Source organism: Magnolia sinica, chromosome 18 (assembly GCF_029962835.1).
Source record: "Magnolia sinica isolate HGM2019 chromosome 18, MsV1, whole genome shotgun sequence".
Taxonomy (NCBI): Eukaryota; Viridiplantae; Streptophyta; class Magnoliopsida; order Magnoliales; family Magnoliaceae; genus Magnolia; species Magnolia sinica.
In genome coordinates, this window is record NC_080590.1 from 2,127,634 (window position 1) to 2,271,812 (window position 144,179).

The 144,179-nt window shown below is 40.1% G+C and overlaps 6 protein-coding genes, 1 long non-coding RNA gene and 1 pseudogene across 9 annotated transcripts; 3 read left to right on the forward strand and 5 right to left on the reverse strand.

Moving 5' to 3' along the window:
- Nucleotides 1-5,718: 5,718 nt before the first annotated feature.
- Nucleotides 5,719-6,935, reverse strand: LOC131233142 (uncharacterized). Its single transcript, XR_009165100.1, has 2 exons — nucleotides 6,340-6,935; nucleotides 5,719-6,255 (listed from the first exon to the last, which is right to left on the reverse strand). It is a non-coding gene; the product is annotated as an uncharacterized LOC131233142 (long non-coding RNA).
- A 5,969-nt stretch (nucleotides 6,936-12,904) lies between these two features.
- LOC131233860 (mitogen-activated protein kinase kinase 1-like) lies at nucleotides 12,905-16,030 on the forward strand. The gene is made up of 4 exons (XM_058230684.1): nucleotides 12,905-12,988; nucleotides 13,111-13,248; nucleotides 15,322-15,366; nucleotides 15,517-16,030. Exons 1-4 carry the CDS (start codon nucleotides 12,908-12,910, stop codon nucleotides 15,664-15,666), a joined length of 414 nt encoding a protein of 137 aa, XP_058086667.1. The 5' UTR covers nucleotides 12,905-12,907; the 3' UTR covers nucleotides 15,667-16,030.
- Nucleotides 16,031-29,360: 13,330 nt separating this feature from the next.
- LOC131233689 (endoribonuclease YBEY, chloroplastic-like) lies at nucleotides 29,361-31,200 on the reverse strand. Its single transcript, XM_058230479.1, has 3 exons — nucleotides 30,901-31,200; nucleotides 29,776-30,027; nucleotides 29,361-29,644 (listed from the first exon to the last, which is right to left on the reverse strand). Exons 1-3 carry the CDS (start codon nucleotides 31,198-31,200, stop codon nucleotides 29,447-29,449), a joined length of 750 nt encoding a protein of 249 aa, XP_058086462.1. The 3' UTR covers nucleotides 29,361-29,446.
- Nucleotides 31,201-39,295: 8,095 nt separating this feature from the next.
- Nucleotides 39,296-67,986, reverse strand: LOC131233919 (arginine--tRNA ligase, cytoplasmic-like). 2 transcript variants are annotated; one of them, XM_058230779.1, is made up of 18 exons: nucleotides 67,766-67,986; nucleotides 62,783-62,898; nucleotides 62,287-62,423; nucleotides 61,999-62,074; nucleotides 61,735-61,836; nucleotides 61,394-61,609; nucleotides 60,641-60,721; nucleotides 57,523-57,606; nucleotides 57,235-57,339; nucleotides 45,402-45,580; nucleotides 43,454-43,538; nucleotides 42,869-43,067; nucleotides 42,584-42,653; nucleotides 42,306-42,375; nucleotides 41,534-41,623; nucleotides 41,338-41,406; nucleotides 39,973-40,071; nucleotides 39,296-39,547 (listed from the first exon to the last, which is right to left on the reverse strand). In XM_058230779.1, exons 2-18 carry the CDS (start codon nucleotides 62,834-62,836, stop codon nucleotides 39,437-39,439), a joined length of 1,827 nt encoding a protein of 608 aa, XP_058086762.1. In that variant the 5' UTR covers nucleotides 62,837-62,898; nucleotides 67,766-67,986; the 3' UTR covers nucleotides 39,296-39,436. The 2 variants fall into 2 exon arrangements, with proteins under 2 accessions (XP_058086762.1, XP_058086761.1); XM_058230778.1 differs by having other exon boundaries at nucleotides 62,783-62,902.
- Nucleotides 65,193-80,144, forward strand: LOC131233690 (ubiquinol oxidase 2, mitochondrial-like; annotated as a pseudogene).
- A 1,481-nt stretch (nucleotides 80,145-81,625) lies between these two features.
- Nucleotides 81,626-87,854, reverse strand: LOC131232586 (uncharacterized). 2 transcript variants are annotated; one of them, XM_058228924.1, is made up of 6 exons: nucleotides 87,679-87,854; nucleotides 87,332-87,544; nucleotides 85,222-85,388; nucleotides 83,602-83,683; nucleotides 83,443-83,517; nucleotides 81,626-82,006 (listed from the first exon to the last, which is right to left on the reverse strand). In XM_058228924.1, exons 1-6 carry the CDS (start codon nucleotides 87,796-87,798, stop codon nucleotides 81,842-81,844), a joined length of 822 nt encoding a protein of 273 aa, XP_058084907.1. In that variant the 5' UTR covers nucleotides 87,799-87,854; the 3' UTR covers nucleotides 81,626-81,841. The 2 variants fall into 2 exon arrangements, with proteins under 2 accessions (XP_058084907.1, XP_058084906.1); XM_058228923.1 differs by having other exon boundaries at nucleotides 81,626-82,012; nucleotides 83,449-83,517; nucleotides 87,679-87,851.
- A 3,112-nt stretch (nucleotides 87,855-90,966) lies between these two features.
- Nucleotides 90,967-96,271, reverse strand: LOC131233133 (myb family transcription factor PHL11-like). The gene is made up of 7 exons (XM_058229737.1): nucleotides 96,059-96,271; nucleotides 95,300-95,679; nucleotides 94,152-94,228; nucleotides 93,731-93,788; nucleotides 92,803-92,875; nucleotides 92,273-92,342; nucleotides 90,967-91,546 (listed from the first exon to the last, which is right to left on the reverse strand). The coding sequence occupies exons 2-7, from the start codon at nucleotides 95,451-95,453 to the stop codon at nucleotides 91,130-91,132; spliced, it is 849 nt and encodes a 282-aa protein (XP_058085720.1). The 5' UTR covers nucleotides 95,454-95,679; nucleotides 96,059-96,271; the 3' UTR covers nucleotides 90,967-91,129.
- Nucleotides 96,272-139,174: 42,903 nt separating this feature from the next.
- Nucleotides 139,175-141,541, forward strand: LOC131232616 (uncharacterized membrane protein At1g75140-like). Its single transcript, XM_058228973.1, has one exon. It carries the CDS (start codon nucleotides 139,384-139,386, stop codon nucleotides 141,358-141,360), a length of 1,977 nt encoding a protein of 658 aa, XP_058084956.1. The 5' UTR covers nucleotides 139,175-139,383; the 3' UTR covers nucleotides 141,361-141,541.
- The last annotated feature ends 2,638 nt before the right edge of the window (nucleotides 141,542-144,179 follow it).

Here is a 144,179-nt window from a genome sequence, read left to right on the forward strand (position 1 = left end):
AAATGCTTTCACAGTTTAGAACTAACCATGGCTCCAACAATGCTTGTGGCGGTTAAAACTATGGTTGAGACAAACTGGTAGTTTTGTTTCAAGGATTGTGTTTAGGGGTGGCAATGGGCCAGGCTATGGCCATGCTTGGGTTGACCCCAGCATCATAAGCTCTGGCCCTGGTAGGAAGAGAGTGAATGATCAAAGGTTTTAAATTAGTCCAAATTTAAGAATTTTTTTAGACATCCCCTCAGCTCATGACAATTCCCATCACATAAATGGTTTTGATCATGCACGTGGCATTCCAAAAGTGTACACATGTGCTCTGAGTGGGAACAACTGCCAAGTGTCTTTAACTCAGCCATTCTTTTTCTATAAGGGTGACCCACCTGATGATGGGACCAGACCATTGGGTTGGGCCCAGCTACTCATTATTGGCCCTAGTCCGACCAGAACACCAGGCAAAAATTTCAAGCTGGGCCCAAGACGTGGACCTGAAAGGCGGGCCCATCTGGCTCTAGATTTTATTCACTTCCAAACTCTAGTTTTATCTGCTAATTTTGTGCGTAGAAAACTGGATCCAGAAAAATACCGTGGTGTATGCTGAGTTAAACTAATCACCCCCACCAACCCCAGTATAGATGGGCCGGTGCACGTTGCTTGGTTAAAGGATGGTTAAAAGCACAGAGGCTTTTTGTTTTTGTTTTTTTTTCGTGTCCCAGTCACAAATGTTCACGACAAACGTTTAAAACACGTAGTTGTGTGTAGACACTGAAGAGACTATACTCAGCTCCTCAGTCTGGTCCTGCCGTACTGAACGTCATATCCATCTGAACTGCGGTAATAATTTTTTTTTTAAAAAAAAAGAAAAAAAAAAGAAGAGAGAGAATCAGAATAACTGCTTTCCAAGGGTTAGGATCAGCCAGTTAGTGTGACTTTGAACCATGGACCATTAGTAGCTGCTATCAGATAAATGCAAAGCATCAAACTTGCTGCCTAAAGTGGGATCAAGGTTTTAAATTAGTGTATCATTATTGTACTGTTCACTATCAATAACTATCAATACGGCTCTGTATTGCCTGCACCACCCCTGTATTGGGCTGTTTCAGGCCAATACAAGCGGATGCAGCTGCATCGTTTATGGGCGTTGCTTGTATGTACAGGGCAATATGCACTGGTCTGTGATGATGCTCTAAGCTTTGGTGGGGATCATGAAGCATGCCCGTACCATTACACCACCACATTGATGGGGATTGCACAGAAACAAACTTGAATTGAATCAAACAAGACAAAATCAAACTTAAAATAAACACAGAGATCACAAGATTTTATATGGTAAAATTCTTTTAGGAAAAAAATCATGGCACAAAGTGACAACAAATCTACTATGAAAGTAAAATTATAAGAGATGGATGGACTTACCGATCCGTACATTCCCAAAATATATTCACAAAACTCTAGCTTTGTTGTACATCTTGCTCTAAAAGCCTCTTGTATGTGATTTTCTCTAATTCCCTCATTCACAACCCCTTGTATAGAGTTACAACCAAATTAGGAAACAAATTACACACTTGCATAAAATCAGGCATGTTTGTCAATAGGATTGAAAGCCATGCCAGGTCACAATACCCATGATATGGGTGGAACTTGAGTTCGGACAAGTTATAAAACCCAGGATAAGGGGGGAACTTGAGTTGGGACAAATCACAATACCAAGTATGCCAAAATAGTGAAAAAACGACGGTTCAAAACCGTCTTAAGCAGAAATTACAGACTGTTCTGGACCGTCGCATGGTCCGTCTTTTTTCTGCCGGGTTGTAAAAGTTTAAGACGGTCGGAATTCGTCTTTAATAATCGACGGTCATGGATCCCTAACCGTCGTAACAATGTATATACCACAGTCGTTGAAAGTAATTTTCGGTCAATAAAATAATAGAGACGGTCTAGAGCCGTCAGTAAATTTATCGCATTAAAAAACAAGCAACATCTTGTTTGCGCTCCTCACTTAATACATTGGGCAACATTTAATAGGACGATGCATGCAGGACATCGGTTATAGTGTAATTTTCGGTTAATAAATTAGTAGAGACGGTCTAGGGCTGTCAGTAACTTTCTTGCGTCAGAAAAGTTGGCAATATCTTGTTTTGCGCTTCTTTCACCTAATACACTCGGCAACGTTTAACAGGATGATGCATGCAAGGACATCGGTTATAGTCCGTCGGTTAATAAAATAATAGAGACGGTCTAGAGCCGTCAGTAAATTTCTTACCACTAACATACAAGCAGTATCTTGTTTTGCACTTCTTGCACCTAATACATTTGGCAACATTTAATAGGATGATGCATGCAAGGACATCAGCTATGAACATAGGTTGTTCTCTTCTTAAATTAAAAAATAACATTCCAACTTAATAAATAATAATGGGCCATTCTAAATGCAATTGTCAACTCAAATAATTATAGTGAATTTTAATATACAGGGTGGAACCTGAATGATTTTTAGTATTGCAAGAGTTAGATGCTAAGATCGAGTTGCCCAAGTGCATCATGGAAAAGAAATAAGGCCATGATGTTGCTACCTAAGACCCTATGCAAATTCAGCAATCCTGAACATCCCTAGAACAAAACAAGGAAACAGAGATGGGAGAGTTTCTGTAAAAAATTCTAAATTTGACACAATGAAAACCTCGAACTGAACAAGGTTATAATGGATTATTTACCTCAAAGAGGAAAGGAAGGATAGTCTGAATCGTCAACAAAGCAAGGCCAATGAAACCTGTAATACCATGACTACAGGAAAACATGTCAATGCAAAGGCGAACCAACTTCAAAACAAGGATCTAAAATGGTAACCTATCACTGCTTATAAAAGCACTTGCTGGCTGATTGTAAGCTATGACTGTGAGCACCCATTCCAAATGTTTGATGAAATAAGTACAACAAAAGAAAATGTAGAACATTGGAAACAAGTACAAAAAGAAAAAAAAATAAAAAGAAGAGAATGAGAGCTTTTGTAAGCCCAAAATGTGTACAAGGGAAGGCAGCCCATGTGCATGCCAAACATGTGCCTACATGGCACACAGATAAACATATCCTTCTAAATTTGTCTCATCTTGAGATTCATTTACTTTTGCCGAATATTTACATTACTTTCAGTTGTACGTGTCTCATCTTGAGATTCATTTACTTTTGCTGCTTCATACAGGTGATGGTAAAAATAAGTAGCACATCTGGTTAAAAATCTGCTTGTTTCCTGAACACATGCATAATTTAAATACATAGGAACCTGTGTCATTTAATTCGATGGATATAAATGCATGTCAAGCTGGGTTCTCTTCATGTCATTTCAGAGAATACGATTGTGTCTAATGTTGGGGCCTTTCAAGTCTCATATCATCCTGTAGAGAATCCAAGTTGACACAGGAAAAGCCACGAGTACATGAAAGAACCTGTAAAATGAAAATCTTTGTATTCTAGATCTGAAATTGAGTTCCAAATGCATAATCCAGTCATTGGACTTAAGATTCAGTGAGACATAATATCATAACCCAGTTGATCAAACCACTACTGTTGATTCCAACTCAACAGCATAAACGAGACTCGGCTTACCTCACATTGCCATCACACCATCTTCATTGATTGCCATGGTATTTATGATATTTTTTTTTTTGCTGGGAGCTGCAAAAAGAAAATGATATTAGTCCTAGGCAGATGCACAACAGTTTGTTGAACAATCTCATGATTCTCATATATAGAGCTCATTTGGATATTAGAAGTTTCTTGTAGAAACAAAGATAAAAGCTTCTGTTATACTCTAATTACTAGGAAATCAACTTTACCCATATATGACTCGGAAGCAATTGCTAATTTAATAGTGAAATGAGCAAATTTGGGTACTAATGCTATTCATTGATGAAAGAAGATCAGGAATGACTTGCCTCAGGAGGTGGCCCATAAGGATTTTCATTTGCATCGAGTTTGATAATGCCCTCAGGCTTCCAATCTGGGTAGATGAAACCTATAAAAGATCAATGTCCAAAATTGAATCCAACTCACTTACAAGAAGAAACAGTAAGGCTCCACAAAATAACCAATGCAAATCTCAGTGATTATATAATGTCCCACTGAACCAAACATCTTTATTATTTTTCTCAGCCAAGCAACAGAGCAAAGAACCCACCTTTTAGTGATCAACTGTTCATCTGGTGGGACCCATTATGGACGAGAGGAGCTATATCAGCTCGATTAACATCCACTCTTTTTATGCTTCCGAGGCCCCAATCAAAAGGTGTAGGCATATCATACTTATGCTCATCAACAAAACGAAAATCCTTTGTAAACCTACCATTATCTTGCTAGATCGATCCACAGGGAACCATCAATGAGCAAACGGCTGGGCAATTGAATTGTTTGCTTTGGACCTTTTGGATTGGAGCTATTCTTTGCTGTTGAAAGAGTATGACTGTAAGATCTCTATTAGATGAGGAATATTCGAAAGCAATGATGGGGAAAGATAATCCATTTAAGGCAGGAGATAAGGCCTTGAAGTTTTGGCAGACGCAAGTATTGAAGAGTGGACAATGATAGGGAGATGGAAACCTGGCTTTATGCATGTTCAAGCTTAATGTTAATGGCAGACCGATGGGTAAACCGGCAGGAATTATGCAAAGCGCAGCTATCTTGAGGCAAAAATAACTGTGTTCATGGAGAACTGGGAAAGTACGTTTCACCTAATGAGAAAAATTCATTTGATGAATTAAGGATTTGCCAGAAGTTTTGCAATGGTGGGATGGTTTAGAGTGGGAAGAAGATTGAATCAAGTCTAATTTGTTTCCACTTTTCAAAGCATTAAGATGATGAATTCAAAAAATCTGCTTCCACCAAGTGCCTAGTGGATTGAATGGGCTTGTGTAGTTGTGTTCTGTTTTTCTTTTCCCCATAAAACCTGCTTCTCTGTTTGAATCTTGCATCTGAAAGGGAAACGGAAAGAAATGTGCCAGTTTGTCGGCATACTATGTATTCTCTTGGTAAATCTTAAGGTTTGTTAGGGTGTCACTTATAAACGAGTTCATCTCATTTTTATTAACCATAATTATGTATTAGAGATCATGTATGTTTCTATAATTTCAATAGCCAGCAATCATGATATCTATTAAATAAAATGAGATCTCTATATAATGAAATGAGATGAACTCATTTTTAAGTGGAATCAGCCTTTGGCAAAGATCACCAGAGGTTGGGCAATGCATCAGAGGAGAGACGGTTTGAAGGCAATTTATTAAAAAAACAATAATAAATAGAAAAGGCAACAACATCATGCACCTACCCTATATCTTTGCCTCTATTTCCAGGTCAATTCTCTGCTCCTGATTGATTTGTTTCAGTACTGGAAGGAGACAAATCAAAATGGTTCTTGGTTGATTCATTCTTTAAACAATTAACATACATATATCTATATAGGAAAAAGTAATTAAGCCCTCTACAAAACTATAAAATACTTTTCTTTACCATGCATGGATAAAAGGAATGGAGAAGCTAGCAATAGATTTTCATAGCATGAATTTAAAGCATTTAAAAGTAAAGAAAAAAAAAACTTAAAGAATATAACTAGAATTTAATATTCATAAGACTTTTTTGTTTTCTGAGTTAGAAAAATGATATGATTATAGTAACTTGAAGTATGGATTAAGAGGTAAATAAAAACGAAATGGGGAAAGAAGACGGAAAGTGTTACTTCTTAGAATCCATTGGTTTCATCCAACCATACAACAAGTTGTGTGTATCAAACTGGAGGACAGCTAGTGTGGTTCCATCCAAAAAGGGTCTTGGTTGAAGCATTTCGTCAAACAATTAATGTGCATATTTCTATATAAAAATAAAAAATAAAAAATTAAGCACATTACAAAATCAACAATTTCTGCAGCAGATCAAGACAGATCATGGTCCGACAATGGCTCAGATCTGAGATCAGATCCTATTCCAGCAATCCTTCGAATTTCCAGATCTAGAATTAGATCTACTTCTGCAATTATGGCCATTCAACCAGCTCACGATCCCCGTTCTTCAACCACTCCTACAATCTCAATCAGAAACCAATCTCTAAAGCTGATTTCCAGGGCTGTTTTCCATCCCACACTCAATACCTGCTCTAAACCGTCCATTGTTTTGTGGCCTGCTGGGTGTTGCACCAAGGGACAACCCACCCTCCAAACGACTCTGATCTTGGATGCGTGCCAAATAGCCGGCACCCTTTTAAGAGCACACTGACTGCCAGGATGTATGTGATCATCCCACGGCAATAAACATAAAAATGAGATCAAGAGAAAGATGAGACAGTGAGAAAGAAAGCACAAACAGAATATGTTCAGTGTTGAGAGACAGAAGCAGCCTTCTCTGAAATGGGAATGGATTGCCTGTGACCCCAAACTCTGAAATGGGGGATTCAAATTGAAGAGATTTCAGAAAGGATGAAGAAGAAGAGCAAGAAATCACTTGAAGCTGGTGGGTTTGCGGTTGTCGGGATTGATGATGCTAATGGATTGCCTGTGACCCCAAACTCTCCTCACTGTTTTGTGTGGCTGGTGTGTTGACATCACCAAGTTATGTGGGTCCCACCATAAGGTATGTGTTATATCCAAACCGCCTGTCCATTTGTTGAGATCGTTGTAAAGCTTGACCAGAAAAATAATACAGATGCAAAAATCAATTGGACCACACTCCAAAAGCAGTGGGGGATTGAACGTCTACCATTGAAAGCCTTTTGGGGGTCACACAAGTTTTGGATGAATATGATATTTGTTTTTCTTATGGTATGGTCCACCCGGTAATTAGATTGTTTCATTTTTTGGGATAGTGCCCCATAATGATTCGAAAATAATAATGGATGGCATGGATGCATAATACATACATCAAGGTGGCCCCCACAGTAACCCCATGTGAATACATGTGGTTTATCCACTCCGTCCATCCTTTACCAGATAATTTTAGAGCATGAACCAAAGTATGAGGCAGACCCAAAGTTCAAGTGGACCCCACCACAAAAAACAATGGGGATTGAATGCCTACGATTAAAAACTTCTTTGGGCTGTAGAAGTTTTTGATCGAAGTAATATTTATGTTTTCCCTTATTCCATATTTGTATTAACTTATAAACAGGTTGGATTTCAAATAAACATCGTGATGGGAGAAGGTTTCAACCGTGGGTGTCACTATCCCACTCTTTTTCTATGGTGGGGTCCACTTGAACTTTGGATTTGCCCCATCAGTTAGATGCACCATTCCATGGTGGCCATGGGCTTAAAAATAAAGTAAATCCATGACTTGGGTGGGCCACACCACGTACTATAGTTGAGAGGGGTTACCCGCTCATTAAAACATGCATAATCATTTATTGGGCCCACCTAGATGTGGTTCACAGATCTAGCCCATTCATTATGTGTGTCCCACTTGGATGACAGGTCAGACCAAGTTTAAGCCGCACCCAAAACTCATGTGGACCCCACCAATGATTTTATATCCTTTGGGGATGTCTTCACATAATTTTAGATGCTATGGCCCACCTCAGTTTTGTATACGGTCAATTTTTGGGATATCCCGTAACCTAAAGGGGACACATCAAATGCACGGGGTTGATGTTCTACACACATCATAGTGGGGCCCACACAGATTGACCTCATGGGAAGTTCCCATGAGGTAGACCTTATAGTACCATTTCACTATTTAGGTGACTCCTTCATGTGTGTTACCCTAACTGTGTAGGGCCCACCTTAATATGTTTTGCGTATATCGATACCGCCCATATATTTTTCCATCATATTTTAGGATGTGATTCCAAATCATAAGAACTTGGTAATCTAAGGTGGGCCATACCAATCAAAACAGTGATAAATAACCATTAAAAACCTTTTGAAGGCCACAAAAGTTTTGGATCAATTTAATCTTTGTAGTTTTCCTTCATCTAGATCTTCTTTACATTATCAACAAGTTGGATTGCAAATAAACACTGTTAAAACCTTATGACGGGCTCTTTATCATTTTTAATGGTGAGGCACTATATTACCACTCTTTTCGGTGGTGTGGTCCACCTAAGATTTAAATCTACATTTTTTTAAAAAAAAATACCTTACCTAAAAATGGGCTGGAGAAACATATGGACGGCATGGATATACAACACATCATCAAAATCTTACTTTTGAAGAAAGAATTATGGGTAAAGGAGAGGGATCATCCGTCTCACGACCACCCATCTTTAATGGAACAAATTATGCATACTGGAAGGCTAGAATGATATATTTTCTCCAGGACTTAGATGATGATGTTTGGGAGATTGTCGAAAATGGATATACTGCACCAACATAACAAATTGTTCTCGAGGATGGCATAACAATCGCCAAACCCAAACCAAAGGCTAAGTGGACCCAGTATGACAAAGAGATGATGATGTGTGAAGCCAAAACCATGAATGCAATCTACTGTGGAGTTTCACAAGAAGTATTTCATCATATAAGCACGTGTGTAAACTCCAAGGCAGCATGGGAGTTATTTGAAACTACCTATGAAGGAACCAATAGGGTGAAAATGTCAAGTCTTCAACTTCTTACATCTCAATTCGAACAAATAAAGATGGAAGAAGATGAGACATTGATGGAGTTTTTTACAAAATTGAATAGCATATGCAACTCCACGGGTGGACTTGGAGAAAGAATTCCAGTACCTAAAATATGTAGAAAAATTCTGAGATCCCTACCAGAATGTTTTAACTCCAAGATCACCACCATTGAAGAGTGTAGAAATATAGAAGAAATGAAAGCAGAAGAACTAGTAGGTTCCCTACAGACCTTTGAACTACACTTCAAACCACCTACAAAATCCAAAAATACTGTTCTCAAAACCTCTAATAACCTGAATACAATAGAGGAAGAAGATAGTGACAACGAAGATGGAGATGAGGAAGTTGGCCTCCTAGCTAAAAAATTCAAAAGATTTTTTAATAGGAACCGTGGAAGACCATACAACCACAAGGGAGCTCAACCGAACCACAAGCGCCAAACTGGGAAGTTCAACAAGTCCAAAGAGCTTCAATGCTACAGTTGTAAAAAGTTTGGTCACATCTCCACGGAATGTCCTACAAAGAAATCCAAAGGAAAAGCCATGGCAGCCACCTGGGATGACACTGATGACTCAAATTCAGATTCATATGAGTTAAGTAGTGATGGAGACACAAAATCATTAAAGATTCTCATGGCCTCCACCACTACAGTCAATCCTAAAAATTCGGATGAGGAAGAAGAGCTTGATCTTGATCTTGATGAAATTAAAAAGGGGAGAGGAATTAAAGTTAGAAGCATAACTTTTGACAATCTGAAGAAAATTGAACTTCTAGAATTAAAAGTTGAAAAATTAAAAAGAAAAAACAAGAAACTAAAAATGGAAGTAAAATATTCTGATCAGAAAGCTGAACTAATCCAAAAGTTTACTCAGAGCAATGAAAAATTTGAGAAACTTCTAGGCATGGGAAGAAAATCCAGGCCTAGGATATGAATCGGAATTCTCCTCTACCTCATCACTGATGACAAATTCAACTACTCCAATTCAGAAAGATCCAGTTGATTGCCATCACTGTGGAAAGATAGGACACTACAAATGGGAATGTCCTATGGTCAAGAAATATGATGCCACTTCCAAGATAAATCACATAGTCACATCTAAATCATTTGGAAGTCACTCAGAAAAATACTCCTCTAGCTCATAGAAAATAGTTACCAAATGGGTAACACAAAATAAACACAAGTGCCCTGAAAATGACTCGGGCCCTTGTAACATCTGGTCCATGTAAATCGACAAGTTTCCTTGACCCATCTTTTGATATATCCGTCAATGGGTCAAGAACTTTAAAAATGGGGAGATGATAATAAAAATATATATAAAAAAAGAAAAAAAAAATGATCAAGAAGTAAATCACAGTTCTTAAAGTTGATTCTAAACTCTTAAAAGGCATATTATTTTTGAATCAATTTACATATAAATTCTTGACCATCCATGGAGTTTGATAAAAAAAAAAAAGTACCTTCCTGATAAACAACTCCATATATAACAAGTATCATGCATATCTTTTGAAATGTCATGTATAATACGATACTTGCCTTGAACCAAAAAAGGTTGATACACACATTACAATACTCATAACCCATTGATCAACCATTTCCAACAAATGATTATTGGTTCATTTGGACTATATTGATATATCTGAGGATCATGCTCCCTATATATGCATTAGAGTCAAACAAAAGGATTAAGACTGATGCTTGATGTAATTGTTAAATCTGAGGATTCTTGGCCTCTAAAACATTTTGATAATTTCATGCTGAATTTTCACTCTCAATCATACCATGGAATCCCATTTTAGAATTGTGCATAGTAGGAAATTCAGTCCTAAAGATCTTTTTGAGTTCCAAGAAGACTTCAATAACACCGAACTTACCTTCGGTGTTACTGAAATCAAGCTGCGTCAAGTCATTTATATCTTTCATTGCCCAGTTCTGCTAGACCATGTCTTATTTCTCCAAAGTTCATGTGAAGGGCTGTACAACCAAAATCAGCAAAAACCAAGGTAAATCCTATTGCTTTCTCTATACATCTCTAAACTAGGATCATGTGCCAGGACATTTGCCATTTTACTTCACTTTGCATAAAGGAGTTATCCCCGTCTAGAGAAAGGCCGATCCAAAAAGAAACATGTCATTGAAGGATCAACCGGAACTAGGCATAAAGCCTACTCCTTCCAGGCCCATTACTGCAAAAATCTTTCTTATAAAAGATTGTGTGTGTACAAAAATGTCAATGAAAACTTGGCCCAATTAACCTTATCCCATTACACACCATCTGGGGGTGGTTGCAATGGTAAAATAGTCAAACCGCTTCATACCACATATCAACTCATAGAAGGATACCATTGTCTTCTAAAACAACCCACTGAACTACAAATACACAAAATCAAAAGAGGGTGTTTTGAAAAGAACTCACCATATGATCTATATATGCGTATTTACTTATAAGATAGAAACATCATTTTCAAATTAACTATTATTTTTACTTCTACTTATTGATTTATCATATGATTTCAACACAACATGATCAAGAACAAGGGAAAGGAAGATGCAAAAGGAGAAACCTCATCTAGAAAAATCAGACCCCATACTCCTTATCCACACTCTAATGCCAGGGCAAAAGAATTTACTTTTGATCGATTTATCAGACCTAGTCTCATAGAGTCATACGGGATAAATATCTATCTAAAATCCATGGGGTGGGATAACGTTCTTTATTTAGGAGGGGAAATACAATATGACCTTGTTTATCAATTTCTGAATTTTTGTCATAATACTTGAGATGATCCTCCATCGATCAGCATCAATTACATGAACCAAACCAAGGAGATCACTCCTTTGATGCTGGGAGAACTTCTGGATCTTCTAGTCACACACATCTCACCAACTGATTGTTGCTTAAATGATCCAAGTGTCTGAAAAGAAGTGACAAGAACACTATGTGATGAATCAATGATATCCAGAAACAGGAAAAACTACTTGTCTTCATTGCATCTGGACTCTACCACAAAAGTGCTTCACGAAATATTGAGTACCCATGCATATCCCCGTGAAGTTTCTGGAGATATACTCTAACCAGTTGCTTTGAATACCCTATGTGATATCTATCAGAGAACCGAAATATGTTTACCCACGCTAATCGTGAGACAGTTAATTCGAGTTGTCAAAGGTATTCACCACACAAGTCTTCCCTTTCCCAGTATCATCTGCAAACTCTCCAAGTTTCTTTCATCGCCCCCTACTCATGATACAATATATCCAGTGGAAAGGAAACATTTTTGCCCCGTTTGTTCTTCAACAAGATTTCTGTAGAAAATTCAGGTCCTGTTTCTGAATTCATTGGTTGGGAATGCATAATTTTCCTGCATGCACTAGATTAGTACATGGGATACATGTTGAACGGTTGAAGATGGACAGTGACACGTGGTAAATGTGGGTGCTTGAAGCTAGAAGGGGGTACACATGTCTCGCTTGAAGCTAGATGATGCCACATGTGTACATTGGCAGTTCGGCTCATGGGCATGTGGCATATTGCGACATGTAGTACATGTGAAGCAATCAAAGATGGACAATGGCACATGTGGCACATATGAAGCAATTGAAGACGGATGATGGCACATGTTGCATTGACACATGAAGATAGACGGTGGCACGTGGCATAGTGGCACATGTGGGATTTTTGGCACATGTGGAGTGCAAGTGAAGATGGGTGGTGGCTCATATGACACATTGGCAGATGTGGCACTTGTTGTGAGAAACCCATTTTCCATGCATTGGGAAAATGCCTGAAGGGGGAGGGAGGAAATAATTTGTTGATTTTCCTACGAAATCAGAAAGTTGTAAACAATGTTTCCTGCAAAAAAAGATTCACAAACAGCGGAGATGTTTCCTTTCTACGAATCCAAACTGGTTGCCTAAAATCGGCAGAATCATACAATTGACTTTGGAGTTACAGATAACAATAAATAACTTGAGATATGCAGAGAGGATATAAGACACTGGTTAACAGTTGAATCTATATTTTGATGCATGTGTTCCTATAGCATGCAAATAGACATGCTAATTTAAGTAACACTGACTATGAGTGGGCCATGGACTTTGGAGTAGACTGCTTTAATTGGTGTTTCTGCTCCAAGATTCAGATAGGTTCCTTCAGAAACGCAAAGGAAAAGTAAACAGAATGATATGTATTCTGCAGGTTATCCAGATGAACATTCAGGAGACTATTCGTAAACAGATAGTCCAAGAGCTGAAAATTAATCAGGGATCACAGTGTCCACGTGTGGTTGTTTGCTACCACTCTTCTGGAATACATGGATTGTCGGTCTCTAGCAGATATACTCAAACAAGTGAAAATAATACTCGAGCCCTATCTTGCGTTTGTTTGTAAGCAGGTTAGTTTGTCTCTCTATTCCCTGTTCCAGGTTTTGCTTGTTTGCCAAGGCACTGATTCTTGCTACAGTAAAATTAATCCATTTTGTGTTTTCTGTCTTCCTTATTGTCTTTTGCATACCAGGTTTTTCAGGGTCTGGTATATTTACACCATGAGAGACGCGTAATTCACAAGGATATCAGGCCCTCCAATTTGTTGGTAAATCATAAAGGAGAAGTAAAAATAACTGATTTTGGAGTGAGTGCTGTTCTTGCCAGCTCCATGGGTGTTGAGGGTCAAATATTGCATATTAAACCCCAGTTATTACCTGATTTTACGAACATGATACTGTTTAAACACCCTATTTTAATCATGTGTGTGCTACAAGGTGAATTTAGGAATCTGAATTGAAAAAGGGTACTAAAAGCATGAATTTAACGCCCAGGGGACCAAGATCGAAGAATTTACATGCAAGAGATCTGAGAAAATCAAGCAATTTATGCTAAAGAGCCCTGAAAATCGTCCAGAATGCAAGATCACAGGGTTCCCACCATCCGTTCGGCTCGAAACTTTATATCTGGCCTGAGGACCCTAAATTAACCGTACACGTCGAATTTTAGCCATTGGATCCTTGTGAAAGTGGCCCAACGGACAGATCAGCCGATAAATCATCGATCTAAGGCTCACCTGATATCTGGATATGCTTCAATTTTGGTCTCAACCCCTTACAAAGGATGACAAAACAAATGGACGGAGCGGATTTCGGATACACATCACAGTGGACCCCACATGTGCATTGTGCATACAGTGCACACGTGCATTGGACGTGCACTGGACCAAGGTCCGGTCAACAACAAGGCGGACCCGATCCTTCTTCCGCTGGAACCAGCGGACGCACCGCGTCCGGCTGGGTTTAGCTAGTGGGCCCCATTCATCGTCCGGATCGATGATCTGGACTGTTCATTCGATCCAGAAGGGGGGGCACGACCCTAGCCATGGAGTCTGTCTGGTCCCATGCACACGTACACACATGGATCGCTGGAAAACGTAGGATGAATGGCGGGGAGATTTGATACAGTGAGCTGCACCAAACTTGACCAAAACCACTCATTCCCAATTGGTTTTTCGTCAGGAATCTAATGAGCGGGTTGGATTTCCCCGAAAACATCACTGTGGGGCCCACCAAACATCATAGTGAAGCCCCATGCGCAAGAAACGCACGTCCGGTTTTTCTGGATGTTGTGAGGAGTTGTGGGCCATTGTTTGTGGTCGGATGGTTGATCCAAACCGTCCAAAATCTTCAGAGGGGGGTCTTTACCCCAACCATGGAGTCCAAATTAGTTTCTTGGACGTCTATTGGCTAAAAATTCATTCCTAAGGCAAGTGAGTTGCGTTTACGCGTTGCGAAACCCTTGCGCACGGTGCTGCGTAAGATAGCACCGACCTTCTCAGTTCTCCACCGACCAACACCTCTCCATTCTATAAAAGGGAGAGAGAAAGAGAGCTTAGGCATCATCCATCAGATCTTGGGCAGTCATGGAGGCATCTTTGGAGACGTGGGAGAGAGAGAGAGAGAGAGAGAGAGAGAGAGAGAGAGAGAGAGAGCTGCCAGCTAGGGAGTTTTTCTCCCTCGGTTTTTTTTTTTTTCCTTTTCCTTTTATGCTTTCTTTTAAGAGATTTAGCGTGATGGGGAGTTTTCTACTGTTTGATTTATGTTTATGAACCCTCTTTGATTATAGTTTGATTATATGGAATGTTTTTAGTCTTTAATGACTTAAATTACAATGGATCTGCGATGGCTCTAAGCATGTTCTGTTCATTATAGGGATTATGAATGTGGGAGCCCTGTTGTTCACCATCATCTCATGGGCATGCTTTTGTGATGGAATCAATTCTAATTCTCATACCTCTCATCTCTTGAAAGCTAGATCAAAGGAAGTTCAAAATTGGTTTGTCTCATGGGCATGCTTTTGTGATGGAATCAATTCTAATTCTCATACCTCTCATCTCTTGAAAGCTAGATCAAAGGAAGTTCAAAATTGGTTTTTAACGGAATATCTTCCAACTGGATGAAGATGGGACTCTAAATCCAGTTGTGTTTGTGAATCAAGCATAGATCTCCCTGATCTCTATAAGTGGATCCTTGGCACCCCAGTTTCCCACCTTTGAATTTTACAAGTTTTGGTTAACTAGTTCACAATTATTCTCTTAAGTTTTCCTGATTTAGATTACATCTTCCTCTAGTTCTAGTTCTAGTTACTTTTAGATTACGTACAAGGTTTAGTCCTTGTGGATTCGACCTCGGTCTTACCGAGATTATTACTACGTCACAACCTTATATTTGGGGTGTGAACAATGGGTCAGCGGGATACATTTGTTGGGACTTACAACTACATGTCGGTATGTTGAACTATTTTCCTTCAGTTTGCAAATTGATTTGATTGCCCACATCACTCTCGCTGCTGCTATGAACATGTTCTGTCCATAGAATTTTTATTAATTATTATTATTTTTTAATCCACTAACCACATCAAGTCTTTCCTGTCTCAGCCTAAGCAGATTAGAGGAAACACATATGACTATAGTAGTGATATTTGGAGCTTGGGCATGGTAGTACTTGAGTGTACGATCAGATATTTCATACTACTCAAAGTAGTGGTCCATGTCCACAAGCCAGTCGAGGAAACCCTTTGGGTCTAGACAACTATCAAAGCTAGGAGCCTCAACCTTAACACTTTTCAAGATGCGCTCATCTGGATCGTAATGATTGTTATACTCTCCAAGGGGTGGTTGGATATGCACCCCATTATGGCCAATACCTTGGCCACAACCTCTTCCACATCCTCCAACGTGACCTCCCACACGAGTTTCCTCTACACCTCCCGCTTGAGATTGGCCATCTTCCCCATTGTCGAGGTTTGCCTGAAGGGAAGTCTCCAACTGAGCTATACAATTGTTAGTCGCTATTAGTTGGTTGTTTGTGGTTCTGCTTTGAGCCTCAAGGGCCTCCAATCGCCTATCTATTGCATTAAAAGTTTCAAGAATTTGATATTGGCTCATGGTAGTAGGGTGAAGACCAAAACCTTGCCCAGAACGTGTGGCCATAAACGAGGTACAAACTAAGGGCCTAAGGCTTAAGATTCAAAGTTCTATGTTATGACAAAGGAAAAGTGACTAACCTAGACGCTGCAAAATGTAAACTTAGACTCTATATGGAATGAATGTGCTAACAAGACTCTAGATGTGATGAATGTGCTGACCCTATGTATACCTATCCTAAAATCCTTGCTCTGATACCAAAATTTGATGTAAGACATGTGATCTAACCACTTGGATGCGGGAGATTATTAACGGATTAATCAAAGGAAGTCAAATATAATAACATGTCATTCTACCATGATTAAAAGAGTAATGAAATAGATAATAAAATTCAGATTTACGTTAAATCACAATCCCAGACAAGTATAAACCATATAAGCATGAAAATCTAAGGCCCAATGAGAGATTGGAACTCTCACGTTAGCATAGGTATGCTTCTAATTCAATGGGCAGATTTATGCAATTCTAGGGTTGGGGTTTCAAGGGGTTTTGGTAATTTTAAGGGAAATGGGAGAGCTAAGGTTTGGGAATTAAGGATTTTAGAGTTTTGTAAGGAATTGGGGGATTAGGGTTTCATATGGAATTGGGGATTAGGGTTTTAGGCTAGGGATTATAAGATAGGACGATGGATTGAAGAAGGGAAAAATAGTATGGTCGTACGGCCCTATCCGTACGCGTGGGGCTAGTTGTGATCGGTTGGGTTTGGTGGAGTGATGGTTAGGAAAAGATAGATTTAGGTCACGGGTTTAGGTTTAGAAGAAAAAGGGTAAAGGGATTTAGGGCTTATAGAAGAAAAGGTGGTAGAGAAGAAGGATTTGAGAAGAGACGAGAATAAAAAGATAGAAATGTAAGGATAACTAGGCTTCACACCTTTGGATTCACACCAAATGGTCTCTTTTCACCAGAGAATCTCAAATCACATGAGAAAAAGAGCTTTTTCAGGTAAAATAGCTGTTTTTCATTCCATCATTATGGGCTAGGGCTGGACGTGCCCCCCATAGTATCAACACACATGTTTTGACAAAAAATACCCCTCGCTTAAAAAAATACATCACGTCCCAAGATGCAATAAACTGAAAATAACACATCATAAACTATAAATAACTATAAAAAACATAAAATCAGCTAATCTAAATGCTAATGACCAAAGTGATCAAGGATCACAATGATCCAACCGCTTGATCGAAGGATCCACACGATCCAACGATCTGATCATCATGTCCTAGCGATCCAACAGTTAAAACTCCTCAAAGAAGTAGCCCACGTGCATCTTCCTAATGTAAGACGCATGATCATGCATGTGGGGTCTTCAAGTCCTCAGTGCGGCCCACCCGGGCCCATATACAAGTCATCGAGCCAAAGTGAAGGCTGGGCCGATCTCCTCCTCTTGTATACTCTAGATGGTCGAATGTCCTCATCAACGTGCCTTTTGAATCTCGTAGCGCATGCATATGTGCATACATGCATGTGGTTGGCTACATCTGTTTTTAGGTGTGGACTATTTATTGGTTCGTTACACATGGTCACTTCATTCCTACATTTGTTGAAGCACCTCTCTATAGTTCTACATCATCATATTCCTTTGACCCTATTTTAACATCCACATGTATCAATGAATTCGAATTTCCAAACAAATCACTGGCGAACTGCAGAATTTATCAAACTGAATGGAAGCAAAATCATTATGAATTTTGACCCATAAAAATGTGGACAACCCTATGGAAACTCGATAGGCATGGAAGAAAGAGGCATCCCAACAGTACAAAAAGAGGGCTGCAAAATAAGCTAATATAGCAGACTACAAGTTGAATAAATGTGAAAAATGCTGCAAATAATAGTTATTATGACAACACATGATAACCATGTCAGAGTATGATAGCGTAAGCAAGCATGGATTAATATCATATAAGCTCATATATTTAGCCCACTCAGATGGGGGCCTTATTACACATTTTTTTAAACAAAAATTATCAATGTATCAAATCAAACATAAGAGCACTATTGCTATTAATTTAAATCGAAACAACCGGTCGCTTATTGTTGCTGCTCGTCTTCGTAATATCCGTTTTCAGGCTCCACCATCATACCGTCAGGGTCAGTACTATCGTTTTCTCCATCTATACCTACATACTCTGTACGGTTGGATATTCAATGAATGAGTGGCCAGCTCAATGTGAATTCCCCTCAAGATTACACACCGCCGCCTTAGTTAAGCATAGTTAAAAACAACAAATATTTAAAATAGTACACGATGCAGTCTTTTTATATGCATGGATGCGTGAATGCACATCGACCTGGGGATGTTTATCCAGTCAGACTTGGGCTCATCACTCATGTAATCATCGACCTGGGGATGTATCCAGTCGGATTTGGGCTCGTCACCCATGCAATCATCGACCTGAAAATGCTCTTCCAGTCATACAAATAGGTCGATAGTCGGTGATCTGGGAGCTAGCAAAGTAATCCCTTAATTCTCCTAAGGGAACATGTTACAACATCCAGAATTAGCCACCCGTCATCGCCAATATGCTATGGATGCATGATCAACCAACCCGTTATTATTCCAATTACAATCAACCATTTTAAGTAACTCAATGGTCACTACGGGGGGCTCGTCACCCAGCGTAGGCCGACAGCTTAGGCATAGTGTCCCATTACCACCATCCCCGGCTCATGAGATTTCTCCCACCTTATGATGCTTAATGAAACCCATCGATCAGTGGTCAATCAAATTAATTGAGTAGGGAATCTCATGTCCTACATAACCTCCAATCGAGGGTTCATTCGATTCCACACTCCATCATGTTACATCCTAAGTATGAGTTCACATACACTAGAGGGTTTACCCACTAATAAGTGTAGTGAATATAGGTTCATAATGACTTACAACAATTTATATGAAAATATACTGCTATAGCATGACAGGCATATGTTAAGCATATTAATCAAAACAGGTCATGATGTGAACTATAAATTAAAATGAGAGCTATCATGTAGCAACTATCGCATGCAATCATGTTTTACAATTATCAATCGTAAATCATATATAAATCATATAAGAGATCGCATGCTATGAATTAATAATTTTAATATTTGATAAAGACTATAACTTAAACTAATTTGGAAATGGAAAGCTTAAGGGGAAAAATCGTCACCTTATACTTTGAATCGCCTACCAGTGTTACTAGGGAGTGCGTGTTTCCTTAGAATCAAACCCTATCATGAGTTATAAATTTATATAATTAGGTTCAAGCTTACAAACTATTTAGGGTTAAGGTCTCAACCTAAGGTTTAGATTACCTAGCCGGGTCGAACATTGATACAGGAAAGATCCAGGTAACGTTAACCACACTCCACAGGGAATATATGTATATTAATCAAACCAGAGAACATGTGGGCCCCTCAGATTACTAGAGAAGCAGTTTAGATCTGGGGTTTTACCTGAACCTTTCAGCCTTCTCTTTCTCCCACGTTTCTTCTTTTCTTTCTGTCGTAGCTTATACTGGTGGGACGGGAGGTCTTTTGTAGACATGAGGACCCATGGGTATCCCTCATGCAACCGGATGATTGGCTGAACTTACGCAGCCCCGGTTTCATGCGTAGAGAAGGCAGTTGCGGTTTTGCCTTTGTAGAACGGATCGGCCAGCGATCCAGGGGCGAGGTATCTCCCAATTCGGCCTCCTTAGCGGGGTTAGGAATTCCCTGAGGATGAGTTTGGACGGTTTTGATTGCACTAAGGAATAGGCTGTTGATCGCAGAACAATTGCCACTACCGGTTTCAATGAAAAACAGTTGTCCTTGTGTGGGATGGTGCGCACGCCACGAGTTGTATAGAGTCTTTCAGTTTTTAGGGTTTTGGGTTTTGTCGCGTAACTAACTGAATGGACGGTTCAGATCATCCTTAGGGACGATCGTGGTGGGCCATGACTCGTCCCAGCGGACGGTCGTCCGTGAATGCGGAAGGAAGAAAGGATTTCCTTCGCTGAAATCTCAAGTGAAATCTGGGCTGGCCTTGGTTTTGGTGATCCTCGGGAGTGTACACATTATGTGTACACGCACCACCAATGTGTGGGGCCTTCAGTGAGGATTAGTGAGATCCATACCGTCTGTCATGTTTTATGGGTCCTATTTAGGCCATCTGACTATGGGTGGTGTAAGATAAAAACTCAAGTGGCCCATGCTAATGGGGTACACCCCAAATCTAAACTACAAATCGTTACACTGACGGTTTTCACGGGCATTGCTGTAGCGTGCAAGAGAGTTTCTTTTCCAAATCGGTTCTTGAGTTAGCGAGGTCCACTGAGGGTAGGGATCATCCCATATAGAGTGGTGAGATCTGTTGATGCTAATTTTTAGAGTAATTCGGGATAGAACATGACTATCGTTAGGATCGAGTGACTTTCTCACACATGTAGGTTTCTCATATTGTAATTCTAATGATAGGTTAAGTATATTCATATAGTGTGAACAAGATGAACGGATCAGAATCTTAATCTGATAAGTGTACGGACGGATGTAGAGATCAAGTAGCTAATTTTATGTTATCTAAGGGCTGAATTTTGATGTGTACGGTTAATTTATAATAATTAGACATGGTATAAAATTTCACATGAAACGGATCATGAGAACCATGTGAATTTGAATTCAAGGTATAGGTTGATGGCATTTTTGTAATTATTGTTGATCTAAGAGTTTTGTGAAATCTAACGGTTCTACTTAGTTCTATGTCTATTTCTAAACAATTCTTACAAAATAACTTGCATCTAAATTATTATGGTTAAAGAGTTATTCACCGATTTAGTCGAGGGAAGGTACATGTATCCGACCACATGATCAACGGTCGGATGACTTGATTTATGGATGAAGGTCATTCCCAGTGGTCAAATTCAAGTTTGAGGGTAGATGCAAGGTGAGAATAGTTAAATTGGTATCGTACTCGTATAAACTAAATTTATGGTAACACCCGAGGACTTATAATACTTGGGTGTTGAAAAGTTCTTGAAAAGTTCGGGGTGTTACAATCTACCCCCCTTAACAAAATTTCATCCCCGAAATTTATTTACCTCAACCATTTATACTGGCCTTGGAAAATGATCTTATACAAGCCTTAAATGTCCCAGTTAGTATATTTGAAATTAGAAATTGAACTTAGGTGAATGTCCCTTAAACTCAGAAGAATGATTGAGAACGTAGAGACCCAAACTTAGGTTCTCTTAGAAGTGATTTGGATAGCAATCCAAACTTATATGGAATTCCATCTAAACTAAGGACAATTTGAGAAAATAGAGACTTCAACTTTAGGCTCCCTTGGAAATCTTTAGGTTAGACCTTTGGATGTCAACTTACGTAGAAATCCCTCAGAATAGGAAAGGAAATGATGATATAGAAGTTTGGTCCTTCAAACTTAGAAATTGTTGGGAAAATTTCAGGACTTAGAAATGATCTTAGTTTCCCTTGAAAATTCTAGGCTTGGTCCTTCAAATTTAGAAGTGAAAACTTTGGTTCTCCTGTAAATCATCAAAACTGCCATTTGAACGTAGAAACAAAACTTAAACACATTAGTTGGTTTGGTAGATTAAAGGCTTAAGAGTTGAGGTAGGTCTGTATATAACTCATGGGGATTTCATACTTAGACAAATCGGGAATACGACGCACCACTAAGACAATTCTCCTGTATTAATAACCAGGATGAGCATTATCGGACCCCAATGGTCAAAACTTTCTTTAAGGTGGGTAGGTTATAATGGCTCTTGTTCTATTAGTAAACCATTAGCGATTGCATATATGAGTAAACTTAGGGTGAAGGACTAGCAGATGCATACGGACACCAAAAAATAGATCGTTACCCACATTCATAGTAGGTGCATTGAATTTCGAGGGCGAAATTCTCTTTAAGGGGGGTAGTTTGTAACACTCCGTACTTTTCAGTACTCGAGCATTACCATGAGATTTATCGTAACATGTTCATGGGTACGATACCAATTTAACTATTCTCACCTTGCATCTACCCTCGAACTTGAATCTGACCACTGGGAATGACCTTCATCCATAAATCAAGTCATCCGACCGTTGATCATGTGGTCGGATACATGTACCTTCCCTCGACTAAATCGGTGAATAACTCTTTAACTATAATGATTTAGATGCAAGTTATTTTGTAAGAATTGTTTAGAAATAGACATAGAACCAAGTAGAACCGTTAGATTTCACAAAACTCTTAGATTAACAATAATCACAAAAATGCCATCAACCTATACCTTGAATTCAAATTCACATGGTTCTCATTATCCGTTTCATGTGAAATTTTATACCAGGTCTAATTATTATAAATTAACCGTACACATCAAATTTCAGCCCTTAGATCACATTAAATTAGCTACTTGATCTCTACATCCGTCCGTACACTTATCAGATTAAGATTCTGATCCGTTCATCTTGTTCACACCATATGAATATACTTAACTTACCATTAGAATTACAATATGAGAAACCTACATGTGTGAGAAAGTCACTCGATCCTAACGATAGTCATGTCCTATCCCTAATTACTCTAAAAACACACTTTATGATCATTCGTATACGAATTTGACCTACATCCACCTACATACATGGTCAGGGTGCTAACCACCAAGTCTCCTATTTTTTAGCTAGTCATCTGACCATTCATCATGTTTGGATCCGCCAAACGGACCACATGAATATTGCAGTGAACCGACCATCATAAAGATCTCAGGACATAAGTTGAAACTACCCGGTAACTCGTCAATCAAAGGTGTACAAATACTGTTTCTAATTTCGGAGAGTGTTAGCCAATAAAAGAGCATCTCGGCCATCCTTGACAGATCGGGCCCCAAATTTAATCGGTTGAGAGATCTTAAGAAATGAGAATGATTGGTAAAGTTTCACTTCTTTTGGATAGCACAGTAAGGAGGAACGGATGACAGGAGATACAGCAAGGGGAAGGGCAAATTTGTAAATACCAAGTGCATGGCAACCACGTACTAAGGAGGATGGGATTAAACGGTGAATGACACCTCATGCATCAAAGGATCGTGTGGCCCACCTGGAAAGCGGATCTGACTCAAACTTGGGGCTGTGGGCCACAACGACATGTAAAGAGTGGTGAATGGCATGGATTCTCCGAAAGATCATCACAAGTGGACCCCACCTAATCAAACAAGATTGGCATTTTTCCGCACAAGCTAGCTGTAACAACAGCGACTAAACCGAACGGAATGATGGGTTTCACCCCACTTCCCTACCCCGCGTGTGGGTCACCTGATCAATGGATTCCCACCATATTTTGGCCCCTGGCCTAAAACAACCCTACAAAACTAATGAACGGATTAGATCTCTAGGAATGCCATCAAAGTGGACCCCACTCAATGCTACAGTAAGTCACAACTCTCCAAGCTAGAAATCCTTCCGAAATAAGTATGTATTCAAATTCAAAAAGAACTACCTCCGTTTCTTTCTCTTAAAACAATCACGTTCCAACTAGGATTAGCATCAACAGATCTCACCACTCCATATGGGATGATCCCTACCCTCAGTGGACCCCGCTAACTCAAGAACCGATTTGCCCGTGAAAACCGTCAGTGTAACGATTTGTAGTTTAGATTTGGGGTGTACCCCATTAGCATGAGCCACTTGAGTTTTGATCTTGCACCACCCATAGTCAGATGGCCTAGATAAGACCCATAAAACATGACAGATGGTATAGATCTCACTAATCCTCATTGAATGTCCCACACATTGGTGGTGCATGTACACATAATGCGTACACTCCCGAGGATCACCAAAACCAAGGCCAACCCAGATTTCACTCGAGATTTCAGCAAAGGAAATCCTTTCTTCCTTCCGCATTCACGGATGACCATCCACTGGGACGAGTCGTGGCCCACCACGATCGTCCCTAAGGATGATCTGAACCATCCATTCAGTTAATTACGTGACAAAACCCAAAATCCCAAAAATTGAAAGACTTTATACAACTCATGGCGTGCGCACCAGCCAACACAAGGACAACCGTTTCCCATTGAAACCGGTAGTGGTAATTGTTCTGCGATCAACAGCCAATTCCTTAGTGCAATCAGAACCGTCCAAACTCATCCTCAGGGAATTCCTAACCCCGCTAAGGAGGCCGAAATGGGAGATACCTCGCCCCTGGATCGCTGGCTGATCCGTTCTATAAAGGCAAAACAGCAACTGCCTTCTGTACGCACGAAACCACGGCTGCGTAAGTTCAGTCAATCATCCGGTTGCGTGAAGGATACGCATGGGTCCTCATGTCTACAAAAGACCTCCCGTCCCACCAGTATAAGCCACGACATAAAGAAAAGAAGAAACGTGGGAGAAAGAGAAAGCTGAAAGATTCAGGTAAAACCCCAGATCAGAACTCCAATTCCCACAATTATTAGAATCTAGCCGTTCTCCCGTTAGTTGGATTCAAATTCTCATGTTTTGATCGATATTTTAGTTCATCTCATGCAATTTTCTATTTTAAAATTTCGATTCTAGTTCCAGCGCGGATCTCTTGAAACCGGTTGCATTTCGGCCACATTAAAAGGTCTGGCTCTAACTTCATAATTTTGATATATAAATATCTATCTTTTCATCCATTGCTATAAAACCCCTCTCTTATTAGTATTATTGCCAAATAAATCCTAATCTTGCACGCCAGTTGGCCGAAGTTTTCCATCCCACCTGCCGACTTGCATGGAGTACTACTTCTCTAGTAATCTGAGGGGCCCACATGATCTCTAATTTGATCAATATACATATATTCCATGTGGAGTGTGGTCAACATTACCTGGATCTTACTTGTATCAATGTTCGACCCAGCTAGGTAATCTAAACCTTAGGTTGAGACCTTAACCCTAAATAGTTTGTAAGCTTGAACCTAATTATATAAATTTATAACTCATGATAGGGTTTGATTCTAAGGAAACACGCACTCCCTAGTAACACTGGTAGGCGATTCAAAGTATAAGGTGATGATTTTTCCCCTTAAGCTTTCCATTTCCAAATTAGTTTAAGTTATAGTCTTTATCAAATGTTAAAATTGTTAATTCATAGCATGCGATCTCTTATATGATTTATATATGATTTACGATTGATAATTGTGAAACATGATTGCATGCGATAGTTACTACATGATAGCTCTCATTTAAATTTATAGTTCACATCATGACCTGTCGTGATTATTATGCTTAACATATACCTGTCGTGCTATGGCGGTATATTTTCATATGAATTGTTGTAAGTCATCATGAACCTATATTCACTACACTTATTAGTGGGTAAACCCTCTAGTGTATGTGAACCCATACTTAGGATGTAACATGATGGAGTGTGGAATCGAATGAACCCTCGATTGGAGGTTATGTAGGACATGAGATTCCCTACTCAATTAATTTGATTGACCACTGATCGATGGGTTTCATTAAGCATCCTAAGGTGGGAGAAATCTCATGAGCCGGGGATGGTGGTAATGGGACACTATGCCCGAGCTGTCGGCCTACGCTAGGTGACAAGCCTCCTGTAGTGACCATTCAGTTACTTAAAATGGCTGATTGTAATTGGAATAATAACAGTTTGGCTGATCATGCATCCATAGCATATTGGCGATGACGAGTGGCTGATTCTGGATGTTGTAGCATGTTCCCTTAGGAGTATTAAGGGATTACTTTGCTAGCTCCCAGACCACCGACTATTGACTTATTTGTTCGACTGGAAGAGCATTTCCAGGTCGATGATTTCATGGGTGACGAGCCCAAATCTGACTGGATACATCCCCAGGTCAATGATTACATGAGTGATGAGCCCAAATCCGACTGGATGAGCATCTCCAGGTAGATGTGTATTCACGCATCCATTCATTTAAATAAGACTGCATTTTGGTTGTTTTGAATGCTTATCGTTTTTAACTATGCTTAACTAAGATGGCGGTGTGTAATCTTGAGGGGAATTCACACTGAGTTGGCCACTCATCCATCAAATATATAACCATACAGGTAGCACATGTGACTTAAGTGATATATAGGTTCAGACTGATGAGGAGCCATTATGACAGTTAAGGATGCGTAGTTGTACCTACCAAGGAAGTTGTGCGATCTTACGGCTTTCATTCATATGCTTTTATATATTCCTCATGTATGTAAATCTTGTAATGTTAACGTAGAGGCATTGGTTTGTATAAGTCATTATGGGCAAACTCTTGTATACTCTAAATGTAAATAAAAATATTCCTTTATGCTGACTTGTTCATTCTACGCTTATCTGCTAACTCTGATAAAAGAAAAAGATTATATATGGAATTTGGCTCTTTTTAAGTTAACACTCGGTTTCTATTGAAACCGATAGTGGTAATTGTTCTGCGATCAACAACCTATTCCTTAGTGCAATCAGAACCGTCCAAACTCATCCTTAGGGGATTCCTAACCCCGACAAGGACGCCGAATTGGGAGATACCTCGCCCCTGGATCGCTGGCCGATCCGTTCTACAAAGGCAAAACCGTGAAATCGGGTTGTGTACTGAGTTACTCAGTACACTCTTATCGTACTGAGTAAATTCTGTTGCATGAGGGATATGCATGGGTCCTCATGTCTACAAAAGACCTCCCGTCCCACCAGTATAAGCCACGACAGAAAGAAAAGAAGAAACGTGGGAGAAAGAGAAGGCTGAAAGGTTCAGGTAAAACCCCAAGTCTGAACTCTAATTCACACCATTATTAGAATCTAGCCATTCTCCCATTAGTTGGATTCAAATCCTCCTGTTTTGATCAATATTCTAGTTCATCTCACGTAGTTTTCTGTTTTAAAATTTCGATTCCAGTTCCAGTGTGGATCTCTTGAAACCGGTTGCATTTCAGCCACATTAAAAGGTCTAGCTCTCACTTCTAAATTTTGATATATAAATATCTATCTTTTCATCCATTGTTATAAAACCCCTCTCTTATTAGTATTATTACCAAATAAATCCTAATCTTGCACGCCAGTTGGCCGAAGTTTTCCATCCCATCTACTGACTTGGATGGGGTACTACTTCTCTAGTAATCTGAGGGGCTCACATGATCTCTGGTTTGATCAATATACATATATTCCATGTGGAGTGTGGGCAACATTACCTGGATCTTACCTGTATCAATGTTCGACCCAGCTAGGTAATCTAAACCTTAGGTTGAGACCTTAACCATAAATAGTTTGTAAGCTTGAACCTAACTGTATAAATTTATAACTCATGATAGGGTTTGATTATAAGGAAACACACATTCCCTAGCAATACTGGTAGGCGATTCAAAGTATAAGGTGATGATTTTTCCCCTTAAGCTTTTCATTTCCAAATTGGTTTAAGTTATAGTCTTTATCAAATGTTAAAATTGTTAATTCATAGCATGCGATCTCTTATATGATTTATATATGATTTACGATTGATAATTGTGAAACATGATTGCATGCGATAGTTACTACATGATAGCTCTCATTTAAATTTATAGTTCACATCATGACCTGTTGTGATTATTATGCTTAACATATACCTGTCATGCTATGGCGGTATATTTTCATATGAATTGTTGTAAGTCATCATGAACCTATATTCACTACACTTATTAGTGGGTAAACCCTCTAGTGTATGTGAACCCATACTTAGGATGTAACATGATGGAGTGTGGAATCGAATGAACCCTCGATTGGAGGTTATGTAGGACATGAGATTCCCTACTCAATTAATTTGATTGACCACTGATCGATGGGTTTCATTAAGCATCCTAAGGTGGGAGAAATCTCATGAGCCGGGGATGGTGGTAATGGGACACTATGCCCGAGCTGTCGGCCTACGCTAGGTGATGAGCCTCCCATAGTGACCATTGAGTTACTTAAAATGGCTGATTGTAATTGGAATAATAACAGTTTGGCTGATCATGCATCCATAGCATCTTGGCGATGACGAGTGGCTAATTCTGGATATTGTAGCATGTTCCCTTAGGAGCATTAAGGGATTACTTTGCTAGCTCCCAAACCACCGACTATCGACCTATTTGTCCGACTGGAAGAGCATTTCCAAGTCGATGATTTCATGGGTGACGAGCCCAAATCCGACTGGTTACATCCCCAAGTCGATGATTACATGAGTGATGAGCCCAAGTCCGACTGGATGAACATCCCCCAGGTTGATGTGCATTCACGCATCCATGCATATAAAAAGACTGCATCATGTACTATTTTGAATGTTTATTGTTTTTAACTATGCTTAGCTAAAGCGGCGGTATGTAATCTTGAGGGAAATTCACACTGAGCTGGCTACTCATCCAACCGTACAGAGTATGCAGGTATAGATAGAGAAAACGATAGTATTGACCCTGACGGTATGATGGTGGAGCCTGAAAACAGATATTATGAAGATGAGCCGCAATAAAAAGCAGCCGGTTGTTTCGATTTAAATTAATAGCAGTAGTGCTCTTATGTTTGATTTGATACATTGATAATTTTTGTTTTAAAAAAATGTGTAATAAGGCCCCCAGCTGAGTGGGCTAAATATTTAAGCTTATATGATATTAATCCATGCTTGCTTACGCTATCATACTCTGACTTTAATCTTCCACTAGATCTCTGATTTATTAACTCTCGGGTTTCCAGAACAAGTCTCGTACTCGGGTTCTGAAAACACGGGAGATCTAAAAGGAAAGAAACAACTTATAAAGCTTTAATAAAACTAAAAACTCTTTAAAAAAAACCTAAATATTGCTCTTAAATGCTTCTAATGATGTTTTAGAATGCCCTAGGAGGCCCTATTATAAGTAGGGAACTCCAATTTTCGTTCAAAGTTGAAAACCCTAGAAAACGCCTCAAATATACGTATTTTCTCAAAATAGACTTCTCGCTGCATAGTTCATTTAAAACAGACTTCCTGCTGTGTTAGTTTTCCAAAATAGACTTTAGAGCTTTAGAATAGACTTTTCAGGACGATTTCAGGATTCTTCACTTCAAATCTTCGATTCTTTTCATTCCTCACTTGATTTTCTTGGATTTTTGGTATGTGAATTCTTCAATCTTGGTTTCCTAAGATCCATCCCTTGCCTTGGTGATTTTTGAGCATCGAATTCTTACTTTTTAGCACCCTTTTTTAATTCGAGCTCTTAAAGCACCTCTCTATAGTTCTACATCATCATATTCCTTTGACCCTATTTTAACATCCACATGTATCAATGAATTCGAATTTCCAAACAAATCACTGGCGAACTGCAGAATTTATCAAACTGAATGGAAGCAAAATCATTATGAATTTTGACCCATAAAAATGTGGACAACCCTATGGAAACTCGATAGGCATGGAAGAAAGAGGCATCCCAACAGTACAAAAAGAGGGCTGCAAAATAAGCTAATATAGCAGACTACAAGTTGAATAAATGTGAAAAATGCTGCAAATAATAGTTATTATGACAACACATGATAACCATGTCAAAAAGACTGCTGACCCAACCATGAGGATGGGTATCTCAACAAGAAGAGTATGCCCTCTCTCCTTTGCTTGTCTTGCAGCAGTCTCAACAGAAATTACAATGTCGCCTAACATAAGCTGCAAAAGTGTTCAAAAAAAAAAAAAAAAAAACATATCCAAACAACTAAAAAAGGAGGAAAAAGAAAAGAAGAGCACAATAAACAAAAAATGAGCCTAAGAAAAGCCTTATAACAAAATCGATATCTTACAATGGGAAGCTGAAGTTCAGGAACATGCTGTGACATGGAGAGAACATCCGTAGCATGATCTTCATCTCTCCAATCTTTATTGAGCTTCCGAATAAAATCATCATTACAAAGCAGTACAGATAGCTCGACCTTTTCAAATTTACCAACATCATCTATTGAAGTATCTCTTGTTTTGTACTCTGAATCTTTCAGACCATCGAATGTGATCTTCATGGCCATGGGAACATTTAATCGAAGTATTTCTGCAATGTTCTGCACCCGTATGCAGAATGGAAATGTTCATCACAACAAGCTATATATGATATATATTTTAAAAAAATAATCATATCAACGATTTTTTATTTTTTATATATATTTTTTAACATTGATTGGAAATAAAAAATAAAAAAAAAAATCACAGAATGAAATCCACATGGAATGAGAACCAAGACAATATCGCAATATTCTTGACGTTCCATGCTCAATGTACACAGCTGCGCAGGAATTATATGATCCACAACTGAGCACATCAATAGTGTTCTGAGGCCTTAAGTTTGTACAAGTGGGCTTGTAGCCCATTGATCCAGACCGTTGAACAAATGGACCCCACTGTGGATGGACCAAAACCTAAATAAATAAATAAATAACTCCCAGATTGGAGGATTTAGCCATCTAATCTGTGACCATTTCTGCAGTGAATGTGGACTACTCCAAGAGTAGAAGAGGATCCTAGCCATCCAATCCGTGAACATTTCTCCACTGAATGAGGACGTTTTCTGTATACCATTCTCAATCGTCTATTCCCAGCCCACCAATGAAACAGCTTTGTTTGTCCTATCAGGGAAATTTTTGGGGCATTGTCCATCTGTGGTGGGGCAATGAGAGTAACAATCTGGATCACTGAATGGTGGACCCCACTTGTAGAAACTTAGCACTCTGGGATACTATCCACATCGTCTGACCAAAGATCAAGCAATCCCACCAAAAACTATATGTTCCAGGAATTTTACTACAGCCCCTCCTTTAGCTGCTTTAAATATCCAAAGTAGAAAAAAGGATCTATCCATCAAAACGGGAGGGTGTAAATATCAATTCCACAAAAAAAACCTTAGAATTACAAAAGATTAAGAAAAAACACAAAAATACCAGAACTTCGGGATCGTCGGGCATTTCTTCTTCAATGCAGATGCTGACATTGAGCTCTAACTGCTTCTCCTTGGAGGACTGCTTCTTCGCTGCTGCCCTCCTCCGCGTCAACTTCCGGAAGAAAATTCCCGCGAGCGTCCTGTGATGGTTCGGATTTTGGGAGGACACGTGGAAGCTACGGTGGGAGATGGATGAACATGGAGAGAAGGCCGGAGAAGGGCAGAAGGAGCGTGAATGGACGGCTGTGATTGGAGGAGATTTGGATGCGAGAGGGAGAGCGCGGGCGAGCATTCGAGACATGGGTTTGGGGGTAAGGAGGCGAGACGGCGGCGAGAAATTGGCGGGAGATTGAGAGTGATGCGAGAAATTGGCGGGGAGGTGGGCGAGAGGTTGCGATGGATGGAAGAACGGAAGCGATGCATTCAAACCTGGTTTTATATCTTTTTATGTCGAGTTCTCCTCTCTCTCTCTCTCTCTCTCTCTGAGGATTGAAAGCGACGATGGACGGACGGACGGACGGAAACATCGCTGAGGGTTTGGCTTGGGCTTTACGCATGCACACAGGGGGAGGGTAGTTTAGTCATCTGCAAATGGAGGAAATTGATCCGAGGCCGGTTCGTTCCTCTACAAGTCCCTGTAGAAGAAAGCTTATCTACACGTGCAGCCGTGGGTCCCACCAGGGTATGTGTGGCATCTAACCTGTTCAGAAGGGTCGCCCCCACCTGGACGCTCCAAAAAAATCAGGTCGATCTAACCATGGACCACCACGGTAATTTGAAGTTCACGAAGTCTTTGGCTGGTTGTGGTGTGCCCACCTAATCATAATAGAAGCTATTTTTATTTTTATTTTTGGGATCACGGCATCATGGTGGGGATAAAGAAATATACGGGCTGGATGGAAGATGAACAAATTTGTGGGTCCTACCATATAAAGCAATGAAAAAACCATCCTCAAACATCCAAATTCACGTGTTGGGGCATGTGATGGTGGGATCGGCTTATTTTTAGACCGTCCAACTTGTATGATGTGGCTACCCTGACGAATAGGTTGGATGCCAAACGCAGGTGGGCCCACCGCAGCACTTGTAGAATGACTTATTCCAAGGGGTAGTTTCCCACCATGGATTTGAGGGGATTTCAAATCCCTTGAAATAGGGTTTCAAATTTGGATTACATCTAAAATCATTCACACCCAGATCCATAGCTCAAGTGGTAGACTGAGTGAAAGATACTTCCTTTCAACACAAAGGTCTTGGTATCGAATCCCTAGAGGGGGTGGCTAACAGTGAAGTGTGAACTGGCCTGACAGTAACAATATATATATATATATATATATATATATATATATATATATATATATATATATATATATATATATATATATATACACACGAAATAGCTGGGCACAAGGCCGCATGGATATTTTATGCGAGCTTTTCATATGAGTTGTTAGATTATACTCACGGCTGGGATTCAGCATCTGTGAGAACGAGAGAGCCTCCAAAATAGTGACTCGCGGCGATACTTTCGTACTCTCATGGGATTGCATGCTGTACGACCCAAAAACTATTGGATGGTGCTCTTTGGTTCGATCATGATGTACCTATTTTATCCATGCGGTTCATCTAATTTTTCTGATAATTTTCAATCATGAGCCCCAAAACAACGTAGATTCAAATCTCAAATGGACCTCACCATAGGAAAACAGTTGTGATTGAACACCCATCGTCAAAAACTTCCTAGGGCCCACTATAATGTTTATTTGCAATCCAACCTGTTCGTTAGGTCACACAGACATGGATGATGAGAAAATAAAAATATCCAATTCATCCAAATTAAACTTGTGGCCCTCAAAAAGTTTTTGATAGTGGGCCAATGATTCTCATCGTTAAAACATTCGTAGGGCTGACTGTAACGTTTACTTTCCATCCAATCTGTTCATCAGGTCACACAGACCTGGATGAAGAGAAGAAAAAATATCATGCTAAGTAGATTCTTTTGGGACTACCGTAAATGTATGTGGCTTATCCATGCCGTCCATTTGTTTTTTCATCTCATTTCAAGGGTTGAGCCCAAAATTGAAGCATATTCAAAGCTCAAGTGGACCATACCACAGGAAACAATGGAAATAATGATTTCCACCGTTGAAACTTTTCTTGGGCCCACAATAATATTTACTTGTCATCCAACCTGTTCATAAGATCACACAGATATGGATGAAGAGAAAAATACAAATATTAGCTTGATACATAACTTCTATGGCCCCCAAGTATTTTTCAATGGTATTCTTTTAATTTGCACTGTTTCTGTGATGTGGTCCACTTGAGGTTTGGACATACTTTATTTTTGGTCTCAAGCCCTAAAATTATCTGTTAAAATAGTTGTACGAAGTGGATAGAGCACATAGATCACAGTGGGCCCCACTGCAGACAACGACAATGATGGTGGAGCGATTGGTGTGATCCAACTACTTTTATTCAAATGCGAATAAATGTTGCATGCGTTCATGCTTCATGTGGTGTGGTCCACTTGAGCATCAGATGTGCCTCATTTTTGGGCTCATGCACTAAAATAATCTGTCCAAAAATATGGATGGGGTGGATAAAACATATAGATCACAGTGGGCCCCAAAGAGGCACCACTAAAACCATCCGTTTCTAGCTGCATCCGGTGAAATCAAATTGCATACTGAGTTACAGAGTAGGCTTTTATCATGTTGAGCAAAACTATGTTGGGCCCACCATCAATGTGTTTGGTTTATCCACGCTGTCCATCCATTTTTCCAGTTCATTTTATGGGTTGAACTCAAAATTGAAGCATATCCAAAGCTCAAGTGGAGCACACCACAGGAAACAATGTAAATTGAATGTTCACCTTTGAAAACTTCTTTTGGCCAGATAAGTTTTGGCTCAAGCTGATATTTAAGTTCATCCATGTCTGTGTAATCTTATCTAGTAAATTGGATGAACGAAGTTGATAAAATAGGTAAATTAGAGTGGGCCCGACAGAGTTTACTCAGTACGGTAAGCCTACTTGGTTACTCACTACAAAATGAGCTTCCGTCCTGATGAGGGTGGTACCCATGCATCTAGGGGACACGGATTGCCTTTTGAGGCGGCGTCACCAGATGACTACTATAGGGTACTCTGGCCTCACCATGATGTACGTGTTTAATCCATGCCGTCCATTCATTTTGAATGTTTATTTTAATGCATAACCTAAAAACGAGGTATATCCAAATCTCAAATGGACCACACCACAAGAAACAATGGTGATTCAACACTCACTGTTAAAAACTTCTTTAAGGGCCACAAGTTTTGGATAAAATTGATTTTTTTTTTCCTCATCATCCAAGACTTTGTGACCTAACGAACAGATTGGATGGAAAATAAACCCTAGAATGGACCCTAGGAAGTTTTTAACGATGGGTGTTTAATTAGCACCATTTTCCTATGGTGTGGTCCATTTGAGATTTGGATCTACCTTTTTTTTATACTAATGTTCAAAAATTATTTGAAAAATTAGATGAATGGCATGGATAAAACAAATACATCATGATCGGCCCATAAAGTACTGTCCAATAGTTACCTAATTCCTTATATCATGCCATTCCTGTGAGCGCGAGAGTCTCGGCGCGAGTCATAATTTTCGAGACTCTCTTATTCTCAATGCCGTTGAATCTCAGCCCTGGTTGTAATCCGAGAGCTCACATGAATGCTCGCATGAAAGCTCCATGCGGCCTTGAGCGTAGGAGACCGGGACTCTCTCTCTCTCTCTCTCTCTCTCTCTCTCTCTCTCTCTCTCTCTGTCTCTCTCTCTATATATATATATATATATATATATATATATATATATATATATATATATATATATATATATATATATATATATATATATCCAAAATCATTCTTGCTGCTGTCAAAATTTTGACTGCCCTCCACTTAGATCTATGAACTCTGATCTACCTCTGAGTTTTAAACCTACGCAACAATGGTGAGCAAAGGTTACTTAAATAGGGGACCCTCCGATGCCTAAGTCAGATCAAGTGAATTTGAATCTAAGTCGAATTGTAGAGGGAGAGTGAAAGATGATGCATACCTGTTTCCTCCTCCAAAGATGCTATTCATACCCCCTCGCTTAGGATGGACATGTCCGCATAAATCGGCGACCACCTTGGCCTCGGATCACTCCAAGTTCCGAGTTAGCCGTTCAGGCCTCGGCCTTGGAGCGAAGGTATAACAAATGTTTTGTTAGAGGTCTGACCTCTACCTACTCTCATAACTCTGAGCTTAGTCCTGCACCTTTAGATCGGCACTGAATAACCTCTGGCTTTTGAGTTCAGGTGTTTTTGATCTTCCCATAATAGAAGCCCCCTACTCTTCGAGTTCGGGCATGGACTCAAAGAGTAAGTACATGCAGAAAATCAGTTGCCTCTAGCGCCGAGTCTCTAATGCGTACAGTCACAATTATGACTCCCATATCCAAAAAGATACGTACTCGGGGTTTATTATCCATGGGTTTACCTCAGGCGGACGCGTGGCGACGGTTAAGATTTCGAATCGTTAGGGTAATCATGATGGGCCACCACGTAAGCCAAGAAGGACACTTCCACTGCTTGGATCATGTCACCCGATGTCAGGGGCACGCGACTTAGTAGTGTCTGAGCCAGCGGCTCTTCAACATGTGTCTTCTAAAGTCGGCTCGTGACGGTTTGGCTGCAGTCATCACGTCCCGCCATTAATGTGAGAATCACTCAAGGGTTATATAAACCCTAGAGCTTGGGGACACTCTCACTTCTTCTATTTGAAAATTTCTTTGTCGTGAGCTACCTGAGGAGGCGATTTCCGGCGAGCATGACCTGCGGGAGAAGCGATTCCCACCGATCAGCAGTTTCTGGTAGGAGCGATTTCCATTGACCGTTCCGGACAGCTTCCGGTGAGTCCCCCCCTTCACTTCCAGATTACCCTTATTTTATTTCTGTGGAATGTCAAACGACTCGGAGATGGTCCGAGATGATTATTCCTTCGAAGATGATTCCGAGCCAAAGAGCTCGGATGATAGGCAGGAGGCGTCTGAGGGCCCTCTTGATGTAGTACCCCTCCACCCTTCGCCTAAGAGGGGTAAAGAGGCAGGGACCCCGACGCCCCGCAAGGGCGGAAAAAAGGCCTTCCGAGATCTAACAGGAGGGGTTACAGGAATGCTCTCAAGTGGGCGAACCGCAAAAGTCGTCCCAGGAGGCTTCGTGCTAGTCGAGTCCCAGATGGACTGGGTCCGATTAGAATTCGAGATCCGGAACTCCGTCCAGATACGAGCTCCTGAGCCCCATTAACACCCCTGGAGCTCCTATTGAAGGGGAAGTTGCGATTTTCCTCTGCGTACTACAATGCGGATTCCGCCTTCCAATGCATCCCTTCATCTGCGCCCTGACAACCTACTTGGGACTAGCCCCAAGATAGTTTACTCTCAATGCTTGGAAGGCTTTAATATCTTCATACATCATTTGGTGTCAAGCCAAGAACTCGGAGCTGACACCGGAAGAGCTGATGGGTCTATACTTGATCAAGCACGATAGTCAAGAGCCGTGGTACTACTTCACGACCCGCGGCAGCAAGGGCTTGGGGCTGGTCTTGCAACTTTCATTCTCTAATAAGGATTGGAAGAACAAGTGGTTCTGGATTTCGGGCGAGTGGGAAGCACCAGCGGCAGAGCTTAAGAATCTAAGGACTCGAGTCCTTACCTAATTTGCTCTTATAAGTTGGATCCCGAATAATCTCTTTGTAACACTCTCCTGCTTGCTATACTCTGACCAGCATTTGTCTTCCTTTCTGCAGACTTCCCAAGGGGCCAGTGTCTCCTCACCTCGGATCAGAAGAATCAGATTGCCAAGGTCAGGGCGCATTCAGAGGATCTACGCTCTTGGTCGGTCTTGATCACCGCAGACAACCTTTATCGGTATGGGCTTTGTATGTCCAAGCTACTCCCCACTTCATTCAGTAAGTGCTCCTTTACCTCTTACTTTGATGAAATTGAAGATCTCCCAGCTCAGACATTAATTTACTATCCGAGCTTAGCCAGATTTATAATCCGGCTCCTACTTTAAGCCTAAATCTGATCATCGAGCTTGATACCCCAGCCAAATGCAAGCCAGGCCCGGAGGCCCATTGACAGCCCTACATCCAACTTGTTCATAAGGTCTGACAAATGTGGCTAAAGGAAAACATAAATATCAACTTATTCAAAATTGCTGTGCCCTGATGAGGTATTCGGTTATTCCATTCCCACTGTTTCCTATGGTGTGGTCTACTTTAGCTTTAGATCTGTTGCCTTTTGGGGCTCATGTCTTAGAATGATAGGTCAAAATGGATGGATTGCATGGATGAAACATATAAATCAAGTTGGTCCATAGAGCCTCTACTAGGACCGTCCGTCTCTGGTTAGTTCCCTATGGTGTAGTACCAATCCGCGTCCCAGTCCAAAACCAACGGTATGATAGAACATGTGTGGATTTTACATGTACAACGTGGCAGGCCCCACAAGCTCTGGTGTGTTACGTGCGGCATAAAACACGTGCTGTTGTAGAAGATCATCGTCAATGAGAAAGGCCTAAGGGTGGCAATGGGCCTGAAAATTTTGAATTTTAAATAGGGTCGGCCGGGACCTACCCAAGGCCCCGGCCTTTTGACAGCCCCAGGCAGATCCCTTGTTTGACAATGACTATTTATTTATTATTATTTATTAGCAAGGTTTACAAGGCAAGACAACCGATCGAACCCTGGATCCTATCTATAAAATTGTGAGACGCCCATTGCATACTGACACCGTTAGTGGCAACTCGCTACTGGACGGTCCTGTGGAGGACCCACCATGATGTATGTGCTTCACCCATGCATCTGATGGATGGCGATCGTACATCACATGAGCCCCCACATCTGCCCGGTACCACCATGAGGTTAACGTGGTGCCGGTGCCACTCGAGCCTGCCCCATCAAAATTCACACATGTTTACCAAAACAATGCATGACGGTCCAATCATCCAATACGGGAGACCGCATTCAAGTTGTGGGTGGATTGACGTTGGGCCATCAGATTATAAATCAAGTGAAGAACAAGCCCATACAAGAATCTTAGCTAAACATCCAACCATCTAGAATAAAATATCGAACTCTTTTTTTTTTTTCAAGACATGCACTAACTCCAAAGTGGGACTTCACTGTAACCGGTACTCGAACCCATCACCTGGTGTTAAAACTCTTTACAGTCTACCAGCAGGGTATTAGTAAGGACCCATATCAACGGTCTTAGATTAGAATTTCTTTTCACATTTGATGAAAATATCCTTAAAATTATTCCAAAATTACAGCACTTAATGTTTAGAGTTTCCGTTTATCTACTGCCCCCACCACGACCTAGCTAGAGACGGACGGTCCTGTCAGGGGCTTTGTGACGCCCACTGATTTATGTATTTTATCCACGCCATCCATCCATTTTAATAGATCATTTGTGGGCATGAGCCCAAAAAGGAATCAGATTTAAGGGTCAAGTGGGCCACACCACAGGAAGCCATTGAAAACTTCCTGGGGGCATAGAAGTTTCGGATGATATTTATGTTTTTCCTTCGTTGGATGGGAAATAAACATCACGGTTGGCCTAGGAACTTTTCAACGGTAGGAATTCAATCCTGGTGTCGCCCACTTGAGCCTTCAACATAAATGATCTTTCAAAATGGATGGACGGCATGGATAAAATATATACATCAAGGTGGCCCCACAGTGCCCCTGACAGGACCGTCCGTCTCTAGCTAGGTCCTGGCGGAGATGGTACCCAATTCGCACCCGTCAAACGGTAAGCAAAATAAGAAAACAAACCAATCAGAATTCGGTGGTACATCCAAACAGATACTTAGTAAGGGCGAGATGAGATTCACGGCTAGCTAGCAGAGGCCCAATATGGCAATATGCTGAAAATGTTTATAAATAATGAATCTTTTTAAAATTCTTCTGCTTCAGACAATTAAATTCCGTGAATATGAACTTGGTAGTGAAGTACTGGAACTCCAAGACTCGGAGTTACTAGAGCTTTGGAGATTTTTCCATTCTTGAAGACAAATGCTATTTTTATTATTATTATTATTTTTATCAGCTTTGGGGAAAGAGGCTGAGTTCCCTAGTATTTGGAAATTAGTTTGTAGCTGTGGAGCCCATGGTTGGTCTATCCAAGTCATTGCTCTGACAGCCCCATGATTGATGAACCGCTGATCAAAAATCTATCAAATTGGAAGATCCTAAGCATCAAATCTTTGGTTTTTCCTCCTCTAGTGTGATTTGTTATGCATTTCTTTTGGAAAGTTTAGAGTTGAACAATTAAAATGATACTTCTGGGAATGGTTGAGGGAGGGGACTGAAAAGATATAAATTACCAAAATTTTGATCATACAAATTCAATTTCGTACATCTCTAATCTAATCCCAATATATTGGATTGCATTTTGCGTATTTTGAGACAGCCTCCGTTGAGAAAAATCAAAATCAGAAATACTTTCAAATTTTATATACTGGCACGATCCCAAGAAGATAGAAACACTTTCTCATCACGACGGCAGTTGCCTCGCACAACAGCAGCCTGCTAGTCTCCTCTGCAGATCCAACCACCTGTCCACATTTCACAACAATAGTAAAAATATACACACAAAGCAGACATGCTCTACCTCAAGAATCACACTTATCTTACAATCCTAACCATCTCATGGGAAGACTTCTGTGGAAAGAAAACATATATTTCTCAAAGACAATCTAAGTTCCTCTCACCATCCATTTTTATTACCTGAGAATATTGCCCAATCCAGAGGTTGGAATTGTGTAACCGGCGAATTTTGGGATACAGCCCATCAAAGGGAGGGACTATATGATGGTCAGTATGGATCTTGTACATATTTTCCATGTGCATGAAAAGCTCAGTTTTGGAGAAAAAAAATAGGTTATGGTATAAGAGGCAAAATACAGACATTTAATCATGCCAGTTGCAAATAATGCTGGGATTATATAAGATGGAGAAGGTAGAGATGGATGGATTGTACCTGGCAGTTGGTGTAGAACCTGGTGAATACTTCAGACAAGTCATAGAGATATTCACACAAAATGTTGGGAAGGAGATTAGTACAAGCTTCTTCAACTATCTGAAAATACAACATGAACCACGTCGACAGCCATCAGAATCAGGAGAACATCCAAGAGCCATATAATTCGAATACACAAGCGATTGAAGCTATCAGGAACAAAGCAGGAGACAATGGCAGCCCCACAAGCTCAACAGATAAAGTATAAACACCTCCATGATGCATGTCACAGTCACTTGGTGTGTGAGAGGATACTAAGATGCAGCACACACTACACAAAAGGTTCCGTGCAGTTCCCTCAAGCTGCACAAGGAAAACATGTTGCAATCGTGACTATTGATCTGCTGGGTTATCATTGGATCACTACAGGCCAAAAATAGCAGTGATTGGACAACACTGACCACCCGGTGTTGTGACCAGTGAGTTTTTTTTTTTTTTTTGGGTGAGTGGGGGGACCACTGCTCCGGTCACTACATGTTTGACAAGGGTACAACATAAGGTTTCATACAGCATAAATGTAAAACCTTCATATCCGCACCCAGGCCCTCTAATTTCAAGTAGTTTTAGGAGAGGATCCCTTGTCTTCCTTTCAGGCACTTCAACCCTATTCAAAGATCCTTTGACCGAGGTTGCCCCTGGTTTTCTTAGCACATGACCAAACCAACTCAATCAATTCTCCATTTTATCACATGATTGGAACTACTTCCCAGTTACTCTGAATGGTCTTACACTTCACCATATCCTTCCTAGTCTTCCAACACATGCCATGTGTATGCACATGTGCATGTGTGCTAGTTCCATATGACTGACTGTTATATATCAGTAAGTACCATAAAGCATATAAAGAAAACATTTGGAAATAAAATTATTCCTAATAACAGCATCAAGACTCTCAACACGTACTGAATTTATTATTAATTTTTTTTTTTAAAGAAACAACGTTCCAAGTTAACTCTTCAGGTTGAAAAGCATGTCTTATATTATATAAAAGAGGAAGAAAAGGTTGTCTGATCACATTGTCCACAAATAGATAATGCACACATATCTCCCGCCATCAGGTAATGGCAGGCCGTAGGAACCTTGACACACTTTTTAAATTGGCATTTGAAAAATCAAATCACATTTAGAAAGGCTTGCTAGATTCCTGCCAACTGTCTTTTATTATTGGGAGATAAAATGCAACCAACACTAGGTGCTCACTGAGCACATTGAAGTCATACATACTAAATGAAGATGTAAACTATCAGTGAATGTGGAAAAGATACTGAAGAAATTTTTGAAAAGCGTGCAAGCCAGAGAATCGGTTCTTTTCAAACCCATTCATACCTCTGCAAATCGGATAAGGTGAAGACCTAAAACACGTTCATCAGGATGATTAAGCTCAATAGTTCCCTTCTGTCAGACCAGAAGACAAGAAACAAAAACCCAGGATTAAAAAAAAAAAAATACGAGGCGCAATGCAAAAATCTCACCACCATAATTTTATCAACAGGGTTTCAGAATAACAGAAGGCAAAACTTACTTTCTTTGACTCTTCTATGTCTCTACCAGATTTTCGTATGATTGAACAAATACGAGCATGCGCGTACAGCAGGTAAACGGCAGTATTGCCCTGTTAGGCAAGAAATGGGCAACATGGATTAAGAAAAGTAAACAACGCCAGAAAAAACTAACGAGAAAATGTAAAACCTAAGGGCACTAGCTAAGAACATCAGTAAGAGCTTCAGTTAGAAACCACTCAATGCTACATCATTTTAATTTAAAAAAAAAAAATCAAAATAAACTTTTGAAAATAAACAATGTACTTTTGTTTCTACAAGAAATAAATACTTTTGAAACAAGGCAAATGAATAGATTTAAAAATAAATAAATAAACCAAAATTGAAAAAAAAGAAGAGGAGGCCAATTAAGAAAAAGCTCTGCCACACCATCGTTCCAACCTGGCAGTTAAGTGGTACATGGATCAGGTGTGCCTCACTGAGTAGATGACCTGACTCAAAAACAAGTTAAATCCCTCATCGGGAGGACAATATGCAAATGTTGAATGCAAACTGTCAGCAATTCTTTTAGAACTGCCCTTTTCTTATACATATGATGAGTCAACCACCTGATTTTTGGGTCAGATCATCTGCATCGTATGACCCACTTGACACATGGTTCTGAGTTGCACATATCTGACCACATTTAGATCTGCATGCAGGCTTGATGTCTCTTAAATATTAAAGGCATGTGTACATATCTTTGGATCCGTAAGTCTGGATACAAATACCACATAAAATCTAGACATAGCCCACCTTATCATTAAGCATCTGATCGAAACTAAACGTGTAATTAGTCTGCCTATTGTTCTTCAGGTCTGCATACCTGTTACACACCACCAAATGGAGAAAGTGAATCAGTTCAAGTGTCATGAAATAAAATAATTTCAGGCCATCCTTCCCTCCCTCCCATTTCTCTACACTATTGCTCTCCTTTCCCCCCTCAGCAAGGAGTTTATATTTAGGTTCTTAAAACAGCACTGAGGCATTTAAATTTGGTTGATTACTAGATGGAAATGAAAAGGGAAGCTTACTTGACAGCCCCATAACCCACTGCCTCAGCAGTTTTTTCAAGCTCCTCATCGTTCCACTCTGCAATTTTACCTGATCAAACACATAAAACAACATATAGAGCATTAAATAGCCTCAAAAGGCTCAGATCATCTCAATGAATGTGCTACAAGGTTTTCAGCAATGCATATATGAAGCCCAGACAGATGCTACAATCCAGCAGTGAGTTAAAAAATATTAAAGAGATGCAGCAGGAAAGCTGAACCATTAAAGAAGGCGATAATAATAAATGTTAGTAATCCGAGTACCATTAGTTTTAAGCCGTTCAATGAGTTCTGTTTTGCTGCGAGTTTTTGCTTCATCGAGTAGATCAACTAATCGAACAACTTCTGTAGCCCGAGTCCGGAACCGCTTGCCATCCAATCCAAGCACAAGGCCAAGCCCAACATGGTTTGTTTTTGGGTATGAATTGCCACTAGCTGGAAGCCAACCGGCACGTTTGGCAGCCTGAAGCAAGCAGTGGAGAAACAAGTCTCAACCTCTTAAAAAGTAAGGAAACTGCAAGCTCCAGTTACTGTGACTGGATATATTCAATTAAGCAGGGGAATGCAATAAAATATTATTCCAAAACAACTTTTGAAAGCTACAACCATATCACACCTACCATCATTTAGATTTCAAATTTCATTTTTAGTGGGCACTAAAGAAAGTATGTGGTTGATGGCAAAAACGATGGCATGGGCCACACGATATAATTGAACAGGTAAAGAAAAGAGAGAAACGGAAGACGTGACAGTAACATTCTTTTCTCTCTTTTTTTCTTTTTCTTTTCTTTTTTTTACAAATAACACTACTACAAAATTGCATAGCTTGAGATGGCAAATGATACATACACTGAACAGCATTTCAAAGTGCTGTGACTGACCAACATCAGTTATATATATTATCCATTCTGCTTTCTCTTCATTAAGCCGATACCTACAAACAGTAAGCAGCAAATGTCAAAGAGCAAACCAGTACAAATTGAAAATTAGGACCTGTTGGCATTGCTTCTAGCACAACACAATTTCAACAGTGTTCAATAAGAAAGTCTTCTAAGGCTTCCTTTTAACAGATAATCTGATATTTTCTTCTTTGTTTTCTGATGAATGGTTCTTTATTTAGAGGGGGGGGAGGGATTCACAACTCCACACACCTCCTAGTTAATAGGAGATCTATTTAAAAAAGAGAACAATGCAGAAACAGGTCAAACAAGAATGTTCACATTCTGTTTCAATGATGTAGCGAGCACAAAGAGTGTGAAAATCGAATTGTTGAGATGATGGGGCCACCAGGGATGGAGCAGTTTGTACAAGTGGGGCAGATGGCTCAGTGATCCAAACCGTTGATATGATGGGCCCCACAGTTGATGACGGAGGCACCAAGCATCCCCTAGATTGGAATATCCAAGCTATGATATTTGGCCATTTTCTGGTCGAATATCCTACCTATAATATCCTTCCCAAATACACACATGCATCAACACATACATGCATATGGACAATGTGACTTCCAAGCTTCATGGGGGGGACTGGGGAGTTTAGCATTGTCCCAAAGCTTTTAAAGACGTGGACAGTCGATCATCAAACTGGATTGCCCATTTGCTTCAACTATTGGCAGGTCATGATGCAAAAAATACACCAATTGGATGATCCTAACCATCCAGTCAATAGCATGAAACGGGTGGTGAAGACTTGTGTAAAGAAAAAATAGTTCTGAATTTCATCATCATTTTTGAAACTTCTATTTGATAAGCCCCCCACATATTGCTTATAATTCCAAGTATTTTTTGTCAGATGATGTACCATCCAATCTATCAATTGCAAAAATGGACAGTTATAACAAAATGGCCAACAATCAGATGATTAGAATCATCAGATCAGTGTGATCTTTGCATCATCATCTGCCAACAACAGTATGGAATGAATGGACAGTTGGGATCCATAGTTGATTTTCCACGTGTTACGTAAAATCCTTGGGTCATGGGGACTTTGGCATTCATATAATAGTAGATACAGCAAGATGAAAGTGAGTGGTTTGCAAGACACGGGAGATAGTAGTGGAGAAGAGGTTTTAAGAGGGGAGCTATTTGGACTCTCTGAAAGTGATGGTTGATACTCAGGCACTCCATAATTATACACATGGCTTACAGTAAATCAAACCATCCATGTCATGGGAAACACTTTAGATAGGTCATCATCCAAAATTCGGATGTATTTAATGATTCTAACCTATGACTATTTGTTTGTTGAATTTGGACCGTTGTTGTTCTCACATTGACTGTCCATTAAATATACACCAATGAAACCAAATCAACGTAATATTGGATTAAAGAGCCATCTAAGTGTATGATTTATACAGTTTATGTAGAGTTCATTGCACGCCATGTGTACAATTTCTTAGTTCCTATATATTAAGCATCATACTCTGCTAGAGTATCAAAATTTTGTCGTCGTGGAAGGAAGAGCAATATGACTGAACTCACCTTCAACTTAAATGCTCTCTTTTGGGTAAAAACCTTTCCCATGTCCTTTAATAATGCAAAGTTTTAGCCATTCGGAATATATATATTGCATGGAAAATTTTACCCCTAGCTACTCGCATTGTGTGTAGTAAAGATATAGGTAATAAAGAACAGTGGTAAATTACCTACGTTGAGTATGAATACTGAACTAACGACAGGTAGAATAGCGTGTATACAACATGCAGCTTCCCATACTCTATATCATGAGAAGAGATAAAAGGAAAATAGAAACCGTAAAATGGTCAAAGATTTCAAACCCGAATTTCAAATATACTAACCAAAGAGCTGTGAGATCAGTTGAAGCATAGTTGAATCCACCATCTCTCTTCACAACAATAAAAGGGATTGTCTGCCCTTCAATAAATATCACACGGGCACCTTCACTTTCCTCAATTAATCCTTTTTTACTCAATTCTTCCAAAACTCCAGGAATGTAGGGATTGTAAAAGCTTTCTCCCTGACAAAGCATTCAACTTTGTACATATTACTTCATTACTTCCTGAATAATTACTTATATTTGGATAGAAGGCCCTACAGAAATAAGATTATAATAGTGATTGTTAAACCACAAAAGTAACAGCAAAGTGACGAGGCTACATTGAGAGACAAATATTTTAATTCATCAAAAAGCAAGAGATCTTCGCAAGTCTTATTTAATCCAACCTGTTCAAGTTTCATACTGAAAAGGATCTTAATTGGCCTTGCTCAAGTTTTCATACTAAAAGTCTAAAACAAATCTTACTTGGCCCAACTTGCTCAAATTTGATATTGAAAACGAAAGAAAAAGATTAAAAAGTTGTTTTCTCTTCCTTTTTTTTGATGACAACAAGGTGTCCCCGCCCTTGTTTAAGGCAAGACTATTCCCTGCAGATGCACACAATCACCCACAAACCATGTGCATTGGATAAGTTGTCTTCTCTTCCTTTTAATGTTGGACTCATATAATTTCGTTGTTTTGAAACCATTAAAAAACAAGAATCAATCACTTGCTCATTTTCTTTGTTTCCAAGGTTTTCCTAATCAATTTTGTTATTTAGAGAGGGCCTTGTTACAAGAGTGAGAACAGCTGGCGGAAAGATTGATGACTTTTCTGGTAGGCAATGGATCTTCATCTTGGTCTCGTATTGAGCCCTTATCCACTAGTCATTGATGAATTAACGTTGTGTCCAAGATGAGGCCCCATTGTTTTGTGTTGTTTGCAGATAATGTGGTGCTGGTCAATGAGTCTAGGGAGGGGGCAAATGCTAAATGGAGCTTGGAGGCTTGCAGGAACCAGGAAGGCACTAGAATTGAAAGGCCAAAAGAATTAGCAGAACCAAAGGGGTATTTGGAATGTAATAGAAATATTTATAAAGGCAAGGCCTTTAATTAAATTTTCAAAAGATTCCTTAAAGCAAATGGTTTTGTTACCTTGGCATTATTATTTAAAAGAACAAAGAGTTGATGAAGTTGTTTCTGGTAGAGCTAGATCAAGGTGGACAAAGTGAAGGTGTGCCTTTGGAATGCCGTGTGATCATTGCATTGCAGATAAATGGACAATTTTATAAGACAACTATTCAACCAACTATGCTTATAGGGTAGTGTTGGGAAATAGAAGGCAAAAATGAGCAGTTGAGCACCATATAAGTATTGTAAATACAAAAATGTTGGTATGGATGTGTAGGAAGACTTGGAAGGATAAAATAAATAATGAGGTCATCTAAAGCACCCTTGGAATAGTCCCAATAAGACATAAAACTACAAAGCATAGATTGAGATGGTTCAGTCATGTGCAAGGAAGAAAGAAACAGCCCCGATAGGGAGGAAACCTTGACTAGGGTTGACGGGCCTTGAAAAGAGGATGAGAGGATGACCTAAAAGGAATTGGATTGATGTGGTGGGAAGAGACATGAAGTGTTGTTTCACTTGCCAAGGATAGGACTTTAAGAATGATTGGCGAAACAAGAATCGTAAAGAAGACTACAAAAATTTGGGAGAAGGCTTTGATGATGATGATATGGTCATTGCTCGAGGAACTGAATTATGTGACCTAGGGCTGCTAGATTTAGGATCAAGTCCAAAATGGTATTGATTGCACTGCATCTTCATTTGCACCAAGACCCACAGCTACCCTAGGGTTTGCGCAAGAATCAATGGACTAAAACAACTTGAAGATCATGATGAATTTTGAAGCATCTTGGCTTATGCCCATCTAAATCTTTGCTTGAAACTTGAAAGGTTACTAAGATTTTATTGAAGAGAAGGCGCCAAGATGATGCACCAGCTACAACCCAAGAAAAGAGAAGCAAAAATCCTTAAAAGCATCTATACATGGAAGTCTAGTCTACAAAATATAACTTTGCCTTCTTAGAAACCCTCTCCAACATCTTGCTCCCATTTCAAAAGCATCTCCAATTCCTTTCCCCATAATGCCACATAACGTGTAACGCCCCAAATTTTAGGGGTCGAGCATGAACTTGATCCCCGATATTACGGGTGTCACTTTTGCTTTGCGAAAGCATAATTTCTCCATACAGTTATATTGGCAACCAAATAATTATAAGAACTAAACTAAATAGTATATAAAAGTCTAAATATAAGTGTAGTCAAGTCAATGATCCAAAATATCACACATACATCTAATCACTGAGTCCACTAAGTCAGGGACTCCAATATACAGATTTAAAAAGAAAAAAGTATAAAGTGTAAAGTCTCTGCCCAACACTCCCAAAAACAACATCCCGGCGATGAAACGTGCCGGTCTATAATTGCCCATCCAAAGTCAAGGATCTAAAACATACATACATACATCTAATCATAGAGCCCACTCAATCGGAGACTCCAATATACAGATCCAAAAAGAATAAAGTATAAAGTCTCCGCCCAACACTCCTAGAAACGACATCCTAGCAATGAAATGCGCCGGTCCATAACTACTAGAGGTGGGCACGGGACAACCCGATCCGGCTAACTTGCTTGTTTGACTCGGTACGATCCAACTCGACTCGAACCAAATGGGTGAGTTGGTCCGAACCGAGTAAGCTTCACCCAATCCGAACTCAAATCGAGTCGAGTTCGAGTTACCTAATAACTGGACCTGACTCGACCTGAAACTCAATCCGGTTAGACTTGGCTCGATCCGAAACCCGACTTTCTAACCCTACCCCGACCCGATCCTAACATCACGCTCTCTCCCTCCTTCATCCTCCTCCTCTTCCAAGCCCGACAACCACCCACCACCATCCTCCTCCTCTCTCTCCTCTCCACTCCCTCCCTCATCCTCCTCCTCTTCCAAGCCCGACAACCGCCCATCACCCTCCTCCTCTCTCTCTCCTCCACTCCCTCCTTCCCTCATCTCTTAATCTAACTTGGTGCCAACGTGGTACTTTTGACCGGATCAGACTCGGTCCGGATCAATCCAGTCCAGGCCAGACCGAACTCGGATCGAGTCAAGCATGCTGGACTCGGTATCGAGTCGGATCAAGTTTGGATCAGGCCTATTTCAAAACCGGATCAAGTCGAGTCAGCCCTAACTCAGTCCGACTCGACTCGTTGCCCAAATCTAATAAATGCCTATCCGAAGTTTGGAAATATGAGAACTCCACTGTAGGGCGTCCATTCGATGCAATTCCTTGCCCTCGGGTACACGTTGAAGGTAAAGATGTGGTAAATCACACGGTTCACCAGAAGCATTGACGTGGCTGGTAAGCTCTTGTTAGGTTTCCAGTTAATGAGCCGGCCACACGAAAACTGTACACTCGTCCCGGCTTCGCTGCGCTTTGATATTCTTTTCGTCGATGAAAACAGTTCACCAAGGCATATTGAGCGCTTACTCAATGACATCAGCGTCGATTGCCAATGTAGACAAAACGATCGTTGAAATCGAAGTCAAACCCCAAGAGTTCCACGCGAGGGTTTCGGATTTGGGCGTAAAAGGTTCGGACCTGCTTCCCATCGGCTTGACCCTTGGCCTCCAATATGGGACTCCACCCGAGTCAAGTGAGCCAATATAGGGTGTTATTATCAGCAAATATGGTGTTACTTTGCATTCGTAAATGACGGGTCGGTCCATGAACCTTCCCAAATCTATGGTGTGTTGGGGATGTTGCACCTCGGACCTTGGTGGTGGCAGAGCATGCAACGATGTTCACCCCCAATGGCTTCGAGTTGTCGTCTACTTGGCTTCAGATGGAGCGGATGTGGACGTAGATGCTTCCATATCACCCTTCTTCTTCATTCGTGGCTCCCGGCTAGGTCCTGCTTTGTCGGGGGCCGCCATTTTCTTGCCTATAAAGCAACGATCGAAGGAATCAGGAAGAATGATGAAATGGAAGGGAGGAAAGCAACCATGGTGGAGTTTGGGTTAGTAGATCTCGAAATGGGAGAGAAATCACAGAGATTTGAGGAGTTTAGGAGGTTTGGGAGCTAGGTTTTAGGTTTAGGGGAGAGAGAGAGGGGGGGGGGGGACTTGGAAGTGAAAGAAGTGAAAGGGGAGTGGCTCTAATGCCCCTCTTAAAACTCTATGCACGTGTGAAACCTAGTATGCTCAACGCCATTGTTTGTCATGCCCCATCCAAAGCCAAGAAGATGGCAAGTTGAAGCCATGGGGGGCGAACATCGTTGCATGCTCTGCCAATGCCAAGGTCTGAGGTGCAACGTCTCCAACACACCGTAGATTTAGGAAGGTTCACGAACCAACCCACCATCTACGAATGCCAAGTAAGCAACACCGTGTTTGTCGATAATGATACCCTAGATTGGCTCACCCAACCCAGGTGTAGTCCCATATTGGAGGCCAAGGGACTCTGTAATTGGATCATTGACTTGACTACACTTATATTTACACTTTTATAGACTGTTTAGTTTAGTTCTTACGATTGTTTGGATGCCAATATAACTATACAGGAAAATCACACTTCTGTAAAGCAAAAGTGACACTTGGAATATCGGGGATCGAGTTTGTGCTCGACCCCTGAAATTCGGGGCATTACAGAATGGCCAACCAACAGCCTCCAAGCTGCCATAGACTTCTTCCCTAGGCCCACGCCATGCCAGGACATAAACATGTCCACAAATGAAAATGGCATAGACCAACTCAAATTGAAGCACCTTGGGATGTCCTCCCACACCTGCTGCATGAATGGATACTGCACAAAGAGGTGATTAACTGATTCTGCGCTCCTCATACACAATAAGTAGATATTAAGAATGATAATCGCCCGCTTTTTGTGGTTGTTAACTATCAAAACCCTCTTCCAACCTGCTATCCACCCGAATGTTGCAACCTTTGGGGAACACCATAACATCACACATATCTTGTTTGACCCTCTTCATCATCCCTTTGCACATCATGAATTAAATGATACAAGGACCAAACCAAAGAATCCCCCCAACTCATCTATCTGCCATACCACCCATTCAAATTCCCTGCCACCTGACAATATTGTTGGAGCTACTCCAAAAGAGATACATACTCCTATACATCATCATCGAGATGAGCCCTACTACAAGGGGGCGACCACACTATAACACTACCACAAAAGGAAAAACAATCAACAATGAGAATTTCATGATCCACCGACAAACGACATATTCTGGGAACTACCAACTCCAAATAGCCCTCTCCGAGCCACACACCAGGCCAAAATCTGATATTCTCCCTGTTACCCAAGGAGAACATGACAGCCTTTGAAAACTTATGCTTCACAAAATGACTCCTAAGTGTCGATGCCTTGTAAGCAAATTTATCCTCGGTCCACCACCCTCCATCTTGGCACCCATACTTGTTGGCTATAAATTCTCTCCACAAGGCCCCACCCTTCGACCCAAACCTCCAAAGCTACTTCACCAGCAGAGCATGATTCATTGCCTCCAAGTCATTAATACATGCTCATCCCTCCACATAAAACTTGCAAACCTCATCCCACCTGACTAGATGGAACTTCTTCCCATCTTCTGACCCCTGTCATAAAAAGTCGTACCTTAGTCTCTCCAACCTAGCTAGCACGGACTTTAGGCACCTTAATAAAGGCATGAAGCATATGGTCAAATTTGATAATGCAACTTTAGTGGGGGTTATCCAACCGCCAAGGGACACGTAACCGCTCTTCCATCTTGAAAGCTTCCTTTCAAGTCTTTCTACGACTTTATCCCACAAGTGTTTAGCCGGATTCCTAATGCAAAGGGGCAATCTAAAGTGTATGTGGAGGGTAAAGAGCCTGCCACACAACGAAAGATCTCCAGCAACTACTCGATCTCACCCGAAAGCAAACAAAGTCATAGCATCTCACTCTTAATTATGTTAATTTTCAACCCGGACACAGCTTCAAAGCACCTAATAATCATTCCCACTTTATACCCCATACCTACATCTCCTTAATAAATGAGGATCATGTTGTCATCGAACTGGAGATGGGACCTCCAACCTTGAACCCGTCGACGAGCCCAACCTCCTGCCCTTCATTCAACATTCTTCATGTCGCCTTTACCACTACCACAAATAGAAAGGGGGAGTGGATCACCTTGTCTTAAGCCTTTAGAGCTTACGAAAACGCCATTGGGAGAACCATTAATCATAACCGAAAACTGCATCGAATTAATACATTCCCTTATAAAACCCCTCCACTCATTCCACATCTTATCTGGTCCAACATATAGTCCATAAATCTCCAATCAACATTGTTTTAAGCAAGGTGTCCCATATCCGTTACGATACGGCCGTATCGGCCGATACGTAATGGTAACGGCCGACACCGTTACGCGAAACGGGGTCAAAACAGGTACCCCATTACGGTCTCGTAACAGCTGTTACGGGCCTAGAAAATAGGTCAGAAAAAAAACAGAAAAAAAAAAAAAAAAACATGCCTCTGTTCTTGTTCTTCTTCTTCTTCTCGCCCTGCTGCGGTTGCGGCCCGGGCCTCCTCCTCCTCCTCTCTCCCTCCCTCTCTCTCTCTCTCTCTCTCTCTCTCCCTCTCTCTCTTCTTTCCCTCTTTTTCTTTTCGGTTTCCCTCTCCCGTTTTTTCTTTTGAAATCGGAAGCGGATTGACTGGTTTACCATACACCAGTATAGCTTCTGTAGGTACATGTCATGCTAAGACGAGCGCTGACACTCCTCGAGCTCCGAGTTGTACAAGCGGTTCAAAGGAGATCAAAGTTACATGGGCTCCACAGTGATGTATTTATTATATCTACACCATTCATCTATTTTTAAATATCATTTTAGAGCATTAGCCAAAAAATGAATTGTATCCAAAGATCGTCTAGACCACACCAAAAATAGCAGTGGAGATGATGATTTTCATTGTTAAAAAATTCGTAGGCCCACCATAACGTTTATTTTCCATCCAATCTGTTCAAAAGGTCAAAAAGTCCTGAATGAAGAGGAAAAACAAATTTCATATTGATCCAAAAGTTCTGTGATCCCAAAAAGGGTTTTAATGGTAGACGTTCAATCCCCCACAGCCTTTTGCAGTGTGGTCCACTTAATCTATGGATGTGTCTTACTTTTAGTCTCGAGGCAAAGGTCGAGCTCGTCAAATGAATGGACGGTTTAGATATAACACATACCTCATGATCAGACCCGCAGGACTTGCTTCAAATGAATGGACTGCGTACGAGTTACGCAGCACACCGCACAAGTTAATAAAATGTACACGTGCCACATGGGCCCCACCATGATGTATGTATTTTATCCATGCCATCCATCCATTTTGCCACATCATTTTAGGTTATGATTTAAAAAATTAGTAAGATCCAAATCTCAGGTGGACCATAGCATAGGAAACAGTGGTTATAGAATGCTCACCATTAAAATTTTCTAACAGACCACTGTAATGTTTATTTTCCATCTAACCTGTTAATAGGGTCACACTGACGTGGATGAAGGGAAAACACACATATCAGCTTGATCAAAAACTTTTGTAACCCCAATAAATTTTTAATGATAGTCGTTTAATTATTGTTGTTTCTTATGGTGCGGTCCACCTGAGCTTTGGATCTGCCTCATTTTTGGGCTCATGCCCTAAAATTATTTGGCAAAATAGATGGACGGTGTGGATATAACACATTCATCACGAGTGGGGTCCAAAAAACTTTGACACTCGTGTGCTATACTTCACAATCCAAGTCCTACCTAATTCGGGCCCTTAAAAAATTGTACACGAGACATGTATTAACTTAAAATTTACCAATTAAATTATGGACTGTAATTGCTAACTCGAAATCCCAAAATCAAATTGTTTGAATAGTTTTAATTGTTAATTTGTGGACGCTTATTTTTTAAAATAGGGCTTTTTGATTTTTTTTCAATGATTCACTATCCAATAAATGTCCACCAATTCACAAGTAAGATAATGCCAATAAATTGCATAAATTTAAGGCTGATTTGGGGCATGGATTGGTCCTCCAAGTCAGCCCCAAATTGGCAATGCGATCTACCTGAATTTAATTTCATTTTTTAAAAGAACTATTGGGAGGAATGATATCAAATTGTTAAGTATATAAATTAGATATTTAGAAAATTAAATATATAAATTTTGTAGTCAAATTTAGGTTATCTGGTTCATAAATTCATCAGACAGTCCGATACAACTTCTCACCAAAGAGTGGACCATTACACCACTATAAACATGTTCCAATTTATAAATGAATGCATATTTGGAATGCTTAGAATATTCCGGATTTAATCCATATTTTTTCATATTTTTTTGCCAAATAAAAATAAAAATGCACCGTTACAGGCCGTTACGCCCCCGTATTGCCGTTACACCCCCATATCCGTATCCGTAGCAGAGGGCACCGTTACGCCAACCGATACTGATACGGGATACCTTGGTTTTAAGCCTTTTTTATGTCGAGCTTACAAATGAATCCTTATGCACCCTCCCAGTATCAAGAATCAATACAATCATAGGCTATGAGCATGTTGTCCAAGATTTGATGCCCCACCACAAATGCACTTTGATTCTTACAAATAATGCTCCCTAAGACCGCATGGAATTTGGTGGCAAGGACTTTCATGAGAATCTTAAACAGCCCTCCTAATAAACTAATTGGTCTAAAGTCCCTCAAGCTTTTCACGCCTGTGACCTTCAGAACTATAACAATTACACCACCATAAACATGTTCCAATTTATAAATGAATGCATATTTGGAATGCTTAGAATATTGCGGATTTAATCCATATTTTTTCATATTTTTTTGGCAAAAAAAAATAAACATGAACCTCATCATGTCACCCTTAACAACTTCCCAAAATACTTAAAAGAACACCTGGAGAAACCTAGTCGGACATGGGGCTTTACCCCTTCCCAAAGACTTTATGGTAGGCTTGGTAGCCTTGACTTCCTCCTTGAAGAAGAGTTAATCGAGCGAGTCTGCTTCCTCCCTTGAAAAGCTACTGAACTCTACATTATCCAACTTTGGTATTCTCTATCCCCCCACCACAAATGCACTTTGATTCTTACAAATAATGCTCCCTAAGACCGCATGGAATTTGGTGGCAAGGACTTTCATGAGAATCTTAAACAGCCCTCCTAATAAACTAATTGGTCTAAAGTCCCTCAAGCTTTTCACGCCTGTGACCTTCAGAACTATAACAATAAAAGAAGCCCTGATCTCAATAGATAGACCAATCACCCTCTCAAAGAATTTCAACATGAACCTCATCATGTCACCCTTAACAACTTCCCAAAATACTTAAAAGAACACCTGGAGAAACCTAGTCGGACATGGGGCTTTACCCCTTCCCAAAGACTTTATGGTAGGCTTGGTAGCCTTGACTTCCTCCTTGAAGAAGAGTTAATCGAGCGAGTCTGCTTCCTCCCTTGAAAAGCTACTGAACTCTACATTATCCAACTTTGGTATTCTCTATCCCTCCCCTGAAAACAGCTCCTTATAAAATTGAACCATAGTTGCACACATCTGGTCTTTTTCCTCCAACCGCCCGCCTTCCACAACAATGTTATTGATCTTATTGTTTTTGGCATGCGCACTAGCAATACTATGAAAGAACTTTATGTTTATGTCACCCTCCTTAAGCAAAGTGGCCATTGACCATTGTCACCACTTTATCTGCTCTCCCTAATACAGCTCTAGTAGTCTTGATAAAGCTTTACCCAACAGACCTTTCCCCCCTGCAACAACTCAGATTCTTCATCTTTCACATCAAGGTCATGAATTTCAAAAAGGATACTTCAATTTCAGCCTCCATGTTGCCAAAGACCTCCCTCTTCCATGACTTGAATTTTTCTTTCAACAACTTCAATTTCCAGCTTCACTTAAATCTAGCATAGCCCGTGACATTTAAGGAATTACGGACAACGCCATCTTTTTTTAGAGTTATTACGAACAACACCATTGAGAGCCCTCACCCTAAATATCCACCAGATTGGAAAAATCATAACTGTTGAATGGTGGCAAATTAATAGAAGGTTAAAGAATGAAAATAAACCAACAACTCACATTCACCCTAGGGTTCTGCATTGGCATTTGGCCATCTACATCTAGGCCATGAAATTGATGGTTCAGATCACCGCCTCATCACCCATGGGCCCCACTTCTACCATACAAACTTCCCCCTCAGCATTGCAGAAAGCATGAGTCAGGGTTTGAAGCTATGAAGAATCGGACTGAACAGAAAAACAAAATACCGGACAACGGATAGTTTCAAGACGAAATACAAACATGCATAAAGAGAGATGGATAGAGAGAGAGTACCTCAATGTCGAGAGGGTTTTTGCCTTTTTGGCATAGCTAGCCTCAACAGTCTTGCGAGCTTACTCTGTCGCTCGCTGGCTACAAAGATGAAGAAAAAAAGGAAAAAAAAAAATGAAGAAGAGGAAGAAGAAAATGAATGAGAGGGATTGGGTGAGGAGACCCATGCTCATTGGAGTTCTCGGCTTCTGAGAGAGAGAGAGAGAGAGAGAGAGAGAGATAAATGGGTTGGGGTTTTTGCTTTGGGAAGAAAGGGGAAGGGAAGGGATGAGGAATGAGGTTCGGGCGGGGTTGGTGATGCAGGACAACTAACCACTTGCTCTAAAAGCTCGAACTGATAGAGCATGGTGAATTAGTCTCTTTATCTCATAACACAGGCCTCACATCCCATGGGTTAAGACCTCAGGGGAACCCCCCTTGTGGGCCCCACATCACATGGGTACTGCCTCACACGGGCCGCCCACCCCAAGTGTGCCCATGCATCCCACAAGCCACCCCACTCAAGCCTGGTATGAAAATGCCCCTACATTAGTTACGGTTTTGGGAAGAATCAAGAAAGGGGGAAAAGAAGGGGTGGTCATCCGGGTAAGTAAGAATGATTGGTTTTTTTTTTTACAACTATTTATAATAGCAAGTCGAGTCGAGGTCGAGCCTGAGTCAAGTTTTGAGGCGTGTCGAGTGACCCAATGCTCGACCTCGACTCGTTTTCTAACTCAAGCTCCTAAATACGACTTGCCTTAACTCGTCCCACTGAGTCGAGTCGAGCAAGTTTCTCGAGCTGACTCGGCTCATGACCGACTCTATAGAGAACCCCTCCACTTCTAGCCACGCCACTTCAAATATAAAAGTGTTGGAGCCAATGTTCTTCCTCCACCTCTAGCAAAGTAGGGGAATGATTGGAGACGGGTATTGGCAACCCACACTGAGACACGATCAAGAACTCCACCCAACTGGCCAAGACTAGAGAGCTGAGATTGTGGGCCGATGCCTACCATCCAATGATCCAGCCCACATCACATAGTCAAGTTGCCCAAGGTACATTTCTGCTCTATAGAGCCTAGTCCAAGTTATGATCTTTTTTGGTGCACATTAGTTATTTCATTCCACAAAACCTTTTACGACCTTGCATTGTTTTCATTACATGCATGGATTAGATTCATGGAACAATTTGTTTGGGACATGACACTGAGGCAGGAGTTGAGTTAAGAGCTCAAACAAATTCATGGAAAAGAAATACCTAGGATGGCAAACAAGAAGGAAAGGCAGCAATATAAAGGTTGGTCAGATCATCGCCAACCATTCTATTTGCCAAAAATAAGTGGGAATTTTTTTTTTTGGAAATTTTCTGGCTGTAAGAATGTTCACAAGAGGAAACCTCAAAGCCAGCAAACTGAGTGCCATAAGAGGCAGGAATATTACCTTTTCTTCTAGATGGACCCCAAGGCGCTGATAGACCTGATCAAATTCCTTGCGGCTGACCTCACAGATCTTTGTCCATGCCTTGCGATACTCGTGATCCCCACCCTGCCATACAACAAGTTACAACATATGAATAGCAGGAATGAAAAACATCCAAGAACAAAATGCATTAGTTCTCCTGTAAACAAGAAAGCTCAGCCTTTATGATCACTGAGATCAAAACCAAGTCATAGAGATTGCTACATATAATCATCACGGCATGAACATCAGCAATAGTGAAATGTTCACCTGCAACCGTACAACTGCCTGTTGTGCCCTTTCCTTAAAAGCAGGATTGTCATCGAATTTCTTTTTCGAGTCCTTATAAAACACCTGGAGAAGCACTGGTCAAATTATAGTGGGAAGATACCGATAAAAGAACAGAAAGAACAATTTAAAGAATGTAGTTTTGCTAGAGATCTTTTTTTTTTTTTCAGAATTTGTGCACATATTAGTTTCCCATGTCCTTCATCAATAACACTTTCAAGCACATAAGCAATATAAGAATGTTGATTTCATGAAGAACTAACTACTTAGAAATTGCAAGGCAAGCTCTTGCACCAACCAAGCTTGCTGAAATGTCAACTTGCTTCTGGCATTATCGAAGACAAAGAGGAGGAAGAAGAATAAGTCTTTGGATAGTTCTAAAGAGAACTCCAGTCATTTTAGAAGTTTAATGTTTAATACTACCAGGTAGGTTTTACACGTGCATAAGCACATGTGCGTAATGCAGCTGATGAACTTTTGAATTGAAAAGAAAGTCATATGACACTCAATCAGCATATGATGCTTGATACACATCTGCTTGGAAATCATGTGTAGAATATATTTACTCAAATTACCTCTCAAAAATATATATTTACTCAAACTAAACCAAGAAAACCATGTAAGGTACTACATCTTAAGTCATAATCTCATAATCATATTGGGTGGACAATCCTAACCGCTGATTCTTGGACACTTATTTGTTTAAATATGATCAATGGATACTTATCATTTTAACCGTCTTATAGTATGGTAATCAAATGACTCTTAACTTATGGTTCATGATAAACCTTAATGGACCCATAATTTGGACAGTATAACTTGAATATTTGTAAGTAATTTAAACAAAATGGAAACTAAAATCATGTAACATACTGCCTCTAAGTCATAATTTCATAACCATATTGGTTGGACAATCCTAACCTCTGATCTTGGACACTTATTTGTTTAACTATGATCATTGGATATTTTTCATTTTAACCATCTGAAAGTTTGGCAATCAAATGACTCTAATTTATGGTTCATTATACAACTTAAATGGACCCATAATTTAGACGGTTTAACTTAAATTATTTGCATTTCATGTATAGAATATCTAAGTGATTTTTGTGCCTGCAAATCACCCATCACACACTGCGAAAGTAACAAAGTTTTTTCTCTCCCTTTTTCCCTAATTTATTTTCCTCTGTTGTGACTAACAATCTGGTGTGCCATGGTGATACGGACCATACATTTTGTGGAATATACGCTGTAAGGTTCAATGTAAGAAAATTGTACTGCTTAGATGATTGTGAACATCAATATGTTTAAATGAATTTAAATTTTGAAAAGAAAATTTTAAATGGCACTTAAACTGTAAATTCAATGGTTAAGATCCCTATTTAAGCATTATTTTTGGCAGTAAAAGAATATAATAGTAAAGATGATATGAACGGTTCCAGTCATCAGACCATGTTCTAGTGTGGGCCCCAGCTGGCAACGACATACACTGGGCCCTTAGTCATGACAGTACTAGTGGCCCCTTTCTTTCCATCAAAACAATCTCTTCAGTTCAGGAACAATCAAATAAATTCGAGCATACGATAACTGCCATACACTTCAAGCTATGTGTTGGCCACAGTGATATGTGACTTCCACCCAACCCATTCATTAGGTAAGCAGCCTTATTTTAAAGGTACGTGCCCAGATCCAGCTTGATCCCTAGCTCAATTGGGCCACACCCAAGCGAACAACGTAACATGGGACATTGGGGAGGGTAATGCCCAACATAGAAGCATACAAATGAAATGCAGGGTCCACCATATAATCTGTATATGCCAAATCTAGGCTAAAGCCACCTTAATGTGCAGCCCAGATGATGTACATGTCAGGTATCTCATATGAGTGGGCCATATCATGTGTGCCAAGAAAGCCGACAATGGCTAGAACAAGAGCACACTCACACGAATACGTTTGAGTTGTGTGAGGCCCACTGTGATACCCAGGTGATATCTAATCCATACATTAGGTGAGGCCCTTTATGTTAAACCTACATCCAAAGAACAAGCCTAATCCACACATCAAGTGGGCCACTCTAAAGGGAATAACGAGGTACGTTGGGGAGGGTGATGCCCACCATTGAAACTTCTAGATGAAATGTGGGGTCCATATTGTGTATATGTTGTCTCTTGGCTACAGATATTTTAAAGAGAGGCCCATCTGACGTACGTCTTATACATCTCACTTGTGGCCCACATCACGTGCGCCAACCAAAGCTGCCAATAGCTTCACCAAAAGCATATTCACGGGATGCGGAATTTCACCCTAAAGGGCAAACATGCTCTTTTTATAAATTAGGGACTGCAGCAGGACTAACCCATTACTTCTCTCCCTCACCTATGACCATAGAAGGTGGGCAATAGAGGGGCCTCGGAGGTTGGCTAACTGTATGGAGGAGGATGCGGGATTATTGTGCTGACCAGCTTGTTTCCATTGCTCACATTCCTAGAGAGGCCAATGGCAAAGCTGATCATCTTGCGAAAATTAGAGCCTGAGGCAGTCCCCTCAGAATTTTAGATAGGAGAATTGTTTGTAAGTATGGGCTATAGTTTGTATTCTTGTTTTTGTCATTTGTTTTGTTTGTAGCTTTCCGCCACTGTGGCTTGGGCTGTTTTGTTTCCCTTTACTTAATAAAATGCTGATTCATCCCTATATATATATATATATATATATATATATATATCAAAGACAATCTCCTACCCACAGAGTAACAAATCAAAACTAAAGAATGAGACGACAGGATATCTTATTATCTATCGTTTCCAAAACGTTAAAATACTGCATGGTGCTCACCACACCAAGCAAGAGCTTAGCATTTACAATTAGATCCAACCATAGACAAGCAAAACGGGAATGTGGCACACGAATTCCCTGAGAGAAGCACAGTTCAAAAACCGACGAAAAAAGGCACCCATAAATTTTTATTTTTATTTTTATTTTTTTAAATGCAATTCCCACTTGTGAGTGCAGTTTGAGGAGATTGTGAGTACAGGGGGAAAAAAAACACAACTATCAACTCTAAACATGAACATTGTAGAAACCTCATTATACCAACATAACTCACCTGGAGATCTCCAATGGCTTGTTCTCCTATATCCTCCCAGTTTGGAAACTCCTCAAAGAGGTATTCAATTAGCATACCAAACTGCACAACATATGCAAGATCTTAGTTCCAGAAAAATTAAATACAAAAGGAATACAATCTCTCTCAAAGAATTAATCTACATATAAACGGCCCAACATATACAAAGAATTAATCTACACCAACATATGCAAGAACCCTAAATTGAAGGATTATAATCTGAATTTTCTTGGGTAGTATTGGGCCGCCTTCTCGGCGTCCACCTCTGTATTTGTTTCTTCTTGTTTTTGCTCCTTAATAAAATTTTGTCATCTTTCAAAAAAAAAAAAAAAAATCTACACATAAAGGATGTAGCTGGGACAAGGCTTTGATGTGATGGTGGTGGTGGTGGATACAACTCCCTCAATGAAGTAATATACACATAAGAGGATGTATATCGAACAAGGCTCTGATGATGATCCTCGTTGAGGCAAGAATCTCACTAGTACCATATTACTCTCAATGTCGCAGTTAATGGTGATAAAGAGGGATCTAACTAAAATGAACAAATTCAACAAATTGAGACATCCACCATAAGCACAATAAGCGGTTCCACAGCATTCATCATTAAAGATTTCTGACATTCAAAAGAACTTGAACAAGACATGCAAACATCACCAGGCCCAAATTGCAAACACACCAGCATCCAACAGTTCCCCTGCAATCAAATATAAATACCAAAACAATCCTCTATACCTGTGTGCCCCAGTCTCCAACATGGTTTCTTCGAAGAACTTCAACATTTGAAAACTCCAACATGCGAGCAAGAGTATCCCCAATTATCGTAGATCTTAAATGGCCAACATGCATCTCTTTTGCAATGTTGGGAGAAGAAAAATCAACCACTGCTCTGGCAACTGGGAATACTGGTGCCCATATCCCAATACCATGTAATAGCATCTTGTGTATATTCTGCACCACCAATATTATTATCATGTTAACAGAACAGAAAAAAGTAAAGCTCACAGTGTGTAACCATAGATGCACATAAAGACGAGATGATTTTGCGCCTCTAAAACTAAAAAGCATCCCAACACCTTTGCTATCCATTTGCTTGACAGAATAATATTTACAAATCCAGCTCCTGCAACAGAGGTGGACTCTATCATTTCTGATGGAGGAAGATTTCTCTTAATGGCCTGCAAAACAAAAGAAGCTGCCACCATCATATAATAAAAGCAAAGCGACCATCATTGATCCCAGCCACACATGTGAGTTTTCCAAATTACAAAAGAACCATAAATTGCCCATAAGAAATTCATCAATTGGATATGAATGAACACCATTAAGAAGATCAGTACCTGTCCAACAGAATTTGGATTCTTGAATTCAGTTGATTTGCCTTTTATCTTTGACCACAGGCTCATAGCATTATTACTACACCAGAACATAATCAATTTATCCTGATTTAGCACTAGAAAGGAATGGCAAAGATAAACACCTACTTACAAGTGAAAATGATACACGAAGAAAAGGCCAGAAAGTATACACAGGGTCAAAACTGTTTAAAAGATTCCTAATATTCCCTATGTAACCTTGTTAAAGAAAACCAAGCAGCATATCTTATCAACCAAAGAAAGAAGTCCTACCATTGGTAATCACCAAACTTCGCAGTGCAATATGCGACTGCTGGCTCTATGTTCGGCTCATCGGGGACTGTTGTCAAGAGGGATGCTTTGACTAATTGGGCTAGCTGCTGCTTAACGCTCCCTACTACATCTCCAGCCTGTGCCATCAAAATTAGGAAACATGATGTCCCATTTCAAACTAAGGGCATATTTGGTTAGGGTGGCTCCAACTGAACCAGATTAAATAAGCCTCATCCATTTCATTTCAGACATGAAACCAAGGAATTGGAAAAGAGTAACCATTTGATGCTGGCGACAATTCCACCAGGACATTGGAAAAAAAAAAAAACAAAGAACAAAACAATTGATGACTTTTCTGAATGTAAATTCATTCACATAAAAATTCAAAGAACTGAGGACTTCCACCATACAATTACAAAAAAAAAAAAAAAAAAAAAAAAGGCCAAAAGAGTAGCGGGTATGCATGATCCAGAGACAGAGAGTACAGTTAACTTACAGTTTGTACGGCCCCTCCCTGTGAAGGAGCAGCAATAGCACCATCTGCATTCATTGCTGACAATAAAAAGGCCTTTCGCGTTGAAATGAGTCTTCTAGAAGCCGCTTGCAAGTAATCTGTCTAGTTTCACAATATTCACACGAAATTACTTTGTTCCACAACAATTGGAAAAAGCAGAAAAATAAAAATAAAACTCATACACAACATTGGGATGTGCAATCAAATAGAATTCCATTAGTTCAATAAACTGGAAACGACCAAATTGCAGCTCTTTTTTTTTTTCTTTTTTTTTTATTGCCACCCTCATTTTACTTTTGGTGTTAGAACAGGACAAAATTGTACCACTGTATTATCAAAATTGAAAAGAAAGGGTGAATACATCAATCGTGGTGGGTGCATATAGTCGCCATATTCCGGATCTGCTTCAACAAAAATCTACTTGGTTACCGATAAAATACAGTGGTCAAAACTGTAAATACAGTAAACTGCTACATGTTTAGACCAAACTTTGTACCACTCTCCGACTAAGAGATATAGGCAACAAGAACAAAACCCAGAAGCTGAAATTGATTGAAAATCAATGCAGTAGCATTTCAAGATCGCACAGATCTCATGTAGAAACGGTAAAGTTCCAGCAACTGCTGTTGAACGTGTGGAAGCAGTGAACGGCCTCTTCCCAATAGATCCATATGCAAGTATTTTCCACAAACTGTGTTTGCATGTGAGGACTAAGATAGGAAGGAAAACGATGAGAAAACCTGCTGAAGAATCACTCAAGAACATATCCCATGGTGGAATCGTCCTTCAAGAATCCAATTGCAGGATATGATAGCAAGAAGAAATTGTTGTTCAATCATAAATCATAAGAATTTCCATACGTCTACAATATATAAACAAGGTTGCAAATAAATCAAAAGACTAACTAAACACAACTTAAACACTGCATAACTGAGTTTTGACAGATCCTTGACTGGAACTGAATTGATATTTTCTTAAATTAACTAAACTTAGGCCCAAGTAAACTAATTTTGAATGAAACTTACTAAATAAGGTGCTTTTGAAAACAAACTACGAGAGTAAGACAACCATTTGGACTTTTGAGGGTTCATAAATCGATCATACAACACATTAGGAGGTCACAAAACTGATCAGATGTATTGCGGGCTCTGCTCTTGGATTGGCAGCAATGGTATGCTTTGATGACATGGGGCATCTCAGCATTCAGCAATAAGTATGCAAAATCCTCCAGGCCCTCATTTTTATGTAAATTCATGATAGAGAGACAAATTACAATGAAACCATGATTTGATTCTGTTAATAGATAAGAACCAATCCACAGTCCCACCCAAGGCGAAAAAAGAAAAACGAAAATCTCAATTTTCCCTGATGCAACTAGATCAAGGAGAAATATATGCAATGAAGTTCAACATACCAGATTGAAAGTTCAAATCACAAACTACTACCATGGAGAAACAAGAGAATTTGCTCAAATGAAACTATCGTTCAACCATGCCTTAGTTCATATGGCTTAAGTCATATTTATAATGTGTTTACAAAGTTTTCTTCTTAAGAAAATATCTAGCACAATTTCCATCATCATCATCTAAGCCTTATCCAAGTAATTGGGGTCAGCTGCATGAATCCATTTCCGCCATTCCACTCCATCAAGGGCCACAGGTAAGTCCTTACCCTTCTTCAAGCAATTGAAGGGGAGTAAGAAGCCGACCTAGACAGATGAGTGTGAGCAGGCATTCCAACAGCTCAAGGCTTACCTAGGGTCTCGCCTCTGCTCTCGAAACCTGTGCAAGGGGAAAAGTTGTTGCTATACGTGGCCGTCTTGCCAACAACGGTCAGCTTAACCCTAATCAAGGAGGACGGAGATGTTCAACAACCTGTTTATTATGTAAGTAGAGGAATGGCTGATGCCAAGACACGCTATCCCGAAATCGAGAAGCTGGCCCTGTCTCTAGTCACGTCATCTTGACGACTCAAACCCTATTTCTGGGCCCACACCATCGTTGTCCCGACCAATTAGCCCATCCGCCAAGTGTTATAAACATCAGAAGCTTCGGGTCGGCTCGCCAAGTGGACGATTAAGCTTAGCGAGTTCAACATCAAGTATCCACCTCGGACAGCCATCAAATGACAGGTTGTCATTGACTTCATCGTGGAGTTTACCTATTCTCCAAACTTGTCACCCACATATGAAGGGAAAGAGCAGAGCCCGACAGTATTGACGTGGATCTTCTATGTAGATGGGTCCTCGAATGCACAAGGGAGCTGAGCGGGGTTGATTCTAACCTCTCCCGACCAGGTCAAGATTGAGTATGTACTACGATTCAACTTCTAAGCTTTCAACAACAAAGTTGAGTACAAGGCACTCTTAGTAGGCCTATGATTAGTCGCGACAATGGAAGCGCAAAAGCTGAAAATCTACAGTGACTCACAGTTGGTGGTCAACCAAGTGACCACCAAGTACCAAGCCAAGGACGAGAAGATGATCAGCTACCTGAGTAGGGTCCGCGACTTGCTCGAGAAATTCGAAGGACATGAGATCATACAAGACATGAGGTCTGAGAATGCCAACACAGATTCCCTAGCCAGGTTGGCCTCGACCATCGACACCGACCTCACCAAGACCGTCTCGATTCAATTCTTGCCAGAATCGAGCATCAATCAGCATGAACTGAAAGAGGCCCTCCCAGTCAGCGACACACCGAGCTGGATGGACTCGATTGTACGACACCTGCAATAGGGTGAGCTATCCAAAGACAAGCTAGAAGCATAGAAAATCGGGTAGCGATCTACTCGATATACCATGCTGGGAGACATCCTGTACAAGAAGGCATTCTCGCTACCCTAGTTGATGTGCTTACGACCTGAAGAGGCCGAGTATGTCCTGAGAGAAATTCCGGAAGGTGTTTGTGGAAATCACTCATGAGGGAGAGCCTTTGCACACAAAGCGGTCCAATAAGTGTATTACTGGCCCACTATGCATGAGGATGCCAAGCAATTTGCGAGGAGACATGACAAGTGCAAGCGGTTCGCGGCATTACCGCGACAGCTAGGGGTGTACATCGAGCCGAACCGAGTCGAGCTGGCCTCAGCTCAGATCAGCTCGGTCACCAGGCACACCCAGCTCGAACTCGGCTCGGCTTGGTCAGCAATCGGACCAGTTCGAGCCGAGTTCAAGCAAGTTTCGAGCTTTCGAGCCGAGTTCGAGTTGAGCGTGATCTACTGTATCATTTTCCTAAGGGCCTGTTTGGATGCCTATAAGTTCTTTAAGTTGTAAGTGACTTACAAGTAAGTCACTTACATGTGAAAGTCACTTACAGGCAATCCTGTTTGGAGATAGGTTGTAAGTTACTCACATGTAAGTTGGTTTTTGTATTTGGGTAACCTGTAAATTACTTACAGGTAAGAACCTTTATATTCACATCGAATCAAGTTTAGCGTAGGGAATCATTCCAATATGTTATGATTACATTTAAAAAACTTGGCACCAAATATACAATTTTGTTAGGCCCATCTAGATAAATATTTAAGCCAATTTTTAAGCTGAAACAATCATCAAATTAGCCATAAAAGTGGGCTCGTTGATTCAAAATACCTATAATATAGAGCAATAACTTAATATAAGAATTGGTAAGAAATTATGGGTAAATTTTAATTGGGCTCATTAAGAAATCTTTTTGTTGTAGGTAGATGATTGGGTTCTTTACCAGATTTACAACAAGAAGAATGATTATAAGAAAATAGTGCAACATGCTAAAGAAACACCCCACAAAGAGACTATGGATTCTTTTGAGGTCATTGAAGACATTTAGAACAGCAAGAACTCCAGAAGCAAATGTTGATAACAACTCATTTATAGAGTTGGATCGTATATGATTCAAATTGTTGGAAGCAACTCTGGTTCTTCTCACTCAATGCCAATCTTGAAAGCCTTAATAGAGCCTGATCATTGTATAACTTTTGGGACCACATACAAGATGGTTTAATAAAATAAAAATGTTCCTTCTTAATGGGCAATAGTTAAATACTAAAAATTAAAAAATATAAGAGCAATGGTCCACCGTGCTAGACTGGACCATCCCCCCCCCCCCCCAAAAAAAAATAAATAAATAAATAGATAAATAAATCCAAATCTTAGACGAGCCACACCCACCACTATAATTTTTTATGGGCCGCAGAAGAGTTAGATCAAGCTTATATTTATGTTTTCCTTTATTTACGTCTGTGTGACCTTATCAACAGGTTGGATGGCAAATAAACATAACGATTGGCCCTGTGTAGCCTTTAATGGTGGACATCCAATCATCACTGTTTCCTGTGATGTGACCCACCTGAGATCTGGATTTGCCTATTTTTTGGCCCAGGCCCTAAAACGAGAATGCAGAACTGATGGACAGTGTGGACATATCAATACATAAGGTGGGCCCCACTGTCATGGCCTCACGAATTGGGCGTATTCAAAAGCAAGAAAAAAAAAAAAAAAAAGAAGCTTGTAACCCTAACAACCGGAGAGAGGCGCACGGCAACTGTAGAGAGAGAGAGAGAGACGATTGCAGAGACGGAGAGAGAGATAGACGATTGCAGAGACGGAGGGATTGGAGCTGATTGCAGAGACGGAGAGATTGGAGCTGATTGCAGAGAGAGAGAGAGAGAGAGAGAGAGAGAGAGAGAGAGAGAGAGAGAGAGATCGGAGCTGATTACAGGTAGGCTGTTTGTGCATTTCTTCTCCTTTCCCTCTTTTCAAAAATCCGAACGTTGGGCCTGTAAGTCACTTACAGGGAAGTGACTTCTCACCCCAGACCCCTGCAGTTTCCTGGAAGATTTGCCTGTAAGTGAGTTACAGGTTGTAAGTCACTTACAGGTGAATTCCCTCCCCCAAACACCACCTGTAAGTGACTTCCCTGTAAGCCACTTACATCTTACCCAACTTACAGACATCCAAACAGGCCCTAAGGAGTTGCGGCTTACCAGCGAGCTGAGCGTGCCGGACGGTGAGGTGAGAGCGTGCCGGACACTGGACAGGGACAGGGTGAGTTGAGAGTGCGAGCTGAGCGTGCCGGACAGGGAACGGGCGATCTGAGCATCCGGGCAGGGCAAGGTGAGACTTGAGAGCGTGCCGGACAGGGCGAGCCGGAGATGACGGAGAAACGAGAGAGAGAGAGAGAGAGGAAAAGGAGTAGAGATGAAATTGGATTGCGTACTGAGTTACTCAGTACGCTCTTATCGTACTGAGTAAACTCTGTTGGGCCCACCGAGAATGTATGTGGTTTATCCACGCCGTCCATTCGTTTTTCCAGATCATTTTAGGTGGTTGATGGATATACGAAGCTCAAGTGGATCATACCACAGGAAAAAGTGGAAGTATTGATTTCCACCGTCGAAAACTTTCTAAGGCCCCCAGTAATGTTTATTTGTCATCCAACCTGTTCGTAAGATCAGACAGACAGATGAAGAGAAAAACAAATATCAGCTTGATCTAAAACTTCGGTTGCCTCCAATAATTTTTCAACGGTAGATGTTCAATGAACACTGTTTCCTGTGGTGTGGTCCAATTGAGATTTTTATATACTTCATTTTTTGTGAAAAGCCCTAAAATCATGGATAAAACATATGTACGTAGTGGATATAATCCATAAATGACAGTGGGGCCCACAGAGTTTACTCAGTACGCTTAGCGTACTGAGTTAGTACGCAATCCGCTTCCAGTAGAAATTAGGGGCGCCGTGCAGGGACGCGGATTTCCTGCGAAAGACTTTCGCAGTAAGTTCCAGCGCTGGGAACCCAGGTGGGCCACTGTAATGTTTGTGAGAAATCCTACCTGTCCATATGTTTTGTGAGTTCACTTTAGGAAATGATGCCAAAAATGAACCGTTTCCAAAGCTTAAGTGGGCCAAAAAAGTGATAATTGAACATCCACAGTTGAAATATTCGTGGGCCACAAGTATTTTGAATCATGCTTATATTTGTGATTTCAGTTCATCCCAGTAATAATGAAGTTAATAATGGTATGGATGGCACGTAAACATCACTGTTGAACCCAGGTAGGTTTCAACGGAAACGGATCCGCTACTCCCCCTGACACCCTCCCGTGGCTGGTGGTCGGTGCTCTGTGGGCCCCACCATGATGTATGTGTTTCATCCATTCATTTCATCCATTTTTACATATCATTTTATGGCTTGATCCAAAAAATGAGAGGTATATAAATCTCAGGTGGACCACACCACATGAAAACAATAGTGATTGGATATCCACTATTAAAATCCTCCTAAGGCCCACTGTACTATTTATTTGACATCCAATATGTTGATTAGGTCATACAGGCCCAGATGAAGGGAAAAAATAAAAATCAGCTTGATCAAAAACTTTTATGGCCCCAAAATATTTTTTAATGGTCGAGGCTCAAATGATCCGTAAAAATAGATGGACAGCATGGATGAAACACATACATCATGGCGGAGCCACAGAGCACCGACCACCAGCCATTGGCTGGTGTCTAGTGGAGTAGCCAATCCGTTTCCTTTAGTACGGCCCACTAAGCTTTGGATACAGTTCATTTTTTGCATCATGTCTTGAAATGAACTCACACAACGAATGGAAGGGGAGGATTTCTCACAAACATCACAGTCGGCGTCACAGTCAGCCCCACTTGGTTCCCAGCTCAAGTACTTCTTGTGAAAGCCGCGTCACAAGTGGGCAAGGGAAATGGGTTAGGGTTTAGGGGCGCTGGTTGTGCGGGCAAGAGAAATGGGTGAGTAGTAGGTTTTTTTTTAATTTTTTAGAGGGTATATATACCCCTATACCGAGTCGAGTCGAGCCGAGTTTGATCTAGATTCGATCTGAGTCGAGTCGAGTTGGGGCAAGCTCGAACTCAGCTCGAACTCGTTTTCAAGCTCCAAAAATCAGCTCGACTCAGTTCGAACTCAGGTTCAAGTTGAGTTGATTCGAGCTTTTTCGAGTCGAGTTGAGTGAGCCAACCGAGCTAGCTTGGTTCATGTACACCCCTAGGGACAGCTACTCGGTTCCTCCATTCAAATATTTTCAAGTAATCCAGCTTCATCTTAATATCTCGTTAGAGCAATAACTAGGGGCCTTAGGGCCATCAGAATGGCCCCAGACCCAATGCTACAGTCTCGACGTAGCATTTAGCAATTGCTGCATTCGAGCAATCCTTCATTTCTTGTAATGCTTTAACTATCCTCCAAGAAAGAGAAATTTCCCTCTGTAAATTTCACTTTTAATGGAGCAGTTTTTTTAAACCTCCGACAATTTACTTTTCATTTCTAAATTTTACAACTTTTTTTTCAAATGAGAATACCCTTGCTATTCCATAAACCCATCTTCCTGAAATCCCTCTCTTCGTATTTCTTCATAAAGTTGTTTACTCTCTTCGTATTTCTTTATCAAATAGTCCCTTCTTCATGAAATCTTCACTTTATTTTCTTCATTAGTTGAAACCCATTACATTGAAGGGGATTTGAGAGATATAAGAGAATAAATGGAGCCTCCATCTAAGAAATCACGCATTGCAGGTATAAACGTAGAAATTCTCCTCAGTAGACCCTAAAACCTTAAAAGTATGATTACAAGTACTTGGGTAATTTTCACCCATTACTTGGTTAATTTTCATGAGTACTTGGTGATTTTTAACCATGTACTTGGTCATTTTCCAATACTCAGTCAACTTTACATATTACTCGGGCAATTTTCATCGATCAGACTACGAATTACTAGGCAAACATTCAAGCAAAGGATGGATAGGGACCCACGGTCGAATGTCAAAATGCTTAGTCGACCGTGGAAACCAATGTACTCAGCTAATTTACAACGGTTGAAAACCATTTCAACACTTGTACTTGGTGAATTTACGACGGTCAAAAACTGTCTCAACAATCGTACTAGGTGAATTTATCAGTCGGAAAATTTTAAAACAGCTATAGTTGAAAACCGTCTCAACACCTGTGATCGATGAATTGTTACATGCATTCGGTCAATTTTCACGTACTTGGTGAATTTACGACGGTTGATAACCGTTCCAACACCTGTCCTTGATGAATTTTCAATAATTTTCACACTGAATTATGATGGCTGAAAACTGACAAACCTGTACATGGTGAAATTCTCAACACCTAGACCTGGCAGTGTATATACTTGGTGAATTTATGACGGTCGAAAACCGTCTCAAAACCTACTAGACGAATTTCCAACCTATCGATTCTCATTCGGTGAATTTACGATGATTGAAAACTGCTGAACCCCTTGTACTTATTGAATTTACGACGGTCCATAACCGTCTCAAACCTTGCACTCGGTTAAATTTAACCTAGCAAAATAATATTTTCGTACTCGGTCAACTTTCGATGGTCTAGAACCATTGCAAATCGAGTAATCACCTACTTTGTCTGTATGACAAACTCTCACGATTTTTTTAATCTTTTCAATTTTCTTTTTCAAAATATCATTGTTTTTGAAATTTAATTTTTTTCCCCAAAATTATCAACTTTATTTAAAGTTCTCAATTTTATTTTATTTTCAAAATCTAGATTTTCATAAAATGACAATTATTTTTTTTTCAAAATCTCAATTTTTTCCAAACATTTTTAATTGTTTTTCTAAGCTTCTCAACTATTTTTTTTTTTTTTTTCAAATTCATAATTTGTTTTACCTTCCCAATTTTCTTTTTCAAAATGTCAATTATATATCAAATTTTCAAATTTTTTCCAAACTTCATTTCCTAAAATCTCAATTTTTAATAAAATAAGAATGATGTAGAGTGAGAAACTATTGGACAGTACATCAAGGTGGCCCCTGCAGTAACCCCACGTTAAGGCATGCTCCACCTTGTGTGAGGGAGTTGTGGAAGTGAAAGGATAAAATAGTTTAGAGCTTTTAAGACAACTAATGACCGTCTCTAATGCAGATAGTCTGTGACCGTCTCAGATGACCACTATAAGACAACTAAAGACCATCTCTAATGCAGACAGTTTGACTATCTCAAATGACCAGTTTAAGACGGCCAAGGACCTTCTCTAATGCAGACAGTCTCTTCAATGACCACTATAAGACAGCTAAGGACCGTTTCAAATGCAGACGGTCTCTTCGATGACCACTGTAAGATAGCTAAGGACCGTCTCTAATGCAAAAGGTCTTTAACGGTATCAAATGACTACCTATATGACAGCTAAGGGCTGTCTTTTATTCTAGATGGTCGATAGCCATCTTTTCTTCAAACTTATTGACAAATTCTGACTGTTTTAAATGATTAGTGGATGTTTAACATTTATAAAACGATTTTGATTCATATTAAAGACGGTTAAGATCTGTCTGAAATTGAGATGGTTCATAGCCATCTTTGAACAAAGAGATTTTGTAGACTGTCCATAACCATCTCAAAATTCATTTTTCCCCCCTTTTTCATAATACCCAAGATAAGGATGGAACTTTAGTTGGGACAAGTCATGATACCCAAGATATGGGTGGAACTTGAGTTGGGTCAACCTGAATCCGCTCGACTCAATCCAAACTTCCTTGGGTTGAGGCTAAGTTGGTCTTGGGTTAAAAATCCTCAACCCAACCCTTAATCTGACCTAGGTTAGGTTGGGTGAGGCCTCGAGCAACCCAACCCAACTTGAACTGAGCTTATATTGTTAGTAATGTGTGTTTTGCTAAGCGAACAATTTTTGAAAGCTGCCAATTCTCATCATCATGATGTTATGTTTCGCATACTCTTGTACATGAAGTCTACTCTAGGGAGTGATATCTAGGGCTATAAATTGTTAGGTTTGGGGAAAGTTTTGCCAAAACCAAACCCACCCATTTGCTAAATGAGTATGGGTCTAAAATTTAGACTCATACCCTTTTACTTAATGGGTAGGTTTGGATCAGGTCTGAGTCAACCCCATTAAACCCATTTATAAATGGGTTGGGTCTAGTAAAGGGATATTCAGACCCTAAGCTAGACCTACTTATAATCGAGTCTAACGGGTATGGGTCACCTTGATTTAAAATTTCTGTGGCCATAGAATGTTTCAACAGTGGTCGTTCAATGTCCACTGTTTCCTCTCACGTGGCGCACTTGAGTTTTTGATCTGCCTCATTTTTGATCTCATGTCCTAAACTAAGCGAGCAAAATGGATGGATGAGGCAAATTTCTCACATACATCATGGTGGGCCCCACTTTGCATTCCAGCGCAAGAACTTCTTACAAAAGCCTTTCACATGAATCTGCGTACATCATAATTCACTAACCCCACTATCTTTGGCATTTCGATTTAGATTATTACCTTGTATTTTGACATTGAGTGTATTTCTCAATTTTCCATGTTATTTATCAAGGTGTGTAAGCATTTTTACTAGGTTTAAAACTGGGTCTGGATGGATCCCTTGCAACATAGACTAGACCTGCCCATTTACTAAATGGATTCAGGTGGGGTCGGGTCAAGTCGGGTCGGGTCGGGTCGGGTGGGGCTGGGCTGAATATAAAGGAAAATAGACCCAAACCCATTTAGCAATTGGATATGTTCTTGTACCTAGACCCGTACCATTTAACAAACGGGTCGGGTCTAGGTACCCATCAGGTCCACTGGCCCATTTACAACCCTAGTGATATCCTTTATGATCTTTATGATCATCTTTTCAAGCCCATTGTGATGTTGATTGAAGTAGCTCATTGGATGATCACCATTCCATTATAAAGTTTGTATATTCCTTGGTGAGAATGTCATTATTGGGGATTTGCGTTGCGAAACCATACAGATCTAGATCTAGGATAACAATCCAATAATGCCAAGTAATCACAAGAGAAAGAGATTTAACGTGGAAAACCCTTGCGGAAAAAAACCACCGCACAAAGCAATAAAAATCCACTATAAAATAGAAATTACAAAGAGAAAGGACTTATCCGATTCGAACAACCTCGAATATCACCCTTGCTACACCCTTTGATAACTGTAGAACCCTTTTAAAAACCATTAAAATACCTTTAAAAAGCCTTAGAATACTTTAGAATGACCTAGAGAGACCCCTATTTATAGTTTAGGAAACGCTACTTACGCACTGACTTTGGAAAAGTCCGAAAACTGCCTCAAATTTTTGCAGTCCGCGCGCAGTTTGCATAACTTTCAACTGGTCAAGCCTGACCCTCGATTGGGCGAGCTTGACGGACATTCAAATATATTGCTTACTGGACTTCGAGTTGAGCCAGTCCCTCGACTGGTCAAGCAACACGGAGAAAAAAAAAAAAAAAACAAATTTAAGACATCTTCTGACAACAGTCATTTCTAAGAAGAGCAAGAAATAGTTAATTGTTGCTCTTTTTTTTTTTCTTTTTTTTTTGCAAACCAAGTATCATTGTATGTGCCATGACATTGATGAGGTTCTCTTACCTCAATCTCTTCTGTTTAATCTTGTCATCTTCATTATATCTCCAACTAATTCTGCCATATTGTGATAACTAGGCTGTAATTCATACCACTAATAGTTTTGTGTTCCATAAATGCATTGAACATATTAAGATGGATTGTCATTTTGTTCAAAAGAAGTTAGTTGTTGGGATTATTTGTATGCCTCTTCTGTCGCCCAAAGTACTAGGTAGCTGAAGTGTTTTTCAGGGTTGTTTTTGATTTTTGTCCTTCTAAATTGTGTCCAAGCTGATGTAAGGGAGTCTCTATGACCACCATGATATTTAAATGTTAATTATCAGTGGTTATTAAGTGAATGGTTTAAAATAAAATGACGAGGATCATCGTAAAATGTGTTAATTTTAAAGTGGTGTCAGGTTTAACAGTTGGACCGTAAGTTACAGTCCACCCACCAAATAACTACCTTTCATGTTTTTGCCATATCCAAGCCATCCAATAGGTTGGTTGCATCATGTGGTCCAACTCATCCAATTGGTCTTCTTCAGCATGTGGATAAACTCTTGCAAAAATCAGCCACAACACTCATCCATGGAACACATAATTTGTTATTTGTTAATAGTTAGACATTGTTTTCTATGGATTGGCCCACCTGATGATTACTGGACGGGCTATGTGGCTGCTTCCAGTCAAAACTACTGGCTATCTTTAAACCCCTACTTCCTTAATCAGCCGGCGATCTTGGCAGCTAGCCGATTCTCCTGGTGAGCTAACCTGTTGAAAGGGTTGGATCTTGCAACCGGTTGTTAGGACTCTAAGACCACCTCAATTTGAAATTGAAAAAAATATCCAAGAACCTTTCATTCCACGAAAATGAATGTGTGAATGCATGGTGCATGTCAACAATCTATATTGTCCAATTGAAATGCTGCAACGTGTCAATAGCTTCCTTTAATGGTCATGATCATTGGGTGTGCTATAATCGCCACAAACATGAACGGTTGAACAGATTTTCACATGCGTTGATGGCCTACGGTATGGAATGGAAGTGGAAGTCTTTCAGGGTATCTCTCTCCCCATACTGTTATGTTGGTTTTGCAATGTACAGCTATTAAAACCGTCCAAATTGTAGGTCCCTTTATAGATGGACCACATCTCAGAAGTTCTATTGATCAAGCAATCGTAGCCATCCAATTAATGTCTATAGGTGGCAGTGGATAAGGTCGACCCGATGGTCAATTGACCTGACCCGTTTCTAAGCCACGTTCTGGCCATGTTAGTTAGGGTAGTGGGTCTGGCTCGGGCCAGAAAATGAGACCTTGTAAGTAAATGGGTCAGCTCGAGTTTAGCATTTTCCAATCCGACTTGCGCAGGTAGGGACCCACTTGATAAAAATTTGAGATCTAACTAGTTAGCACCACATAAAAACATTCTTAAAGTAGCGGTTGATACGAATAACAGAAACTCTGTTATAGCCATTTATGTACATTCAATATACGCTATGGATAGAGGCTTTAGTCGAAGCACTAAAAGAAAAGGACCGGAAGCACGGCGGCATAGGAACCATGGGACCCAGGAGGGAGAAAGACTACACCAAGGGGGGATTGGAAGAAAGTCACCTACCATGAAGATTGGTCATACCGCTATATATGCTACGCTGAAGTATGATCCTAGGTGACGCTGGCTTTGGATCTGCCTCTCGAGCCAGTACTAGCCTCATAGAGAGCTGCGCCCCATTGATATGATGAGAATAAGAGAGGCCACTCTCTTTTGTTTTCCGCATGATCCTTATTTAATACTCCGTTTTACTTTCAAAGAATCCAAATCAAAATTGTGGAGGCATTTTCACTCCATTAATGAGACGTACCAAAATACGAGACCAGCTGGTCCCAAGTCTTCTCAAGTCTTTGAATACTCAAAATGTTGGCACACGTGTGCATCCTTTGAACTCCCTACTTGTTTTTATTTATTTATTTATTTATAAATTTACTTCAAGGGTTATTTGATACTCTTGAAGATTACGACTCTTGATATACATATGGAATGAATTAATTCAACTTAAACTACATCATGGGACCCACTTTCTGTAAGTGATGGTCTTAAAATCATATTGGAGGTAGATTGCCTACTGACTCTGCCAGTAGCAAGGTGGCTAATGGACAGTGCTCGAATGGCCCCACCATAATATGTGTTTTTTTTTAATCCATATCATCATCTATTTTTCTAAATCATTTTAGGGCATGAGCTAAAAAAGAAACGTATCAAAATCTCAAGTGGACCACAACACAAGAAGATAGCAGTGACTGAACGCTTACCATTAAAAATTTCCTAGGACCCAATGTAATGTTTATTTACCATCCAAGCTGTTTGATTAGGTTGTATGGACCTAAATGAAGGGAAAACAAAAATATCATCTTCATTCAAAACTTTTGTGGCTCTCAAGAAGTTTTTAATGGTGGGTGTTCAATCACCATTGTTTCCTATCGTGTGGTTCACATGACATTTGGACCTGCCTCATTTTTTGGGATCCTTCCCAAAAATGATATGGAAAAATGGATAGACTTAGTAGATAAAACACATACATCCTGGATGGGCCCACAGAGCTCCATCAGGTAGATAGTGGTTACTCACAAGGTCAATAAGCAATCCGTGTCCAATATAATCATATTGGTTGAACAATTACAGCCTCTGAACTGTAGATACTTAGTTGCTGAAGGACAATGATTGAATTCAACTTCAATGGTCAGGTAAATGCCTACCATTTGTATAGTTAGATAACCAAATATGCTTTAAGTGGTCTTTTGCAAGCTTGGATTTGGATTTTTAAGGCATGTGCTGTGTCCTTTAAATAACCAATTAAAAAAAGATAAAGCCATTTCAAATCGTCAAAATTTTCAAGTCAATTTTTAGAGGGGAATTGAAAAGTGGGCTTATTTAGGATTTCAAATCCCCAAAATTCCAGGGTGCCAAACACAATATTTATGCCGTTCCAATTCCAAATGCCCGAAAGTCCAAGCTGCTGAACAAGCCCTAAATTTTGGTTCATGATACATATAAATGTGAACCCGTTATTTGGACAATTTAATTTAATTTACATGAATACCATGTATGCAATTTCCAAGTAATCTTTTTAAGTGGCGTGTATCATCCATGACATTACTCCAAAGTTTTTCACCTTTTACTCATTTGGATTTATTTATTTCTTTTTTGTAAAAAGCCATGGGAAGCATACACGCCGGATACTTCAATCCATTTAAAGAAGCACCATGCTCCCCTCATATTGCCTGACAAACTTGCTTATTGGATGGTCCAAGCGCTCAAATACCTCACCGACCTCTTCTTTCAGGTAACCTTTTGATGCACCCTTTTCTTAGCCTAATTCAAGATAACAGTACAACCCATGATCCATGCCCCAAGCCTGTGCATCCAGCTTATCATTTAAAGAGTAGTTAAAATGCATGACTATGGGACTGTTTCATGCATAGAAGAACAAAAGTTATTTTAAAGCTTTTACATGTTTTGAGAAGATTTTGCATGGTTTTGAAAGGATCCTTTGGTTGATGGTAAACAGTGATAATTCGAATTAATGTGGAATCGAATGCAGCAAAATCATGTGAATTGGAATCCTCTCAGGAGGCTGAGAATCGGATGCAAAATGCTAGAAATGATTTGATTTTCGAACATGGCCCAAAACCAAGGCTCAGATTTTCCTCACTTTTAGCCAAACTATATATGTCAATGGAATTATTACAATTATTATGTTAAATGTCATATATATGGCTTATTGAACTGATTTACTTAATGTATTTCAATTATAAACATCCAAACACATTTTTTTTTTTTTTGGATTCAAGTGTATTCTAATTATAGGCATCCAAACACAATCGAGGATTCCAAATCGCATCGATTTCCTTTAACATATGATTTGGATTCTAGTGTATTCAATTACAAGTAGCTAAATGAGCGCCTAAAGTCAATCCCATTAGAACTTGGTTTTTTTTCCTTTTCTTCCCTCTTAAAGCTACACACATTAAGGATTATTTTATCTTTTGAATCACATCAATCTATTTGTATTTAAGGAGATATAGCACTTTGAAGTCAAGGTGTGTAAGCTGTGATCTATTCTGATTTTTTTTGCAACCACAGCAAACCGCATCACCTTCCCATGACTTTTCTAAAGATTGCCTTGCCCTGCTTGGTTGCCACTTAAAAGTTAGTTCATCTCATTTTAGTTAACCATCGTTGTATAGTAGAGATTTTGAAAAGGATTAAAAATAATCTTGATAATCCATAATTCCAAGCCTGTGCCGTTTGTCAAATCCATAAACATTTTTCAACTTGCAGAGAAGATATGGATGCTGCGATATGATGCCGGAGACTGTTGCAGCTGTACCTGGCATGGTTGGAGGAATGCTCTTACACTGCAAGTCACTGCATCGGTTTGAGCACAGTGGCGGATGGATCAAAGTACTATTAGATGAAGCTGAGAACGAGTGCATGCACCTTGTGACATTCATGGAAGTGACCCAACCCAAGTGGTATGAGCGTGTGCTCGTCTTCGCAGTCCAAGGAGTGTTCTTTAATGCATATTTCCTAGCCTACATTGCGTCGCCAAAGCTTGTGCACCGTGTCACGGGGTACTTGGAAGAGGTTGCGGTGCACTCATACACTGAATTCCTTAAAGAGTTGGACAATGGCAACACAGAATGTTCCTGCGCCTGCGATTGCAATAGATTATTGGCACATGCCCCCCAATTTGACTCTTCGAGATGTCGTCATGGTTGTTAGGGCTGATGAAGCACATCACCGTGATGTTAACCACTATGCTTCGGTAATGTCTATTGATCTCTCTCTCTCTCTCTCTATTTTTTTAAGGCCCTGGTATATTTTTATACTGCCTAGACCAGGTCACTAAGGTGGGGACCAACATGAAGATCACTTAACATGAAAATTAGGTTGATTCACCCATTGGGTGGACAACCAATCTCATGGCGTGGTTTGTTGGGGGATACATAGAAGCAACCCCGAGTTGGAATCAAATAATAAAAGATCAAATAAACCAAGCACATGGAACAGAAAGTTTTACGTGGAAAAATCATTGCAAGAAAAAACCATAGTACAAAGTGACAACAAATACACTATGATAAATAATGTTACAAGAGATGAAAGAACTTACCGATATGAGAATATACCCTAAAAACCGTACAAAACACCCTAAATTTGATCTCTCTTTACTCACCAAAGGCTTTAAGCACGTTTTCAATACCCCAATCTCCAATTATAAACCCTTAAAAAGAATTAAAACAGAATTATGAAACAAAACCCGTAGTTTCGCAAAACTGTGTAAGTCGGTTGATGGGAACTTCAATCATATTGAGTGCCATTGATGACCCATTAATGGGATCAAAGCCATCTTCGATCAGATTGATTTGGACCAAAAAACTATCTAGCAATCAAAGGCCAAAAAATGAAATTTTCTCGATAAGATCAAGTAGACCGTTAATGGAATTGATAGCTTTTCGATGGGATCGAGTGGTCTATCGATGCCATCAACAAACCCAGTTTATACAGACAAATTTAAGACATGACAACATGGCCCATCAAGGATGTCTAAGCAATACTAGTATGACATGGACATTTTAGCTCTAAGTCCAGCATTTTTTTAGTTGTCGTTAAAATGTGATTTTGAAATATGCTACTTATTTTAATACGTCTATACATTGCAGGATATCCATTATCAAGGGCACGAACTGAAAGAAGCTCCAGCTCCGCTTGGATACCACTGAGTTTCAATGGATTAACAGGAAAAGACTACTCTCTCTCTCTCTCTCTCTCTCTCTCTCTCTCTCTCTCTCTGTCCTGCCATTGCGTATTTTTTAAAGCACATTATCTATTTTGTTAATAATCATATATAAACATAAATGTTAGAGAAATGGTCCATTGTTGTAAGAAAACTATTAAGTTACAGCGTTCCTCCTTGCATTGTGACATCTAGCCAGTTCAATTGATCGATCTGGACTATCCCTTAGGTCCAACACACATTTCATGGCTTACCCATGCAAAAATTACACCAATCTGGTCATCTTAACCATCTAATCAATAGTTTCTAGCATGGACGGTCAAGATTATGTTGGCACGTGTGGCAATTAAGCCAAACTCTGTCCACAATCCTATTGACTAAGGATGCTGTCCCAGCTGGATGCACTCCGTGAAAGTCCAATGAAAAAGAGCCAAGTGTTTGTGTCCAGGCATTGGACCACATTTCAAGTAAAAATTTCCTGCATGAAATAATGATTTTGCCATGCGGCACTTTTTCGTAAGTGATCGCTCACCAGCTGAACTGCACTCCACCCGACTCTCTTATAAATCCTTACATCTCACCGTTGATCGCCAGCCCAACAGCACTCCACCCTCACTGATTGAGGGTTAATATTTATCAGGTCCACGATTATCATATTATTGATACAAATACATTAATTTTACCCATTTATTTTTTATTCCCATCATGGATTTCTTATTATTCTAAAGAATCACCTTTATCAGGAAATTCTGACTATCCCATCCATGACTTGAATGATGGATGGCTATAAAAACAGAAGGCCAAGTTAAATATGGATTTGATCATCCCATCGGTGTGATTTTTGCAGCAGCAGGGGTTTAGGACCCCCAGCATATGCCATCCAATTGGGCCCACATGCAGAGATGCTCTGCTGATCGCAACCGTCCATTTTATATAAGCTTCCACTAATGCGCCACAGTCAATAATCATGCTGAAAGGATAATGATGGCTAATGACTCATGAAGCTGATGTGGACCATTCAAAACTTTTCTTTTCAGTGGTCAATTACCAATGTTGATTGCCTGAGCCCATGGTACAAGCAGTGCTAGTCATCTAGAGCCATGTTTGCATGTGGGCCCCAAAAGGCGAAGCAGGTTGACGGTGCTGATATGTGACTTAACTCAATGCCTAGACCTGTTTTACACAATACTCTGGAGAAAGGCAGAACACCACAAGTTGCGTCCGCCCTAATCTCCACTCAGTGATCACAAACCAAGAATCCTGTGGGCCCCACCATATAGGTTTTTGACAATAACCTTACTTTTATTATTAAAATCCTGATATAGTTGCAACCATAATTCTAAAACTCAGTGATTTGATTTGAAACTCAGCCGAGCCAACTCAATTCGGTGTGACCCAATTGAGTCACTTGCCCAGTTATTATTATTATTTTCCAAAAATAAAAAGGGAGGAGCAAGTCTGCAAGAGTAGATCAGGTGACCTCTTCTTGGAGAGCATAGACACGCTACGAGCGAGCTATCCACATTTTTGTTTAACCATGAACTTCCTCGTAAGCTTCCTTAACTATTTAAATATCAAACTAACCCAATTAGATATTGAGTCGGGTTTTGAGTTTTTGATCAATGGTTGCAACAAAAAAAAAGAAGAAGAAGAAAACTAACATCTAGAGAGAATTCTGACTCATTGGCGTTCATGATATCTCCTTGCATATGAATTCACTGCACATACATTTCAAAGAAACTGTTGGATAGAGAGCTGTGTGGTAGCAGTGTAGACATTAGATTTCAGGTTCAAATGAAAAACAGCTGCAGTCCTCCAATGACGTGGAATTATATGTGTAAAGGAACTTACCTGTTTCAGCATTGACTTGAATCGAGGAAAGGAACTGATCATTGAAGGCCATACACAAGCAAGGCTCCTACCCCTGCAATTCCCACCACCAGACCCACTATCACTCCAATTGGGGGCAACCCTCCTCCAATGGGCTTTCCAGTGTTCACGTCGTACCGTGCAAACCTCTTCTTCGGCGCTGAACATTGCGGACAAACATATGTGTCCGGCTGCAAAATGTGGCAATCTGTTAAAGAGCATCTCAAATGGCCAGTTCCAATCTCGATGGTAAAATTATAAATGCATAACCATGTGTTGGAGAAAACTCGATCATGCAACACATGCGATTTAATGTTATACATGAACCTTGAATCTGTTGCTGCTAATGTGTTACCTGTTTGGGAGCCACTCTTGAAAAAAGGATTTTTGAAGCAAAGTTCCATGGAAAGCAGATTTTAGAAAGTTGGTTCCAGAAATCTAATTTTATATGCAAATGCTGTTTTTAGGATGACACGGTCTATTTTGTCTCTGTTTCTTAAAAGTCTGTTTGGATGTCATCATTGAGAAAAAATGATTTTATAAAATCACGTAACACAATACATTATTAACACAAATTATTTTTGGAACATCACATTTCCTCTTTTTTCTCTTGACCGTTTCTCTAAAAAATGACAAATAAAGGTAAAGACTCCATGTCATGGAAAATCCAAATTTATAACAGGACCTCTTTTATAATCAATGTGTACTGTTCATTTTTTTAAACTATTGATCGGATGGCTAAAATCATCCAATCAAGAGGGATGAGCAACCAAAAGTGGGGCCCACTTTCGATGTTTTTGTGTCAATTGAATTTAAGACTATTTTTAAACTTTAGAAACTGCATTTAGTATGAAAAGTGTCTACCAAACATAGCCCATTTGAATAATTTGTTGGCAAGAGCAAAAAAATTCTATGGAGATAATTTTTAGGTTTCTACCAAATAGGCCCTTAGAATTTCCCATGACCTGAAAGCACATGCACATATAAATAAGCAATTAATGCTTTTCACCCACACCAATTAAAATTCATATGATAAAGTTCTTTTAAAAAGGAAAAAAAAGAAGGAAAAAGAAAAACCCATATATCCATACCAATGTTTTGTCAATGACACAGATCAAGGGATGTATTTGACAACAGTGAACTAGGGCTGCAACCTGGGGTTTGGGTCAACCTGAACCCGATTAACCCAGCCAGAGTTTGGGTCAGGTTGTTAAGGTCCTTGGGTTGGGTTCAAGTGGGAAAAGAGCAACCGATTTGAAAATTGGGACAGATTTGGGTTGAGCAAATTCAGGTCAGTCCGGGTTGAGTATAGAGGATTTTGTTTGGGTCCGAGTTGGAATTAGGGGCAGGTCAGGTTACAGGTTGGGCCCTCTTGAGGTTGGGTTGGGTTCAGGTTGACCCTCAAGTCGATCCAATGCCCAAGTTGCACCCACATTGAACTCTATTGATTTTCATCTATCAAGCTAAAGAGCTCAGTGAATTTTGAAATAGAGAAAATAAAAAAGTTGGGTGAAAAGAAAAAAGGAAAACTAATGACAGAAACAAATGATAGGTTTACTCCATTTTCATCATTTGCAAGATTCTAAATAGTGGGTTTCAACAGAGAGAGTGAATTAGTTAGGCTTGCCTGCTCATCGAAAGGTTTCTGGAGAGTGTAAATAAATCCACAGTCGATGCATATGTGACTTGCTCTGGCCTGCAAGATGATCAAATCATTGCCATACCTGATCGATAAAGATAGGGAAATAAATCAAGCCTGGCCATAGGAAACAATCCTCACCTTCTGTGCCTCTGATAATTTCCGCCCGAAGCGAGGTGGGGCCGGCCTCTTTGGCAATCGCTTTACATCTACCTCTGCACCTCTGCACCATACAGTGGGAGTCGAGCAGATTAACGCTAATATTTTGAAACATTGCAGGTCAAGAAATGTTACAAGATGCTTTCTTGAATTTCACGATAGTGATTTTTAGGTTCTTGATTTAGGGCTAAATGATTTCATGAGTCTTGAAATTTACGGCTTTCGAGATGAGTCCGTGCAGCATAGTTCTATGCAATGCTGCACTCTCCTCAGACTTTGATGTCGCTAGATTGAAGACTCATTGTATCAGTCAGAGGAAGTAATTAGCAAAAGTAAATTGCTAGTAACTAGGGGTTACGGGGATCCCCCACAACCCTTGATATGGCCCAATGAAAAAGCATCATGTGCACTAGTCAAATGTGGGGCCTGCAGTGAAAAGCCAGGACTCCTGTGTGAAATGAAGATTCTGCCATTTTTATTGCAGGCACTGCATCTGTCAAGCATCCGCAGTGATTTTTCGTTAGGCCATGTCAGGGGTTGACAGGCAATTCGTGTCCGTAATTTGTAGCAGCAGCAGCTAGGCATTGGAAAGAGTTTGCACTTGGTTTTCCTAAATGGTGACGGAATATCACTAGAATGCATCATGCTCCATAGGGCCCAAGAGATCATCGGATGATCGGAACTGTCTGTATTTTGAGCATTACTGAGAAAGGACCATATCATCCCACTTAGAGAGTAAATCAGACCATTCAATTGCGAGGTTGAATATGAACCATCACAAATTTACTTTTCAGTTGTCCAGACTCCAAATTCATTAGTCAATATCAATGGTCAGAATTATCTAGTCAGCATTAGTCATGGACAATGGTCCATCTTTAGTAATGCCTAGAAGGATGGTTCTGATAATCCGTCCATCTTTGTGTGTGGGCCCTATGAGGCAATGCATGCTGGATGAGCCTGAGTTGCCACATAGCAAAGTGATGAACTCCCTAGCATCAGGGGGTGAAAATCAGCTGAGTGGGGCTGAGAGAGTCCGAGGCTTGTCCATGCCTAGCTCATGAGCAAAGGATCCAGGCCCACCCTGGCGGGCAACTTGAAATCAGGCCCAACAATGTCCCAGTTGACCAGCCAAGTAACCACTCTGATAGTGCCACACAAGTTGAGTGTTTGGGGCTTTCCTATTAAGTAATTAGGCAGAGGTCCTGGCCTTGCCCAATTATCTATCTGGCCTGATCCAGACCATTGGCTTATACCCCACTCCTTCCAGGCAAAAGCATAGGTCAGTCCAGCATGGCCTGTTTTAAACCTGGACCATCTTGCACTCCTATATCGTCTGTGGCAATAAAACCATCTTTTCCATGTTCAAAATCTGATGACCACAGATGGTGCTCATATTCAACATAGCTGCAGGCTATTATCCAGTAGCAATTCTCTGTACCTTATAACAACGTGAATTTATGCAGGCCCAAATGGAGCCACCTGTGATCATTCGAGAATCTGCACTCCTAGGAAAAAAAAGACTATAATAACCTTCTTGGGACAGTTGTGTGTGTGTGTGTGTGTGTGTGTGTGTGTACACACTTGTGATGTGAAATTGCTGACCTGCTTACTACGAAGTACACCGAGTCGGGTTTTGCTTGGATGGCAGTCTTTGTAAATCCCAGCTTATCTGCAGGCCATAGTTCATCCCCAAAGAAGCTGCTTGTGTATAGCACCTGATCCCCTGCTTTCAGCCCGGACTTTGCTGCATTCCCACCACTTTCAACAGCCTAACAAAACCACCCATGACAAACATTAGTTCACCTTCTAATGAAAATTAGTGAAATGCCCCTTCTCTCTAAATACACAATACAGCGTAAGCTAGAACTTGGCTGGGTCAACCGATTGGGCCACAGGTCCCAGCTCAGGCCTATAATATAGGCTTGTGGGTCAGACCCAGGCCTCATTTTGAGGTCGACAGATAAATGGGCTTGGGCGCAGTGGCCAAGGTTTTGTAAAAATTTCAATTCTGACCTTGCCCCAGCTTGGAAACAAGCCTGTTTACGACTTTAATGCGTATGCAGGCATGGACATGAAATTGTAGGCTGATTAACAAATGGGCGACGCCAGGCCTTGCTTTTACCGCAATTAAAAATGGACCATTCAGAGTTCAGTATGAACCCGACCTTACCCAGCCTATCGTGACCCCTAAATACCTATATATGGCAAGATGTTATAAACATGTGGAGTTATTGCTGCATTCAATCTAGACCTCTGAATCGTTGGCCACATTGTGGATTGAACATAGCCCACAAAAGCAACACTGAACATAATCATCCAACGTCACTTGTTGGGTTTTGAACGGTTGACCATCCAAATTGCATGTTCCATTCAGTGGCCATCCACTAGATTGGGAAGATTGTTTGATCAATGTGATTTGGTACATGATCCGCTCCATAAAGGAGCATAAGTTTGGATGACGGTTTGGATTAATATGAATTTATAGCGCAAGTGATGTGGATGTGTTGGTCTCACTCCCTTTGCATTCTACTTATTAAAATTCATTCCTTGGTAAAATAGAATTTCCCAAACACACTCCGCCTTTTCTTAGAAAAAAAAAAGGGTCCTGAAATTTCACAAGCAGACACATAACTAAATGACACAGAAAGATGAAGGGTAGATGTCAAACAGGCAGCTAGTTGTACAACTTTTGCCAAGCAATCATGAAATATGATTGGTGAAATAGGATCCGCGAAGCTGGCCCAAATAGCTGGGAGAACACTATGATGACGGCAATGATGTTGCATAACTAAATGTAATAATTCTTTAAGGAAGACCTTGATACTCTGGCAGTGTTTGATGGATGACACGTGGACACCGAGAAATTGTACACATGGAACAGATGTAATTCCAATTGGATTACATCTGTAGGATAAGCTGGAAATAACACTTATTTGATTGTCTAACTGGGTCCCAATTTCAATGTAGGATAAGCTGGAAATAACACTTATTTGATTATCTAACTGTGGAATTGGTGGACATTATTGGATAGTTAAATGAAAAATAACCAATGGTCCTATTTTGGCAAACAAGTGTATGCGAATCAGAGGTTAGGATTAATCAACCAATCTGATCTTTGAATTTTTGCTGAGTTAAAGTGGGTTCCACGGTTTAGGAGGTTTAATTTGGGTTAATGTATGCCAAATATATAATATCTGAGTCTGTCTGTATCAAGCATCATATGCAACCGGAGTTTCAAATAACTCCCCTAATTCTTATCGCAAGGTTCAAAATATCATTTGAAGGTATTGTACCATTGAATAAATTTATCTCAATACATACATCCATACAATCCATTCCAACATTATTGACCCTTGATATAATATTGAATTTCACATGCACAAAAAATAAAATAAAAAAATAAAAAAATTCATTTAGGGTGGAAAGTGACAACAATGCAAACGATAGATTCAGGAACATCGCCATATCGTGATACTATTGTTTTTAAAATTTTTTTTTTTTAATCATATCTCCATCATGATACATCCCAGTACGATACAATACATTCCGAAATTTTGAACCTCGATTCAGAACATCCGCAATGTGACTATTTGAGATAATTCGAAGAAATAAAGATAAAATTCTAGTTCAAAAAATAAAATAACTAAGGAGAATTTTTAGGAAATTAAGCAGAGATTATTACAAGAAAATGAGAAGAAAAACAGAACTTAACTGCAATGACGACTCCACCACCAGGTTTTTGGCCTAAGGTAAGACCCAACGGCTTATCAACTTCAACTTCAATGCTCTTTGATGCCCCTGCAGTCCTTGCACTAACCTCAAGACCTCTCCTTCTAAGGCTACTAATCTCTCCACCCCTCTCTATTTCAGCAATTGAAAAGACCCTCTTGGCATCTGAGAGGGACAGACCCAGGAAGGTGGTTTTCTACACAGAAGATGGAAAATCAGTGATTTTCCTTTGTGGGTTTTCTCCTTTTTTTCTTTTTTTTTTTTTCTTTTTTTTTTTTGAAATTATTCTGAACAGAAGAAGTTGGTTTGGGAGGGTTTGTCAGAACATACCTGGTTTTGGGTTGGGATGAGTGGTTTTGGAGTAATGGTTTTGGAAGAGTGAGTTGGTGAGATGGAGCAAGAAGAAGAGGCTGCATAGGAAGCTGCTGCAACAACAGCTGAAGAAGACATGTTTGGTGGGATTGCATTTGCATGAGAGGGGTGGGAGAGAGGAGGGGATGAAAAGAGGCTGGGGTTGGAAGATCATGTGGACAGGAAAGAGTGTCCATGGATAACTTTGTGATGAGAAGGAACATGGACCACTAAAAACGCCAAGGTCGTTGAGGATGCCACACGCCTGCCACGACGTTTTATTTGATACTCTGGCGAGTTTGATGATGGTTCATACACATGCACCCACAACTTGTACAAGTGGCATGCATATACCTCAATTTAAACTGTTCAATTGTAGGGCAGAATGTAGGTTGGTATATCAACTGAGATAGCAGATCCGTGCATCCGTGTCATTGTGAATACATCATCGCACACACATATATCAGATGTAAACCGTCCATTTTGATGCTTTCGATAGTGAATGGTCATGCTTTCGATATGATTGTGACTTATAAATTGAAGTGAATTAGATTATAAGAAGAAGAGGTTTAGATCACAGTACTCGTGCCACGTGAACAATCTAACGGCAAGAAGATGCTGCACCTTGAGAGGCAGCTATCTGCTCCTATAATATAAAATAAAATAGATTGGACAGTTCTAGGTCCAAATTCAAGGGACGAAACTCTAAAAGGTTGGTCGGAGAAGATGTTCATGATACATCCCAGATTAGATTCATCATATCAATGGTTTGGATCACCAGAAAATGGGTTCTACTTCTAAAAAGATATAGATGAGCGTAATATGCATATCCTGAACAGTCTGAGCTCAAATCTCCTGAGCAGGGCTGTGAGTGATATGCCACCATTTATGAAGCAGAGTTAACCGGTCCATCATACACATAGCATACATATGCTGAACCCGGACTACCCGTACTGTCCAAATTGTGTGCCCAACCAATGATGGTGCATAGGCAGGATAGCCCTTAATTGATAGTGATCAAAATCCTGGCCATCCAATTTGGGGCCCATCAAATTGACAGTTAAAGAAATGGTCAGTTGTCCATTTTCTTCATTGAAATCAGATGGCTAAGATTATCTTCCAAGTCCAGCCTACTGCTAAAAGCATGAAGGCTAATTTCAAAGTCAGACATATTTAGCTCATCTCAAAAATAATAAGTGTGAAAGGTTTAGAGATGGATAAACATGTTAGGATTGTTGGAAATTATTTCACAAAATAATATTGAAAATTGAAAAATAAAATTAATAACAAACTAAATCAAGTATGTAATACACTGGTCCTTAAAAGAGTCTACAAAGTTTGTACATCATTATCAACCCTTAGATAAATGCCACTTGGCATAATCATAGTCACTGGTGTAAATGGCAAAGCACTGGGCTTTCTCCTTCCAGTCTCTAGTGCTTCCAGTCCAGTTACATGGAATTTCACCTCCTACAGCCAGAGTTCCTAGTCTGTAACCAGTAATGACTGCAACTCTTGTATCCTTTGTAGGTTCTTTGTGGAATATATATATGAGAGAGAGGAGTCCACATTTAGGGGCCATTTGGATACCACCGAATAAGTTATTATTATTATTATTATTATTATTTACTTAAACCAGTGATAAGTTACTTATTTGAGATAAGTAAGTTTGGTTTAAGATCGATTATAAGTAATTTTATTTTATTTTTACTTAAAAACTACTTATACCCGTTTGAATACTACCAAATAAGTTACCTTTTATCTTGAGTAATTAAGTTACTTTTTTTTGCTTAAGTTAGTTTGGCAAACACCAACGTAAAAATCACTTATATGCCAAAAGCTACTTATTATTTATTTTTAAAAAAAAACTTTTTAACTTATGACTTTTATACCTCTCCCAAGTACCTGCCAAAGGAGTCTCTGTCTCATAGTCAAAGGAGGCCCTACATGGTGGACAACTCACCTAAAAGGTGGGCCCCACATGATGGATGACCCCATATTAATGTGAGCCCACATATGGGTGGTCCACATCAAAGGTTGGCTCATAATGATAAAAATCTTACAACCAAAGCAAACTAGTATGATGGAAGATGCACTTCAAACGTGGGGCCTACATGATGGACGGTCCACATCAAAGGTAGGCTCCACATGATAAGAAATATTGAGGTGGCCCCACATGATGGACAATCCACATCAAAGGTTGGCTCCTAATGATGAATGACCCACATCCAACGCGAGCCGTGCATGACAGGCAACCCACATAAAGGTGGGGCCTACACAATGGGTAGTCCACGTCAAAAGGTGGGCTCCACATGATGGGTAATTAATAATGTGGGTCCCACATGATGGATGGTCCGCATCAAAGTGGGCCCCACATGATGGATAGTCTACATCAAAGGTCGGCCCTAATGATGAGTGGTCCATATCCAAGGCAAGCCATGCATGATGGATGACCCACATCAGAGGTGGGGCTCACATAATGGTCGATCTATATTAAAGGTGGGCTCCACATGATGGGCGGTGGGTATCAACGATGGGCCCCGTATTATGGATAATAACATTGATGGTGGGCCCTACTTGATGGATGACCAACATCAAAGGTAGCCCCTGCATGATGAATGGTGCACATTAAAGGTCTGGCCATAATAATGAATAGCCCACTTCCAAGGTGGGCCCCGTATGATGGACGGCCTACTTTAATGGCCATATAATGATGGGTCCACATCAAAGATAGGCTTCATATGATGGACAGTGGATGTGAGGGATACCAAACAAACGTAATGGATAATTACTTATGATGTTGGAAACCAAACATATTTTTCTATTTTTTGATTGATAAGTTCGTCACTGGACATACTTATCAACTAAATAAGCATCAACGAAGATAAACTACTTATGACATAAGTAATTTATCCATATTAACTTGTGATCCAAACACCCCCTTAATCACTTCAGCTTAATAAGTAGAAACCAAGATAAGCTACTTAAGGCATAAGTAGCTTATCTTAAGTAATGTTCGATCCAAACGCCCCCTTAAATATAGCAACTATAATCAATTTAGGACACCGTTTGCTATGATTTTCGGGATATTGCCGAATCCATTTACTCCCCGCTAGACCAACGTTCCCAATCATCGTATGTGTCTGTGTTGCAGGGACAATGCTGGATGAAGCTTCCTCAAAGCACACAGGACATGGTAAACATCAATCTCTAGCACATGAAAACATGGACAATTTGATTCAGAATCTCAAAAGTCATGCCACAATGTAAATAGCCAGTTTCCAATAAATATGCAAATGTGATAACCAAACACAAGTATATAGCGTATGGACTATATACATCTACCGCTATAACTCTTAAGATAGGCCAAAAGGCCTCAAAACCAAAACTTTCTACACTTACATCTTAATCTTATATTTTTTTTCACATCCTATCGTCTCTGCCCATGCATCTTCAGGTCTAACTCGCATCCCTTAATCCCAAGGAATTCATAGCCTCCGTTCACATTCAGATCAAAAAGGGTCGATCCGCCTCCAGCCTCATGCTTCACCACTGTCTTTTCTTGCTCTTCTTCCGCATGGTAGAGCTGCAGAATAGAATTGTCAGACTTCCTAGTGCCATCAGACAGTACATTGTTCCCAGTATCTCTTTTCCTCTCTTCCTGCACTTGGGACATATTCCCCATGAGGCCGGAGAGGGCCAAGTTGAAGTCAGTGAGCTGGGCTCTCGTAGCTTCAAGACCTCCAGACCCGGTAATGTCCGAAGAGAGACTCTTCTGGGCTTTTTCTAATATCGCCTGCAGATACTTCCCTTGTGCTTCGATTCTCATCTGTAGTTTCCTTTGCACCTGCACAAACAAAACGTTAACTAAGGCGCCATTTGGGCATGCTACTCATGAGAAGTGCAGCAAGTAAAACTCATATTGAAACTCAGTGTTTGGGTACACGGAATCCATGATAAAACGAAAACATTTTCCACTGACAAGACAACCAGGCTGTTTGAATACGATAGAACATTCCACATAGTAATCATTACTCTTATCCACAGTCAGAATTCTCTTGTACAAGAAACAAGGTGGATCTTGTTTAATGAATTTGAGACTTGACTTGTTACCAAACAATACACCCATTTTTGAAATCCTATTTTCTACAATGACCATGGAGATTATCGTTGGGTAATCCTCGGAATTGTGCTGGAAAGCACAAATCCAGAAAAGCCATAAAAGGGATCTCATAAGATAGGGCTTAGTTGGGGATCATCTTCTCCATGGAGGCCCAGGACCAGCTCATTCATCAATTGGGCACTAAACTCGTGTGGGGTTTGACCTATAACAGTCATAAACCGTCCTGCACCCAGGTTCAGCTTGGGCCTTGCCTCAGTTGAAAAGTTTTCAGACCGTCAATTATTATATGGGCCTGAATTCAGGACCATGGTCTTGCCCTTGGTGAGTGGAGACCAGAAGCTGGTGAGCCAGACTAGCACATACCAACAACACATGGAGGACAGGGGAGTATTAGCATACAGGTAGTTTGAGAAATTAAGGATGGGTTAAGAGTTTGTGTATCGAGTCTACCTCTAGTTGCTCATGCAGTCTTCTCTGCACTTCAATCTGATACCTCAGTGCATCTGCGACTGGGATTTCTCTGTTTGCAAAAACCCCGGAAATCAAGTCTCAATAAACTGGTGTTGATTTAGAACTTAAGCAGATCACAATAGCTGACATTAGTAATGGATAACCCAATCAGAGTAACTGAGAGATTAAAACATGAAATTTTAGCTCTAAGGCTGCATTTGGATGCCTAAGTGAATTGAATCACAAACATTCAGCTTTAATCAAGAGGAAATGACAAAAACTAATGGCATGACATTGCATTCATGGTTAAGGAGCCCAAATCGCGGTTGTGCATGTTTTTTTATTTTTATTTTTTTTCTCTGGGGTGAAAGGAAACAGCTGTATTGCTTTCTAGTCCATCTTGTAAGTAAATTGCAATTTGGATTCCAAACAGTCAATATGAATGCCAAGTAAAACTTTGGCTATTTCCACTCAATATGACGCTCACAAACAATAAAAACCCGCACAAGAGAAATTAGTGAGATGGGTACCCTTCACTGTTAGCCGTGGGGACATGATAGCTACTCACTGATGAATGACTCTGGCTGTGTTCCTCTGAATTTCCTGTAACAACGAAACATTTCAGTAAAAGAGTTATAAAAAGTAGAAGTAAAATAGGATTATTTTTTTTTTATTTTTAAAATTTTTTTTTTTGGGTTAAATGGGATTGGTTACTTTGAACTGATTTTAATTTTTTAAAGAGGTGAGCTCCTATGGTATCAGTGCCACCACACTGTGTATGGTGGTGGTACATGGCTTATGGGGGGCCCATGTCAACTGTGCATCCGATCCACCCAGTCCATTAGATGCATCTAAACCATGAGTCATAAACTAGCTAGGAAGGAAACTAAGGTGGGCTACACCGCAAGGAACAGGTGGGAGGGGATGCCTAACCAATAAAACCATCCCCTCTGTTTTTTGGACCCACCCTGTTGTATATATGCCATCTAATCCATTCACCAGATGCATCCCACTAGCATACAGCGATACCAAAAAAAAAAAAAAAAGGCCATTCAAAAACCCAGGTGGGCCACACCACGTGCATTTAGAGGTTTTAAGCATGATTTTACATTGTTCCCTGAGTTGTGCCCCACCTAAGATTTTGATCAGCATAATTTTGGGTTTCTACAGTATTGCATGAGGATGAGAACAGATGGATGGAGCAGAAAGGATGCACAGTTGAGGTGGGCCCCACCACAAGTAGTGTGGTACCGGTAACATAAGAGCGCATTTGAAATACCAACATTATCTGCCCAAATCATTTTCTTTGATTTTTTAGTAGTTAATTCAAAAAAGAAAAAGAAAGTACACAAAGCAATAGCATATATGATCCAGTCTGCCTGACGATTGCCATATCAGGCCAGGCCGGTGTCTAATCAATAACTTCTAAAACATCTGCAAAACTAGCATCTATCTCACCTTCTTTAATATCTTCTTGGCTGGTTTCTTTCTTAGCTTGCTTTCCCAGTCTGTACTTCTACTCAATAACAAGAGAGAGAATAAGCGTGTCATCCGAATAAAGTGCCCTGACGATACGTGCGAACATATGGGACCAAATGGGTCCACCGTTGAATGCGGCCGTCCACAATATCACACTGTTTGGATGGTCGCTGCTAATCAAATTGACATTATAAGACCAACTTCATTCTTTCCGTCCAGTTTGCATCCCCTAATTACGTGGTTGCGATTATCCAATAATGTCATGTTATGGATATTCTCGGATCCAACGGTCTTTGTGTTATTTCAGGTGGACCTATTTCAGTCCCACGTGTGTGTAAATTCGCACCATACTAAGGCAAGGACGTGAGAAACTAGAAGAGAGAAAGAAGAGGAGAGGAACCTGCAAATGGCTCTTCAAATGGTACAAAGTCAAGCCCTTCATACCCATCACTCTTAATACTGACTTAGGCGTGGCTTCTGAAAAAACCATTTCACGAAAACCTCATCAGCGTTCTTCATATATACCTTAAAATGACTAAAATGCTCTCGTCTAGCTCTCTTCTCTCTTGTGCGACGAGGCCATTTTCGTCAGTTCGGTAAAAAAGTACCATACTCCGAAAATGAATTACACACGTGCACCCTGCACACGCAACTAGGAAAGAGGTTTGCTCGTATACATCCAACGGCATAAGACGTTGGATCTGGGTTCATATTGAGTGATCCAAACCGTCGATCTTACCATACAACGGGGGCTTCTTCAAAAATCATCAATGGTTGTCGACGCAAAGGTCAAGGAGACAATCCATATTAAAATGCTAAAGTATTTCAGTAGGAAAGGTTGTTAGGTTAGGTATCCTCCATTGACAGTGAGGCCCACCTTGTAAATGGTTTGGACCACCAAACATGACTCTAGGTGGCGACATGTGGGGATGTATCCTAACAAACCTGATCAAGAGGAACCGGGGAATGCCACTCCCTCGCATGTGGAAACCAGAAGAATGTGCGAATATCGATCAGATAATATATTAAGAAACTAGGTTATATGGTCATCACGTGGGCCCCAACGTAAATAAATCAATGAACGGTTAAGAGAAATTGACCAATGATTCAAATTCGTGTGCATGTGGCCCACTGATGATCATATTTTACTAATTTTAAATGACCGGAGTCTATACAGGTGGATCTCCTGAAATTCCATTCGGTCGTAAAGGTCTTACACGAGTGTGACTCGCTTCCACGTGCAAGGTGCCCTCAGACCGTCCAAATTGCAAAAATGGGAGTGGATTGGGGCCGCATTGATCATAGTAAGGTCTTGATGAGCTTAGATTTGATTAGTCTAGCTGTACTACAAATAAATGACTTTCAAACATGCTTTTCTTTTGAGTTAGTGCCTGCCACGTGTACAAATTCAGAGTGCCTGCGTATCAAGCCTCATGTTCTGAGAGATTATCAAATAACCCCCTTTTCCGGTAACCCGGCTCCCCAGATGGAGCATGCGCATGTTAGCAAAGCCCAGTGGAAGATGGGAAAAGTAAGTCGGCTACTCACTGTCGGGTCCACCTAGCTTGGTAACCGCGTCGACGAACCGGTCGTGCAGGTCCGGCGTCCATCTCAGCCGTGGCTTGGGATCTCTGGAGAGCGATATCACGCCCGCATCGCACGAGTAGCTGCTCCCGCACGTCCTTTCCATCTGCCCAAACATCTCTCTCTCAAAACCCAATTCCTCCGCTTACAAGAAGAAGAAGAAAAACCCCTAGATTTCACAACTTTCCATCTCTCTCCCAGGCATATTCCTATTCTCCTCCCTTTCGCCTTTTTTCTCCTTTTCCTTTCGCTTCAACTGAGATTCTCTGATTTATCTTTATATCAGAAATTCGTTCGAGAATGTTGAAAAGCAAAAGCAGAGCGCGTCTGATCTCTTCCTCAGACTGCAAAAGAAAAGCGTAGAAATTCGGATTCTCATGGACGGATAAAAGAGGGAAAAACAAAATATTTCTTCAAAAAAAGGCTACGAGTTGTAGCTGTAAAACGGAACGAAGAGAATTTTGTTTTAGAGAAAGAGATTTTTGTATGGAAGAAGCTCCTGATCTCTCTGCAAAAGCGAAGAAAGCAGATGCGATCTTCCTTCATACTAGTACCCGAAACCGATCCTTCTAGAAATGCTTCTCATAGAATCCAATTGGATTTATGTAGGATCGAACCGAAATTCGAGCACCAGCGAACTGAATTATACTTAAGAAAAAGGAAAAAAAAAAAAAAAAGGAAATTTAGAAACTAAGATCTGAAATCAAAGTTACAGAAAATTACACAGTCACCACCGCAGTAGATGAGTTCCGGTTCTCCTCCAAGAGATTGAATTTTCAGATCGACAGAAGCCGAAACGATGATCGGAAAGCCGAAACAAGAACAGATGATTTTAAGAATCGACCTTCAAAAATCAAGAAGACGAATTCAATCAATACAGAGGAATTTTTTCTAGAGCTGAGGATAGTGTTTTGCGTTTGGAGATTTCGGAAACAAGGGAGTAAAAGAAACGGCGATCAATGGCGAGGCTCCACGTGTTATGTGGTGGGAGGGGATTGCCACATCGGTGCCAGCGTGGAATATTCGCCGGCAATTCGGCCGTCGAATATTCCGCCCCATGTGCCACGTCCGCATAGTGCCCGGCGCGCCCTCCGGGGTGGGCCCCACGTGCGACACGTTTCGATCCGTCCGCAATAGGTGGGGGGTTGCGGTGTGACGCGAGAATATTCGCCGGGACGGAAGGCGTGATGGTCCGTGAGGGTCTGTCTCCTTCCGCGGACTTATCCTCTCTCGGGAATCCTACACGCAGACGCCCTATGCAAAAGCGCCGTACGCGTGTAGGTTCCCGGGCACGTGTGTGATGTCATCACCATTGATTACTATGTGGGACGGCTCCGTGCATCTTACCCAGCCGGAGCGGATTAGGTGCTACCCGGGTAACACGTCAGTGGGTGTTACCCTGACCATATGCGGCCCCACTTTAATAAATGCGTTATATATCCAAGCAGTACATCCGATTTTCTATCTCATTTTAGGGCTTAATTTGAAATTTGAAGCAGAATGGTTGACTACGCCGTCGAAAACTTAAAAAACTTATGGCGGCCATAAAAGTATTTTACCATGACTCTCTTTGTATATTCCCTTCATACAGGTATAATTGACCTTATCAACAAGTTGGATGACAAATAAACATTGTAATGGGCTCTGGGTAGGTTTTAATGATGGGCATTCAATCACCACAACTTTCAATGCTGTGGTTTACTTTATATTTGGATCTGCTTAAATTTTTTAGATTACCAACATAGGTATATAAGACGTTCGTCTAAGTTAGCCGAAATACCCGCTTTCAAGTTCCTTAGCTAGGATGTTAGGTGAGCCCACCACGATGTGAGGGAGAAATCCACTTCCTTCATTCGTTTTGTAAGATCATTTTAAATATGTTATTAAAAATGATGCTGATTTAAAACTTAAGTGAGCCATGAGAGGGAAATTTGGGAAAAGAGTTTTCCTATCATTGAAACCATATTTGGCTCCACCTTGATGTTTATATGCAAGCTTTATAAGTCATTTCTATTGTGATGACTTGAAATTTAAAAAAAAAAAATGCCTAATACAAAGCTTTTGTGGCCGCATGAATTTTTCAATGGTGGTCACTAAATCGCTATTGTTTCTTATGTGGAACACTCAATTTTTGAATCTACCCTTTTTTTAATAATATTAAGGTCAAAATCTGGACCACCCTCCACTCAATGCGGTTAACCTTCAACGAAATCTGGTCCTGCACAAGGGGTGAGCAAAGAAGACCCTGGCTAAGTCGGGGGACCCTTCGATGCTTAAGTCAGGTCAAGGGAATCTGTGTCTAAGTTGAATATAGAGAAATGGTGTGAGATGTTGCGTACCCGTAGCAATAGAGTCTCATTGTACTTATATCAGACTATCGGACGGTTTGGGTTCGTTAATCTCGGCACGATTTGCTCAATCAGTGATATACTGTGATCGTGGAGATATTATCCGTAAACCAGGGATTGTGTAGTGTATCGTGTGTATCTGCGGGCGAAATAATCGGTCATGTCTGCTTAAGGTAGTTTCTTAGTTTAGCGCGTGGAGCGTCCACGCCCCACCTCTGGGCCTCGGGACTTCTGGCCAAAGAGTTCAGTTTCTCAGCTACGAGTAACACGGGTGTAAGTTATCGAAAGATTCGTCTCCAGTCGAGCAAGTGGGACGGCCCAAGGTCTCGCAAGTAAATCCCGGCATGATTTTCATATCGACTGCCTTGGCCTTGAATTACTTTGAGTCGACAACCTCCCTTGGAGCAGGAGTGCAACTATGACCGAGCCGGGAATCTTCCTTCCTATTAGTAGGATTTACCATTCCAGATTAACTTTTACGTATCCGACCGGATTAAGGTAGTGTTGCTCATCGGAATTGAAGGGGCTCGGATCTTCCCATAACAAGTAACATGCCCCAAAATGATCTCAAAAAATGTATGGACAAAATAAATTTCTAACAAACATCATGGTGGGCCCCACTTATCAACCCAACACACTAACTTCCTACAAGAGCCGTTGGCAGGAAACCCGCATCCGACCCAACTATGAAGCGGATTGGGTGGTGTTGGGCACGGTAGGGCCACCGTGGTGTATGTGTTTTATTTGCACTCTTCATTAGTTATGCGAGCTTAATCTACCACATGAACACAAAATAAAACAAATCAAAAGCTCAAGTGGACCACACCAAATCAAACAACGGTGATGATCACCTGTTGCGGATAAAAAATTCTGGGAGGCCACAACATTTAGGATGAAGCTGATACACGGGATTCCCTTTCATCCAGGTCTTCACATTATCAACAGTTTAGATTGCAAATAAGCATTAGGGTGGGCCCTAGGAAGGTTTAGCTGTAAGTGTCGTTATCTCTACTGTTACCTACGGTAGGGCCCACTTGAGGAAAATTTACTTCATTTCTAAGCTTATGCTCTAAAATGAGCAGGCGAAATGTACGTACGGTGTGTATCTAACACATATAAATCATGATTAGGCCCAACGCTGTCACCAACCGATCCACTTCCAAGGGCATCACATATCACATTTGCTATCTTATATAAAAAGTCATTTGCCCAAAAATCAGGTGTGCCACACCACATGCAACAGTGAAGATGGGGACATGCACTATTGAAACGTGAGGCCCATCAAAGTTTTGGATTAGGATAATATTTGGCTTTTCCATATGTTCCAGCATAATTCACCTTACAGATTGATTGATTGGATGGCATATAATCTTCATGGTGGGCCCAAAAAGGTTTCAATCCTGTGTGTCTTTATCGACGATGTTCCATGTGACATGGCTGGCTTACTAAAATATCAGGACATTCAGTTGGGACGTGGCTTCGTGAATTCGGTTAACCACCAATCTTAATGGTCCTTAGACTTCAAAGCCTACTGTATGTATGTGTTTTATATCCATGACATCCATCTGTTTTCTTAACTTATTTTAGCATATGAATTAAACAAATAAAGCAGATACACAGCTGAAGTGGACCACACTATAGGAAACAATGGTGATTGAATGCCCACCATTAAAATATTTGTTGAGCCCACCATGATGTTTGTTCTCCATCCAACCTGTTGATAAATTCATGCAGACCAGGATTAAGGGAAAGCGCACATATCAGTCTGATCCAAAAATTTTGCGGCCCTTAAGAAAATTTTTCAACGGTGGGAGTTCAATCACTATTATTTCCTGTGGTGTGGAACATTTGAGATTTGGATCTGATTTATTTTTTAGCTCATTCCTTGAATATAAGCTGGAAAAACTGATGGACCGTGTGGATATTAAAAAAAAAAAAAAAAATCATGATGGGCCCACAACCCGAGAACCACCCGGAGCTTCCACCGGATCAACAAAGCCGCGTCCGTTTAGTTGGTAAGGGTGGCTGCACTTTCGCATCTAAATGGTACGGTGCTCACCTTTTTAGGTGGTCCAGGGTTTGTTCGGACACGTCTCCACATGGCTCGTGCGGACCAGGAAATCAGGCTCCGTGAGCATACCATGGACCATAGATTACATCTATCACTCATCGGGTGGCCTAGACTTTTGTGATTGAGATGTACGGTTAGCAATTAGTAAGACCACCAACAACTATCTATATTCAACATATACTCGAGACCCGCTTTAAATTTATGCAATATTGGCACGTGTGCCGACTCACCTAATCTCTCGACGAAATGGGCCATCTTGCGTAGAGCACCAAGTCCAAGGAAAGTGGCCCACCAGAGCACCCAACAAGGTGGATCACTTCACTCAGCTCTCATCACTCCTGCGGGAATGAGAAATACTTTGATACTCTAGTTTAGTGTGATGAATGATACACAGGCAGTTAGTAATTATTGAAAATTAAATTGTATACTTACATATGAGTAACTTAAAATAAATCGTGCAAATTATGGCACTAGATTAGATGTATCAAAAATAAAATATTAATCTTATTTGGTAATCTGATTATTAAATTGCAGGACATTTGTTATCCACTTAAAAATGAAAAAGTGTCATTGGTCTTATTTCAAAAAACAAGTGTAGACGATTCAAAGGTTAGGACGTTCAACCAATCAGATTTTTACACAGTAACCAGCCGGTAATCTGAAAATTGGAGGCGACTTCATACATATAGCTTCTAGATAAATGAATGGATGGAATGCAAGACACGTGTGTACCGAAGGAAATGCTATGGCTGACATGTTAGCTATGTCTGCCCATAGTGGTTAAAAATGGATTTTGTCTTCTTGGAATTACTTGGGAGCAATTTAGTTTAATTTTTGTTAACATATGCCATATGTATCATTTCTACATTTCTAAGTGATGCCTCTCTACGGAGCATTGAATGTAGCCTGAGTATCAATTAACTCCCCTTTCTGAAAATGAGGAGGACCACGAAATTAACGTGACATCATCTGTGTGACTGCATGGGTCCCAGGTCCCAACTAAACAGTTGGGTCCAACTGTTTCTGCAAATGGGAGCCGCTCTGCCTGAAAGTGAGGTAGTTTGGTGAACTACTAGAAGGATCCCATTATTTTACCATGCAAAACGTGGCACTATGTTATTGGGTGCCGTGGAAGCAAATTTGATTAAAATCAGACAAGCAAAAAATAAACACAATAAAGCATCAAAGAGAACATGAATTTACGTGAAAAATTTTTGTGAGAAAAAATCACAATATAAAGATAATTCACTATGAAAATAAAAGTATAAGAGATTAGATTAACTTACATATGCGAAAATCTTAATTTTCTTCCTTGCAAGCCTTATAAACAAATTTTCTCTCATTGTTTTATCCTAATCTTGTATTAAACTCATATATCTAGTGTTAGTTACGAAATAGAAAATAAATCGCACAATTACGTAAAAATTGTGTGCGCCGTTGATTTAAGCTTCGATTGATCGACAACCCCCACATTTGATCAATCGAATATGTTCGAAAGTATTGGAGAATTTCGATCAATCAACCGACACACTTGATCGACCGATGAACCCCTGTTTCAGCATATATTAAAGGCATCTGATTTCAACAAACATACTTGTATGTCTTCAATTACACTAGACAAGGCAGATGTATATATAAAGTGGGCATGACTTGATTAGCATAGCCGACCACCGTGTACCTAATGCACCAGACATATCATAACAGTCCATTTCTGTGTTTGGTCAAGCAAGACCAGCCATCCTAATTCTTCTCCTACATGCGAACAATAAACTACTAAAAATAGGAAAAGAAAAAAAAAAAAAAAAACACAAAATTAGGTGCTGGAATAATAATCGAACCAGATTCAGTGAGGCATGACGTAACTAGATTTGATTGGTCCAGTCCCGTGTAATGTCCATGAACACCACTAAACCACTTTGAAATAAAGAGATAGTCCACAACATTGTCCATGGCAAATCCACTGTCCATATGTTTTGAAAGACGACAGTAGGACATGATTCCAAAAGTCAATCATATCCAAAACCCGGGTGAGCTGACACCCTGATCCATAGCTCAAGTGGTAGACTCAGTGAAAGATACCTGGTTTCAACACTGAGATCTTGGTATTGATCCCTAGTGGGGGTGGCTAGCAGTGAAGTGTGAACCGACAGTGTGTGCACTAACAAGCTAACAAAAAATAAAAATAAAAAATCAAGTGAGCCATGCCAATAAAATAATGAAAACAACAACATCCACTATTGAAACCTTCCTGAAGCTGGCCATGATGTTTATATGTCATCCAAACTGTTCTTAGAATTATTGCCACTCAAATAAATCATAAGAGTAAATATCATCTTAATACAGAACTTCTATCGTAGTCAGGCATTTAATCCCCGCTGTTTCATTTGGTATGGCCCACATGAGTAATTTGGATTTGCCTGATTTTTGAAATCCTATCCTATTAAGGCCTTTCAAAACATATGAACAAAGTGGACTTGACATGGATATCTCTATGGCCCCACTAGGCCTCAGGCATATTGCCTGGCATCACGTGCAATCCCTCCCTTTCAAATATGCCTCCTATGGCCCCATTTTAAAAAATGGTACATGTCTCAATCAAATCTCACCCATCAGGCCTAATCAAACTGGATGCTTCTTGGCATATATCATCCACATATTAATGGTACACAACCTCAAAGGAAAATATAATATAAGTAATTTCAGTTACCTCTCCTGATCAACTATGCGATGAATATGTACCAAATGACAAATTGTCATGTATGATTGCTATTCAAATTGTCCACCACCTCAGGTCAGTATAAAATTTAGCTGCCCAAAAAATCAGGCCAATCCAATGGTGAGGTGGGCGAGGCAAAATAATAGATAATGCACAAAAACCTCTAAATTCACATAGTGGGTCACCTAATGGTTGGATTAACTTGATTTTTGGGGTTTCTCATTTTTATGATGGAGTTGTCGTCCCATATTTTTTTTCCGTTCTTCGAAAACCCAATTGAAAATAACATGTGTTGTAGAATGAGAAATATATAACATGCTAAAGATGTTTCAATGATACTTGAAGAGCTTTTTGCCGAATCATAGCTGGCAGGATGATAAAATATGAAGCAGTTGAGAGGTATTCAAAAGCAAAGTAAGTGGCTGGGAGGCATATAGGAGGCGCGATTGAGTGATGTCCAAAAGTAGACTGAGCGGCCGAGAGGTGTATGGAAGCGAAAAGAATGGCCAAGAGACGTACAGAAGTGGACTAAGTGGCCGAGAAGTAGAATGAACAGAGGAAAATATAACAAGAAAGAAGGATATGGAAGACTACATGGCAATGGTTCAATTGCCATATTAAAGAGAGAAATATTTAGAATAATTAATACTATATGTCATCCGACGACCTACAAAAATGGTGCGACTGATGTGTGGCCATGAATGATTAACGACTAAAGTAGAGCTTGGTCAGGAGAATAGGAATAGTTAGAAAAAAGAAACGCAACGAAAGGAAATATCTAAAGAAATATTTTTCAACTACTGTAACAGTTGCAATAATAGAAGAAGCATTGGGAAGAATAAGTTGCAATATAACTCTATAAATAGTAGATGAATTCAATAGAGAAAACCCAACCAATCTAACACAACAACCAATGAAACTAATTATATCAATTTATCTTTTATTTCAACTTATCCTCAAAATAGTGATAATTCAGTAGTGATAATTCTTAACTATAATTTTTTATTATAATCCAAATCTATGCTCATATGCTGGATTTGTTCTTTATTTATGTTACGTAATTCTTTCAAGAGACGCATTCTTACAGTTGCTCTTAATGATCGATTGTAAGTTTTCCTTTTGTTTGATTGCACTCGTATTTTGAAAGTCCTTTATTGTGAAAGGCACAAAGTAATCCATCTTCGGAATGAGAATTATACCCTTCGATTATCATCTGATCATTGTCAAATTTTGATGGTGGTTGAGTATGTAACTGATGTTCTCAGAATTTAATCATAGACACTCATATTGGACGTATCTGCTTATTTTAACACTTAGGGTTGAAGTTGATCAGTTTGGATCGAGCCACTATATTGATTTTGGCACGCCAGTGCACATCACATGTGACAGGAAAAACTGAAAGTGTCAACAAGAGTGACTATGCTAAATGGGATGAATGACATACATGCACTATAGTGGGCCCACATGTCTACAACTAGGGCATGATATCCGAAAGAATAATCAAATGCTCAAAGATAAGGGTATGAAAGGAATCTGTTTCCTTGTAGGGGGAATTGCAACGAATCTCTCAAATGGAGGATAAGTAATAAAAAAAATAGAGGAGGAATTTATGATTATCATATAACTGAGCTGAGGTAGGTGCAATAAACTCAATGTAATAAAAATAGAGAAATGCTAAGCGTTCCCACCCTAAAGAAGGCTGGACCATAAAATTCCACCGGACCCATGCCAGCGTTGCGCACTTGTGTAAGATTCAGTCCATTCATCCGGTGGGATCCACCTTTCAAACATGCCCTAACTGAAAATTAAGGCTTATCCATCACATGGGCTACATGCGTACGTGCTATTAAACATTTTTTTCTCACAGTTGTAGCACACCTGATTAATGAAGCAGCTGAGTTTTGGGACCGGGCATGTTCCCACCTTATCGATGGCCTAGATCTGACACGTGTGTTGAGAATATCTCTCCTTTTACCGATCTCCTTTCAATTTGTATTGAAAATGTCGATACTCTGGAAAACGATGCCTTCATGCGCATGCACAGAAAAACTGTACACCTGGGTGCGTGTAACTCAAACATACTGTCCAAATTATGGGCCCCACCAGATGTCCCAATTGGAACTTTGAAAAACGGACCTCAGAATTTAGAGGTTTTAATTTGAACTAAATGCTGCCACGTGTACAATTTTAACTGGGAATGAACCATTAGGGGTGCAACTCGGCTGGGGTGGGTTGGTTATGAGGGTCAACAGAGCCCAAAACCTTGAAAGGCTCAGCATGCAAACCGGCCTGACCCAAATTTCAACCTAAACCCTTGGAAAATTTCCAACCTTAACCCGCCTGAGGACCCTAACAACCTGACCCTTACTTGGGCTGATCTGTACCTAGAACCATCACAAATGCATGGTCCTTGGCCTTTTTTTTAAAAAAAATAAAAATAAATTATTTTTAATGTTCTGCATGTGGGGTCACATGGATTCTGGTGTACGCCGCTCATATAAAATAAGCATTGGGTGACTAGCATCTTCCAATCTGGAAAGACTTTTTTGGCCTGGCCCATGAATACTTGAAGACTAATGTGAGGATGCAGCACCTGCGGCTTAAAAATTCTGGCGAACATGTGGTGATCAGAACCGTTGATTTGGTGGGGCTATAACAGAAGTGCGTGGGAGATAGGCCAAAAATCACAGGGATCAGATGACACTGGCCACCTTGTGAGTTCTATGGCTCAATGTGTAAAGCTCCTGTAAGCGCTGCTTTCATTGGTCACTTATTGGATGGTCGTGAACATTTTCAGATTGATTCACTCGACTAACCGCCATGCTTAGGAATTAGTTGGATGGAGTTGGACTCGAGGCATAGGCACTTGAATATGCATTTCATCACCTGGCATTATATATGTACTCAAAGCATTGGCACTTGAATATGCATTTCATCACCTGGCACACATTACTTGTATACTCAAAGGATGGTGAATGATCCAACTCAGGGCTTTTGGATCGTAAGTTATTTTGAATAAGCTACTTATATTATAAGTAGCTAATCATGGTTTTTTACTTAGCTCATGTCAACATATTTATCAACCAAAAAGTAGAAAAGCATGTTTAGTTTGCAACTTCATAAGTACTTATTCCTTTAGTTTGTTTGGTCTCCATCGTATATATTATTCCTTTGATGTGGATCATTCATTGTGTGGGATCCAACTTTGATGTGGGTTATCCATCATGCGGGCATACCTTGGATGTGGGCCATTCATTATTATGGCCCAACCTTTAATGTACGTCATTCATTATGTAGAGCCCACCTTTGATGTTGGTAATCCATCAAGTGGGGTCCACCATCCATGTTATTGTCCATCACATGGGCCTCACCTTCAATATCCAACGCCCATCATGTAGAGCCCACCTTTGATGTGGATTGCCCATAATGTGGAGCCCACTTTTGATATGGATTGTCCATCATGTGGGCCCCACCTCTAATGTTGGCCGTCCATCATGTAGTCTCTGCCTTGGAAATGAGCCACTCATCATTAGGGATGACCTTTGATTTGGACTGTCCATCATGTGGGGCCTAACTTGATGAGAATCGTCTATCATGTGGGGCCCACCATTATTAATTGCCCATCATGTGGAGCATACTTTTGATGTGGACTGTGGCCCCAACTTCAATGTGAGTTGCCTATCATGCATGGCTTGCCTTGGATGTGATTTATTCATCATTAGGGGTCAACCATTGATGTGGACTGTCGATCATGAGGTGCCACTTCAATATGGGCCATCCATCATATGGGGGCCAGCTTCAATGTCAAGTGCCCATCATGTGGAGCCACCTTTAATGTGGACCGTCCATCATGTGGGCTCCAACTTTAAAGTGGGTTGTCCAACATAGCAACTTGCTTTAGATGAGGGCCTTTTATCATCATGGGCAGAAGTTTGATGTTGACAATCCATTTGTATGCCTACATTAATATGGGTCATCCATCGTATGGAGCCCCCACCATTTATGTGGACAGTCAACCATGTGATCTCTACCTTTAATATGGACAGTCCACCACGTGGAGCCTCCTTTGATATGGTCTATGAGAGAGTCTCTTTTAACATGAACTGTGAGAGAGAAATAGAAAAGTCTTGAGTTAAAAAGCTTAATTTGTTATAAAATACATTGTAAAGCTTAATTTATTTAGTTACTTATGAATTTAAAATATTGTCATGGATAATAGATAATTTAAACCACATATGCATGATATGACTGTTTTATGCATGAAAAGCATCTACCAAGGGGGCTGTTAGATTCATGTGCCCTGAAAAGCCAATGGTACTCATTTTGATGGACATTTATGGCCATTTAAGCTGAATAGAATGTGTTTGGTTTTTCGTTATTAATTGTCTCTTAAACTTATATAGCGTTTGATATTTTATAAGAGGTTTGTTCATGGAATATCTCTTGTGGGTCCATCGGAAAAGAATAAAATGGACATAACAGCCACCATCACCAAGCATAAAAATAAAAGTAGACCCCACTACTAATGAGTGGCTGAGATTCCCAACCTAATTGATTTATAACAAAATAAATCCTAAATAAGATGAAGGGTCTCCGTAGATTCGAACCAGCATCAACTCAAGAATCAATGCAACTTGACCCCACCATTACCAAAGTGCCCTATTGAAGTTGAGCTAAAGACTGCAAAATGTATGATAAGCCACTATTATGGTATCATATAAAATCTACATCTCAAATATCCAAGCGAATATAAAGTGCGTTTTGTTTCTTTGGAATTTTCACAGCAAAGCTCCTCCATGATTTAGATTTTACCAAATCATGAGTCAGGGAATCAATATTCCCTGGCAGTGCTTTTCCAAAAGAGAAATTACATAACTACCTTTGTTTATTTTTCTTTACAAGAAAGTAGAGAATCGAGATTGTGGGGCCCACGTTGTACGCGTCTTCCATTCACCCTGTCCAATGGATGCACACTAATGTTATTACCAAATGAACCAAAAACATTGTAGATCCAATGCCAATTCATTATTAATTTTTTTTTTTAAAAAAACATACACCATTCAAAATATCACAATTCAAGTGTAGCCCATATGATACATCGGAGCATTGGAGAGGTTGGATGTCATACACATGCCATGTGGGTCCTACAACTTTTGGCTTTCACTATTTTTAAAAGATCATATTAAATAAAGGCAGTTCTGAAATTTTATCTCTTTAAAAGCACCTACATGTAATTTCCAATCGTCCAAATAATACATTATTTGGTAAAATATAGTATCCTTTGTAATTTTGTGATAAAATTCCTTTTTATATATATATATATATATATATATATATATATATATATATATATATATATTATAGAGATTTGTTTTTTTTTTCAAAAATTCCCCTTAAATGTTAATTTTACGAAAGAAAGATGCCTTTATACGATATATTTACCAAATCACGCTTCTCACCTTATAGGTGAAGGTAAAAAGATATCCTTGCCCCGTCCATTCTCATCCATCTACTCACCCAGAGGAGCTTTGGTGACAGCAAGGGGTTGGCCATATAAGGTGGGATGGATTTCCAAAATCCACTCCAACAATCAAGTGTATGACCCATTTTTAGTTGTAAGGCTCAAAACTCAGTCCTATTTGTGATTCAGGTGGACCATGCGATGGGAAACAGTGTAGAGGATTACGCCCCACCTCCCAATTGTTTCCATCGGTGTAGCCCACTTGAATCATGGATTATCTTGACTTTTGGGCCCTGGGCCTAAATTATTTCGTGGCATCTAATGATTTGAGTGGAATTCACATGATCAAAATGGTGTGCTCTATAAAAAATAAAATAAATTAACAGTGGACATCTCTCTCCTGACTGTTTCCTTTAGTGTGGTATATCTGAATCACATGCCCGCTTGATTTTTTGGACTTGGGCTTAATGTGGGATTAACATCTAATGGTTTTAAAAAAATAAAATAAAATTGAAAGTTAAATTTTTTTTTTCATCGCATGGAAATTTTGAAAGGGGATTTCCGACAGCTAGAATATATGTGAATCACGTGGTCCAAGCTGTGGGCCCCCCGTGATGTATTTATTTGATCATGTTTCCAACCCTTTTGTGAGATCATTCTAGGGCATGACCTAAAAATAATGCAGAACTAAACCTGAGTAGGGGCACGTCACAGAAAAGAGTGGGGATTGAACACCCACTGTTGAAAACTTCATGGGAGCCGTGGAGGTTTGGATTGAGCTTACATTTATGTATTCCTTTCATCCGGGTCCGTGTGACCTTATGAACACGGCGAATAAAACATCACAATGGGCTCTAGTAAGGTTTCAACGGTAGAAGTTCAATTCCTACCTTTTTTGTGGTGTGGTCCACTTGAGCTTTGGATCCGCATCGTTATTGGGCATTGGTCTTAGAGTAAGCTGGCAAAATGGATGGATGATGTGCATAAACACATGTATCATGATGGCCCTGACCTAGTCCCAAAACGTGTCATAAGATATCCCGTAGCCAGTGCTGCAGGCAATTCCTTTAATTAAATCTGGTTAGACGCTCCAAAAGGGACACGCAGCTGATTTTTAGTGGGCCCCACTATGTGGCTCCAACATTAGATATGTAAACCCACGTAGGGCTATGGAAAGAAGATTTAGTAGACTTGTGATTTAGATGGGGCACACCAAAGGAAACAGCTGAGAGAGACATCCATAGTTGATGTCTATGGAGCCCACTGTGATTATTACTTGAAATTTATTCAAACCATTAGACGTCGAGAAAATAAAACACTAAAACCAGGGGCTCAAAAGTCATGATAATGATTAAGTTAGGTGACTGGTAATCTCATTGGATTTCAAAAACACATCCAGTTGGGACCCACGTAGCATAGGCCTAATTATCCGGGAAACTCAGAAGCTCACCGTCCACTAATTCCTTGTAAGGGTGAATTAGGCTTCTCATGTTTTGGGTAAAAATCTTCTTTTTTAAAAAAAAGAGACATTATATATATGTGTGTGTGTGTGTGTGGTACTATATATGAGGTGGACCTCATGGGAAGTTCCCATGATGTCGAACTGCTTGGGCCCCATTGTGATGTTTGTTGAACATCAATGCTGTGCATTTGATGGGTCCCCTTTAGGTTATAGGATATCCAAAAAATCAGCCGTATATGGATATCAGGTGGGCCATACCATCTAAAATCATGTAATGACATCCCTAAAACATATAAAAGCACTTGGTGGGGCCCACTTGAGTTTTGGATGCAGCTGAAACTTGGTCTGATCCCTCATATAAGTGGGACACACACAAGGGATATCCTGGATTTGTGAACCGCATCTCGGTGTGCCCAATAAATGATTATAAATGTTTTAATGGGAGAATAACTCCTCTCAACTATTGTATGTGGTGCGGCCCACTCAAGTCATGGATTGAATTAATTTTTAAGCCCGTGGTCCACCATGGAATGATGCATCTGACTGATGGTGTTGATGTTTGATACACATCACGATGGGGCCCACACAGCTTTACCTAATGGAAACTTCCCATGAGGTCGAGCTATGTGGGCCCCACCGTGATGTGTGTTGAACATCAACACCGTGAATTTGATGGGTCCCGTTTATTTTATTTTATGGGATATCCCAAAAATCAGCCTGGAACTCATGTGGGCCATACCATCTAAAACTGCATGGAACCTTTTCGTGCGCACGCGCACGCGTGTGTATATATATATATATAGGGCTTAAAGGTAGTTTAAGGCGGCTGCACTCCCTTTACTACAAGATGCTATCGTATCTTTCTTCAACCACAACATGGATGTTTGATCGAATGGTGGTTGGGGCATATCTACACTAAAATGAAAGGGAAGGCCTTAGCCATCCAATTTCATCCAATGGACCCAAACAAGTCAAATTTTCTTTGACCACCACATTTAAATGTGTACATCTCTGTTTGTTAGGGGCTGATCTAGGTTGGAGGTAGCCAAGGTAAACAAAAAGAATTTCACAATCATTTCAGACGTGCGGTGTTTGGATTGCACAAAAATGGGAAATTTCCTTTTATATTGTTTTTCAAGCCTTTCTAAAAATGATTGCGAAATTCTATTCTTTTACTTGGTATTCAATCCAAATAATACCGAAAGAAAAAGCGTTCCCAATCATCGCATGTGTTTACCACAACCTTTAGAAAAACCTCAATAAATGAGATTGAAATGGAAATACAAATAGCCCTTGAAGAAGTAAAGATAAGACTCTCATAATCATTTGAGGTTTCCACAGTTTGGATTGCACAAAAATAAGAGAATCCTATTCCAAAACCATGGAGAAGTAAATTGAAATTATTGCAAAATTATAAATTGAAATGATTGCAAAATTGATTTCTTTCATGCATCATTACTACAATCCAAACAGGCCCTTGAGAAACAAACAAAAGGGAGCAATTGCTTTTCTTCTATATATATATATATATATATATATATATATATATATATATATATATATATATTCCTCAAAAAAATAAATAGTAAAACTATTTCTCAAATAATAAATAAACTATTAAATATTGATTTCTATAGTTACGAGAGAGCTCCCGATCTTCTGCCATTAGCCGTTTAACATTTAATTCCCACTATTTCCTTGTCATGTGGCCTGCGTGAATTTAGGATATGCCTCATTTCCCTTCTCATGTTTTAACATGAGCCGGCAAAATAGATGGATGGGATGAATTTCTCACAAATATCATAGTGGGCTCCACCTGGTCTAGGTCACTGGCAATCCACACACTTTCATTACTTGAGGATTTCTAGGATATCACTCAGGTTGGATGGGCATTTCACTTTACTGGTGAATAAATAGACAACTAATGGGAGAGGCACAACAATGGTCCACATTCAATGCTGATAGGGACAAATATTGAAAGGTTTGGATATTCAAATCTAAGAGATTTTTGAGGCATCCATGTGTAAGAATTCTATGAGGTAGGCTTTATTGATCAACAATTTAGATTGCCCTAAGGATTAGATGGTGTGATCGGGAGTACTAGTGGATATCACTCAATTGTGATCAATCTAAAATTATATAAGGAGTGGTGTACTACAATTGTGTCATACGCATGGTGTTCTTAGTTAAACTAGAATGGACAAATTCATGTGGCGCCTTAAGGAGATGAGTTTCTATAATTTCAAACTCCTCACCTTATTAACTATATAAATAGAGCTGGGTCCCAAGCCTACATATGACTCAAGCTTCTACTCCCATCATGTCCCTTCCCTAAAGGGTGTAAGGCGTGGAATACTACGGCATCAAGCATATAATGATGACAACCCAATCAGCTACATCATTAATTCAGTCATCATATCTCCATACTCGCTGCATAGCATCCCGTGCAATTCCGCATAAAGTCTACAACATGAACCATACAGCAACCCATATCATTTGCCATTTGGCTCACCGACAGGCACATATTGTGTATCAGCAGATTGTGCTGTAGCTGATGAGGACCCCACAATTCAAATGGGTTCTATCACCTAACAAGAATCACATCACAGTAGTAAGTTTTTCTATTAAAAGACCATTACCGATTCTCCCTACAATGATCCACTCAAAGATAACCATTCAAAGCCACCCTACACCGGGCTTCAACACAGAAGCAAAACAACAACAACAATAATAAAGAAGGAAATAATATCTTGCTCACATCACACTAATCTCATCATACACTTATCTCTTTGTCGGTGTATATCACTGAAATTGGAGGTTGGGCACAATGGTCGTTAACTTGATTTTTGTGGGTCCCATGATGGATGTACCATTGCCCTCAAATTGATTTTTGATTCGATAGTGACCCCTCCAGCAGTATGGCCGTCGGTGCTGGAAAAGCTCTTTGGGCCCACCTGATGTATGTGTTTTATTTACTTTATCCTTCCATTTTGCCGGCTCATTTTAGGGCATGAACACAAACATGCCCTAATCCTGATCTCAATTAGACTATGGCATAAGAAAAAGAGGCGACAGAACGCCCACCATTAAATACTTCTCGAGAGCTATAAAAGCTTTAGATCAAGCTGATATTTGTGTTTTCCTTTTATCCTTATCTGCATGACTTAATCAACAGAGATTGGATGGCAAATAAACATTATAGCGAGCCCCGGAAAGTTTTTAATGGTGAACGTTCAATCACCACTAGTTCCCATCATGTGGTCCACCTGAGATTTGGGGCAAAATGGATGGACGTGATGGATAAAACATACAAATTCATGGTGGGGCCCATAGAGCTTTTCCAGCACCCACGTCCGTACTGGATGGATCACTACGAATCCCAGTCCCTTCAAATTGCAATACTTGGATTCTTTTACAGTGACCGATTCATTCCAGTCCATCGACGAACATGGCATGTCCCGTACGTTTTGAATGCAGCAATCTAGATAGAGAAATCAGGGTTCTGCCCTACACATCATGCATGCCCCAAAAAGTCTCACTAGGGAGGTGGCAACGAAATCCTTCCATAGTGGGGCTTCTCCTCATCACACATTTCAGACGTGTGGGCCCCACATCGATATACGCGGTCCCTTCGGCCTCTATGTGACAACGAGAGTCTAATCACACGAAGTAGAAAGGAATCGATATGGAGAAAAAGGATTTTTGGTCCAATTGTACTGCCTTAAGTGTATATATACAGACCATTTTTGGTCCAATTGTACTGCCTTAAGAGAAATAGTTGCTTCCCGCTTCGGAGAATTTCATGCAACTAGCTGCTTGTGGGGATCTGCCCATCTCCAGTCATCAGGTGGCCCACCACATGAATTTCGATGTGGTTGTCCATTGTTTTTCTATGCAGTGGGCCACCCCTAATAGTTTGGCCTGATTTTGGAGGTGCCCATCTTCATGACATGGTCACCCTGCTGTCATCATGTGGACCCCACAGTGCACAAAATTCTCATCTACAACAACTGTAGGGGAACCGTGATTTTTAAGAAAGCCAACAAGATTTGCATTGTTTCCTCAGAAAGAGATTGACATTTACTAGTATCGCCATGAGCAATGAGGCTGTATCGGCCTATATCTGCTTAAAACAGACCGTACAGGGATGATACAGGGCCGTATATATGGTGAACCATATGATACCTGATACACTGATTTAAGGCCTTGATTTAGTAGCCACTTTTGAACTCAATAGAGGAGATTTTATTTTGTTCACCACCAATCAACATGGAGATATTCTACTGCAATTAGCTATCCTGCATGTGGCTTTCTTGAAATTTTGGTGATTTTCATGCTCAAATACACTACATAGTTAATAATCTTGCAGTGGGTTTTTCACACTTGTAGTTGCATCGTGGAGAAATCAATTCAAAACTGGATTTCAAGTGACGATGGAAAGAATATAGTTAAGTAGTTAAAACCTTGAATTATAAGACAATTCTCAAATCCACAATAAAATAAGAGAAAATTTGGATATTTTATTGAATAATGTATGTATGATATCTTGATTACACCACTAATAATAAAAATTCAAATCTTATTTCAAAATTATTCAGAAGATGTGAATTCTTAAAACTATAAAAAGAAAAACTAAAAAATAAAATTCTAAAATTAGTAAAAAAATTTCTAAAAATTGTGATGATGGACTGGATGATACATTTTCTAATGAAATAGATGAATTCGGCTAGCATAATGGTTTGATTGACCTCAAAAGCATCGTTACATATTGATAGGTTATGTGTTTCGTGACGATGTCCAAATCAAAAGTTCTAACTGATTTACAAGCCACACTTCAAACAACAATTTTTCTCTTTCCGGAATAAAATTCTTCGAATCAGATACACCTGGGGTCCAATTATGTCATGCCCATGTAGGACCAGGCTTAAATATGCTAGACTACTTTTGATTTCATTTAGACTCCTTTTGGTCCAGCCACGCAAAGAATCCACCTAAAGCACATCATACATCATCAAGCAAACAACTCCTAAACTAATGGAGATAAAATATAAATATGTGCCACACATACATACTTGCAGGCACACATGACTCACATAAGAATTTTTTTTAAAAACTAACAACAAAAGAAATTATCTAAATATAAAGGGAGAAATAATTTTCTAATGATGATCTCATAAGAACTATTACGTCTATCTCAATTTTAGAGTTCATGTTTGGATGGTAAGTAAAAATATCATATTCTTCTCACCACACTCACCTAATTTCTTGTGCCGAGATTTTAAATCAAGGAAAAGTCGAATACTTGGTGGGTGGAATTATCTTCTTCTTTTTTTTATTTATTTATTATTTTTTTTAAGATATCAAAACGAAAGAAATGGTCATGTCAAGGGAAAACTTTTCATTTTCCATCGTTTGGCACAGAATCTTGGTATCGAAAGAAACAAAAAGGAAATATCATGGCAAAGGCCAGTAGGTAGGAATTCTAAGAGTAAGCAGTACGACATCCAAACAGAAAATCCAAAAAACGAAAAAAACAGGAAATACAATGACTGAGATCTACCAAAACAGGAAAACATAAACAACAGTCACAGTTTTAAAGGTTCCAGAATTACCGTCTGCATGTAGGGAGAAACACTACCAAAACCGTCGCGCAGAAAGGATGGTATTACAGATACAACCACTGCAAGAGCTGCAGTCCATCAAACGAATGAAAATTGGATGTGGGTTTTCGAGATTGCGTCCATGGGGACGGGTGGGTGGGCCGTCAGGATTTCGGGCCTCGCTTCAGGCCGGGCATTGAGTGGAATACTAGGGCCAATGGCCTGGCCTAGCCTAAAATTTAAGAATGTTAAATACCCAAAAGCTCGTCAGCCCGGCCCAGCCCATTTGGGATTCCATAGGCATCTTTGTCATGTTTCATGCACGATGGGGCACAGTTAATGAACAGCCCAAATCCTACAAAAATGTTGGTAGGTGGGCTCGGGCTGGATTAGGGCCATGCATTTTCATCACGGGCGAGGCCCGGGTCTATTTGTTTTGGCCATGGGCTCAAGCTGCTTTGTGGGCAGGGCTTATTGAGTTGAAAGAAGAGGTAAGTTGGGTTTGTATTCAGATTGAATGCCTGAAGACTGCCACCCTCATTGATCATTGCACTATTAAGAGGCTTGAATTTCAGAGACCATTTGATCAATTTTCATTTATGTTGTTGAAGAGAATGAATGGTGGAGAGCGATATGGAATGCTAATTAGTTCGATTGATAAGAGAAGGCTAAAGGTGTTCAGTTACGCTCGAAAGCAAATTGCTTGAGTTTCTAAAGATGACTTCCAAGTTTTTAGGGCCTGATTGGATAGCAAATTATGATTGAATTGTAATGTAATAAAAGTGATATTATTATGATTTTAGAGTGTTTGTTTAAACACATAATTCAATGGTCAAATGCAGATGTAATAAGAAACAAAGAAATTGTAATTATTACAAATTTACAATACCTTACCGCAGAAAGCTCCTATCTAAACACAGGAATCAGTGTATTTTTCCTGTTGATTTGACATTTCAGTAAAGTAGAATTATCATCATTCACTTTTATCACACCTATTCAAACACAGAAATTCTCAGACAAATTACTTGTTGACTAGGAGACAGGTATTGTAATTTGTAATCCTTGCACTTTTACCATTCATTACGGTCGTAATTCACCATCCAAACAGGCCCTTAAGGAAGATGGTCAGTTCATGAAACATGTTTTGATTTTCCATCAAGGGGCATATATAAATCTGAATGAGATGGTATGTATGTTCTTCATGTGGATTTTCACAAACATTGTTTTCCTAAGGGCATAGCTGCATATTGGACTTTCTTGTGATTCTCGACATTAATATTCAGTGGAGATTGAGATTTTTTTGACAGGTATATTAGGTTCGTCTGAACATTTTAAAAAGAATTGGACAATTCACGATGCTAATCATTTAAAAACATGAAATTTGGGCAATTCAATTGACTTAATTGCTTTTAAAAAATGACGCATTTTCAATCATTTTCTTTCATGAATATTTGCTTTTTATTTCTTAAAGAAAAACGAATTTTGCAGTTTATGATGTCCTCATCGTATTGCAAGTGCCTGGTATAACAATGTTTCCTACCTCTCTTTCACAGGACAGGCACTTTGGTTGATTGAGATTTTCTTTTCCCAAGGGAATCACTATAGCGAAATTTGTTTTCCATATGGAGTCAATTATCCTGAATTGCTTCATGTGTCGAACCCACCAAAGGAATTGAATTTCCCTGTGAAGTCAGTCGCGCTTTATCCTGTTCATGTGCATTTCATTACTTCATACATTCTTGTGCATTTGAAGTTGGTCTACATAATGTCTGTGCATATCTATTGCATATGTATATAAATGATGCATGTGACATTTCTTGTGAGTTGAAATTGGTGTGAATTTGTGACATGTGGAGGAATGATGAACACGCATTATTTTGAGATGGATTCTAAATATACTATGGTTAAACAGATGGTTGTGATTGGTTGGATGTTTCTGTTTTTCTTTTTTTACTTTTGCTGGTTTTCATATGCACTCATATCTCCGGAGCAGTAAGTTTTCTCCCAAAATGCGACATCTAAAGATAACTTTCAACTTTTACTTTTCCGAATTCAAGTTTATTGTGTTTTGCTTCTTGCTCGAAAAAAGACAACCAAGGAATTCCCAATTAAGGTCCTTGCAGATTGGATCATCATTATAGAATAAAAGAAAACTCCAGATATTTGATTCTATTCTCCATAGAAAATAAAGATCAAGACTGGAGCTTCATGGAAAAAGCCTTTCTTATTGGATTTGAACTGATGACTTACGCCTTACCATGGCATTACTATACTGCTGAGTTAAAATGGCTCATTTTAATTTTCGTGTGGGGTAATTCATTCAAGTTCACTGGTGGTGTTTGATTGATTGAGCTAAATAATGGTTTGAGAAATGAGTCTGGAGTAACTGAAATGAATTTGTTGAGTCTTATATTCCATTTTCTTCAGCATTGAAATCCTTCAAATGCGATTCACATCATAAGTCTTGATTGCAATTGAGACTTGATACCTCTTGTGATTGTTACATTTCTCAGGAGTTTGCCGGGCTCCTTTATAGAGATGGGTTGATTTAGGCTCTTTCATTTTCGCAGCTAGGTCCCCTTGAGTTTATCAGGCGTTGGATATCTACTAGGTTTTCTCATTCATCCCCTCTAACATGATCCATCTGTAGTCAGGATATTCCATATGAATCTTATTTCAATCGGTTGAATTAATTTTAGGAACCTCATAATGTGAGGTGTCCTTAGCTTTGACATTCAGTTACAACCATTCGTAGTTAAAGAGGGGCAACTACAGACACCCCACTATCAAGTGGGGCCAAATTGAGTATCATGATCATGATCAATGGCTTTGATTTGATCAAAGGTTTGATGGTTCTTGAGTCACTTTGAGAAAATGCTTAATAGTCTAAGGAGATGATTTTTATGATGTTGGCCATGATTGAGTTTGATTGGATTGCTAAAAGATGATTTTGAGGTCTGGGCCCTACATGAATTTGTGTGGCCACTCAAACCTTCTTCTTCTTCTTTTAAAAATAAAAAATAAAAAAAAAATCGGGTCTGAGTGTTTAAACTTACCATCTTTTGTAAATGGTGGTTAAAGTTTAACTGTCTAGTGTCTGGTTTGGATGACTTTCGTAAAATCGTGTGAGGTTTGATCTTAGTAGTTTCTCCATTGGAAGAGTTATACTTTGAGGAGACATTGGTATGAGATTGAAATCAACCCAATTTGATGATTTTTCTTTTAAAATGTGGGTCCCACATATAATGTCATTTTATTGAAATGACATTAGTTTTGTAATGAATGTTGATATTCTCTCTCCTTTTATGATTGCTTGTTTGATTATTTAGATGTATGGTGTAGCGTATTCAATGGACTTTCCAACAATAATTGTTGGATTCTGTTGTTCGGCAACAATTCCCGTAGAAATTTTCCAAAATGTCCTCAGATAGCTAGAACGGTATTTGAATAATTTCCTCTCAAATTTGAAAGATGAAATGTTCAAATTAGACTCAAATCCTGTTTTAATCGCATCCCATCGAATTGTAATTAATTTACAGGGTAAATTTACCATTTTAACCTCTAGAATTTGAATTTTGGAAGGAAATATTTTTGTAACATATTTTCCTCTATTTTTTTGGTTCAATTACCATCTTGTCCTTTATTTTGATGATCTTGACTAGGTCAAGTATTTTCCATTTGCCATTTTTAAATTTCATCAAGTTTTCTTTAATTACACATATACCATTTGTTATATCTTTATAAATACCCCTTCACTGCATTGTAAATGGGCTTTTTCATCTCTAAAATTTTTGTTAAGTATTTGGATATTTCATCTCTTTTTTTAGCTGATTAAAAGAAATCAGAGAAGATTAAAAACTTCCAGAGATGAAGATAAACATGGTCATTATATATTCCGTGTGCTATTGGAATCAAAGTTTATTTAGTTTCACTAACATGTTACTTGAATGGTAGTTCTAGTCGCATCAAGTGGTCAGCAGTGATTTTAATTACCTCACCCATTTGCAACAAAAGAAAGATTGAGAGAGTTGTTTCATAGTGCATAATGCTCCTCTTTCTTCTTTCATAGTTTTTGTATTTGTTTTCTTTACTGGATTGTATCTAATTTACATGAATCAAAGCACGAATTGATTATTAAGAATCAAATTATTTTGGTCATTGAATAAAGATCACAAATTCATAGGCAATGAGAAGTGCCTAACACACTCCAATAACTGACATTCCTCATCCAAATCAAGGAGACTTATTTTGGAGTTTTTATTTTTTATTTTTTATTTTTTTCTAATATCGCAATGTAAATGAAGACTCAATTCAATCCAATTTTCAAAAGCGCAATTTTCACAAAGATTTACATTGGTTTTTTTTGGGGCACAACTTTAACATATTTGAAAGTTAACTTATCATGCAACATGCCATAGTGTACCTACACATGTGCAGGACATCTAAATGGTTAATATGAGGAGCTTCATGTGCGTATGGTCTAATAGAAAAATTAAGCTGGTCGACTCAAGCAGCTGAGCTGTGTATGTGCAAAAACTGTCAGTGGTGGAGAAAAGGTTGTAATTAATTACATTTCCTCATCATATGGGTCCCTTTTCAATTCGAACAAATGAGGCCCATGGTTCGTAATTCAGACCGTTGTTGCGTCTTGCATGGATATGAAATAACCCAAAAACAATCTTCCATAATGGAAGATCCTAGAGATCAATCTAACATTGTTGTTCTCTTTTTAAACCGTCCATGTACAGTCCATAAAAAAGACAGGTTCAGATTGTTCAATGATATATTTGGGATCATTCATCCATGTTGGATGCAAACTATCAATGGTCCGGATTACCAAATACCTGATCCAAGTGGCTCATGATAAATCTGATTAATAGGATTCATCTATGCACTTTTGCATATTTTTATCAGAAGTAAAAGAAAAGTATTTATGGAGCACGGAAAGAAGATTATAAGAATCTGGATTACTTATCTCCAAAAGACGGCTAAGACGTTTAGAAATGTATATACGACCAAAACTCAATAGGCGGTCACCCTCTCAACCACAATTGACTAGCAAACAGAGGCTACACCTTACATAGATTACTCAATGAGCATTTACATGAACTTAACTACTTCTATGCTCCTAAATAGTGTGAGGAGAAAGCCGTACGAAAATGAAGATGTAAAATATACGGAAATATCAAGCCAAGACCACTAATCATTTGGAATATTGATTCCGAAAATCAAGAAATCATATATAGGACCATGACCTCTGTCATAACAAAGTTTCCTGGGCCCTCTCCAATCCAAATCATACCTGCCTATCAACCTTTTGTTCCCCATAAACACTTAACTTAGTTCAGCAAATTCACTTCTGTTCAGCACCATGCTGTAAGGATTGATTAGCATAATTTAGTTTAATTTTCAACTTATACCTAGTGATGTTGGTGCAACAAGTCAGTTTAGCTTAGTCAAATATCCATGTGCAGTTGTTTGATCCTCCAATACCGAAGTCTGCACTTAAATATCCACAAGCCATCATTAGATATTCAATCCCTAAGTTCTCACTTAGTGATTCTTCGATCATATCCTGCTGACTAAGTAATGACCTTTTAGATTTTGACCACTGTCTTATAACTGTCTAGCCTTGGAAGATTGTTTAATCCACAGCTGTCTCGCACGACTTAAACTGTTGCCAATAAGCTTCCTTTTACCTCCATCTACCAACTGTACTACATCTAAACTCATATTAATAAAATTAGCATTCAACCTTTAATTTCTTGTTTTACTTATATATATATTTTTAAGGAACACGACTATGTTATTATTGTTGTAATAAAAGTTTCTATCTTCAAGACATCTTATTCATTTCAAGTTGAATACCACTATGACATGGTTGGCGCATGCATACTTCCACACACATAACTAAAACTGGATCATTCACTATGCATATGGTCACATATCCAAATTAAATAGCAACAGAAGTTACTTAGCAATATTTCTTGCCTGCAATCACCTCTATATGAAATGCATCAATGGGCTCCACTGCAGATATCGTTCCATCCAAAAACCAGGACAGTTGACTACTAGGTGAGTCACTTGTTTCCTCTTAATGTGTAAGGTTACTAATACACCAAAATAGACGACTGTCTATAAAACAGAGGTATTCTATAATCCATGTGAGAGTTTGTACAGTGTTCTAAGTTTTTTGTTCGTACAAATCGGTCCCACAGTTGATGCTGTGTGTCCTGCAGTAGAATGTTCAGTGCACCAAAAATCCCGTACATTGGAAGAACCGGTGAATCGAATCGCTGGCGTCTCCATGCTTGAGTGTGGACCATTCCTGCATGGATCCACTGCCCCTGCCTCCAGATTGTGTACCATAGACGTGGCACATCTGCATGACGATCCAAAACCACATACGCCAGAATCATCTATATGTGAACTTTTCAATCAAACCGCTGGAAATACCGAATGAATTGTCTATCTCATAAGTATGTATTAGAAATGACAAAGAAAAGAATAAAGGAAGAATGAGGCAGGCATGCCTGTAGCCGGCGTTCCATGAGTTTTCTCTGTCACAAAGTGAAGTTCTATAGGGCCTACCTTGATGTTTGTGTACCATCTACTCCACACATCAATTTAGCCTGCTTATTCTAGTACATGAGCCCAAATACCAAGTAGGTCTAAAACTCACAAGAACCGGTGGGGAAAGTAACTCCAGCCGCTGAAACCTTTTGAGGTCCCAACACGATTTTTATATACCATCCAACCTGCTACAAGGTGATTCCCAAAGTGCTCAAAGACAAACATATAAACCTATATCAAAACTTTTTTGTGGGCCGGTCTGGCATTCAATCACCATTGATTCTTGTGGTGTGGCTTATTTGACTTTTGTATCCACTTGATATTTTTAAATTCTGTCCTGAAATGGTTTGACACAATGGGGCAGATGGACTGAACATAACACATACATCAATGGTGTGCTCAACAGATGCTGGGGGTATAGGTAGGGCTGTAAATGGGTTGGGATTTGCCTGTCAGACTCCCAAGTTTAACCAATTTAGGAATGGACTTGAACTAGCACATGTGATCTGATAGTCAGGCTCGAGTATAAAAGTGAAACCCATTTATGAAGTCCAACCTGGTCCAGCCGTTCTAAAGGTATATTTAAACGTTTTACATATTTTTCTTTTACTATATTTTAAAAATATTTAATGACTTAATTAAATTAAACAGTTTATTAAAAACAATTAATATTCAAGCTTGAACTAGAGTCGAAGATAGGTTGTCTACTTATTTACTTATAAAAGATGCACTTAAACTGCCTATTTTGGTCCATCACAGGCCTAACCTATACTTAGGTTTAATTCCCACTAGGTAGGCTGGCCTTGGACTGACCATGGCATCGGTCCAAACCTGGCCTATTAATAACCCTACTCATAGGCAAAGTCGTGTCTGATGAAGAAAAAAGAGAAAAAGGAGGGCCCATCGGCCTGTCCATGCTGGAACCCTCGCTTGCTGACTTACCATCTTGGTCGTTGGACTAGAAAACGAAGTGGCTCATCGTCTCAAATGCATATCACTCACTCTGAGATCGTAGTCCTCTTCCTTTATTAGATTTTGGGATTACGTCCCATCGTTTTTTGTTTCCCAGTCTTCAACCATACTTAAGGGCATGATTGTAAATTAACATTATAAACTACCAAATTTTTATTTTTATTTTAAGGTTGGAGAATGAAGATGGTATCAGTTCTTCAGAGAAAATTGCAACGATGCACATTCAATGTACACGTGCGGTCCACCAGATGAGTTGAACCGCCTTTTGGTTTAAGTAACCGTCGCACTTGTGTCCACCCCCCCTGGATATCCGAGTTAGGCACGTCTGTTCGACTCAAAAAGGTACCGTGTGCGTGTAAGACGCGGATTACCTGAGACGGGTCACTAGGTATATATACCTCGTGAACCGACTCTGTGGGGCCCACTTTGATGTATTTGTTTTATCCACGCCGTCCATCCGTTTTCCTAGCTCATTTTAGATTGTAATCCTAAAAATGAGGCAGATCCAAAATTCAATTAGATAACACCACTGTAAACAGTGGGGATAATGACGCCCACCGTTGAAAGCTTCCTAGGGCCTGCAATGATGTTTATTCGCCATAGAAACTGTTCATAAGATCACATATATGTGGATGAAGGGAAAACACAAATATCAGATTGATCCAAAACTTCTGTGAGACTGTGACCCCAAGAAGTTTTCAACGGCAAACATTTAATACCCTCTGTTACCTGTGGTGTGGTCCATTTGAGATTTGGGTCTGCCTCATTTTTCGCCTTATGCCATGAAATTATCTGGAAAACGGATGGACAGTGTGGATAGAACACATACTTTACAGTGGGCCCCACGGAGTCGGGTCATCAGGGATATCCATGTCAACAGGGTCTACAGTCAATCTGCGTCCGTCAGCGTATGGGATTAGAAAAGCAATTGTGGTACTTTTTAGGTGGAAGAGAACGGTCGAGTGCACTTTGAAAGTGTACTCCTCCACGTGAAATCACACACGTGTGTAAAATTGGACCGTCTCTTCAGACAATCATCACTGTATAGATTTCATGCATCTAAAATCAGGAAAGTCTGATCATTAGGTGGGCCACGCATATACATGGAATTTGAACCGTTGGTGAATTTCTCCCTACAATCGATATTTTCTACTGTGTGACCAACCTTATTATCATTGGGCATCTGAATGGTTGGAATTATTTTAGGATCAGCTCTGAGCTCGCGGGCTCTTTGTTTCCACGTGCGAGGCGAGCACTCTTTCGGCTGTGTGATTAAAGTTCTCCTCATTGCTGATCAAAGGATCTGCTTGTACTTGCCACACATGTGTTAAATCTAGAGCGTTCATCATGTGGCCCATGGTATGTCCAAAACATACAGGAAAATAAATTTGTTGGACTTTATGGGCCCACCGGATATAATGGCTGGAATTTTGAACAGTTATTCTTCCACGTTGGGCCGAAAGAACAACGGTTCTTAGAGGACCTCATGCGAGCATATGAGCTAAGCTGAGCCCACCTGCACCTCCACATGCAGGTGCAGCCATGCACGTGGGAAGTGGGATGCCCAACGTGCATAAGGTGGAGCCGAATCCGTGGATTGTCTGGTCCAAAAAATAAGCTGGTCAACTCAATGTAGGGCCGTACATGCATGAACCCAATAAATGATTCTAAATTTGCCAATGCGCGACCACATTCGATGTATTTGTGTGGCTTGTCTGATGAGTGGACCAACCTAAATTTTGATCCACGTCATCCACATTGTAGGCTCGGCTTGATTGGTGGTATTTGATCACCCATGCACATTTTAGTTGGAGTCAGTTATTAGCACACATGCATGTATCTAAATCCACCAAGTAAAGCTGTTAATGGGTACTTTAGACCAATGTGTAACCTTTGGACCCGACCCACTTTGATAGGTGTGTCGAACATCTACCCCATCAGTCATATGCACCATTCCATGTTAGGCCATGGGCTTAACATTCAAGTCAATCCATGACTTGGTTGGGCCACACAATATACAACAGCGGAGAGGAGTTGCCTTCCCATTAAAACATGCATAATCATTTGTTGGGCCCACCAAGATGTGGTTCACAAATCTAGCCCATCCATTATGTGTGTCCCACTTGGATGAGGGGTCAAACCAAGTTTCAGACGCATCTAAGTTTCATGTGGGCTCCAGCAAGTGCTTTTATATATTTTAGGCACATGATTTTAGATGGTATGGCCCACCTGAGTTTCATATACAGCTTATTCTTGGGATATCCCATAATTTAAAGGGGAACTATCAAATGCACGGTGTTGATGTTCGACACACATCATGGTGGGGCCCACATAGCTTGACCTCATGGGAAGTTTCCATGAGGTCGACCGCATTAACCATTTCCTACACACACACACACACAGACATGGTCTCCCGTGCACAAGGCCGCATGGAGATTTTTCGTGAGCTTTTCATATAAGCAGTTAGATTATACTCACGGCTGGGATTCAACAATCGTGACCGTGAGAATGAGAGAGCCTCCAAAATAACGACTCGTGGCGATACTTTCGCACTTTCATGAAAATTGCATGTCGTACGCAGCTTGAAAGTTATTAGACAGTGCACTTTGGTTCGACTATGATGTACCTGTTTTATCTATGCCATTCATCTAATTTTTCAGATCATTTTCAAGCATGAGACCAAAAACAAAGTAGATCAAAATCTCAAATGGACCTCATCATAGGAAAATAGTCGTGATTGAACACACATAGTCAAAAACTTCCTAGGGCCCGCTATAATGTTTATTTGCCATCCAACCTGCTCGTTAGGTCACACAGATATGGATGATGAGAAAATAAAAATATCCAATTCATCCAAAACTTTTGGCCCTCAAGAAGTTTTTAACAGTGGGCCAATGATTCTCATCGTTAAAACATTCGTAGTCACACAGACTTGAATGAAGAGAAAAAAACAAATATCATATATATATATATATATATATATATATATATATAATAAAGGAATGCTCAACTGTGCACACTTGTGTTGTCAAGCGCTCTCGTGAGAACTATATGTTCCTAAAATTTGAATTATTCATGTGATGTATGCACCCCGTGGAGCCGTTAGGCCTAACTTTTACATCACCCCGTAAAGCCTTTAGCCCTAACTTTTACTCTGATTCAAAACTCTGATGTGCCAAGGCAAAAAGAAATAATTTTTTTCTTGTTTGCCTCTCTCTTTCGTCATGGCCCACAACAATTTTTGATCATGGTAAAAGTTAAGCCTGAGAGTTTTACGGGGTACTACATCACATAAACGGCTTAGATTTTGGGCTCATATTATCAAAAATGAGTTCTAATCTCTCTCTCTCTCTCTCTCTCTCTCTCTCTCTCTATGTGTGTGTGTGTGTGTGTGTGTGTGTGTGTGTGTGTGTGTGTGTGTGTGTATATATATATATATATATATATATATATATGGAAATGGAACTATGAGGTAGTTCCCATGAGGTCGAGCTGCGTGGGGCCCACCATGTTGCGTGTCAAACATCTACTCCATCAGTCAGATGCACCATTCCATGGTGGGCCACGAGCTTAAAAATCAAGTCAATCCATGACTTGGGTGGGCCACACCACATACAACAGTTGAGAGGGGTTACCCTCCCATTAAAACATTCATAATCATTTATTGGGCCCACCGAGATGTGGTTCACAAATCCAATCCATCCATTGTGTGTGTCCCACTTGTATGGAGGGATCAAACCAAGTTTTAGCCACAACCAAATTTTAGGTGGGCCCTACCAAGTGTTTTTCTATGTTTCAGGCATATCTTCACATGGTTTTAGATGGTATGGCCCACTTGAGTTCCGTATACGGCTGATTTTTGAGATATCCCATAACCTAAAGGGGACCCATCAAATGCACGGTGTTGATGTTCGACACACATCACGGTGGGCCCCACACAGCTCGACCTCATGGGAAGTTCCCATGAAGTTAACCTCATGCTATATATATATAATTTACTCAGATTTCTAATATGACAGGATTTGGATAGGATTTGGATATCTGGCAAGTCACAAGATATGCATCTTTCGTAAAACATAAAATGCTATATGCTTAATTGATACAGGCAATATCGTGTAAAGGTCCAAATCTGAAGTCTATCCAGATCTAGTGAAACCCATAGCGAAGGCATCCATACTCAAACTTCGCAAAGGAATTGAAAAAAGAATGTTAATGATTTTAAGTGCTCAGTTGATACAGGTACTAGCATTTGAAGGCCCAGACCTGAAGTTTATTCAAATCCAATTAAACCCATAGGTAAGACCTTTATACCTACTCCTCGCTAGGGCTATACATCAAGCCAAGTCAAGTCAAGGTGAGCAAAGATTGGCTTGACTTGTCCGTGCTCTCCTCGAGTTCGAGCTCGAGCTCGAGCTCGGCATTAAGCTTAATATTGGAGCTTGGCTTGTTAATTTGTCAAACATTTTGAGTCGAGCTCATGGCAAACTTACCTCGAATCGAGTCGAGCCTGCTCCTAACCCAACACCCAACTTGCGCCTGACTCAACTCAGCAACACGACCCAACCCACACCCGATTCAACCCAACCACCGGACCCAACCCTCACCTGACCCAACTCCCAAATCAAATATTCAATTAATAATAATAATAATAATAATAATATATAGATATAGTATTAGATAAAGTCATAAAGGTACCTTGTTGTTAGTACTGAGAGAGAGGAGCTCAGGTGTAACGAGTTGTGTAAGGAAGGGAAAAGATAAGAAAGGGACGGACGAGTAGAGGTATTTTCTTGCCCCTTAATATCTGCTAATGAATTGTTTTTCATTTCCGATGAACATTTATTGTTTATTTTGGGATTTTTTGAATATTATATATATATATATATATATATATATATATATATATATATATATATATATATATCTGAGTCGAGCGAGCTTTTCGAGTTAGCTTGACTTGTGTACAGCCCTACACCTCACAGAGGCCCTACACCTCACAGAGGTGTTGAGAAGAAAAGCTAATAAGTATACTTGTATTATTTTTAATATCTCATGCAACATGCTCATATCCTCGAACACCGAGCCCCCACTTGGTTTACAATAACTTGGAATAGTTTTGGTTTGTATACTACAATTCACAAGATGGATAGAATGGCTCAACTCGGCATTGTTTTAGAGTCGCTACTAGCCACAAAAAAAGGCTCTAAAATCCATGGCTGGCTAGAATTTGTGGAATTGCCTAGAGATCGGGAAAATCGAAGAATTCCTGACTTGAGTAACTCTGCTTTGATCTACGCCATGGATTCTGGGTAAGGGTATCGGTCATGAAAAATAAAGAGGTTAGGCACCCTTTTACCGCCTGTGTGAAGCACGGTCTCTACCTTGATGGGTTGTACGCTTTCAAAGGGAATTCAAAAAACTTCCAATAAAATACTAGGCTTTAAATGTCTAAACTATAAAAGATAAATTAAAAATCAAATAATGATGGTAAAAAAAAAAAAAGAGTTTTCCAATAGAAGTATGGAAAAGAAAAAAAAAAAGAGTTTTTGGCTACTCCTTTGAGTCACTTGTTTGTAATACGGAAAATCCTAAAAAGAGGCAACTATAGAACATACTTTATGTAATGTCAAAGTAAAACTTCCTCACACATTCAAAGTAGGGAGTTGAAATATGCAGACTAAAAAAGCATACATTGAATATGTGTATTTGGCTTATAAAAAGAAATGAAGGATGTGAAATCAAAATAATAGATAGTTTGAAAGGATCCAAAATAACAAAAAGTTAAGAGTTTAAAATAATAAAAGGACATAAGGAAGATTTCGAAATAATAAAAGGGCATAAGAAAAATAAAGTTCAAAGGAGAAAAGAAGATCAGAGCTTGGCAGAACCCTTGCTCTCCTTTCAGAACCTTCCTCGAAATCTCAACATTTTCCTCTCACCTTCTGGACTCCCTAATTCTCTCTTCCGCTTTGAAGGCCGGAACCTCCTTTTATAGGCGTTTTGGATGGGCATGCTCAATTCTCACAGGCCACAAGCCTTGTATCAAAACGAGGTTGATATTGATCCAGACTAGCACATGGGTCTTGGATTGATCCAGCTCATCATCCAAACCAACAACTTTGAGTGACAACGAAGCTCGTATTATCCAAACCAACATGTAAACCACTGATTGGTCCAGCTCATCAGCTGCTGACATGTACATACTAGGTTGATCCAGCTAATATGTGGCCAGAACCCGCAAATGGTTGGGGGGCGATCACCTTTACACCGAAACCACTGTGCCGCAGCTGTTTCCATGAAAAGACGGTGGAGCCTCCACCTTCTCGGTGTAAAAGGGGGTATCTACAATGGCGTATAGTCCCATATTTTCCATCCGTAAAAAAATATCCATCACGTTTGTCTCAGCTTTAGGACCGAGTTAGAAGTCTGGTCTAGCCAGATTTAGGCCGGGTCCATGTGATGGACCAGTTAAAGTAGGGTCAGGTCTGGTCCAGTTATTTTTAATTATAAAATCATATATTGACTGTTCTGGTAAAAGAAGCAAGGCTTTTCAAGTCACACGCATGCAAGGGAGCTATATAAACACCATTTGTATCTGGTGAATGGGCACATGTGTGTGCAATCCAATCAATCATCAAGTGGGCCCAACAATGTAAGTGTTGTTATTTGTCCTAGGCACAACTCAAAATGTAGATTCAAAGAGCCGGTTGGTACTTGAAATTGATCGGATTGGGATACAACTCTTCTCAAACTAGACCTAGAACCAATCCAAACCCGACAAGACCTAAGCCTAGTTAGCCCGGTACAGAGAGTATAGGACCTAAACCATTGACAGTGACAACCCTAGACCAAGGGAATGTTTTTTATGTTCTTGGGTTTGGATACAACCATTTAAGTTCATTTGCAACCCACCAGCAACGGTTCCGCTAAATGAGGAAAGATCCCCGTCAAATAAGGAAGCACCCCTTCATTAGATGGTTACAATGGTCTAATAAAATAAATAATTTCTTTTTTTTAAAAAAAAGAATATTTTGATTAGGGATTGTTATAGGAAATATGGACGGACTAATAAGAAAAGGTCAAGTCAGGATCTCTCACATCTCGCTCGTCTGAACGACAAAGGATACAACTAAAAGTCCAACCTTTGACCTCATACCAAACAAGAAATGACGTCGAGCTCGGTATCTCGTCGATAGGCTGGAAGATCCACTGATTCCCAAATCGAGCACTAGTCGAGGTCGAGCTTGGTATCTCATCGGCAATTCCAAAGTTTCGCTGGTCTACCCAGCACCGAAAGAAGCTCAATTGCTTACTAAAGGAGACGGGACGCCACAATTCCATATCGACACAATCCACCTTCCTGTCAATGTGGACCTGATCCCAACCATTTCTATCTGAAACCACAGCCAAAGATCTAGGAATTCAACTACTATCCGGATCTACCCAAGATCTCAGTTGAGAATCTAGGAAAATCTTCACAACTTGTATAGGATCTGAATCCTATTACAAGTCTAGAACACTTCCCTACTAAATAGGGATGTCCCTCTTACACTACCGTCTCTCCTCACCTATAAATAGGAGCACCTCTAACAGTGAAAGGTATACACAATCCCTAGTTCAAAACTCCTTACTCAACCAGACCTAAATTCCTTACTTGATTTAGGCATCGGAGGATCCCCTTTATCCATCCCTTGTGCAGGTACACAAAAGTCCATAAAAGCTAGCCAAATTTCTGCATCAACAGGGATCAATGGAGCCCACAGGTAGTCCGGTTTAGATCATCTCACACGTGTCATTACAGAGGCCACAAAATGTTGTGCCTTTGAAGGCATGTGATTAGACAGATCAAGCCCTTGGTGGCATGCAAATGAACACAAAACAACAACATTAAGGGCTGAAACGCACATGTATTATTAAGATAGTCTAATCAAAGAAATTTTTGATTATGGATCAATTGACGATTAAGACTCTGGGATGTCTGGTTCAAACTTAAAAAATAAAAAATAAAAAATAAAAAATCATCATTATCATGTGACGTGCACGGTACACAAATTTGGAAGCATGAAAGTCTCGTGCCTCAAGGGGCAGGTAATCCACTCTCTTATTAAATAATCTCCATCAGCTGGTAAGTCTCTCTTCGCGGCGAAAATCTACCCCAAGTTACTTTCTTTAAATTGCAAAAAACTATCTTTCACCATCATTCAAAAGAAAAAAATAGAGAAAAAAGAAATCAATGCTCCACTGCACACGTGTTATAATTTCAATGTCATCCAGATAAATCCTCTTAACCTAGTATCCGTGTTACAAATTTACAATATTGAGAATATAATGGTAAGCATGTGTTTGGTGCTCGGAATCAAGACCAAATACTGTTTTACTTTTGACCATCCATTTGGCAGAGTGTGATTTTAAAGAGATCCAATCCATAGTATCTTCTCATAATTTGGATGGACAGACATGCATGAATGCCACATGTATGGAGATTAAGTTAATACCGTTTTCAAAATCGTAAAAATAGCGCTGAACTATCCCAAGAGTGGCCTACATTTTATATATGGTTTTTCTCCACTTTCCAATGTCATGCAAACCTAGACCAGAAACGGACTGCATGTGTTCCCAGCACCGTCGATGTTCCTAGTGATAGACTCTGTGGACCCAACCTTGATATATTTGTTTTGTTCCATGTACATTTGTTTTGCTAACTCATTTTAACGCAAGGGCTCAAACAGTAGGAATGATGGCGTCGATGGTTGAAACCTTATAAAGATCTACCCATCCAATCAGTTCATTACGCGAGACAGGCCTAAGGATGGAAAAACATTAGCTTACTCCAAAACTTCTATAACTTGAAAGAAGTTTTCAATGATAGGCATCAATCCTCACCATTACTAGTGTAGTTCATTTGTACTTTGGATATGCTTTAAATTTAGGTTAATAAACTAATATAAGTTAGGAAAATGGATAGATGTGATTGGTGAGCCCAAGGAAACGGATTGGCTACTGATGAATGGCTAGTGGTTGGTGTTCTGTGGGCCCCACCATGATGTATGTGTTTCATCCATGCTGTCCACCCATTCTTACAGATCATTTTATGGTATGAGCCTAAAAATGAGGTTGATACAAATCTCAAGTGGACCGCATAACATTAATTGAAATCCCACCATTAAAAACTTCTTGGGGCCACAAGTTTTGGATCAAGTTGATATATATTTTTTCCCTTCATCCAAGTCTGTATGACCTAATCAATAGATTAGATGTCAAATAACCATTACATTGGGCCCTAGGAGGTTTTTAATGGTGGACATTCAATCACTACTGCTTTTCCATGGTGTGGTCCACTTGAGATTTAGATCTATCTTATTTTTGGGATCAAACACTAAAATTATCTTTCAAAATGGATGGACGGCATAGATAAAACACATACATCATGGTGGGGTCCACATAACACTAACCACTAGCCACGCTGACGGCAGCATCAACAGCCAAACCGCGTCCGTGAGCCCATATGCTGTTAGAGAAGGGACAAGCGCGGGAAAGCCTGCCTTTTGCAGGCACTAAAAACTTGAGTGGGCCCAACGTGATGTTTGTGAGTAATCCACCACGTTCAACCGCTTTTTGAGATCATGTTACGACATGTGCAAGAATGAACCGGATCTAAAAGTAAGTGTGCCGCACTAAGGGTTCCTTACTCTTGCTCGGGTGGTAGACTCTTAGGAGTTTCAACCGGCCAGTCAGGGGTTCGAGTACCCATAGGTGGTGAAATTCCACCACTGCGTGAGTGTGTGGGGTGTGTCAAAAAAAAAAGGTATGCCATCCAAACCATCCTACCATTCATAACATCAATGAGATGAATTGAAAATACAAATATTATACCGACTCAAAACTTCCGTGGACCAAAAAATATTTCAACTGTGGGTGTTCACTTCTCACATTTTCAGCTCACTTGAATATTAGATCCGGCTCATTTTCGGTCCAATATCCTAAAATGATCTGAAAAACGTATGGATATGATAGATTACTTACAAACATTATGGTGGGCCCCACCTAAGTTTCATCCTAGGAACTTCTGGTGAAGGCTTAGCAGGAAATCCACGTGCCCCTTAAACATTGCTATTTTTTAACCCAGGGCTGATTTACCTTTGGAAGCATGGAGTGGCTTTCCCATCTATTGCATGTGTGTTACATGCATTCAGAATGACAAGACATGAGGAAAAATAAAAAGAAGCTGCACCTGTTTCAGGCAGCAAAATATCCAACTCCATGTGTCCACCATGTTGTCGGTGTGGCACCCACTTTCTATTAAAAGGGTGGATTAGGTAAAGCTCCTACCCTGAGGCCCACATTTACATACACGCCATCCACCCATTTTACCATATCATTTCAGGACATAAGCCCAAAATAAATTAGATCCTTATCTAAGGTGGACAGTACCATAGGAATAAGTGGTGATTGACCATTAAAAACTTTTTGTGGCCCACAAAGGTTTTTGATCAAACTATTTTTTTTTTTCTCTTCATCTAGTTTTGTGTCACTTTCAAATAGGTTGGATCACAAATAAACATTATGATGGGCCCTAATAATTTTTTAGCGGGCTGGTCAATCAACATTGTTTCCTATAATATAGTCCATCCAAGACTCGGACATGCTTCATTTTTAGCACATACCCTGAAATGACTTTTTTTAAAATTTTATTTAAAAAAAAAAAAACGAGAATGATGTAGAATATGTACGTTAAAATGGGACCCATGGTTAGGTCGGATCTTTTCGGGTAAGGCCAGGGCGCACCTAATCCTCTCCTATCTGTCAGGTGTGTGCGTTGATATTGAGCCCTGAGGCAAATCACTCACTGCAACTTAGGTCGGCAACACCCCAAAACAACAATGCCGATGGGCCACCAACCATAGGTACGTTCCATCCAACCTGTTCAGGATGACCAGAGATCTAAAACTCAGAGGGCCACAGAGCCTGACTTAGTGATTTTATACGTTATTTTACATTGTTACATATGGTGTGGCCCACCTGAGTCTTGAATCAGGCTGATTTTTGGTCTACACAGTGAAAATGAGAAGAAATACCAGATGGAAGGATTCGATGTCACACGAACAAGATAGCAGATTGCACAAAGAATAGTATTTACACGTCATTCATACCAATCACAACATCATTCCTACTAAGATGAATTGAAAATACAAATATTATAGTGATTCAAAACTTCTGTTGACCAATAAATATTTCAACTTTGGGTGTTTAATTCTCACATTTTCGGCCCACTTGAGTATTAAATCTGGCTCATTTTTAGCCCAATGTCCAAAAATGATCTCAAAATATGTATGGACGTAATAGATTACTTACAAACATTATGGTGGCCCCACCTAAACTTTTGGTGAAGGCTTAGCAGGAAATCAGCGTACCCCTTAAACATTGGGGTTTTTTCTAACTCTGGCTGGTTCATTTTTGGAAGCCGTGGCTTTCCCATCTAATGCATGTGTGCCACGTGCATTTAGAATGACCAGACACGGAGGAAGGAGAAAAGGAAGCTGCTCCTGATAAAATGAAATCCATTTGGGGGATTAGAATCCTCTACCGCACCTGTTCCAGGCAGCAAAACATCAAACCCCATGTGTCCACCATGTTGTCGGTGTGGCATCACTCTCTATTGGAAGGGCGGATTAGGTAAAGCCACTCTCTTGAAGCCCACCTTTAAGTAGACGCCATCCACCCATTTTAGCGGATCATTTTAGGGCATAAGCCCAAAATAAAGCGGATCTTTATCTTAGGTGGACGGTACCATAGGAAACAATGGTGATTGACCATTAAAAACTTTTTGTAAACCACAAAGGTTTTTGATCAAACTAATATTGTTTTCTCTTCATCTAATTTTGTGTCACTTTCAAATAGGTTGGCTCGCAAATAAACATTACTGTGAGTCCTAATAAATTTTTAGCAGTAGGCTGGTCAATCAACATTGTTTCCTATAATATGCCCCATCCAAGACCTGGATATGCTTCAGTTTTTAGTTCATGCCCTAAAATGACCTTATAAAAAAAAAAGGAAAAAAAAAAGAAAAAATAAGAAGAAGAAGAAGAAGAAGCCTGTATGTAGAATATGTACATTAGAGTGGGACCCATGATCAGGCCGCATCGTCTTGGGTAAGACCAGGGCGCACCTAATCCACTCTTGTCTGTCAGATGTGTGCGTCGATATTAAGCCCTGAGGCAAATCACTCGGAGTTGCAACTCAGGTCGGCAATACCCCAAACAACAAGGCGGAGGGGCCCCCAACCATAGGTTTATTTGTGGGGCTTGCCACGTTGCATGTTCTATCCAACCTGTTCATGAGGTGCGTGGCACGAGGATGAATAGAGATCTAAAACTCAGAGGGCTACAGAGCCTTAGTAATTTTAGGCATTATTTTACATTGTTATAGATGGTGTGACCCACCTAAGTCTTGAATCAGGCTGGTTTTTGCTCTACACGGTGAAAATGAGAAGGAAAACCTGATGGAAGGATTGGATGTCACACGAACAAGATAGCAGATTGCAAAGAGACTGGTGTTTTACTGGCTGAGTACAGTAGTCGTTGGTGAGGATGCCGGTCTGTATATGAGTATTTCAAGGACACATACGTTCAAAGCCAAGTTACCCGATTTGTAATTGAATCGGAGTTGTTTGGCTGATATCCGACGAAATCAAAAATAGAACCCGATTATTGCACTCGGGTATCAGCGGGTCTGGATACCCGTCAACGACCGCACAGGGCGTTGCATTTGGAGTAGACTTCGCAAAACGACTGCGCTGGCTTGACTACGGGGAGTCATGCGGTGGGCGTACCTACGACTAATCGAACACCACGTGGGAAGAGTGTGCATCAGATCCACTCCGTCCATCGGTTCCATGCCACATTTTCACCATTGTTTATAAAAATAATGCAATACAAGACTTATTTGAGCTAAAATATGGGGAACAGTGTAAAAATCATAACTACAAATAAATTATCATGGTGTGGTCCACACGAGTTCTGAAATATCTGATTTTTTATTTAGTGGTTCATCCTCATCTGATGCATCATTTGAGTGGATTGGATGGAGTATAAACATCAAATGTACCGTACACACTATTTCAACATTTTAATGGTAGACTTACCATTTCTGCTGTTTCCCATGGTGCAGCACACCTGGGCGTTGAATCAGTCTGATTTTCGGAATTTGACCCTAACACATGATGGCACACCAATGGACGGGGTGGATCTAATCCACACGAAGACGTCCGTCCACGTCAGCGAATAATCACGCGTACGCGTACTCCGCAGGACACGACCATCCAAGCCCTGAAGTTTCCATCAGGATCAGATCAACCGGTCAGGATCTCAAAAGTAGCAATCGCCAGTCTACACAATCCATCATCAGCATCTCAAAAACCCCTGACATTCACGGAAATATCGGAAATACCTGCACAGGATCGTGGTCTGCGGTCAGCCCGTCCTCGTAGAAAAGATGTCTTTATTAAACTCCTAAATCTCCTTTCCAAATCCAGACATTATGAAAAGTAAAGAGTATTTGATACTCTTGCAAGATATGATGGTTGATACGCAGGCACTTAAAATTTTTACAATTGGCTTGCATAAACTTAAGATAAACGGTCCAGATTGTGGAACCTACCATGGATAGCTAAAAATTAGATAAATGTAGCGATTTTAAGCTCTATTAATAGAATTTGCTTATCGAATTCAGACCATTGATTATTTCTCATTTCGGCTGTCCATTAGATGACCACTAATCACCCATCTGGATAAAACCAAACCCGTACACTTTTTCATTTGGCGTCCACGAAAACAACTTGAGCTATTTAATTTGACTTCATTACATGCAATGCATGTGTATCAACAACCCTCATCTGCCAGAGTATCAAAGCCAATCTCTATAATATAGGAACAGGAGGATCATAACCATATATGCACATTCACAGTTTATGACCGTCAATCCAATTGTGCAAATGGCAGGGTCCACTACCAATGGGGCATGAACCAACCACAAGACCCTACTTTCTACTAGGCAGCTGTAATCTGGATAGTTAATAATAATAATCATAACAACCAATCAATCAACAAGTTAACGATTAGGATCATCTGACCATCAATCTTCGTGCATGCCGCATCAACAACGGACTGGATTGGATGCGTATGCGGGTATAAATATGTGGGCCCACTGTGTTGTATATAGGGTTGTACACGAGCCGAGTTAGCTCGGTTGGCTCGCTCGACTTGACTTGACTCGCAAAAGCACGGTTCAACTCAGTTTAAAACTGAGTTCGAGCTAGTAGAGTTGATTTTTTGAGCTCAAAGAAATTTCAAACCGAGTTCGAGCTTGCCCGAGTATGACTTGGCACGGATTGAGCCAGTTCGGTGACACAGTTACTTTGATATGATGTTGCTCACCAAGTGTTCAATGAAATGACTCAACGAAGTGTCGTCTGGTGGCCAAGATACGTATATGAAACAAATATTATTTTTTGCTTGATTTTGATGTTGCCTGCAAGGTTTTTGATAAAAATACCTGTATATAGCTGCGGTTATTTTACATATAGTAAGAAATTGAAAGTGCACTTCTTGTGTTTGTGAAAATGCCACACAGGTTCGATCTTAGCTTGAGCTGCTGACCAAACCAAGCCGAGCCGAGTTCAAGCTGAAGTCAGCTAGTGGCCGAGCTGAGTTGAGTTGTGCCAAGGTTAGGCAGGCCACGCCACATGTGACAATGGGGATGAGATGCCATCCATAGGTTTGTGGATGGGGCACCATTGTGTGTATCACTCATCAAACTCGTCAATCCGGTGATATAGGCATATTAAAAAATAAGCCTAATCTAAAATTCAGTCGGGTCACACTGCATGAATTTGGATGTCGTGGATAGAAATTTGATTATGGTTGCCATTTGTTTAGCCCCGTAGGAGCTTTCATCGTGATAATATTTTGTATGTATGGTCAACATAAGATTTGATGGACAGAATGGTTTATAAAACTGGCTCCGGCCCTAAACGGCATATGCTCCACCTTACTCAAAATGGAATCCTCTGCATCACCTGGTATGTAATGATCATGTAAGGTTACATCTTCTATGTTAGGCCCCGAATTCAAATGGGTCACAACACATGAAACAATAGGGATGAGATGCCAACCATATATTTGTTTGTGGGGCACCATGGTATGTATCTCAAGTAGGCCACACCACAAAAAGCAGTGAGATAATGAATATGATTGAACTGTTAAAACCTTCTTAGGGCTCACAATAATATTTATTTGCCATCAAATTGTTCAAAAAATCACACAAGCATAGATGAAAAGAAAACTCAAATATCATCAAACTTCTATGTCCTAAGAAATTTTCAACTATAGGTATTCAATTCCCACTGTTTCCAGTGGGTGTGGTCCACTTGCGTTTGGATGCTTTAATTGGACTGAAAGTGTAGATAAAACACACATCCTAGTACAAAGCATCATGTGAACTTAGCCATATTGGGAGCATAAAAGTTCTATGTTTTTCCATTATTCTCTCACGTGTGACTTTTTAATTGAGCTCATCTTATGTCCATGCAGGTAAGTTTTTAATGATAATTATCATTTGCATGTATAATTCAAATAATCTTTCTCACCTAAAGTGCGGAGTAGATATTAGATATGGAAGGCCATGAACCTCAAATAGCATAGTATACTTGGGAATGGATTAAGTGTTTCAAAGGATCGAATGTTTATTGGGTAACACTGAACTCACTAAGACCTGGCGTGTCACTATTTTATTGGCTGGTGGATGCTTTTCAGAGAGCGATCAAGTACACACTCTGCCTGATAATCTTTAGAAAGTTGGTGGGGCCTCTCTGATAGGCACATGTGGGCCAATAAAGTGACGCCACGATGGGGACTAGTTCCGTGTTACTCAAAACACACATCAGTTGCAGAGGGAAGGGGCTTCCATAGATCTCTTTTTTACGACGAATGTGCCTTATAGCCACACTATCCATCTGTTTCACCATATCATTTTAGAAATCTTAGGTGGAACACACCACAAGAAATAGCGGTGATTTATCATTACAAAACTTATGAGAGGCCACAGAAGTTTTGAATCAAGCTAATACTCATGTGGTCTTTATGACCTCATCAACGGGTTGATGGCAAATAAACATTCCAGTAGCCCAAGAAGCTTTTAATGGTGGGCTTTTAATCACCACTTTTTTCCTGTTGTGTAGTCCACTTGAGATTTGAATCTGCCGCAATTTTTTAGCCCGTGCCCTAAAATGATATTGCAAATTGGATGGACGGCATGGACATAAGACATATATGTACGCTGTCCATCCAATTTAAAAGATCATTTTAATTATATTACCCAAAAATGCAGCAGATCCAAATCTCATTGGACCGCACAACAGGAAATTGCGGTGCTTGGAGAAAAAGCTCAGGGAAGTGGTTTCCGTATAAGAAAAAGCTCACCGCCGCGTCGTCTAATGGGAGATTAGGCGATCGCTGTCCACCGTACTCACCCAGAGTACGCAGTCTTGACTTTTAGGAAAAAAACCCTTATCCTTTCACAAAATAACGAAAATGCCCTTATTCGGACACGGTTCCCCCACCTATAAATTAAAATCTCCTCGTAAACATGTCTTAGACCTCTTTTCCCTACTTTTCTCTTTTCCTGTCTAAAGAAAAATCTAAAATTTCCCAGCGGTTCTTCTTCATTTCAGCCCCAAAATCTCCTCCCAAATACCGAAAATACCCTCTTTCTGAATCCAGATCGATCGAGAGACGGCCATGGCAGGAATCTGAGAAGAGCGTCGGATCTTCCTCTTCCTCTCTCCTTCAAATGGCTATCTTACCACAAGGTAAGATCTCTCTCTTTCTATTTCTCTTCATCACATCTCGTTTCAGCTTCTCGATTACCTTTTCTACTGCATCCAAACACGTCCTCGAGAACGCAATCGAAAACGATTGCGATCCTTTAACTCCATCTGATGCCAAAAGCGTGCTCGAAAACGAGAACGACAACGGTCCTTTGAATCTCGCCGATCGCCAAGAAGTTCAGCTACAGAAGCTCGAAGATCTTGTAAAAAACCTCACCGAAACAGTTTCCAGACTCGAATCGTCCGTCTCCGGTTTCCGCGACCTCGGGTCTTCCCGAAAGGAGCATGAGAGCTCTGCGCCGGATGCCGTTGGTGGGAGTGATTACAGCCGAAGATTTTCTGATGCGGTCCGCGATGGTGACGATAGGGGTTTTGAAGTGAGGTCTCCAGAGAGAGAGAGGCGGGAGCGGGGGATTACAGTGACGAAATACAAGCCCTCGTGGTCGGAAAGATTCCAGTTTTTATCCGCGGTGAAGCTCGAATTCGAGGCCACATGTGCGACTGTGTTGCCGTACGAGGACTACGAGGGTTTCAGCAAATACGTGGCGGTAGGTGACGAGCGTGGGCGGGTTTATATCTTCTTGTCGAATGGGGACGTCTTGGTTGAGTTCAACACGCTCTCAGACTCGCCTGTCACGTCCATGCTCTCTTATATGTCCATTTGGAAGAACGAGAGCTTTCTGGTGACCGGGCATCGGGACGGGGCAGTCTTGGTTCATCGGGTTTGGGAGGCAGCGAACAGCGAGGATTGGCATTCACTTTCAATGGGGAATCACCGCTCTCTCATTTTGCCGGAGAAAGGGGGAGAGGATTTGTCTGTGCTGATTCTGGAAACACATTTAGTGGGACGGATGAGGTACATTACGTGTTCTGATGTTGATGGGAGGATTAAGGTTTTTCTTGAGAATGGCACACATTATGGCACAGCTGTGTCGCCAAGCCGGCCACTTGTGTTCTTGAAGCAGAGGCTTTTGTTCTTGACAGAGAGAGGTGCAGGGTCGTTGGATTTGCGGAGCATGAAGGTTAGGGAAGCTGAATGTGAAGGGTTGAATGGGTCTGTTGTGAGCAATTATGTTTTCGATGCATCGGAGAGATCAAAGGCTTATGGGATTACGTCCAAGGGTGATCTGATTCATGTGGTGCTTTTAGGCGATATAGTGAATTTCAAATGCATGGTTCGAGCTAAGAGGAAAACCGACATGGACGGACCCCTTGCAGTTCAGGCAATTAAAAGCTATTTGCTTGTTGTCAGCCAGGAGAAGGTCTTCATGTTCAATGTTTCTTCTCCGAACTACATTAGGGTCAGTGGGCCACGGCCTCTTTTCTTTGCGACTATTGATGAAATCAAATCTTCATTCCTGAATTCACTTGGGATGCCTGAAAGCTCTGCTAGTAGAAAACCTTTAGTCACCAGCGACCGCGAGAAGCTCATTGTTCTTGGCCTGGGAAGTGGGTACGTAGGAATCTACCGTTCAAATCTTCCAGTTTTCAAAGCAGAGTTCAACACTGTGCTATGGAGCAGTCCTGTTGTGCTTTCGGTTGTGATTCTGATTGGAGCATGGCAGTTCTTGGGCAAGAAAAGAGAACCGCTAACACCATGGGGTTCAGATGATCCTTTTAGTGCTACTTCAGTGACAACAGGAGTGTCATTAGGATCTGGCTCAGGTGACAGAAATTTTACGGACCCTGCAAGGGCTGCAGCTGCTGATCTTATGGATTTGCGAGGTACTGCCCTTAGAGGTCCATCTAGAAGGTACGTCTCCCCATCTCGCTATCCTGGTGGAGCAGCCACTTCATTTAGGCCAACTTCCACGGATCCCACTTACAGAGCAGCGACGGAATTGACATATAGAGGGCAGAATCTAGAAATGGCCGGTTTTGGCAAAAGAAGAGATCCTCTATTTCCAAATGGTAAGGGCGTAGAGGATACCATCGATTGACCTGCTAATCAGTCACGAATTGTATGTGCTTTTTATATAAGAACTAGATTTTTCAAATTTTGATCCTTGGGCGATTTGTTCAGCACATGTTGGATCAGATAATCTCACTGTATCTGTAACTCGAGTTATCTTAGAATATACTCTTATAGCAAAATTTGAAGAAATCTAGTTTTGAACAAGATTTCCGCTGCCTTGCATATCAGTTAGTTTTGTGTATCTTTCCTTATCAATCACCCTTTGATCAACCCACTGCATCTTTTTCAATCTGATCTTTTTTCATATTTGATGGCTCTGAGGAGTTGGGTGGCCAGCATATACCTCTGCAGGTTGTTTGATCATGTTCCTTGCATCCGAACCGCTTAACATAATCAATTTTGTGGATGATTTTATTCAGCAAAACATGCTAATCCATGGTGTGGTTCACTAACATATCAGTGTTAAGACAAACCTTGACTGTTTTCGACCTCTATTTCATTCACAATGCTCTAGGCTTTTGTTGTTGAAAACTGTCTTATCTTCCTTTAATGAAGTCATCGTTGCCAATAAAAAAAGAAGGCTAATTTCAAATGGGTGAATATTGCTCCAAGTATGCACTTGTTTGATGTATGTTACATATGCTGGTAAATCATAGGGCTAGTTTCTTCAGCTGTATTTGTCTGAGTTGCTGGGTTTTGCTTGATAGATTTCACTGAGCTGTTTCTGGCTTTTGTCATCCTGTTGGAGTTACTTTCCCCAACCCTAAATAGCTTGGACATGGCTACGATGATGGTGATGGTGATGAGTCTACTCAAATTCGTCCTAAAGTGCTTCTCGACGACCATTCTGGCCCGTTACTATGAGGGATTCTCTAAGAATGTCCTCCTTTCGACCGTCTCTGAGGTGGAGTCGTTGATTCTTGGCTGTCTTTGATGTGATTAGGGATCTCTAATCGAGGTTAAATGCTTTTTTTTCCTTTATCCCTAGGACTATGGATTACACACCCTTCCCAAGGAAGGAGACCACTGCTCAGTGATTGTAATGGGATTCTCTTCCCTTCTGTGAAATTTCTCCTCCGTATTGAAATTTTGTGCTTTTCAGCCAAAAGAGAAACACTAATAGTCTTCAGTTCAATATTTGTGTATGAGTTGAGGATCATGTTGTTCCTCTTGTAGTTCTTCTTCCCCATAGCAGATGATAAATTTCTTTCTTCTTTTTTTTCCTCTGCCCCTTGATGCTTGTACTCTCTAACATTTGGAAACAGGCAGTTCTTTGATCTTGGGCTTATTAAACCTGGATCATTTGGGTTGATTTCTTCCCCCACTTAAAAATTATGTTAGATCTAATAACAATTGTGTATGTTAGATCCACAATTGTGTTCTACAAGTGCAATTGTATTATGCACAAGCTGTTAGGGATGATGTAAGCCTTTGCAAAAAAAATAAAAATGTGAGAAAAGCTTATCTCTAGTCTTGGTGCATGCAGGAGCACAATATTTCATTACACACATCACATGTGTGACCATCCATGTTCAAGCACATCACATGTGCCACATGTACTGCATGTGTCAATGTGCATATGCGTCATAGATGCTACATATACTATCAACCATTTTAAGCTTTCATCATGTATCACATTCCATCTTTACTCCCTATATTAGGTATTTGACAAATGAGAAATACAATAGCTATATCATGACAACATGACCTAGATAGCTTATTCAATATAGCATGAGTCTCCTCTCATAGCTGTGGAGATAGTGTAGTGTGTCTGAATGATCCAAGGTTCAATCCCAAGTAGTGTTACCTTTCAAAAATATATATAGTAAGTATGACTTTTCCTATTCAAGACAGCATCACGTAGACAGCTTCAGCCTATTCAAGACATTATCACATAGACAGCCTGTGTGGATCAATCTGCATATATGTCATAAATTTTATATGTGCAGCCAACCATTTTAAGCTTCTAACATGTGTGACATACCATCTTTACTCCATGTACCAGATGTTTAATAAGTGGAAAATAGAGCAATTATTTCAAGCCAATATGACCTAGATAGCTTATTTAATATGACATAGCCTAGCCTATTTAAGACAGCACAACCAAGACAACCAGTGAGGGACACGACTTTGCTTGCACCAGAACAACTCGTTGGTATCTCCTCCTTTAACAGGATGTGCCATGAGAGTAATCACGCTAAGCTTTGTTCGGCCTGGCCTCACCCAACACAGTGCGGCCCTGACTGTGGGGCCCAACTTGAAGCATGTGGAGTATACCCACGCCATCATCTGTTTTTCTATATCATTATAGGGCATGAGAGTTTTGGATCAAGCTGATATTTGCTTTTTCCCTTCATTCAGGTCTGTGTGACCTTATCAATAGGTTGGATGGCAAATAAACGAAGTTTTTAATGGTGTGGGTGTTCAATCACCACTGTTTCCTGTATTGTGGTCCACCTGAGATTTGTATCTATTTCACTTTTGGGCTCATACCCTAAAATGAGTGAGCAAAATTGATGGACTGCATGGATATACTACAATACATCAAGGTGGGCCCCATGGTCAGGGCCACACCGCGGTGGGTGAGGCCGACGCAGCAACTAATCCACTCCCGACCAATATGGGGTTAGGCAACTTCATCAACAATGCTGGATTTGGATGGACTGCTACAGTTATCATGGTGAGCTGGGACCTGATTCGGTGGCTCCTTTAATGGTGGCCCAGGAGGGTTATTGTTTGCTTTTGCGGGTTATCTGAGTGGTAAACTTGATGCAGACTCGGTGGAAATAAATACATGTTAGCTGCTGGCAGACTTTTACGTATACAAGGAGAACAAGCTTTGGG

What these genes read in the sequence shown, in the direction of transcription:
- LOC131232586 (XM_058228924.1), bottom strand. Translation starts at nt 87,798, where the DNA reads ATGTCTTCTTCAGCTGTTGTTGCAGCAGCTTCCTATGCAGCCTCTTCT. An exon ending in AATTATCAGAGGCACAGAAG is followed by an intron (nt 83,518 to 83,601) that starts GTGAGGATTGTT and finishes ATCATCTTGCAG; the next exon opens with GCCAGAGCAAGTCACATATG. An exon ending in CTTTCGATGAGCAGGCAAGC is followed by an intron (nt 82,007 to 83,442) that starts CTAACTAATTCA and finishes TTGCAGCCGGAC; the next exon opens with ACATATGTTTGTCCGCAATG.
- LOC131233133 (XM_058229737.1), bottom strand. Translation starts at nt 95,453, where the DNA reads ATGTTTGGGCAGATGGAAAGGACGTGCGGGAGCAGCTACTCGTGCGAT. An exon ending in CAAGCTAGGTGGACCCGACA is followed by an intron (nt 94,229 to 95,299) that starts GTGAGTAGCCGA and finishes TGGTTTTTTCAG; the next exon opens with AAGCCACGCCTAAGTCAGTA. An exon ending in CCCACGGCTAACAGTGAAGG is followed by an intron (nt 92,343 to 92,802) that starts GTACCCATCTCA and finishes TTTTGCAAACAG; the next exon opens with AGAAATCCCAGTCGCAGATG.
- LOC131233689 (XM_058230479.1), bottom strand. Translation starts at nt 31,200, where the DNA reads ATGTCTCGAATGCTCGCCCGCGCTCTCCCTCTCGCATCCAAATCTCCT. An exon ending in CCGACGATCCCGAAGTTCTG is followed by an intron (nt 30,028 to 30,900) that starts GTATTTTTGTGT and finishes ATACGGGTGCAG; the next exon opens with AACATTGCAGAAATACTTCG. An exon ending in CTGAACTTCAGCTTCCCATT is followed by an intron (nt 29,645 to 29,775) that starts GTAAGATATCGA and finishes ACACTTTTGCAG; the next exon opens with CTTATGTTAGGCGACATTGT.
- LOC131232616 (XM_058228973.1), top strand. Translation starts at nt 139,384, where the DNA reads ATGGCTATCTTACCACAAGGTAAGATCTCTCTCTTTCTATTTCTCTTC.
- LOC131233860 (XM_058230684.1), top strand. Translation starts at nt 12,908, where the DNA reads ATGGATTGTCGGTCTCTAGCAGATATACTCAAACAAGTGAAAATAATA. An exon ending in GTGCTGTTCTTGCCAGCTCC is followed by an intron (nt 13,249 to 15,321) that starts ATGGGTGTTGAG and finishes GGGGTGTGAACA; the next exon opens with ATGGGTCAGCGGGATACATT. An exon ending in GGACTTACAACTACATGTCG is followed by an intron (nt 15,367 to 15,516) that starts GTATGTTGAACT and finishes TTCCTGTCTCAG; the next exon opens with CCTAAGCAGATTAGAGGAAA.
- LOC131233919 (XM_058230779.1), bottom strand. Translation starts at nt 62,836, where the DNA reads ATGAATGCAGATGGTGCTATTGCTGCTCCTTCACAGGGAGGGGCCGTA. An exon ending in AGGGAGGGGCCGTACAAACT is followed by an intron (nt 62,424 to 62,782) that starts GTAAGTTAACTG and finishes TTGATGGCACAG; the next exon opens with GCTGGAGATGTAGTAGGGAG. An exon ending in CAAGCAAATGGATAGCAAAG is followed by an intron (nt 61,610 to 61,734) that starts GTGTTGGGATGC and finishes TTGGTGGTGCAG; the next exon opens with AATATACACAAGATGCTATT.